The sequence below is a fragment of the Vipera ursinii genome (assembly GCF_947247035.1).
Source record: "Vipera ursinii genome assembly, chromosome: 6".
Lineage (NCBI taxonomy): Eukaryota > Metazoa > Chordata > Lepidosauria > Squamata > Viperidae > Vipera > Vipera ursinii.
Genome location: NC_139515.1, coordinates 64,324,681 through 64,432,312, shown reverse-complemented (window position 1 = coordinate 64,432,312; position 107,632 = coordinate 64,324,681). Strand labels below are relative to the sequence as shown.

Below are 107,632 nucleotides of genomic sequence, written 5' to 3'. Positions count from 1 at the left end.
ATCTATCTATTTATTTATTTATTTATTTATTTATTTATTTATTTATTTATTTATTTATTTTATTACATTTATATACCGCCCTTTCCCGAAGGACTCAGGGCGGTTTACAGGGTAATTAAAAACCAAAATACAAAAGTTAAAAACAAGTTTAAAAAAAATTAAATTTGTCCCTGTATAAGTAAAACCCCAGTTAAAATAAGATTAATCCTCAGCCTGGGCCAGAGAGCTCGAAGAGCCAGGTCTTCAGGTCCCGGCGGAATGAACGGAGGTCGGGGGCAGTCCTCAGCTCCACTGGCAGCTGGTTCCAAAGGGCAGGCGCCCCCACTGAGAAGGCCCTATCCCTGGGTGTCGTCCGCCGGCAATCTCTTACTGGTGGCACCCTGAGAAGACCCTCCCTGTGGGAGCGCACTGGACGAAGGGAACTTGATGCCGGCAGCAGGTGTTCCCTCAGATATCCCGGACCCAAGCCATGTAGGGCTTTATAGGTCATCACCAGCACCTTGAATCTCACCCGGAGGGCAACCGGAAGCCAATGCAGCTTGCAGAGTAGAGGTGTGGGTAACTATGGGTAACTAAATTTCCTTTTGGAGGGCCTGAGCATAATCCTTGTATTTTATCCCTTGCATCTAACATCAATCAATCCTTTCAGTTTTGGTTTTGAGCCTTCCTGCCATTCCCTGCCCCTGAACATCACTATATTATTTTTCTTCAGGTCATAAAAATTAATATAAACATGTCATTTAGAAGAGAGTGATTATTTAATATATGTGATCTACTTAGCATGTTGCTTTTTCTTTTTAAAATAATGTTGGAATTTAACCTGATTGCAGAACATAGTTTAGGAGCTGTTTTTGTCATGGTTTTATTTTAGATTATTTGTTTTGTGAATTGTAGAACAATTCACAAAACAAATTATCTAAAAAAAGGAATATAAACAGCTAAACTAAGATACCAACTAATTTGAAGTGCTGGCACTTTATTCTCAGATGCATCCTTTTCATTCTTAGGTATCCTTAATCATTATAACTGTCACTCTAATAAGATTATAGGGAATTGACCAATAAATTAAATTTGCATTATATTACATTTCCCATTGTGTTACCTAGGATTCCTGTTACTTTATACCTTATATCAAATGACCAAAGGTCTCCAGGTAAAGTGGATTATTTCATTTCTGCTATTTATGAGTACCATTTTGGCAGTGAGAAAATAGAATCAAACTGTGTCACCTTTTTAAAGGAATCAGATGACCATTTCCTACAGACATATTGACATGGACTACAGGTAGTCCTTAACCCTAACTCTAACCTTTCATTTAACAATGGTTCATTCACCTCCGAAGAGTGAATTATGACCCATCCTCAAAATTAACTACCATCACACCACCCCCACAGTCATGTGGTCACAATTCAGGTGTTTTGTCAATAACTCACATTCACAAAGTTGCAGCATCTTGCAGGAACACAATTGTGATTTGCGACCTTCCCAGCTGGCTTTTGATAAGCAAAGTCAACAGGAAGTTGGATTCATATAGCAACTGTTATTTGTTTAACAGTAGTGTGATTCACTTAATGACCATGTGATTCACTTACCAGCCATACTAAAATGGTCATAAAATTGGGTCCAGTCATGTGAAGTCTCACTTTACAACTGCACAGACTTACAAATGGCAAATCTAGTCCCTTACTTACAATTCTTGGCTGATGGAGTTTACATCTTATGCCCAATGGAAAACAGCAGCATTATGCACTACAAGAATATCCAAGGCTTTTTTTTTTCAATCTTTTGCTAGGGAAGCATAAGAACATTTACTTTATTGAAAACTTTCCATTATCTAGCACACAGCTTCATGTTCAGATCTTATTACTGAGTAATACATGATGCTAAAGTTTAATGAGTTTTGTTGGGTTTTGAATTAAAAGTGATATAACATATCCATTAAAACTTATGGAAAGCAGAATGGGGTTGGTTGTTCAACAAGCCATGTGAGAAAATTCCCATTTAATGTTGCATGCAAAGAAGTCATTGTTTGCCTCAGATGATACTGTTTTATATAACAAATCATTTAAGTGCATGATTACACATGTGATTCATATATAGCCCTTACCCACAGATAACAGTACTGGCCTTCTTTAGTTTATAGCTGAGATTCTGCAAGAACTTCAGGGATGTTTTTGTACTTTAATATAAAAGGACAGGGCTACTATAATCCTGCTGTATTAAGTTATATCCAAACACTTATTCCCCACTATCCGTATCTTATGTACTGTTTGTGAGAAACCCTATTCTTTCATCAAAAACTATTCACAGTAAGAAGGTTCTTATCAATCTCAAGCAGTATCTACTTGTCTGCATCCTGTTTAGTGCAAAACAAAGGCGTATAATTTGCTCCATTATGACAGTTCCTGTCACTTTCATTGTATTCAAGCACGTGGTAGAGAAGTACACACAAGAGATTGTAGTACATGGATAATCTTTATTGTTAGAGGAGCACCGGCAATCCATTACTGACTGTAGTGGAGACACATGCTAAGGCACTTATTATATAAAAAAAGTTTGCAAATTTGGTTTGGTGGCAGCAACAGGGATAGGTGGTTCCTGCAGTGAGAGGAATAACCATACAGTATAGGATATTCTTATTTTAATTTGCCATTTACTTAGAAGTTTAAATGCAGCATATACAATATGGTTAAGAATACAGATAAATCCAGCAACCAATGTATGGTGTAGAAAAGTAAAGACTATCTATATAATTGCAGTCCCCATAGAAAGGCAGTGATAAAGACCTTTATTGTATTTTCTTAATTCCTTATAAACAAGAGATACCAAGGTCTTCAACATATCATCTGTGCAGATTAAAAGTTTTTTTCTTCTTTAATATACTCTTAGTCACTGTGCAGAATAACTAAACCTATCCCCTGATTATAGAGCTAGAGGCTTGGACATTATAATAAAGAAGCACTTCCTTGCCCATACTCCATTCAAACCCACTAAGTTTTGATTCTTACCGTTAAATATATTTGGTCCCAAACACGTTCTCCAATAAGAACATACAAAAACTTGATGCTTTCTTGACTTGTCACTAACTATTGGTTCATTCCATCTTAGACATGAAGCCTGAGACACCATTGCACTTCAGAACTGTCCAGGTATTAGTTACAAGGAGGGATCAAATTAATGGTCTCTTGTAAGAGAAGCTTCCTTCTCCTTCATCCGTTCCAGAGATTTTATGATCTACATGATTTCAAAGATGTTTGGAAGGCATGCTAGGAATCCTTGCTTTTCCTATTCAACATGAGTCTTAAACTGCTAAGTGGACAGACCGAAGAATTTGAAACTATGAGGTCACAGAACATGATTGCCAAAAGCAAACAAAAGAGGAGGAATAAAGCGTGATTCCTTGCCTCTTATCACAAACTCATTATTAGAAGAAAATAGCTGATTTATAGCAACAAAAATGTATTCTCTTTCCCACCAAATTACAAACATTTACTGGCAGCTTGTGGGAAGAACAATCAATGTTATAGGCATCTGTAGTGCCCAGTCTCATATCAGATTACAGACTCTTTGGCATTCAATACAAAAGAGTGTGATGCTGGGAGAGATGACACTAATGTCTGATGGCTCCAAATAGTCCAAGAAACATTGCAACATTATGATCCATTTTCCCCAGCATACTTTAGAAGGGTTTTGTGACAAAGGGAGGGTAGGTCATTTGATAATGGGTAACCTGGAAGGAATTCTACTCAGTAGCTTTGGCATCACCAGCATCTGCCTTGCCATCCAGTTCTTCATCAGACATTTCACCTGCTCCCTTCCTGGCAATCCGGCGTGTCATCACAAAGGGCATATCTCCTCGTCTATTGGAGAAAGTAACACAAATTATAATATGAGAAAAGTGGTATTCCATTCTTAGGCAATCTACTGACATTAGCATGCTCAAGGTAAAAACATTAAGGCAAGTTCATGTGAACAGCAGTTTTACCTGAGTTTGCTTTTCAGGGAAGTAACCTCCCGGTTCATGGCATCAGCAGTCTCAGTGGCATCCTCCAGTTCTCGCAGCAGCTTCCGGCGAGCTGCATTGGCTCGTTGTACCTCTTCTTCTGTCTCTTCCAGTTGACGCTTTAGTTGCTTCAAGCGTGCATTTACCTTATCTGCCTATAGTGCAAAAAGAGGAATCATCAGGGTTCTAGTTTATTCACATGCAGGTATCAACCCTGACCCAGAATCTTGGATATAATTAAGTGCAAATTCTTTAAAAAGAAGTGCGGAGCAAAGCATATCTCTTCAAATCATTAATTCATGTCTTTTTCCATTCTAACAAAGTGGCCTCGCAATCTGAAATGCCATAAGTGGTACTTTTGAAGTATTAGCACACTTCTAATACAGAATATTCCTGAACATTATGCAAAGTTAATTTCATTTATTATTATTTTGGAATTCTTCCTTTCCCCTGATAGTTCACAGTACTATGCAAGAGGAATTTGCTCCAAAGTAAGTGCTCTGCGGGATATATTTTGGCCAAGATAGTACTTGGCCCAAAGTCACACAATGAGAACATGAGCAAAGTTTCTTGATCCTAGTTTAATACATTTAGTTGTATCTTCTTTCCCTTGATAGATTCCTTCTTATCTTGGACATTGGTCTATCATTCCAGACTTCATAAGTCAAGCAATATGAATGGGATAGCTCAGCCCTAAAACTTAGAAGTTCTATCACTAGACATCCTGATTACTCAAATCACATACAAGACTGACAAAACAATTATTAATATAGGAATATTTGCCCATAACAAAAGGGTTGTAGAAATCAACAAGGGGCAATACTGCTAACATCTTAACAACTTGCTGAACAGGTGGAAGCTTTGTAGAGTTGTAGGCAATGGTTTCTGCCATACAGCTCGGATTATCAAGCATCAGTTTTGAAACTGCACATACCTGATCTTTATATTGTTCAGCATTGCGTCTTTCATCTTCCACTTGTAGCATAACATCCTTCAGCTTCTTCTCAGTACGTCGGACCTGCTTGCTGGCAGCCTGGCGTTCCCTTTAAAGAAAGTAGGTAGGTCATGCGCCTTTGCTTAAAAACTGCACAAGTATACTAAAGGTTAAAAGACTGTTAGGTTAGAACTTGGCACTGAACGTAATTAGGACCAAAACAAATAAACAATGGGACACTACTTGGTTACTCTCTGAAGGCTCTCTATAGTCTGAGCTGTACGCTTGCTACCATCAAGCATTCTGCTGCGCTACCCTGAACAGTTATGTTTGTTCTGCATGGCAAACAAGTCAACAGTAAACAAGAACCTAATTAAAAAAAAACCAGCAAGATCACTACCATCAATACTGACAGGGCAAGCCACTGGTATATACAATGAGGGCAAACCCTACTCCTAGCACTGAAAATGTTACCTAGTCTGGTAATGAGCCATCTGCAAGAAAAGAACCGGGCTCAGACAGCACAAAACCTTTCACAATTCCACCCTGAGCTGTAAGTATTCTCTTCCACTGAAACAACTTTTTCCTAATCTATCAGGCCTGGACTGAAGGGGTTTTAGCTTTTAATATTGTTTTAATTGTTGGGCTTAAGTAATTTAATCTATTTTAATTTATACTATTTTTATATTGTATTTTATGCTGCCCTGTAAACCGCCCTGAGTCCTTCAGGAATAGGGCGGTATAAAAATTTAATTAAATAAATAAATAAATAAATAAATAAATAAAAACTGCTAAACAGGAGAAACATAACAGTTGAGTGTGCAGTGGAACAACTGAAGGAGATGGAAATTGGAGTCACTAAAGGCCAATACACAACTTTCCACATACATCTACTTCAAAGATTAATTTTGTATTCTAGATTAACTTGAAAAGACCCCAGCAGTCACTGACTGCTCTGCCTTTCACTCAGTCTTCTTCTAAGGACGTCATAGCCAGGATTTAATGAAGGTTAAAATAATCAGCACCTAAAAATTAGGTGGTATGTGCAAAAGGTTGCTGATTTTTGCCCATGTAAATTGCTCTCAGTAACTCCAATTTCTATCACTTTCCACTGTTCCTCTAGGTAAAGATAAATTATATACAGGGCCATTAAACTGCATCAGCCGGAGAGTGAGCGTGTGGTGGATTATCAATACCTACTTTGTCTCAGTGTCGAGCTGTTCCTCCAGCTGTACTATTTTTGCCTCAAGAGCAGTGATAGAAGACTTGTATTTAGATTTTACAGCACTCTCCATTTCCTGAAGCTTTGCCTTTAGTTCCTTATTCTGACGCTCTGCTTGCTGACGAGCATTTTCATTTTTCTGGGCATTACTCCTTTCTGCATTCAGGTCTGTATTTATCTGATCAATCTGGGAAAGAGAAGAAGAAGTATGTTAACTTCATGCATGTGAGTATTTCTTCCTCCTCATCTTTCAGTCTCTCCTTTCCTCATTTTTGACACTTCCTACTAAAATCTTGTCTTTTAGGTTGGAAATGATGCAGAGCAGAAGAATATAGAAAAGTAATCACTGTTCAGTGCCAATAAAGAAAATTATATACATATAATTGTATGCATTTTTTTTACTTTTATAAAGGAAACAATTACGGTTGTAACTTATGCTCATTATCGGAAGCTGCAGAACTAATCACTGCACAATGCCTAAGCAATGTCTTGCTTATTCATAGTTGGTTGAATATATCACAATTAGCTGATACTGTGCAATATATTAAGCCATTAAACAAGGTTTAAAAGCGACCATTTCAGGTTTCAGACAGCATTCTAAATTCAAACCAAGTGAAACCTCTCAAGCAAATACCTGAAGATTTGCCTTCTTCAGACGATCATTCACCAACTCTGTATTACTCTGCTCTTCCTCCAATTCTTCCTCAAGCTGAGCTATCCGAGCCTCCAAGCGACGCTTTTCTTCCAAGGCCAGCGCTCTGAGATGCAGAAGGAATATATTCATATACAACATTTTGAAGGAAAAAAATACCTAATTATTTATCATCTATAAGCAAGTCTCAGAAAGTTATCAGCTAACCACTCCGTCTCCAGAAACAGAACATTTTACATCTAATTATCAGCACTTAAGGTACAGGCATTATGGAATATCTTTTGCAGAACATCCTTGTTGCTCCGTGAAAGGGGGGGGGGAAAGCGGTATTACTCACCCTTTGCCACTACTGTTAGCAATCTCATCAGCCAGCTCGTCCCTCTCTTGTTGAGCCTGGCGCTTGGCACGTTCAGCAGCTGCAAGTTCCTGAAATCAGAGTAAGATGCGCACAAACTCCTTGTTGAAAATCAAGCTTTAAAAAATGTTGTAATCTGCTTGTAGCTAGGACAATCATATAATTTGACAAGTCAGAATAATTGACAGTCAATTATGTATAATATTTATTATATATATTTATTAAAAGACCCAAGTAGCATCATATAGATATAGTCAGAAAGGTTTTAGAATAAGATACAATGGTTTGGTAGATAAAATAAATTGGCAAGCAGAAGGGATGGTATAAGATTAATTATGAATTAAAGGATAAAATGTATTTTAGAAAATATAATGTTACCTAGGTTTCTTTAGTTTGTGTGTAATGTAGTAACCCCTACATTAATGATAGTTGCATGCTATGCTCCAATGACTGGTGATAATGGAAGAATCAGATACAGTTTTTTGTGAGGAAATGTACAGTGTTCTGAATGAATTTGATCAATGGAAAAAATATTCTGCTTGATGACATGAATGACGTCTGCTTGATGATGGTTGGAAATGAGAAGTACAAAAAATGATTTGGACTCTAGAATGAAACAAAATGTGATTGGTATTTAGCTGCTTAAAAAACTGCTTCAAGAACAAAATCTATTCGTACCTACACATGGTAAAGGAATAAATAAAAATCCAAATGAATAATTGATTTATGTCGAAAGAAAATTAGTGAAGAATACAAGAATAATGACATATTTGAATGTGAGACAGATGATTATTTGGTGGTGGCAGGAATAGAAAATGACATTGTGATATGTATCCTATATAATAAAGTATTCAATGAATGGAAAATGGCCTTAAGGAAATTGGATGTGGACACTGTTTAGAACAGACTGCAGAAAATTATGCTACAGAGTATCACTATAATATAATGATAGGACGAGAGGATGACATTATATAATGTTTACACAGCAAAAACAACAGGGCTGAAAAAAAGGAAGTGACAGTAAAGGTTAAAAGCAAATTTTGATAGAAATAAAATTGTTTTGGAAGTGAATGAAGAAGGCTTAACAAGGAGCCTCCAGTACAGTGAATGGATTTTAAAATAATGAAATTATCTGGAATGGAACTGAAGCAAATAAGTAAGCTGAATGTAATGGAAATGAGGTACTTAAGAAATATGCACGATAAAGCAATAAAATACTGTCACTGGGATTATGTCCTGAATAATGTAAATTGAAGTGACCAGTAGAAAGTACTTGAAGTATTTAGGTCATTCAGAGAGAATGAATAAGGACTGAATTACAAAAGAACCATAAGAAGGACCAGGGAACAGACTTAGAAGGGAAAGAAACCTGTGGTATGAAAGATGACATCCTCAGAAAGAATGAATTGAGATATTTAAAGAACAAAAAGCAATGTAATGAAGTAAGTTTATGTAAGTGGTGGAAGCATAGGGTTTGTAGGAACAGAAATATATGGAGAGTTATATTTAATGGTGCTGGAATAAATTATTTTTAACTGTTCCATTTTGAGTTTTTTTCCATGCCTTTAATCTCTGTAGCTTTCTTGCACTCCACCTAAAACATATAGGCATATATCTTCTAGGTTTTATTAGAGTTCCCCCCTCCCTCCAAAAAATTAGATTACCTCCTGCATTTGAATCATTTCTGCTTCCATACTCTTCAACTTCTTTTCATTCTCTTTAGCTTGTGCCAAAATTTCTTCTCTTGAGGCACGTGTGTCATCCATTTCCCGCATGTAATCCTTCATCTGGGCCTAAAAAGTTATAAATTCATGTATATATGAAACTGCTTTATAACAAATCAGATTCACTGTGTACTTTGCCCAAGACAAGTCTAGCATATTGTCAACAGGTCTCCAAGGCTTCAGTCATCTAATATTTTTCAAATCGGCAACCCAACGATTTTTAACTAGCACAGCCAAAAATTCAATGCGAGAACTTCTACACATAAAACATTCTCTCTGTGAAATACCTAAAAGGGATGTTATTCAATCTGGTTCTCAAGGACTGGTTAAACTCTGAAGGAAAGACAAAAGCCTAATAAAGACAAAGTGGGTGGAGACCTCAAGCTCCAGCAAATTGCTGACCTCTACACCTTTACTGTGTGCTCATCAGATGCCTTATCTACAATTACAGTCCCCCACTGACATGCATACTGCTGTGGCTCAGGAATGACGTTAATCTATTTCCCATTAGATGACACCTAGAACTAGAGGCCAGTGGGCCAACCAAAATGAAAGAGACCAGGATGGAACTTGGATGGATAGTTGTTGGCTAATGCAGGTAACATCCCTACCTAAAAGGATACAGGCTTTTCATAAAACCCATCTGAAGATTCATACATACATTCATACAAGACTTCTTTCCTGAATCAAAATAACAACTGCTAAGCCTTAATAATTGTTTGGATTGCTTATTTCATCAGTATTACACAAGCAACAAACCTCACCTGTAATTTCCGGAGCTGTTTAATAGCTTCATCACGATTCTTATTAGCAGAGTCTATATGGGCCTCCAAATTCTTGAGGTCCATTTCCAGCTTCTTTCTGGCAGCTACAGCAATAGAGCGCTGTTTCCTTTCATCTTCCAGTTCCACTTCCATTTCTCGCACCTGTAAGGAATCAAAGCATGCACTATTTACCCATTAATACAACCCAGGTCCCACATCTTAATGCAAGGGGACAAAAAAAATTAATGCTTACTAAATCATCAGAGAGTTGGAACAGCTAACTGGTAACTAATCTTATTGCCTGGCTAAAGTTTTCCACTAAAGAATGCTAACAACAGTTCAGGAATTTTCAAAATCTCTGAAATTTTACCTGTCTCATCAGCTGCTTTCTCTTTTCTTCATTTTGTTCATCACGGGCCTGAAGATCTCGCTCAAACTGTGCCTTCATGGCTTGCTGGTTTACTTCTAAGCGCAATTTGGCATCTTCTGTGGCCTGCAGTTCATCCTCTAACTCTTCCAACTGAGTCTTCATCTCTTCTACTTGTTGCTCCAGAGCTCTTTTTGACTTTTCCAACTCATGAACCTATAGGATAAAGGTACAAAATTAGCTTCCCTATATTGACACAGCCATTGTTTGTATTGTCCAGTATTTTAAAAAATAAGGTATAAATGATTTATTTATTTAAAACCTTTATATAGCCGTTCATCTTATACCAAACTCTGGGCAGCTCACAACCAAAAAAAATAAAACATCTATTTACAATAAAAAATGCTAAAACCGTGAGCAATAAAATCCAGCAAAACTTGGCACCATAGCTGAACTTTCACATGCAACCCACAATAGGGTCATCTTATCAATCTCACCCTATCCCAGCAGTTGGAGGGAAAAACCCAGGTCTTAAGTGTTTCTCAGAAGGTTAAAAGGGTAGGAACCTCCCGATCATGGGGAAGGATGCTGCAGAGAACAGGGGCTTCCACAGTAAAGGGACTCTTATGAGGTCCCCTTAGAATCCCCCCCCCCATCCAATCTGGTAGGAGGTAGATTTCCTTAGAAAAAGGCAGTCTCACAGATAACCTAGTCCTGTGACACACAGAGCTTTAAAGGTAGTAAGTTATATTAACAATTCTCTGCCTCAATACTCCCAATGTTCTCTGTCCTTTTTATTTATTTTTTTAAAAAAAAACCCAGAAAGTAACTTAATCAGGAGTTCCTGCATCTAGGTTCTCATCCCAGACAATTAATACATATAGAAATTAAATCACTAAATATTGACACCTATATGTATGTAGGCAGGAAGCAAGGAAGCCTATATAGAACTGTTAGAACAGCAGCCTCCAACCTTTCACGGATTGGCGGCCTTGGGGTGTGTGTGTGTGTGTGTGGTTCCATGTGAGCAGCAGGTGCGCGCAACTCCATTTGCGCAATTGGCTGACTGCTCCAGTTGCGTAGCCTGGTACCGAATGGGCCACGGCCCAGTGGTGTGGTGTGTCGTGGACTGGGGTTTGGGGACCCCTGTGTTAGAACATACTGCTTCAAAAGCAACATATTTATCCTGAAACCTAATAGCAACTATTTTATTTAGAAAAAATAAATTGCCTTTGCTACTCAAAAATTCAAGCGCCATAATTTTCCTGTAGAAAGAAGGGCTTTACTAGTTAGTATCTCTTCATTCAGAATAGTGAGATTTGAAGACTTTGATATATGTTGTTCCATTCTAAAAAAAAATACTTGCAGTTAGCATCTCTTTTTTTAATCTTACTAAAAGTGCAAAGTAATCCAATTTACCTGCTAAGACTTGTCACAAGCCTGTATTACGGTAATCACTTTCACTCAGATACTATCAACTTACACTTTTGCCAACATCATCTTTTGAACTCATCAAATCCTCCATTTCTGTCCGGAACTGCTTATTCAGTCGCTCTAGCTCTGCTTTCTGCTCTATGGCTTCCTCCAGGGCTCTAGCCAAGGAAAGGGCTTTTGTTTCCTTTTCTCGCGCTTCTGCTTCAGCACGGTCTCGTTCTTCGGCATATTTGGCAGATATTGTTTTCTCCTCTGCTAACAGCTGGAAAAGAGACAATGATGGTACCATAAGATTTCCAAATGAAATATTTGGCTATCTGCGATGGTTGCCCCTTCAGGTATCACCTGTTCTGTACCAGCCTGCTACCCGCCCTGCAGAAAAGGCAGGGACAACCCCTTTACAAACGGCAAGAGGCTGGAATTAAGCCTGCCAAATTTATTAACATAAAACAGAGCAAAACAAGACACCAACCATGAAACAGGAGCTATGAAACAGGAACTATTCAAGCGGTTGCCTTCAGCAAACCAGCCCTCCCACGCATTCCCCTTTTATACAGTTCAGGGCGTGGCTTCTCTCTGCCTCCTTCCGAGGTGCCCCATTGCCTTCCTGTTTACTCCTGATTGACTGCCTCCTGCGTCGGGCGTCCTTGAACAGGGCCAGCTGTGGGTCATCGTGGGGCCTGGCTGGGGGCTCTCATCAGCAAGCTCTCCAACCCCCTCAGCAAGCTCTCCAACCCCCTCAGCAAGCTCTTCAACACCCCCCTCCTCCTCTGAGTCATCCGACCCAACTGCCGAACCCACAGGCTGACCCTGAATCACAACATCACCAATGAAACAATATGAGCACCTAGTACAGGTTAGTTATCAATTCCAGATATGTGTTAGGATGAAAAGCTAATTGATCAGCTGTTGCCCCAAATTAGAGCATATGGCGCCCTTTTAGAACTGACCTAGAAAAAGTACATATGCAGCTCATAGTTCTTTTTCAAACAAAAACCTAACCAAGGAAATGTGATAAATGGTGGAAATGTTTGTTTGGAAGAGACAAATACTTTGTTGTTTAGTCATAAGGCTTATGACTAAACAACGAAGTATTTGTCTCTTGCAAACAAACATTACCACCATTTTATCACATTTTCTTGGCAGACGCTTTTCTGCGTAGACACTTCCACTCCTTTACTGAGCAAGTATCAGGGCAAAGGTGTCTACCCAAAATACAGTTATATGTACCTGATCAAATTTCTTCTGCTTTTTCTCCAGGTTAGAAACTATTTGCCTCTGATGATCCAAATCCACAGCAATATCATCCAGCTCTTGCTGGAGCCTGGTCTTAGTCTTTTCCAGCTTGTCATAAGCAGCAGCTTTTTCTTCATAACGTTGGCTCATAGCCTCCAAATCTTTCTGAAGCTTCTTCTTGATTTCTTCTACTGATTCCAGGCAAACTATGCTTTCATCCATCTTCTTCTTCATTTCTCCAATCTAGGTAAAGTACATTATTTAACTAATTAGAAAATAAGAGGGAATTTTAACACAATTTTGCAAAAGGAAAAAGGAAAGTAAGGTAGGCCTCTAAAAAAGTTGTAAGAAAATTGAAGAGGTGGGCAATTTTTTTTTTTTGAAATAATGAAGAAGCATGGTGGCATTTTCATGTAAGATGCAGCAGGATGGGCACAAAATGCCATACAGCTTGCAAAGCTAGAGATCCAGAGTAGCAATATATAAAACAACAAAAAAAACACTATTCAAATAACTATTCCATTTCCACCCAGGATATTAATCCAACATTTTACACAATAGAATAAAGTATCTCTGAAAGCCTGATTTGGATATAATCTGCACAGTCCAGCTATCCTCAGGGTTATACATTCTTCCTCACACTCCAACCCTAGCAGTATTAAAAAGAAATGGAAAGATTCTATTTCTATATCAGATTAACAGCATTATATTTTATTCTTTATCCTGAAAAGCTCATTCCTGCACTGTTTTACAAAATATTAACACAGTTCCTTTTCTCAAGTTCATAATTTAAGCATAGATTAGATAAACGATAAATCCAAACTTTTAAACTATAGTTAAGAAGTAGCTCACTAAAAATCATAATTCAGACAGAGCAGACTTATTGCATCCAGGCAACTTAGCAAGTGGTGATTAATGATAAGCAAATAACAGCTTTTGAACTGTTCATAGACCTCTTTTAACATGTTTGTATCTGTCCGCCTTCAACCTAATCTAATATTATGTCCATACAGATCCAGTCTATAAATTTGTTCTATAGTACCTGGAACTGAAGGGCAGAAATCTGTTTTCCCAGGTTCTTCTTTGCTTCTTCTTCTTCCTCTAGTTGGTCTTTGAAGCTATTCTTCTCATCTTCCATCTGTTTCAGCTTGGTGCTAAGGCTCAGTTTTTGACGTGTTTCCTCCTGAAGCAGTTCCTATAATAATCGATAAACTGAACGAGTCAATCAAAGTACCCAAAGATATTAGATCTACAACAAAAAGAAACTTGAGCAATAATTACATTCTGATACTACAGTGAGCCAGAATTTGCTCCTGCAGATGGAATTATATAACACTGGCTAATTGTGTGATTTAGCCTACCTGAAGACTAGGGAATTTGAATACAAATAGTTCAATGAGACTCAGTAAATTCTACAACACAAAATGAACTTGCCAACTCGATTTTTACTTTCAAAAGAGTAAAATAAACTCGTAAGAGTGCATGAAGAAAGCACTGTAGAGTTTCTTGTCATGTTAGGGTAAATTGCCAAGTCTTCCAACAAAGCATAAGACATTTCTGTTTTTTATTTTTTTTATTTTTTTTTATTTTAATCCCATTTATATCCCGCCCTTCTCCGAAGACTCAGGGCAGCTTACAATCTAAGCACAAATCAATGTGCTTAGGGGTTGTTTTTTTTTTTGGGGGGGGGGGGGAGAAATCTGATATAAGACATTTCTTGTTTAAGAATATATACTGCTTTTTTATTTTAAAAAACTCAAAATACTTTATGTGACATGCTTCATTATTATAATCAATAGCTGCCTTCAAATTTTAAAGGTCTAAATTGGATGATAAGTAAGATCAAGATCAATTTATGTCCCGACATCTATATTCAGCACCAATCAGAGGCATATGAATATACAGACGCAAACACAATTATTTTGCAAGTCAAAAATAAAAAAGCGATTAATGCAGAATTTAAAAGGTAAACCAACTACAAACCAAAGAAATGTATCTTTTAAATCTGATGTATAAGTCAGTTTCATCATCATCATCATCATCATCATCATTATTATTATTATTATTATTATTATTATTATTATTATTATTATTATTCCCATTTATATCCTGCCCTTCTCCGAAGACTCAGGGCAGCTTACAATCTAAGAACAAATCAATGTGCTTAGCAGAACTCACTTGGAATGAATTAAATGAGCAGAACTCACTTGAACTGTGTTAAGTTGCTTTATTTACGTTTCACTACTGAACTGATAACTAAGCAAGTTCATTGCACTATTTCGTTTCTTAGATGCGTCTGCTATTAGAAATCGCATGAGTGGTAAAAATCCAAATACTTGTTACATCTGAGCTATGCTTAAACTGGAACACAAAGAGAAGCTGAAGTGGCCATTCTCAGTCCAATTATTTTCTAAAGTTTTCATGGTGGTTACTATCCTAGCCCCATCCCTCATCCTAAAGGTCAGGCAAGCAAGATTATGCTATTCATATAGTGTTCTCAAAGCACTTTCATTTAACAGCTTAACTAGAAAAAGGAATCCCGTTTCTTTCTTGGAATAAGAATTAAGGATTAAGAATGCTGCATTTTGCTTCCAAAGTACAGAACAGAATTTGATATAGAAAAAGTAAAGTTTTTCAGTTCTGAAGATATCCAAAGTTCAATATGAATCATACGATCCTATTACAGAAAGAAAAGGTGATTATTGATCACACCTTAAGCTGGCTACAAAGTGCAATCTGCATTTCCCAATCAACTAAAAGATCTGTCACTGGTAAACAGAAATTATAATGGCATTTTAAAATGGTATTTTGTGGTCAATCATGAAAAAAAATAGGCAGCTTACCTGTGTATCCTGCAGTTGTGATTCCAACGTAGAGAAATCTTTTGCTAATTTAATAGATTTGCTATCAGACTGATTCAAAAGACCAGTGACGTTGTCTAACTCAACCTAAAAAATATTGAAACCATCCATTATCAAAAGGTTTGTCATTTATTACTTGATATCATTTTAATATGGCAGGCGAGATACACATAGCAAACAGCATATTTATATTAGATGCTTGTTATCCATCTAAATTGCAAACCCACTATTTATTTTATTTATTTACAAGACTCATATGGTCACCAATGTCATAAGACGATTCTAGGCAGTTCACAAGAATCCATAAAAAACATAGTTAAAAACAAAAGTACTCTTTCCCTCAAATGCCAGACCAATCATTCTCACAACTCTACTCCCATCCTAGCTTAATACTTGAGAGAAGAGGTAGGTCTTCAAAGCCCTCGTGAAGGCTAAAGGAATAGGGATCCTCAGATGTCAGGTGGGAAGCTATTCCAAAGGACTGGAGGGGTGGCTGAGTAGGTGTCCCTCCAAGGTCCAATCAGGTAACAGCATTTAAGGGAAAACCCTTAATATCCTAACAAACCTAATAGGAAAGGCAGATACTCTCAGAAAAAGGCAGACCCTCAGGTAACCTGATTCTGTGCCCTGTAGGGCTTTAAAGATGTTAACTACATAAACTCTTGCAAAGCGAGAGTATATTTATATATAGAGTATATAGTATATTTGATATAATTTGGAACTAGGGGTTAAGCAATAAGTATAGGGGTTTCAATACAGGTTTTTTTGTCCTGCATTTGCAAGGTAGCTAGATATGAAGAACTCAAAAGAGAACTTATATTGAATCCTTACCTGCAACTTGTTAACTCTCTCAGTGAGTTCTGTCCGGATTCTCTCGCCCTCTGTAAATTTTACTTGAAGCTCTTGGAGTTGAGTGTCAACCCTCTTTCTTTTGTGTTCAGAGTCTCCTTTGCTCTGCAGAAGTACTTTCACCTCATTGGAGAGTTCAGCACGTTCACTTTCCAGGGCCTGTTTTGCCTTTTCAAGATTCACTTTCACCTTTACAAGACAAGGACATTTTATAGTGAGGCATGACTGCTCTAGAAGTCTTAAATTTCACTCATTCAAAATGAAATTTTGACGCAGCAGTCAGAAGGCTGATACGGATTTGGACACTACTAGAACAGTGAACTTGTAGGTTTTCAATTCTGGGTTAACAAGATTTGTGCTACCATGAGCTGAAGCTTCCTGCCTGCTCACAAATGTCTATACAAAGAAAGCAAACTGAAAATATTCTGCAGATTTACGAGTTACAATAAGAAAATAATATTTATACAATACCCAAAATACCCATTCTCTCATAGGTAAAAGAAGACAATCTTTTAGCTTGTCTAATTACCATCCATCCTTAAATCAAGTATCACTCTCTGTTGCTTTTCAGATATTGAAATGAGTGCCCCATTTTGAAAAACATTATGCTACAGCTTCACCTTTAATCTCCACTGCATCATTTCTGAATATAATTCAGGTAATGGGCAATATATTCTAAAAACTGCAAACTGCATCAGGATATTTAACTAATGAAAAGATTTCTTTTTTTAAAAAAATTACATACTCGTTTAGTTTGCTCTAGCTGTTCGGCCAGCTCTTCCACCGCCTGAGCATGCTTCTGCCTCATCTCCTGTATCTGAGCCTCATGAGTTTTTGCTTCTTCATCCAGAGTTTTCTTTAGAATAGTCACTTCTTGCTCACGCTTTGACCTATCAGAAAATAACAAAAGACCTCTGTTAGACAGAAATTAAGAAAGTTACATTATTTGTATCCCAAAGTTAATGACGAGACGAAGACTCAGCACATAAAAGAGCTGCCCAGAGTCACTTCTTGGTATATAAATTGGATAGATGGATAGACAGACAAGGAATATCTGAAGGAATTGCATAAAATGGCAAAGTTTTCAATTAGAAAAACTGCAAATCTTAAAACCCAATTGGAGAATCTGTATTTTTTTTTAACGTAGTCGAGAAGCAGATTGTTACAATCACCTGAGTTCCTGCTGTGCTGCAGTTGAGTCTAGGGTATCCTCTAGCTCAGTCTTAAGAGCCTCAAGCTCTTCACCCAGATCCCTCTTCTGCTTCTCTGCTTTGTTTCGAAAAGCCCGCTCAGATTCCAAGTCCTCCTGCAATTCTGTAATTTGGGATTCAAGTTCACGGATCTTCTTCACAGCCATGTTCTTCTGCGCAGCCTCCTCTTCCACCCTGCACAGTTCAAAGGCACAAACAACATGCTGCATTATTTCATATTTCTATACAGAGAAATTATCTTCTTCTACACATTTACCTGGAAGAAAATCCTTTTGAAATCACTAGAATTTACTTCTGAATAAACATGTATAGAATTGTATGGTAAAGGAAACTAAAGTGCTATTCTAACATGTTATTAATATGTGAACTCGTTACATCTGTAATTGGATACTATTTGAAATGCTTAAGTTTTATTTTTCCATACCAGAGAAAGTATCAGCACTAGCTAGTTTGAGAAAGCTAACTATGCTTTAAACTGATGCCAACTGATAAGTCATAAGAGGTCATGACTATTTTCTTTGAGCTAGAGGCCTGTTATCCCCATCCACTTCCAATTAGAAATACAACTGGGCTCACCTAGCCAAAGCTGCTTGAAGCTCTTCTTCTTTTTTGGCCAGCTGCATTTTGAGTTCTGCTATTTGAGCTTGCAGTTCAGCAATTTGATCGTGCAGATCTGTGGAGTCTCCCTCTAGTTTTCTGCGAGTCTTTTCCAATTCTTGACGCTGCTTTTCTTCCCGGCGTAATCGTTCTGAAGGAAACAATAGATCTGATGTATCTCGGATTTCATAATACTATTCAAATACACAAATAGCCAAAGTGTGCCAACTTACATTTATATGTGGCAGAGATGATGGCCTATAGCACAATTCCCAGTTCAGGCTTCCACATTAAAATTAAATTCAAGAATTAGAAATATCACCCTTGGACCTTTTGGGGTTAATTCATTCCTCTCCGGTGGAAAACCATCACTAACATTCTGAATGTTGGAATGATACTCAATTTTGAAAATGCTAACCCTTAAGCCAGTATTATTAATAATTACAGACATCTATATTTCAGAATTACTAGCTATATCAGAAACCCCAAGATTCAGACACCACTGTATACACAAGGAGAGATAATCCTCCAGGAGGAAAAATTAAACTAGCCCTTCTTCTTTACTTGTCTATTTTAGACATTGTTTTTATTTAGAGCACAGTTTGCCTGAGTGTGTAAGCTTCGACCAATCAGCCACTGAATGGTTCTATCTGACTGATCAATATGTCATATACAAACCCTCTATGACTGTGACATTAACTCTTTGAGATTCAGTCTCCAATAAAGATCTAACTGTTTTTGTATGGCGAGTTAGAAATTCTGAGGGAGAGAGGCTGAATAAACCCATCCCTTAGAACAGACATGTCAAACTCGCGACGTCACATGATGCCGCACAATGTATCGGGATGGTTTTGCCATTGCAGACAATGGGGTGGGCACGGCTTCTGCGTGACACGTCCGGCCCGTGGGCCGGCAGTTTGGCACCCCTGCCTTCGAGGGTCTTCCTCCTACCTTCCAATTCTGTTATTATAGCCTCATGTTTGTTCTTGAGTTTAGCTAAACTCTTTGATTTTTCTTCTTCCTCTGTCAGGTTAGTCGTGAACTCTGCAATCCTGTCTTCCAATAATTTCTTTTCCTACAAAACAAAGTGTGCATGATAAAAACATAAATCCTTCAGGAAATCATGGTGATAAGTGATAAGTTATTTACTAAATGAAACTTTTAAATGAAATTAATTGCATCCAAGCTGTTTCCTAGCAATATACTGAAATGCCTCAATAACTGAAAATCAGAAATATGACATAGTCACCATAATTTTCTCGATCAAGTATGGATTACTTCAGGGGGTCAAGGGCATGTATTTTATTTTTAACACATTATACCACTAACATCAATGGGATCAAAAATTTCAGACTATTGGGAAGGTTATGAGAAATTACAGGCATTTAAGATCCTTCCCAAATACCAAATGGATTAGGAATATCAATTGTTCTGTACAAAGTTATCTGTATTAACAACCTCCAGAAAGAGATATTTATTTATACGGTACCAGAGGTTGGCAAAGGAAACTAGAAGTAACATAAACATCTGCTGCCGGGAACAAATACCCATCGCCCAGTACGCTCACACAGAGAAGGCCTCCTCAGGGTACCGTCAGCTAGGCAATGTCGGCTGGTGACCCCCAGGGGGAGGGCCTTCTCTGTGGGAGCGCCAGCCCTATGGAATCGGCTCCCCCCTGAGCTTTGGATGGCCCAAAATCTCCAATCCTTTCGCCGCGGCCTCAAAACACTCCTTTTCCAGCAGGCTGACCTGGACTGACAGGCATTTTAATTATTATATTTAGAATTTTTATTTTATTTTTAGTTTTTATTTTAATATATTGCACAGATGATTTTAATTTTATTTTTATCTTAATTTCTGTACTTATTATATGTTTGGTTGTTAGCCGCCCTGAGTCCTTCGGGAGATAGGGCGGGATATAAATCCCATCAATCAATCAATCAATAAATAAATAAATTCTCACATTCATGCTGAAAATGATACAGTGTGCTTTATCTCTTTTGCCATTTCACCATATGATTTACCTTGGCCAATTTGCAGTTCTGATCATCAAAGACTATCAAGTCTTCCTCCAGTTTCTTTATTTTTGCTTCAGTGGTAACTTTTTCCAGTTGTAGTTTTTGCCTAGCACTTTCTTCTTCTTCCAGTTGCTCTTCCAGCTCCTGCACAAATAAGGAAAAACACTGGCATAAAGTATCCAGGCCAGCCTTAGATTTTGCTATTCCTTTCTAAGAATTATAAGCCAATCTTTTATTCAACAGCTAGGATGTCTGAATGGAAAAATAACAAAACCAATAATGGAGGCATGGCTTACAGAGCCCACTTTTGTCCATCGTCCAAATTTTGCCCTCTTTGTTATACTTTCTTCTTTCACCTCCATGACTACATTCAACCGTTAGTTATTGTGCTATGTCAACACTCCTGTTCTGCACATTACCTGAATGTTTTGATGCATCTTCTTTTTCTCAGTTTGTAGATGCTGGCACCGTTCCTCCTCTTCCTCCACTCTAGCTTCCAAGTCATGGCATATCTCCTCCAGCTCTTGTTTTTTAGCGGTCAAGCGGGCTCTGATCTCCTCTGCCTCAGCACAGAGCTCTATCTCTGCTTGTAACTGCTCTTGCAACTGCATCTTCTCTGTCATGAGCTAAATGAGAAAGCCACAAGCCAAATAATTTATAATTTTGCTAAATAGCAGGTTTTATTCACACCATGGATGGATGATTTAGTATGTTTATTATCCATGTCATTAGCGTAGTAGTGTAAATTCAAGTATTTCCATTCCTATATTAATGGATTTTAAAAATCAGAAGCAAAAACTTTTAAAATAACCTAACAGAAAAATTAGCATCTTATTTCATGGTTTACTTCACTGGCCTACTCAATTTTCTTTAATATTTTTATGTTTTATATGTTATTCACGTGCAGTTTACATTGACCCATCTCAGCAGCTATTCTAAGCTTCCATTACTTCCTAGAAACAATTTTGTCCTCCATTTTAATATGATCCTTGAAACCAAACTTTAAACGCTCTGTAGCTGCACAATACTATCTGCATTTTAATTCCTGTATGTGCTGTTTCTTAATGCTAACTCCTTAGTCTGTCAGTCACACATTTCTCCCTGCTAGGAGAGGTACAGAATAGTTTAAGGTGAACACCAGCTGACATTCAAAAGCACTCCACAGGAGGAGTGCTTTATACAAGGGCAAACTAATAATCTGTCTGCCCTGCATGAATCAGGTATAGACTGTTCCAAGAAACACCTGGACCTCTATTATTGTATACAGAAGTCTATATTAGGGAAACACATGCATACAACTTTATAAAGTATTATATATATATGGGAGGGCAAGTGGGAAAATGGTACCACTCCATTCCAAACGATAGACCATCCTATGAAGAAATTTACTTCCCTCCTTCACATATCATTTAAATGTAAATAAAAGAAATACGTATTTTACATGATGCTGTATCTATAATGAAAAGTATTCTGTGATCGTTACCAAACTTTAGAAAACAGCAGCAGCAGCCATCCATTTGTGACTATTCAATCATTAATGTGAAACCTAGGTTTATAGAATGCTACCAAAGTCAGTTATAGTACTTTAAAAGTATGAACAAGTAACAAAGAGGTACATCAGGCTAGCCACTTATTCACCTGTGTATGGAGAGTTTCCATTTCAGTCAATCTGTTTTCGGCAGCCACCTGCTTTTCCTTCACCTTCATTAATTCTTCTTCCTTGGCCAGCATTTCTTCTTCTTGCCTACTGACTTGCAACAATGGCTTTACCTGCAGAGAGACACAATTTCAGGAGTAAGCTGTTTTACAGTTGCAAATTTATCGCTGGAGAAGTACTTGGCCTAATCTGTACAAAGCTTAAAGACAGCACAGAGTAACTAGTGAAGAATGGATGCCTATCTAGCACTGTGGCTGACCTTCCTATTACTGAAGTTTCTTCCAAGTCATACCTTTGTAAACAATCGCCACCACTGCCAGTTGCGAAGCTTTAAATAGGCAGCACAGTTCCTCTGCAGCACCTTCATTGCTGTTAATTGTTGCTGGCGCTTGGCAAAAGCTCTGAAATGGGGAAAAAAGAAGTGACCTCAGATTCTTTCGTGCTTACTAATTAATAGAGATGTCACAGCATTACACTTTCCCTTCCCCATCCTTGTGTTTAATTCTCAATCCTTTCCTCTGCTCATATATATGATCAGATTCCATTTACCTACCTTAAAAGATTTTGTTTGCAGTTTTCAAAGATGCCTAAATTCAGAATACCAGTGATTTGTTGCCATTGTTGACATTAATGAGAAAAGATTGCACATTACTGTATACATACTTTCTAGCTAAGTAGCCTCTACAGCATGCCTGGAACCCAATGATGACATCCGTGATCTTCAAGTCTCTTTCTTCTTCAAGGTGAGCAAGGACACCTGCTCGAAAAAACACTTTGCTCTGTCCAATTCGATAAAGATTTGGGTCTAGCTCTAAAGCTTTGATCTAAAATGAAAGAGAAGAATGTATGTTGTCAATATTGAAAAATGTATTCATTTATCATTTCTTCAAACTCAGTCTTTAAACAAGTAAATTGGCAAATTCCTTAAAAAAGGGGTTTTAGGACATATAATCTTCTGTTCTGAAACTGTCAACAAGTAGAACATATACCTTAAAACAGCTGTTTTTTTATTTTTAGAAAAACGAATAATTTTAGAAATGAATCATGAACAATAATGAGAGACTCTGCTCATAGTCACCCATGCCCTCTCGTTTGGACAACCCCAACACATTCTAATGGGGCTGCCTTAAGAAGTATTTGGAAGCTGCACAAGCTGTAAAATGGTGCGGGCTATTCAGCATATATAACATCATTCTCCAGAAGCTGCATTGTTACCAGTGTTTTTCTGGATGCTGGTTTTCACTTTTAAAGCCCTCATGGCTTGGGACCAGACTACATGAGGGACTGTCTTATTCCAAATGATTCTAGCCATCTAATGTGGTCTGGCAGGATGGGCATGCTTCAGGTCCCATCAGTCAAGGAATGTCAGCTGATGGAGACTAGGTGATGCCTTAGCCCCGCCTTATGGAACATTCTCTTTCTTACAGGTAAGAATGGCTTTAACCCTGTTGGCCATTCAAAATCTGGCTATTGAGTAATGGCCTGGGCTCCTTAGTGTGTGAAGAGGCCTATTTCTTGGTTATATTGACACTGACTGATTATAATATTTCCTGACTACTATTTGTATTTAATTCCTTGTTTGTATTGTGTTTTAACTCTTCTGTTTTAATGATTGTTTGCCGCCCAAAGTTACTGGTTTGAGATTGATGGCTACACAAAATGAATGAATGAATGAATGAATGAATGAATGAATGAATGAATGAATGAATGAATGAAACCATTAACTGGGATTAATTCAATATAAAACATTACTTACATTTTCCACAAGCTGGGGCCCTCCAGATTACTTTAAATGGTCATGTACGTAGGAAGTTTTATTTTCTCTGGAATGCATCAGTCGGGAGGACTGATTTAGAAGTTTTAAACATTCAAGTTTCAGAGTATGCCAGATAATGAAGGACTGAATTTAGCTTCTCCGGTGTATTTCTTACAACTTAATTTCAAACAGGAGACTTACCATGAGCACACAAGCTTGTTTTCCATCCATGAAACCTTTAGGGATGGCATTTGGAGTCAAGATCTCATATCTAGAAGGAAAAATAATATAGTTCTGTCATTGTATTCAAGGCATGAAACATAAATTAGGAATAGCAAGACTTTTTTCCAATGGAATTCTGGGAAAAGACCCAATTTTTAATTCCAAAAAAGTGAAGCAACCTTGTTTGTTGTTTTATCAAAAACATGTCATAACTGATATATTACAGCTTTTGGAGTCATAATAGCATAAAAAAGACATGTTAACAGGATGTGCCTGTAGGTATGATCCTGCTTATACCTTCCCCACCAATGGGCACTCAGTATTCACTTATCTCTAACACTATTAAATGCTGAACAGAGATTCTATATTATTATAGAATGAACAACAAACTATTATTTAATGCAGTAGCCAAGGCATAGTTTCATCTAAGAAATGAACACAGAAGCCAACAATCTTGAGTTAATAATCCACCATACAATCTGAAACTGTAACTCAGTTTTACCTTTGTCGGAACTCCTGGAAGACAACTCTGTTAGGGAAACCTTGCCGGCAGATACGGATCCCTTCCAGGACTCCATTGCAACGAAGCTGATCCAAAACCAAGTGTGCATCCAGTTTTCCAGCCTGTGAAGAAAAGACGCATATTAACAGAATCTCTTTATGTCATATGGTTACCAAGATACTGCAGCCAAGTATCTATACTGCGTATTCCATTTTATATCTGTGACTAAAATCATACTAAAACATCAAAAGCAGATTACTGTAATATGTATTAAAATGGGCCTCCTTGAGGGATGAGACAGAACATATGACTTTGAGATAGTTTCAATAAATTTACTTTCAGACCCAAATTAATGTGTTTTTCTCAGTTGTGATCTTTTTTCTATTAACTGTTTCATCACATACTGACAAAGTCAAACATCCCTCTCCCCCCACCACCTCCACACTTGCGCCCATCTGGGGGCTTCAGGCATGAGCAAATAGCTGAGTTTCTTCAGTTGTGACTTTTTAGTTAGCAAACTACCTCTCTGGGTTCCAGTATCAACTGCCTTCTGCTGGATAAAGAAAACATGTCTCTTTTGGACATATTTTTTTATAAAAAGAACATGTGTTTCAGCAACTAAAAATGTATGGAAAATATTACTTCTTGCTCTTGTTACCAAATTTTTTCTTGCTCTCTTGATTTATAATTCTGTTCCTCAGCTTCATACATTTTATGTGCATATGTATATGCCATTATCTACTGTCATACAAAACTTTGCAAGGCTATATTCAAGTAAACAGAGATCTTGTCTGATACGTATATTCACTGTTTCACACAGAAATACTTTTGACATTTAGTATTCTTTCTAGAAATTTTGGGAATGGCAACTACATTGAAAACAGAAACACAATTATAAATATGTCAAAAATAATACCAATATTTATAGTTCTCATTAAATCACTTCTAAGGTTCATATATTTATTTATTTATTTTATTATTTTATTATTGAGATTTCTATACCGCCCTTCTCCCTAAGGGACTCAGGGCGGTTCACAGGGCATATATAAATAACAGTACAAAAATTAAAAGAAAATTAAACCAATGCCCAATTAAAATACAAGAATGATAAAATAATAAAAACCAATAGAAAACCCATATGATCTAATGATACTTCTAGTGTTCAAAATGTTGGATTTTACCTTCTTTTCATGATTAGGGATGATGCAACGGACAAAGTTGGGGTTGGTGTTCCTCAGAGTAGCCATCAGTTTGGCTAGTTGTTCTTTATACAATTGTCCTACTGTTCGGAACATGCCTTTCCTGGTTTTAAAGGCTCCAGGTAATGCTGAATCTGAGATGCCAGCCACCTGATCCAATCCAACTATGCGGTCAACTGTAGGAAATACACAGGACTATTAGATTGTTGTCCCTAATTTTCATGATTGAATACATAACTTAACAAGGATTCAAAAAGAATTTGCTTCATCTCTTTATAGATATAGAACTCTGATTTTGATTTTTATTGGAATAACAGCAACAAGAGAAAGCAAACAGTCACCAACGTACAGGTTGGATCCATCTCATGCCTGACAGATCCAGCTGGCAGGTTAAACTGCAATATTAGGTCAAGGAATAATACAGCATTTGAGACAACAGGGTTTGCTTTAGTTAAAATATTTTTACCATGATTGCTTTTTAACAAGATGCCAACAATGACTAAAATAAAGTTTGCCTTTCAAGGTTAAAGGATTTTTTTTTCATCCAAACCATTTGAAGTAATGGTATCAAGTAATTCAAAATTATGACGAACAGTCAAACGTACGCTTTTCACTGGGGAATAAGTCCATATACTCAAACAGGTTGAAAAAATGTCAAAAGCAATATGTTTAAATTTCTTCTGTAGCACAAACCAACTTATATCACTACAATAATTGTTTAATATGTAGAATTTATGAAACTGTAGCCAAACATTCCAGGTGGTATGGAGAATACATTTTAGCTGATGTATGCATAAAGTATTTCAATACTACGTATGCTGCTATTGTACTAAACAACCAAACCTGTTCATTTATTTATTTAATTTTGTTGCTGGCAATGTACCAGGATGCTAAGATGATTACAAGAATGTATCATGCACTGACTGTTTTAGTAGGAAAAAAGTAGCTTTAATAGAGTTAGTCAGGATGATAGGCATCATAGCAGACTGAATCTTTTGGAATTGGACAGATTAAAAAAATGGAACTAATCAAATCACTGACAGATGATAACAGCCAAGGCAACTCTTCTGTTCTCAATCATATGAGAAAACTTATTAAAATCTATAATAGTACCTGAAGGAAGCCTTTAGGTTGCCAATAGTGAATTGAGGAAATGACAAGAAGCATGATTCATATGGCTTGATTATAAAATTAAGATATTACTTTTTTCTCTTAAAAGTAGCTATTCAATTGAATTGAGAGGAAGAAAGTTCTCAAAACTGATGTAAAATAATGATAATTGTACTATCATTCAGATCTGGCCAAAATGCTCTTTGGAAGAATTGAAGTCCAAGTAACTATTATTTAATTTTTCAAAAAAAAAGAAATTTATCAAGATGATCAGCTATATTCTTTTGACCAGTAACAGTAGTTCTTAATAGCCATTAATGGGTTTCATGGGTTCTTTATGCACAGAATGGTCAGATTGGAGCACATATGGTTGCCAGTCTTAATGGTGTCACTGACCTCATAATCAGTATTTAATTATTTCAAAACAGAAAGAGATTTAAGATATTATCCATATATTCCTTTGTTCTATCTGCAAGATCACAACTTGCTTAAAAATCAGTTTTTTCAATGTTCAAGAGGAAGCTACTAGCAAAAAGCAGAGGAACTGAATGAGACAGACAAGCAGAAACAGGAAAAATAGGAAGATTTAATGGAAGCATTTCTTGCATGGTTCTAGAAGGAATCACACACAACACAATAGCTGCATTGCTCAGTCACCTGGTTCTAGATGAAGAATAGGAAAATGTTGATAGAAATAGGCTCTCTGAACGTTCTGTATCTCTGCAACAGAGACGTCAAAGAAAAACCCAAGAAAAGAGACAGTAATAGTAAGATTTAAAGCAAGAAATATTCTGGAGAGCAAGATATCTATGAACACTGGAATAGGAAAAAAATGTCTTGTAGATTTTTGATCCCAAATTTGTATGGGGTGTTGTGAGGGTCATATTCTTCAATGTTATTCTTCTGCCCAATGGACTGGAAAAGGGTCAAATTTATTTCAGTAACAGGAGAAATACCATATTGTCAAACATTTTAAGAGAAATGAAAATGGCAGCTGTCAATTTTAAGAGAAGGTCGCTTAAACTCATGCTTCAAAACAAAGGACAACACCTAAAGAAAACAAGAAAAGCAATATGATTACATACCATCTTTCCATAAGTCAGATACAAACTTATCAGAGGACTGGTGTAGCAAAGTAGCAACGTTATCATTGAGAGGGTCCATGTTCTTCATCAGCCACTCATCAGCTTTGTAATCAACCTAGACAAGACATTTGTTGCCGGTATTAAAAACACATTGTCAAATTGTCTCAGTAATGTATAAAGAGACAAGGTTATAAATCTCTCTGTTTTGAGATTAAACACTGATCTAAATCCACTGCAGAAACAATGAAGTCTATGTGAATTCCCTAAAATCCCTTAAAAATGCTGGGAACATCAAGTTAATAATATTAATCCATTAATTAATAATAATTAATCCATAAAAGTCATGATTCACCCAGCTTTCTGCTATTCCAAATGTAGGCTCACAACATGTTTTAACCATTACCCTGAGAAAATAAGAAGGTCTCATGACTTGTTTCATGGCAGGATTTTATATTGATGTTCTACCACAAAAAATTGTGGTCCATGTGCTTCTTATTACCTTGTGGGATAAGTGCTTATGCACACTCTACCGCTATTGAAGAAATCTCCCCTCCTCAAAAAATATCAATCAGCCTAGATTACTGTAACTGAAATTTTAGAAGCATTTTAGTTTCTCTTTACACCAAGAGTACTTACTCTGCCAGCATAGTGTATAATGCAGAAGTCAGCTTTATCTTTCAGCTGTTTTGGTTTTTGGAATTTAGGATGAGAGCCTTGCTCCTGCACCACTTTCTCCACAAAGCTTTTGTCTGTAGCCTTTGGAAACCAGCATTCTTCATCCAACAGGGCCAAAATGCCAGGAGGACCAGCCTAATTTTAAAAAAAACACCGTTAATAAACATTGCTGCCAAGATTTCACATTTCAGGAGAAAAGGCACAAATATTATTTTCATGTGTAGTTAGGGTGGCTTCCTCTATAGGTCAGAGCTGTTTTTCAGCAATTCTTTCCCCAAATCTTGCCTTAATTTTTCATGTTTTCCAACCTAAGGTGTTTTACAATTAAAATAACTGAACTCTACAACCTTAACATTTATTCTCCATCCCACCCTTACACTATTTAACATACACAACAAGAGCTGGGTCTCCTTTAGTGCTCTAGTTACTCTCTGCTAATAATAACAAGATGCCTAACTCACTGGTTTTTCTATAAGATCAATGCAAGGCTGCAAGTCCAGGCCAAAGTCAATGAAGTTCCACTCAATGCCTTCCCGTTGGTATTCTTCTTGTTCCAAAATGAACATGGTGTGGTTGAAGAGCTGCTGCAACTTTTCATTGGTGTAATTAATGCACATCTGTTCAAATGAGTTCAGCTATTGCAGATAGAAAAGAAAAAGCATTTTTAAATTATTAACTGTTGCCTATTAGCACATTCAGCAAATGATTGCCAATTCCCATTCTGTTCTCTTTTGTTTTGTCTACAGAAAGACAGCATTATTTTACATGCTTACCCGTACTTTTTTTTTTTACTTCTGGAAACAATATTATCTTATCACCTACCACCATTCAATCAGGAGTAATATATATGCTTTTTCATTCCCCACAATCAAGGTTGTCATTTTTATTGACAAATTATTTCATAGCAACAAATCTATTCCCAAATGCAACATTTCTGCTATAAAATGAATTTTTAAAGCAAATAATTCATTTTTCTTTAGTATACTAAATCTCACAAACACAATCCCCCAGAAAAGCAACATCCACTTTATTTTTACATTTTAAAGCAAATACATCCAGTTTCTTTAAAAGAATTATTCCTTCTGGCTTTCCGTCCGCACCCGTAAATATTTTTTCCTTTCTCTCCAAGATTAAAGAAAACAGGTATCATAGAGGCATCACATCATAGTGCTTAAAGTTAATGAAGGTGGGCCTCTTTACCATTTCAGGAAGGATTGGAGACAACATGGGCTAGGCTGTATTGAAATATCCTCTTACAATCTGAGACCATAAAAATATAAAGATAATTCAAATGAGTTCTTCAGGTAACACTATGTAATTTATGATTCTTTTATGCTTCGGCCTAGAGCAGGGGTCGGCAACCTGAAACAGTGAAAGAGACACTCGGAACCGGTTCCCTCACAAAAGAAAAAACAGAGCCGCAAAGAAGGGCACGCATGCGCACGCATGCACAAAACAAGAGGCTTGACAGAACAGTGGAGCCTAAGGGGAGACATGCAGCCACCCTGCCCCCTCCGCTCTCATTCACTCGCCTTTGCTTGGAAAAGCTTCTCTCTTGCTCTCATTCACTCATGTTTTGTTTCCAAAAGCTTCTCTCTCGCTCTCTCATTCCCTCACTTTTGCTCTAAAAAGCCTCTTTCACACTCTCATTCACTCACACTGATCAAAAAATGTTTCTCTCTCACTCTCATTCACTCACCAACTCAAAAGGCCAGCCGCGGCACCTCCATTGACTTCCATGGGTACGCTTGACAATTAAAACCACTCCCGCTACTGCTGCTAACTTTTTCACTTACTGCTTGGTTCCAATTTAACCCGCAAAAACAAATCCCCGTGCCGGCCCCCATGGCAGCAGCGAGCCCCAAGGACCGGGGCGGCCCAGTGCGCTTGCGGAGAAATGCCCATTCCCTCTGCTGAGCCATCCCAGTTACTTCCCTGAAGCACCTCCATATCTCGCAAGGGCACACAGGGAATCCGCGTTTCTCCACGCGCGCTGATCAGCGTGCGTGGAGAAATGCCCATTCCCTCTGCTGAGCCGTCCCAGTTGCTTGTGTTGCAGAAGGCAAGCATTTGGAATGAAGACTCGAGATTCAGCATTTCTCCGCACCCGCTTATCAGCGCGCGGGGAGAAATGCCCATTCCCTCTGCTGAGCCGTCCCAGTTCCTTGTGTTGCAGAAGGCAAGCATGAATGAAGACTCGAGATTCGGTGTTTCTCCGTGCATGCTGATCTCGCCCTCCTTACAGTCTCCCTCTCTTTGCTTCAGCTTGCTTTCTGCATTTGGGATGAAGACTGGAGACTAGAGAGAGGGAGATTGTAAGGAGCGCGAGATCAGCACTTTCTGCATTTGGGACGAAGACTCGAGATTCGGCGTTTCTCAGCCCGTGCTGATCTCGCGCTCCTTACAGTCTCCCTCTCTCGAGTCTTCATCCCAAATGCAGAAAGCAAGCTGAAACAAAGGGAGACTGTAAGGAGCGCGAGATCAGCATGCACGGAGAAACACCGAATCTCGAGTCTTCATTCCAAATGCTTGCCTTCTGCAACACAAGCAACTGGGACGGCTCAGCAGAGGGAATGGGCATTTCTCCACGCGCGCTGATCAGCGCGCGTGGAGAAACGCGGATTCCCTGTGCGCCCTTGCGAGATATGGAGGTGCTTCAGGGAAGTAACTGGGATGGCTCAGCAGAGGGAATGGGTATTTCTCCGCGCGCACTGATAAGCAGGCGTGGAGAAACACAGAATCTCGAGTCTTCATTCCAAATGTTTGCCTTCTGCAACGCAAGCAACTGGGACGGCTCAGCAGAGGGAATGTGCATTTCTCCCCGCACGCTGATAAGCAGGCGCAGAGAAATGCCGAACTCGTGTCTTCATTCCAAATGATTGCCTTCTGCAATGCAAGCAACTGGGACGGCTCAGCAGAAGGAATGGGCATTTCTCCATGCGCAGGAGAGGTCTGTTAGGGAGGCGGTGGTCTGGCATTGTTTACCTCCCTCCTGTGTGTGTGTGTGTGTGTGTGTGTGTGTGTGTGTGTGTGTCGGACCTGCGGGGAACGGTTGGTAGAGGTGGCTGTCCGGCGTTTCCCCCCCTCCTGTGTGTGTGTCAGGCCCATGGGCTCGACACACAGAGAGACGCAAACACCAGACTGCTGCCGCCTCTACCAGCCGTTCCCCGCGGGTCCGACACACACACACTCAAATGAGAGGGGGAAAAATGCCAGACTGCCGCCTCCCTACCAGCCGTTCCCCATGGGTCCGACAGACACAGAGAGAGACAGAGAGAAAAGGGGGAAAAGAAGGAGGGGATCTGGCAGCACCCGAGACTCCATATGCTGCTCAGAAACACCACCACACCCGCATGCCCTATCCAACCGACCCACTACTTACCTTTCCAGCAGTCCTCCCGTCTCTTCCTCTGCTGCCGCCATGTGCAGTCCAAAGAAGAAGAGGTTTGTGGGCAGTCCCACAAACCAAAGAACTTCAACGAATCAATTCAAACTTCACAAGTTTTTTCTTTTCCATGAGAAGTTTGAATTGATTGGTTGAACTTTTTTAGTCCCTTTTTTTGTTTGACTGCACATGGCAGAGGACTGGGAGCCGCAGGAGACAGCTGAAAGAGCCGCATGCGGCTCCGGAGCTGTGGGTTGCCGACCCGTGGCCTAGAGCATCCACTCCAAGTCCTCACTTATTTAGGCATATATTAACTTAACTCAAAAATTTTGGTTCTTCAAGCAACAGAGAATTTAATAGAAAGATAATATGTTAAATTCCTACACCTCAAATATTTTGTTTTTATAGAACTCAATTTATATCCAGTTACTAATTTAAAAATGGATCAAATATGCTTCCTTCATGGAGATTTTTAGATTATCTTCCCTTTCACTTACTTCAAAGATTTCAAATCCAGCAATGTCAAGGATTCCTATGAAAGAAGCTCCCTGCCTCTTTGTCTTGTCCAATGCCTTGTTGATGCGCAACACCAGCCAACGGAACATGCGTTCATATGTAGCTTTGGCCAGAGCTTCTATAGCAAAATCAGCCTGAAAAAGGGTAAGAAGTCTATTGTACATTCCAGATAGCAAAAAGCAACAACAACAAAAACCCTCTCATCCTTCAATAATGAATTTACGGTTACACATCTGAATGTCTGAGTGATTTCAATTCCTTCCAATCCTTCTCTACACGGAACATCAAGATCCTGTTTGGTGTAGTGGTTAAGGTACTGGCCTAGAGACTAGGAAACTGAGTTCTAGGTCCTCCTTAGGATGAAAGACAACTTATATTTAACAGCATTATCTTTAGTGTTGCAGTCATAGATTAATTAAGATGGCCAGCCAGGTTCATTCTTTCTGTTTACTTTTCTACATCTAAGTGACTTCTTTCTACCTCTACTTCTGCATAACACATAAAATTTGGGCCAATCATAGATCAATTTGCCAAGTTCAAATGAAAGAACCAGTCAGTTCTTGTCCAGTTGCCTATAAGCTATTAAGAAGAATATTACAAAACAATTCAATCTGTTTCTGAACATATGGGTAATATGTCAGGATATCAGAAAAGTAGACCATGGCCATTCATCTTGAAAACTCATTGCTACCTGATTAATGTCAGCTGAGAAAGCTGACATCATATATTGTATAATACATACTTGCTCTTTAGTCTGAGCCTTTTGGACATAATCTCGGCCCACTTTGATGCGAGGGGTGAGAATGCCTCTGGTGAAGTCTGTAACACTGATTCCTAGAAGGTGAGAAACTTTCTGAGCAGCTACAAGAGAGAAAGGCAAAAGGAGATACTTAGTATTTTAACTTCTTATACTGTATTCAGAAAAGATGAATACTTGCAGCAAACTCTCCTAGTCTCTAATGACAGCCAGCACATCTGGGAGACTAGAACTGAACAGAAAGGATTCATTCATAAAAGGTTACAAGCGATCCGTATACATCCTCCTTTCCCAGAAAGAGAATTGTATCTATCAAGACCATTTCAGATTGAGCTACTTCAATGAAGAACAATAATTTCTAATCAAAAATATTATGCTCAAATAGCAGAAACCATGGTCTTAATACAATACATATTCATATCCCCCAAGACATGAGCTTCATATCTGATGGTAGAGTCCAACTGTGGCATTTAAGCCTAAACCATTGGTTTAAGTTTAGTTTTGGTCTAAATGTGCCTGCAAGCAAGATTAATTGTTCTTGGCTCCCAAATATATATCAACTCTTATAACACAAAATAAATTTCTGAAAAACATTCTACTGCTATAAGGGACCCCCCCCCATTAAAATTAAGATGACTTTTAAAGCAGGAGCATCTTCAGCATACATGGAAACCTGAGGAAAAAAGTGGAGCTATTCCAATAAATAAGTGAGAGGTGTTGTACTCGTGAAAGGTCCAAAGTATTTTTTTCCAAATAATTTTTAATGAATGTGTTGCCTGAATAGAGAACTGATTCTTGAGGATTTTTGCTGAGAACTTCTCCAATGGAGAATTATCTCTAATTTTATTTCTGTAAAATGCTTACAGAATATTATCTTCTCTTCATTAAAGACATTCAGGCAGTTTGACATGGAGAATTCAACCTTAACCTTTCAGTGTTTGGAGAAAAATACCAGCTGATCTCATTTAATGATGAGACAGCCATAACAACCATTTAATAATACACCCAGGGCAATTCCTCATTGTTTTTAAATGTGCTCAATTTTACAATATGACCTATACAAAGAAAAGAAAGCATCAGTCCCTAATCCATATCTAGGAAAATGTATTTACCTGTATTGTCTGGCATGGAAGCCTGATCTGTGTTACGTTCTTTCTTGAAAATAATATTCCCAAGCTGAAGAACACCAGAAATAACCCTTAGCAGTCCTGCGGTGGGAAACAAAACAGCAATACAGATTTTAAATCTGCAAATGTTTCATTCTCTTGATACAGTTATACCCATGTGACCTGTTCATGGTAATTCCATTCCCCTTCCCATTCTGTTTTATAGAACAGAATTGAATTCTTTATTGGCTAAGTGTGGTTGGACACACAAGGAATTTGTCTCTGGTGCATAAGCTCTCAGTCTACATACAAGTCATAGTGATAATCACGCTCATAAACAACATGAAAATACATTCATCATAAATCTGCTAAGCTTGTAAGCCGCCCTGAGTCTTCGGAGAAGGGCGGGATATAAATGGAATTAAAATAAAAAAAATCATAAAATACAGCACTTCATCATAAATCATAAGATGCAGCACTTAGTGATAGTCATAGTATACTAGCTAAGCAAACAACATAAATCATACTAGGATACTAAAAAACAATACAAATTGTAAGATAAAAGCAACAGAGTTATAGTCATAAGAAGGTACGGATAAGTAATAGGAATGATGAGATGTATCATAGTAATACAACTTGTATTTTGTGGCAACTGAGCAGCCTCAGCAGATTGTTTTTGCAATCCACCCACTTCTTAGATCCCATCCTTTACAAAATTTTGTTCTTTTACAATCACTGAGATTTTTCTAGGCCTATTTCAACTTCTATTCTGCAGAAGTTTAACAACAAATGAAAGCATTTTCCTTTCAATAAAAAACACAAATTGTGAATAAAGAAACTGAGGATTCAATAAAAGAAGCACCTGTTCTACCCCAAAGAACAGGAAGTGAATTCTCCTATGCCTTATTTATTATGCAAAATTTATATTTCCAATATAGAATTGCAGTTATATAGCTCCCCACAGGAGGTACTAGTGAGCAGTTTCTAATAATCTCTCTACAAAACATATTCTAAGATAGAAATAACAAGACCTTATTGGGACATTTTCTGCACGATTAGCCAACAGATTAGTTCCATTTTCCTTTAAACAAATACTATTTAAGATGGGTAGAACTTTTAGCCTAAATGGCTTCCATATGTTGCAAGTTTGTCTGTTTGACTAATGCAGTACCTAATGCAACCCAATAGCTGAAATATGGCAGAAATGGAAACATGTCTTTCCATGTGAACATCTCAAACTTTTACTAGTATTCAGCAAACACTAAATAGCTATTAAAGAGTGACAACAAACCTAGAGTTTTAGCTATGCTTTCAAGAAAACAATAAAAAGTTTGCAGTACCCAGTCCACCACATACAACATTCAATTTTCTGTCTTATGAAAATAATAATTATAAGGCTGCCTAAATGTGACATGACTATTTTTCCCATGACCGTTGTATCCTCCTCATGATCACATGAGCAAAATTTGGATGCTTGGCAATTGGCTCATATTTATGATGGCTGCAGTGTCATGTGATCACCTTATGTAACTTTCTGAAAAGGAAAGTCAATGGAAAAGCCAGATTCATTTAACAACCATGTTATTAACAGAATAATTGCAGTGATTCACTTAACAACTATGGCAAAAAAGACTGTAAAATGGGACAAAACTCATTTAACAACTATCTCACTTAGCCACAGAAATTTTGGGCTCAAATGTGGTCGTAAGTTGAGGACTACCTGTATATAATTGTCACAACACTTATTTTTCTGGACCTGTTTCTAGAATTCCTTACCCATCTGCTCATCTTCTGGAATACCCATTATCCTCATTGCCTCCATTGTCTCCTGAAACATATCCTTGTCTTGCTGGCCCGGAATTGTAACATGCCCATTGGAAAGGAAACGGTATTTATTGTAGGGCTCTAAAAGCAAGTCATCTAAAACAGAAAAAAAGTTATGAAATCATCATCATTGGGGTATATCTTGTTTGCATAGACATTCAGAGGCAACAGTTTAGACTTAAATTCCCCATGACAAGAATGGCATTATATATCACTACTCACAAGTAAGATTCCTTGTATTAGGTTTTCTATAGCAAAATTTAGTTGCATTAGCTGTTTCATGGTAAGTGATTTCTTCAATATTAATTAAAGTTTTAGTAAGGAGCAAGTTTTCAACTCTACCATGACTGAATAATATTACTTTTTTTCTTTTCCTATTGCTTGGCCAAACAAAAGACAATGATTGGGCCTAATAACAAGCAACTATCTAATATTTACAAAATGGTGCAAGTACTGTAAATAGAGAAACTATGGAACACAAAGTCAGCAACATGAAAGGGGAGAGGAGACATCCCATGAATCAAAACGCCTGGATCAAACAGTAAAATGGTGATAGTCAAGTACTCACTCTTCAGGTGCTCTCCTGCCCCAGTCAGCAAGTAGTAGAAAATATGGAATGTCCTTTCTTCTTTAGCCTGTCGTATTGCTCTTGATTTCTCTAACAGATCTTTTAGGAATGTTAAGGAATGGAGGAAAATGGATTCTCATTCCTAAATGTTACACATAGAAAATCTCATAACTGAAGCACTTTTCAAGTAAAATATCAATGGACATGCTGCTAAAAAAACCCAACCTCCAATGTTCAAAAACTGGATAAGCCAGCAAGAAAGCAACATACCACACTCTGGAGAAAAAAAGTGATTTAGAAGCTTCGAGGAAAGCCTATAAGCCAAAATCCCTGAGACAGATGGGCCAGCATGGTGGTTATCACAGCACTTCGGCATAAACATTAGAGGTAGAATTATCTTCATTTTCAATCACGTTATTTTAAAAAAAAATAGTCGAAAGATTTTTCAATGTTTGTATAACTTGGGCAGGTTTGTTTTTAAAAGATATGCCCAAAAGCTTTAATTTAAAAGAAATATCAAACATAGCTCTGTCATCTACTGGCATGATTCTTTGTAATCTCACCCACAATGGTCTTAAATTAAATATAATTTTCACAAATAGACAATCATGAACCGGGGGGGGGGGAGAGGGGGGAGAGATTTAGAATTCAAAAGAAAAATGTTTTCATTTACAGAAAGCACAGGGCTACAATTAGAAATTTTCCAATACTTCCATCTTAAGCGATTATGATTTTCCAGAAAGCAAAAAATTCCCACTCACTAAGATAATCTGCCTCTTACAAGTAAAATCTCAAAATGCTGTCCAGCTCCATTTTTTTTGTTAAGCCTTTATATGTTGTCTGGATCAGTCTTGCTGGTGAAAAGGATACAAGTCTCAATGTTGGCTCCAACAATGTATCCATTTACATCGAAGTTGATTCTAATGAACTTTCCCTTAAGGAAGAAAAGGCAAAAGAGTTAAGCAACTGCCACTGATACAGTGCAAGATAGTATCATAGTACACAGGATAGCCTCAGGACAGGGTTGTCAAACTGCCAGCCCATGGGCCGGATGCATCATAGCAAAACCGTGCCCACCCCACTGCCAGCAATGGCAAAAAAAAGTCGCGATACGTCGGAATACATCACGTGACGTTGCATGTTTGACACCCCTGCCTCAAGAGCTTAAAGAAACCTGATCAGAGAGTATCCCTTATTGGCAGTAAGCAAGATTCCTAGAGTTAGTTACAGAATAGCAAGGACAAAGAGCTTATCTGCTTTATAACATTTTAATCAGCTGTCATTAACAGCCTAAAATACTCCTTGTGACAATAGGAAAGAATGTACAGTAATAACTATTTTTTATTGTTACTTTCTAGGTGCTATTTAATATGACAATGTCATCCTAATGCAGGGGTAGGCAACCTCGGCTCTTTTATGACTCATGGACTTCAACTCCCAGAATTCCTGAGTCAGCTATGCTGACTCAGGAATTCTGGGAGTTGAAGTCCATGAGTCATAAAAGAGTCGAGGTTGCCTACCCCTGTCCTAATGCATATATTTCTATCTTCAACATGTTTCTAAAGTGAAGCCTATCTTGTTTTAAAAGGAAGCTTAATCCTCATGCAACTTATAGAGAGATTTCCTTTACAATATTATCCATTTGAGGCAATAAGTCTGTTCCTTAACAGCAGGCATTATTCAGCAATAATGCAATTAAGCAAAAAATACTTACAAATCTTGAAGAGTTGTCATTTTTAACAGTTTTGGCATTTCCAAAAGCCTCCAATATAGGATTGGCCTGAAGCAGCTGTCTCTCAAGCTCTCCCTAGAATAAGGAAATTAAATATAAAACTCTCAACTGATTACTCTCCAGAAGGTACTAACCAAGTATGTCATTATCTCCTGACTTCAACATATAATGATCTTCAGGAAGTATAAACTTTAAAGAGTTATCCATCTATTACCAAGATTAATACTTCAAAATCACCAATAATGTTATCAAGATTAAATAATAATTAAGACACAGCCAAGTAAGACAAATTAAATTATATTACTGAATCTAGGGGGGTGGGGTTGGTTTGTTGGTTATATACAGGTTAATTGTTAAATTTAAAGACTCATTGAGGTTTTGCCTTGTTTGTACTTTGAATATTAGCCTTCAAGATGTCTAAACATCCTTTCCATAGTGTGCCTCTAAGTCCTCCCATAGGCTAGAGTGCCTGGTGTGTAGAATACTGTTATTGTCCAACCCATTTTGTGTTTTTTTTAACCAAATAAAACATGTGTAAAAGCTGCTATCAGACAACTTGAAAGATTATACGGGTATATTAAGGAAAGACTGTATACTGAGAAAAAGAAATTAGTGCCTGGAATTAGGGGTCTTTCGTACCACTATGTAAAGTAATTTTTCTTGCATAAGAAAAAAGTATTGGTTGAAAACAAGTGAGCTATTTCTGGACCATGTGTTTTTGTGGTAATTTTTTTTTGTTGTTGTTGTTAGTTGCGAAGTCGTGTCCGACCCATCGCGACCCTATGGACTACGTTCCTCCAGGCTTTCCTGTCCTCTACCATCTTCTGGGGTCCATTTAAGCTCACGCCTACTGCTTCAGTGACTCCATCCAGCCACCTCATTCTCTGTCGTCCCCTTCTTCTATTGCCCTCAATCTTTCCCAGCATTAGGCTCTTCTCCAGTGAGTCCTTCCTTCTCATTAGGTGGCCAAAGTATTTGAGTTTTAGCTTCAGGATCTGGCCTTCTAAAGAGCAGTCAGGGTTGATCTCCTCTAGGACTGACCGGTTTGATCGCCTTGCAGTCCAAGGGACTCGTAGGAGTCTTCTCCAGCACCATAGTTCAAAGGCCTCAATTCTTTGGCGCTCATCCTTTTTTATGGTCCAACAGCCAGGCTGAGGAATTCTGGGAGTTGAAGTCCACAAGTCATAAAAGGGCTGAGTTTGAAGACCCCTGCTAAAGTTTCATGCTTCAGAATCAGGCTTTAAAATGGGTCTAGACCCCTATGTGTCTACTATGGTTTTAGGAGGCCACAGTTTATCCAAGAGCCACATATTAAGCTAACAGCCAAGTTCTGAACCAAGGACCACTTTCATAAACTTAACCACAATTCAGTATCAGGTCACTGAAAAACCTCAAAGCAGTTTTGTCAGAACAAAAATATAAAAACCAAATTGCTGTCTCTTGTCTCACTATGTCAAAAACCAGGAGAACCAAAGCTTCAGTACCACTATTCAGAATATCCAGGAAATCTACTCTCCTATGTGGTAAAACAGAATATCATAGCCAGGAAGCTCTAAATAGCAGCAATGAAATAGAAATAATTTTAACTGTTTGTTACCATCATACGGACATCTAAATTTTTGAAGATCAGATATGGTAGCTCTAAGTGATAGGAATCACTGAGACACAAAGAGCCATATTTGGGGGTGAGTGAAGTATTTTCAAAGATAAGGCCATTTGAGCAAGGAGTAGGGAATGATTTATTTTACAAAATAAACATTTTCTTTTTAAGGATAAAATTCTTTTCTTCTTCATTTTTATCTATTCCAGATAGTCCACAGAAATTAAGAATCCCCTTTTATACAATACAAATATGTTTCCTTCTGAAATTAATCAAATTATTTAAGATTTCTTTAAATAATATTGTCTTATAGTTAGCATTTTATAAGAGACATGTTAAAACACCCAGACATGAAACTCTGGTAGTACACAGTAAAAGAAAGCGAAACACAAATAATTGAATAGTTGATTGTAGATTGTTTAATTTACAAATGCTACAAGGCCAATTTAAACTTCTACTTGTTCACAACCTTCCTTTCTTTCAAACGCTGACACAACTGATAACATCAGATTGATATTGCTCTCTCTCTCTCATTAATACTTACTAGCATATTGTACTAAAATCATTCTACTCAAGCAATTCAGGTCATAGAGCCCTAAAAAAATTATTGGGAGAAGGCAGTGGCAACAACAGTGAATGCAGGATATTGTTCAGCTATGGGAATTAATAAAATTTAGGGACAGCTGCTATTCTTCAAAGAGCACAGTATCAACTGCACTGAAAAAAACAAAATCATAAAAGTCTCAGATGGACTCCAAAATGTTTATTTTGCCAGCAATGTTGAATTTCCTCTGTTTTGTCTTTCCCACCCACCCACCCAAAGGTTGTCCTTCCCCCATTCCCACTGTCTTCTTTGATTCAGCAATTGAATCCCAATTCTTGCTTCTGATTGCAATCTGTTGCTATAGTGATGAGTGATATCACAAAATGAAACATTATCACTTCCATTCTTCTTAACATCTTAAAAGCTATGTTTACAGCAAAGAGCAGATCCATTAAAGAAATTCAGCATTTGACTAAAAGAAACAAGTTTCCATTGGGTACCTTGTGTATTTAATGTAGTTATTATTTTGTAGTTCTTTTTCCACTTTAAGAAAATAATGGCCAAGAGATGTGAATTAATTAGGACAAGTCGACAGCACAAAAGAAAATAGGAAAGGAGGATCTTTTTAAGGCATTACTGCTTCCTTGAGTAATTAACAAATGAGAATCTAAAGACAAGTCTATATCACCCTATACATATTAAATATTTGGACTGTGCAACAAGACAAAAAGACGTTTGGGAGCATCCTGTAGCATCTGTTTGAAAATTCTTAAAATACCGTATATATGTCTTTTCTTGAGGCCATGCAACTTTGCTCCACAGCTGCAATGCGATTCCAGAAAAATCAAGGCAGAATATATTTGGCGGGTATCTCTATGGACCTCTAAGTACTTTTTGCTTTCAAATCCAAAGTGCTGCACAGTCATACTAAATGTGCTGTCTTGTTGAGCTTTTGGAGTTGTTCTCCATGTTTTGAGACTTGGTTATTTTTGTGCTATATTTCTCATTTTCCTTTCAGTTACTCTGCTTTGGTTCCTTTTCTTTCACGACTTATTCCCCAAGATAATAAATAACAAATGGAGGGGATGACTGTATATTATGGATACAGTAGCACTATTTCAAGAATTATCACTGGAATTGAAAGAATATGGGCCTGTTCATAGATTTTCCTATTTGCCAAGAAAGAAATCAAATTAGTTCTTTCACGAAAACCACAGAATGAGATCTATCCCAAGCTATTATGGGATTGATTTTCTCTTCTTAGTGAGCGGAGAAGAAACCATCATCTTCCCAGATTTTTCCTCATGGACTACCAAAGGACTGATATAATATTCAGACATGATCTTTGTAGTCAGTTTCAATTTTTCATAATTATTCATGTCTTGGACTTGTCCTGTTTAGTTTCTGTGTCAATATAGCTTTTTCAACTATACAAAGTTATGAATACTTTTAGCACATTTTGTAACATATCCAACTTTATTTACTATTCATATTTAATATTCAATATTTGTTTGTATTTATTGTGAATATGTTTTCCTAAATTTTTCAGAGAGATGTGAAATACATAAGATAGTTGTATTCTACTTTATATATTCAGGAAGTGCAAAATATATTGGTATTAATTTTTCTTTTAATTGCAATCTGAATTATGCAGTGAATCTAGTTTTGCACAACAAAATATTACCTTAATGCCAGTAAAATCTAGACTTGGAACACAGCTATATTTCTAGTCCAACTTCTAATCCATTAAACCATACCCTAAGGCAGGGGTGTCAAACTCAATTTCATTGAGGGCCGCATCAGCATTGCGGTTGCCCTCAGGGGGCCGGGTGGGTGTGGCCAGGGTGGGCGTGGCCTACTGGGTGGGTGTAGTTAGAGTGCCTATGGCCTACTGGAGGGGGGGTGGCCAGCTCTACATGGTTCACATCAAGAGTGCCTATGGGGGTCTGGTCAGGAGTGGGACAGATCGGAGGGTCTCTGGCAGGAGGAGGGTCTCTGGGCCAGGGCCAAGGCAGTGGGGGCCGTTCCCTCACTGTTTCCAGGATGGCTTTGCGGGCCACATGAAACCACTTCGTGGGCCGCATCCGGCCCCCGGGCCTTGTGTTTGACATGTCTGCCCTAAGGATATGCAGACAGACCTCTTTGCCTTTAGTAATTTCAGAAGAACTTACAAGCAGAAATCTTAATATTTTTTTTCACAAAGCAGTTTCAAATATTTCCTCCAGGAAACAATCCAGGATCACTCTTGGGAGTCTTCAAATTGTTAACCTCTGACCTGGAAAAAGCTTTCAAAAGCTTCACCAGCCTACTCATGATTCAAACTAGTTGAAAGACTTGAAAAAGAGTTCATATGCCATGAGGCAATTTTTGAATTAAATAATTAAATCAACACAACCTGTTGATGATAATGCTGAATTTTCTCTTCTACTACAGCAGATATCTTAGCTAACAATCTTTAATAAAAATTGTGATCTCTGAAACTCAGAAACATAGAACAGAGAATATTTAAGTATATCTGCTGGCAGTGGAGAGAAAAAGCAGTCAAGAGAAAGCGGCATTTTTTCTTCCAAGATCTACTCATTAGAATGTGTATATGCACACACACACCATGCAGAGATACTCAAAGAAGTAACCTATAGAAACGTGTCATGCCAATGTATTTAATATCAAAATCAAATTTTATAGAGTGAAAAATATCAATTGAGCTAGAAAATACTTTATGATATAATAGTTTGCAAGAATAATTCTGGGAAATAGGCTTGGAGTTGGAACATTCAGTCTTTGCGGGGGAAGTTTCTTCTCAATATTTCTCAGCATCTTGCAGCCATAGCTAGAATACCGGGTGGGACTGGAAGTCCTGAAGAAAATCAGTCCACACTGTTGGCCAAATCACCACTGATACCAGACATTCTGTACTATTTTAAAAGGACACTTATATTGCTGCTCAGAATGCCTTACTTAGTGCTCATGAGAAATTGTATAAGGCAGACCAAATGTGATTACTAAGTTTAGATAATAAGCAATAGTGTAATTATTAAAAACAAACTACAGCCTTTCATTCAGCTCACCTAAAAAAGCCAATGTGAATGTGAATTTGTGAATAAAATAGTTCTAGCAGCAAAAAGTGATACAAGTGGGAGTGAAAAGCTGCTATAAATCACACAATGGAGCAACACACACACACATTCTTGGTGCAGATCGTGCAGTCAAACGTGCAGCTCACCTACGAAGTACCAAGGGATGAATTCTGACATAATCCGCCAAGAGAAGGGGAAACAGTAAGTGAGACAGTATTTCACACTCTTATTGGCACAAATATACACATTGTCAGAGAATTTATATGATTATTCATAACAGTAAAGAGTCTAGCAATCTTTACTGCAAGACAAATAAAAAAACCCATAATTGTAACTAGTGAATTTTACATGAAGTAGTTCACTAATTGTACACTGATAGCAAAATGAAGACGAAGCTTCTATTGCCCAATCTATAGATAATTATCCTGTCTAATTCTTTCAGGCTTGGAATAATTTACATATGTTGCAAATTCAGATAAGGAACATCACACAGAATCAGTGAACACTCAAATTGGTAATAAAGGATCAAATTGTGTAAAAGTATCTCACATAAAGAAGTCAAATTATGTTTTCAATTTCCAGTAAGTGAGCAATATCTTAACTGGATAATAGAACTTACTTGATCTTTTTTGGTCTTATGTGATGAAGCAACATGAGCCAAATACTGAATGACCTTTTTAGTATTTTCGGTCTTACCAGCTCCTGATTCACCTCTGGAAGAAAGAGAGAGAGAGAGATAACATTAGCCAAAACATATTGCATACATGAAAGCTCCCCCTCAAACACAACAGGTCTAGTTTTTAAAAATAGGACTCTAGTTTTTCCCAATCTAGTATCTAATGTGACGGATAACAATTTTCAGCCAAGGCTTTTGGAGAAAGCTGCTCAAATATTTTGCTAATATGAACATCACAAACAAAATTTTGGTTCCATTTTTAAAGAAATGAATGCTTTTTACCAATGAAAAAACATGGTGGCACAGTGGTTAGAATGCAGTACTGCAGGCTAATTCTGCTGACTGCCAACAGCCAGCAGTTTGGCAGTTTGATTGTCACCAGCTCAAGGATGACTCAGCCTTCCATCCTTCCGAGGTCAGTAAAATGAGGACCCAGATTGTTGGGGGCAATATGTTGACTCTGTAAATCACTTAGAGTGGGCTGTAAAGCACTGTGAAGTGGTATATAAGTCTAAGTGCTGTTGTGTTGCTATTAAACATCCTCTGACCTTTATCTGTCTTTCTTTTCATTGAACATAAACAGATATATAACTCCATGCATATATACCTTTTGAAATATTAGTTAATACAAAGATGTTAAAAAAATTAATAAATGCTTCTGCTGGTCAACTGTGCTTTAATTGTTTTTCTCCATTTTAAACAACCAATTACTTAAATACTTACGTGCAGAGAATGGACTGGTCCTCTCGATCTGAAATGAAAAAAAGGAAAGCAGTGACTGAAATGAAATCTCTCTCTTTGCTGTTCTCTCTCCATATACACACAACTTGACAATATTCATATATGTCCCCTCAAAGTCTACAACTTAGTTTTTATGTTTTATCTTGATGGAAATTAGAGATGAAACAAGACTGAATGGATTATAAAATCATATTGTGTTGTAATATTCATGTAAAATTCATTCAAAAGTGTAATTTTTTTGCCACCTTCAGTACTGCGTTCTCTATAGAAGTCCTGGTACTGGTGGAAATGAGCACAAGCCCTGTCACCTTTTTTGGTTTTGCATCTCTCTCACAACTAAACTTCATATGGCATCATGCAATACAGGTAGTCCTTGAATTATGACTGTAATGGAAACTGCCCATTGCAGTCATAAATTGTGATATAATAATAATAATAATAATAATAATAATAATAATAATAATAATAATAATAATAATAATAATAATAATAATTTTATTTATATACCGCCCTTCTCCCGAAGGACTCAGGGCGGTGAACAGGGCAAGCATAAAAAATACAGAGATACAAAAGTTAAAAAGGATTAAATATATGCCCACTAAAAACAGTAAATACAAATATTAAAATAACAATAAAAAACCCCACCCATCCCGCATCAGGCCAGGCCGGCTTGTTCAAATAAGAATGTCTTTAGATCGCGACGGAAGGAGCCAAGGTCAGGCGCCATCCGGAGCTCAACCGGTAACCGATTCCATAGCTCCGGGCCGCCCACAGAGAAGGACCTCCCCCTGGGGGCCACCAATCGACATTCTCTGATCAATGGCACCCTGAGGAGGCCCTCTCTGTGGGAACGCACAGGGCAGAGGGAAGTTGATGCCGGCAGCAGGTGTTCCCTAAGGTATTCCGGACCCATGCCATGTAGGGCCTTAAACACCATTACCAGTACCTTGAATCTCACCCGGAAGACAACTGGCAACCAATGCAGCTCACGGAGCAGAGGTGTAACATGGGAATATCGGGAGACTCCCAACACAACTCTCACGGCTGCATTCTGTACCAGTTGGAGCCTCCGAGTGGTCCTCAAGGGCATATGTCATAAAGGAGGTCATTATGTAACCAGACCTGATTTTGCAATCTTTTTGCAGTGGTCATTAAGCAAACGCCATGGTTGCTAAGTGAACTCATTGTTCGCTATGGGACACTTTTGTAGAAAACCCGAAGCAAACACCATTTTCAACAAAAAGGTAAATTGCAGTTATGTGACACAGGATGCTACAAACAGCCATAAATGCGGCTCAGTTTCCAAGAGCCTGAAATGCTGTCATGTTACCAAGGACAGCCGTCGGAACTTTGGAACTGAGTTGTAAGTATCTTTCTGGGTTGTCCATTGTAAGGTCAAATGGTCGTTGGGTGACCAGTCTTAAATTGAGGACTTTGTGTGCCAATCACAAAACCAAGCTTCAATCCAGAGTTCTTAGATAATCTGGCTGAACTTTTTATAGCAAAATAAAAAGTAAAGACTTCAAATCAAGTTTGACTCTCAACACATCCATACAATCTTACTTCACAGCCACAAACAACTGCCTTCATTATATGTGTGCACATGTGTGTTTACCTCTAACTTTAGCACACTGTTTCCTGATCACCTTTCAGTTAAACATTAATCAGCCTTAACCTTGCTTAGCTTAGGATCAGCCAAAGTAAGCCAGGTGCTGTCATCTAGCTAGACTAAGCAGAACTTAAATTGAGCTCAGTTCCGAAGGAGCATAAGTTGTGAGGTGTCATTGCTTTCTTCAGGATGTTTTTTGACTACAGACTTTAGCCTATAGTTCTTTTTTTTCATTCAGATGTTCTCCCATCAAAATATTAACCAGGCTTCTTAAAAGCAATAAAATAATAAAGAAAAAAAATATTAACTAGGCTCATTCCTGATCAGTTTCCAAGTTCAAACATGTTTACACATTTGTTGAATCCAGCAAAATATTACATTATTTTCATTGCTAAAAGTGTTTCATAATTTGTAATTTAGCAACTCACAAATTTGCATGTGAAAATTAACCTTAAAGTATATACACAGTTTGTTTGATATTGAATATCAAACCTAAGAGTTGTCAAGGATGTTAAAAGTTGAAACATGGTCTCTATGATCTATCTCACATACATGATAAGATATAGATTCTATAGATCATATCTATAGAACTCCTTATGTAAAATTTCTCTTATTCATTCTGTACAAAATTCTTCTATATAGCTCATATTTATTCTTCTATAGATCAAATAGAAGGATTTTCTACAACTGGATATTTAAATGAAAAATCAGACCATCTACTAATAATTCATCTGTATTTAGTAGCACAGAAACCTATGTGAACCTATATTACACAAGCCGTTTCAGAAAAATTACTAAGAAACTGTTCTCTGTTATTTTTTTCAAGCTGCAGGAGCTAAAATACATTTTTTTCAACATTACAATTAAATCCTGCTTCTATAGTAGAGGTAAAATGAAAAGTAATTTTATAGTTCCACTGTACACCAATATCTTCAGCAATGTCTACTGAAAATATGTTGCAACAGCCCACATACATACAATTGTTCTATCTATAGGAGGTGATATACTACATGGACAATTTTTTTTTATTTCAGCACAAAGAAGAAACAATGGCTCACCAGCTGACTAATTAGCTATTGATTGAGGGGGAATTATGATTTTCATTTTTTCATACCACAGACTACTTAGAGACCAGTCAGAGAAATCCACATGTCTTCCAAGTATGAGCAAATTCTTCCAGCAATTCATTCCTCGCCCCATACCCTCCCCTCGTATCTTCAGGTTTATTATTTGCTTGCTCCATACACTCTAAGGAATGTACCTGCATGTATGGGCAGATCACATGGCTGAATACAGACACTACCATAAAAGGAAACATCCTTTTTGGAATTCAGGAAAAAGAATTTACTCAGCCTTTGTAGAGCATACATCATTAGGATAGCTGGGATTCTTTTGCATACTGACAATTGAAAAGTGTGGTGTGGTCTCTTATTTCCTGTTCAGTATTAAAAGATGTTTTTTCCTCCCCCACCTTCACAACAGAAGTACATTCTCACACAGCCGGCAAATAATGATCTTAGCCAGTTACTAAGCATTCCAGAATATACATTCCTTTCTAATCCAGGGGCTATTCTGTCTACAGGATGCCAGCATCAGAAACACACAAATAGTTTGGCTAACTGATAAGGGAACAACAGGGTTTGTTCCTTCTCTGCATTTGGAATAAGACCAGGACACTGCAAAACTTTTTAATTTGGATTATGAAGCATTTTTGGGGTGGGGGTGGGGATTGCTGTATTTTTGTGGAGAAGGAGGAGAAAAATGTATATCCAAATCATTACAACAAGAATATTTACAGAATTAACTGAATTGAATGTACAACAGCTTTACTAGAGAGCAATGATATCCTGTGACTGTTTTTGAAATAAAGGACACATTACTCTGGCTGTAAAATAAATTTCATATTTCAGCACACAAACTAAAACCCAATATCTTTAAGTCTACTAATTCCCTTCACAGTATTAAGTAACATGACTACTTTCTAGCTTACAGAAATTCAAGGAGTAATACAGGTTATCAAAGTACACGAGTCAAGGACTTCCGGTCTTGTGCAGTAGCGCAGAAGCCAAGCGATTTTGGCTGAATTTCTTCCTGTTAGGGGACCCTAAATGGGCCAGAAGCCGCCCCAAAGATGTGGCAAAGAAGGAAGTCCCGCAGACCATAGAGAGACGGCAGTCGACCTGATTGGTCTAGGAGAAGTCTTCCAAAAACCAACAGGAGAAAGGCTAGCCTAACTTCAGAGTCTAGCCCACAGGTCGGCAAACCGCAGGTCTGGAGCTGCATGCAGCTCTTTCAGCCTTCTCCTGCAGCTCCCAGTCATCCTCCGAGACAGAAAGAGAGAGACAGAGACAGAGAGAGGCACTTGCGTGAGTTTTGCGGCTCCCAGTGTTTTTCTCTCTCTGGGAAACAGGTCCAAGTGGCTCTTTGAGTGTTTAAGGTTGCCGACCCCTGGTCTAGCCCAAGCTACAAGCAACTGAAGTCAAAAAGCACTATTTTAAGCTGATTGTAAACAGAATGTTTAAATCTGGGTAAGATCATCGATTTTCTCTATCCTACTTATTAACTTTCCTGGGGGGGGGGGGGAAATTCCCAGGAAGCAAAAAAAAACCTCCGAACGTGAAGGAGAGGGATTTTTGCCCCACCCTTTTACTAACGGAAGGCCAAAGTGAAAATTAAGAAAATAGATGATGGGACTTATCAGAGAGAATATTTAAAAAGAAACACCTGTTTGAATATGGTTAAAGTAATAGAAAGATTTTGGATATGAATTTTACTTTAAGAGGCAGGAGTCCCTCAAATAACACAATACTCTCTCTTATCTTTTCTTTTCTTTTCTTATTTCTTGATATGAGTAATATAAAAGAGCTAGAATGGCTTATATATAAGGACATATTTTAGATATTTAAATGTGATTGATTTTAAGAAAACTACAATGGATTGGGGGAAAAAGTTTTGAATAACAGTTAAAAGACCAGATGACTAGATTTATTAAGTGGAAGATTAAATATATTCTTAATTATGGTAAAAAAAGAATGGAAAAAGTTTGGAAATAAATATGTATTAGCTTAGGGAAAACATGGACTTTCAGTAGTATACTATCTTTTTATCCCTCTTTACTCTTGTTCTTTTTTCTCTTTTTTTAGTCTTGTTTATTCCTTAAGTAAGGTAAAGGTTATGAGATAGTTTACTTGAGAAAAAAATAGACTCAAAAATCTAAATGTAATTAACTTTGAGAAAATCTTAACCAATAAGAATGTCTTGAATATTGTGGGAAAAACAAATGTAAACAAGAACTATAAACGGGATATATGATGAGGCAACCAGAATGACTAGATAGAAAAGAAATATTATATTGATGTGATTATTATTTGTGGAAATATTAGAAAAAAATATATTCAATTGTTATCTGTCAAAACAATAAGAACTGTATTAACTTAAGGTTGGTAAAAGAAAACATTGTGGGAAGAACAGGAAATCAAGTAAAGCTACTATGTGGATTATAGATCATACAAACCAATTGTTAGCAAATGTTTTTTAAATGTAAACCCAGACAACACACTGTTTCCCAAATATTAAGGTGACCATCTTAAAAAATTAATAAAATATATTATAAAAAAACAAAGTACACAAGTCATCTTACTTTAGGCCACAGAGAGACTTGTAGACACACTTGCCAAAGTCCATCTTATTAAGTGGATAATTAAGGAACAACTGTACAAATTACTTCATCATGCAAGCTTAATTACAGTTTTACTGGTGGAGTCCCAACCATTGAACGAACAGTTGAAGTACTGTAAAAGTCATGCATCATAAAAATCCAACAGTTACATTGCTATCATTTTAAATATATGTGACAATTACTCTCATATTATAAACGTTTGCAGTTAAACCGAACAGAGCTTATTTAAACATAAAGGAAGAATGGAGGTGGGGAATGAAAGCAGTATGCAGTTAGGTGCTTCACAAATCAATTAACAAACATCCTTATCACCCACTTCCTCTGCATGAGCAACTCGTGAGTTGAGTCTGTTTAGCTCCATAAAAGGAGAATATAGCATTCAGAGAATGGTGACATCATCTCTTCAGCCAAGAGGAAGTGGAACAACAAACAGGGCAAAAGTTTTGATTCTTTGCTTATGGCTGATTCATCAGCACTGATATTCTCACTACTGAACCCTTCTGTAGGCATACACAGACACGCAAATATCTACAAAATTGTCTATGTTTATCATGTGGAATCCCTGTAGGAAATGAAAGGGTGAGCCATCATAGGATCAAAATAGAGGAAGCCAACAACTTTCTGGAGTATTTCCTTTAATAATTTTGAAAAAGAGAAATGAAATAGTAAGGCAATTGTAACTTCTCTGATATTTTTTTATGGGGTGATTTTGATGGGGACGGTAAAATAAGCAGAGATCAAGGAGATGTGAAGGATGCTTCAAGGACTATTTTAACTGATTGGTCTATACTTGAGAATGTTGCTATGGTTAACAAATAGTATAATTTATAGTCGGACTTGCAAAGGTTTCACCAACTGATGCATATCATTTCAAAATTAGTATTAACCTATAAGCAGTTCCCTGTAACTCAGGCATGCACTGAGTAATAGTGTTTGTTCATGTCAGGAGACCTCATTAATAATATATGAAACTTTTTAGATCTCTTGTTATAAATTTTACAGAGTATAATCTCAGTATTTCTGGGTGTCACTAAGCTGAAGCATACTATGCTAACTATGAACAGATAATTTGGAAAAAGACCAAACTAAATCATTTTAACAGAGAAGCTCATTCAGTTTCCCATTAAAATTGTTCTAAAGTTGTACTCACATGAAATAAATTATTTTAAAAAGCCACTATCATTCCTCTTTGAATGTGTCACAGCTCTGTTATATTTCGTGGTTTCTTTAGACAAAGAACACAGCTGTTAATCATGAAGACCTATGACAACTAAAATGCATTTCATGCCTGTTGAAAGGGCATCTATAGTTTAGTCTTGAACAGCACCAAGACAAAATAGATTTAAAATTGTAAACGTTTTCTTTTTCCTTATTGTATGTCTCATTGTCTGGGGCCTGGGCACACACAATGTGCTAAGATACTTCAAGATTTTTTTAAAAAAAACAAACTTCTATTTTAAATGTAAAGCAAAAAAAAAATTGGATAGAATCTTACTTTAAGTTCCCAAGGCAGAATAATAAATATCAGACACATGCAAAAACACACACCGGATCTATGCAATTTTCCTATTCTCCTGTGTAAAATCCTAGAAAGAACTGGAGTCAAATAAATACAACCACACCTACTGGTTTGGAGGTGGGGAATAGGGCAGTCATTGTCAGTGCAAATACAGTTGGAAGACATGAGTTTAGACCATGTTTTTTTTTGTTTATTTGTTTTAAAAAAATCAGGCTACAGAACCTGTTAGTTTTTTAAAAAAGTTTGGAATTCCTGGCAATGTTGTAATGATAGTAAATTGGCTACATTTGAGTGAACTTTTTTCTTTCTGTTTGCTCCTAGGTCTTTCACAAAACCCAATCAATTTCTCACAGGATGTTAGGGTTTCACACAACACCATTTGTAAAACCTTATTTTGGATGGCCAAGATACACAGAGTAACAGCTAAAGCCTGTTTAGTGTAGTACTTTCGGAAAACAGATGCATTGTTTATTCTACATAAACTTAAAGCAAAAGAGCTGTTGTGATTTTTATTTTCTTTTAAATTTATATTGGCATAATGCACTCATACCAACTGTACAGAAATTGACCTTATTTTACAAAAAATAATTTTTAATGATGTATTTATACACAATTTAAAGGGGAAAAACTATGATTTTCAATATGCGAATAACTTGTTCTGGACATCTATCCTGAAAACTTCAAAAGAAGCACAAAGAATAATTTCTTCTTTTTATGTACTCTAAAGAAAAACATCAGTGAAGAAACACAAAAGTAATGGATTTTGAGAGTTATAAAATGAAAAATCATTTTAAAAAATCCCTGGGGAAATTATTGCTGCAACTTCTGTGGTAACACCAACAGTTCAGCAAAGTCAGAATTGAGACATAGCCACTGAAGAATGCAATCTTGCTGCACACAATTTTATGCCCCACCCCTGCCTGTTACAGTCTGGCTCTGAGGCAGGATGTTTCTTCATTGCAGAATCACCCAAATGATAGAAAGTTTCTGAAAAGGCTGTAACTTTGATTTTAACTGAGGTGACAGGGGCAGCAAGTAAACCAAATATACAAATAAACCAAGTGGTCTCAGATTCTACTTTAGTGCCTGTCAATTAAGAAGCCCTAAGCCATAATGCTGAATTAAATCAATGTATTTTAACATGCAAAACTTTATTCTCTAACAGTAAAACTCCAACGTGCTGATCATTTAACAGTCAAATTTTTTCTGCCCTATTAACTGAGGGAAATAAAAGCATCTCTTGCTGACAATGTGTCAGTCATTTGCCTCTTTTTTAAAAAATAAAAAAAGCATGCTGAAAACCATGAAAGATTTCCTGCTTGTCAGATTCTGAATGGAATCTAGAGCACAAAAAGCTAATCCTGAGTGCCCTGAGTTTTTGCAGAGTTGCTGGCATTTCAACACAGATTCCTCCCATACCAGTGGCCACTGCATGAAATTTCTCCCTGGTTTAAGTAAATTCAAAGGAAAAGAAGAATGCTACTTTCCAGAGACCAGAAGTTTGATCAAAATAAAGAACTATAGCTTATAGCAGAAGCTACAATATGCTACTTCCACACATTTATTGACATTTTATGAACCTAAATCTCTGAGCAAATTATTTAGTTAACTAAGCATAAAATGGTTCATGTCCACATATTTTTTTATTTTAAGGTACATTACCTTGCATCATACTCCTGTAGGCTGTATCTGTGATAGCATAGATATGTGGGGGCATCTCATGCCTTTTTTTGCCTTTGTACATTTCCACAATCTCTTCTGAGTAGATTGGCAAATTCTTGTAGGGATTTATGACAACACAGAATAGGCCTGAGTAGGTCTACAAAATAAATTGCATGAACATTTATTTTACAATTTATTTGCACACTTATAAGATTGCCCAATTCTACTACTACAGATGCTATACAATAAATATAATCATAAAAGAAAAATAGAAAAGAAAAGAAACACCAGAAAACAAACACACAGGACCTGCCACCCCCTGTAACATAAATCTTGCAGAAAGTTTTTCAAGTTTTTTTTTTTTTTAAATCATGGGGCCACACTTATTTTAGTGGAGACAGTGTTTCCAACAATGCACACTTCTTAGTTCCATGAGGTGGCGCTGTTTGATGGATGTGGGCTGGACCATGTTGACTCTGCCTGTTTGTACAAGCTGGACAAAAATCACAGAAGAGAGATGATTTTTAGATCAAGGCTGGGGAACGATGGCCCTTTTATGACTTGTGGACTTCAACTCCCAGAATTCCTCAGACAGCATGGCTGGCTGAGGAATTCTGGGAGTTGAAGTCTACAAGTCATAAAGGGGCCATTGTTCCCTACCTCTGCTTTGGATCAAGGGTGCTCAACCTTTTTTTGCTCATGGTTCCCATCTGAGCCTATTTACCTCCATGACACCCCCCCCCCTCAGTTGCTATGATCTGGAAAAAAAGATAATTTATCATTTGCACTGTTTATACATCTATAACTGTATCATATAAAGACAAAGTATTTATTCATCTGAGAATGAGAAGTGAAGATTATTAGACACTGATCATATACCTGGAAGTTCAGTTTAGATGCCCCCTCAAAATATGGCACAGGTTGAGAACCAATGCTTTAGATAACCAGACCTATATTATGAAGGGCTTTATAGGTCATAACCAGAAGTCATTACAAGTTAAATGCAGTTTCACATGAACTCCTGATGCCTATCCAGAATATATGGTCTCTACAATGTGCCCTACATGGCCATACATTTATTTCAAATAATCTTAGTATTTATTAGGTATTAGGTAGCAGATTTAAATTAAAGTTGTTAGACTACTACTGATAAGAATGTGAAATATTTACTTGTTCTACATAGATTCAGTAATCAGGATTGTCACTGTATTGTGCTAGAAAAAGATAGAACAGCAAGACTCAGCAAACTTTGTTGATTTAAGTGTGCATTATCTGGCTTAACTATGGCCAGATGATCTATGTTAAAGTCAGTGAAAAAAACAGCCCTCTGCAGGTAGTCCTCGACTTACAACAGTTCATTTAGTGACCAATCAATGTTACAATGGCACCGAAAAAAGTAACTTATGACCATTTTTCACACTTACTACCATTGCAGCATCCCCCATGGTCACATGATAAAAATTAAGATGCTTGGCAACTGGTTCATATTTATGACTGTTGCAGAGTCCTTTTGCGACCTTTTGACAAGCAAAATCAATGGGAAATTCAGATTCACTTAGCAACCATCTTACTAACTTAGCAACTGCAGTGATTCACTTAACAAGTGTGGCAAGAAAATTTTGGGCTCAGCTGTGGTGTTAACTCAAGGAGTACATGGATTTTCCATGCAAAGAATATATCCTTTACAAAAAAGAATACACATTCTTTCCTCTACATTTGTATAATTCAGGCCTGCACAACATGTAGACCACCAAGTAGCCTGAAATAAATTCAACACTGCCAGCCCAAAAGAGATTGCCAAATTCCTTCAACACCTCCAGGCATCACCACCGCCACCAGCTTCAGCACCTCTTTTGGTTCACAAGCTGCCAAACAACTGATCAGTAAGCCAGGTATTCTTCTGTGATCCATGCACAAAAAAATTAATTTATCAATATAACCCTTTCCCTTCTGCAGGCCTTAAATATACTGTATGCTATGTAAGAGAGTTTTTACTACAAGGACGTATCCAAATTCCACAGCTGGATAAAAATTTGATTTGTTGAATAGATCACAGACTGAAATTTGAGAATAAAATAGTATCAGTAAAGAATACGGGTAACAATTATTTTCACAAAATATAGTCAAATTCAGTTGCACAGAAAGATTAGAAGACATGCACCAATAAGATCTATTTTGATTCTGAACTCAAAGCATTACATTAATCCATACTTTCTCCTATGGGAGACTTGGCTATTCCTACACTATTAAACCCTATTGAACATATTAGTTATAAGTAACTAAGTTATTTATAAAATCAACTTACATATAAATAGAGAAATTGCCAGTAGATACCTATATTTTGATGTCTCAAAATCACTGTTTTTCTTTGATAAATAAAATAGATATTGGGTATATAGGTATCCATCTGGGATCATCTGCCTGAGCTGCCTTCAAATGTTGTACTTTTGTTCTGGGCTTTAAAAAATGGTTTAGCCCCTTTTGCCTAGGGCCCTAGGCAATTACTAGTGCATATCTCCATCAAGGTCATCTTCTTTACTCTATGTAATAACTGATCCAAATTTTCACTCACAGATTAAATAATAAACAGATTAAATAAAATAAAAATACTGATAAATATGTGAAGATCTGTTTAAATTAGAACAACAACCAGCCTTTAGCAGATACTGCCTGGACTGGGGTTTGCCTGGACTGGGGTTAATGCAATCCAAGCAGAGAAGGATCATTTTCCAAAGTAAGGCTAAGCAACTCCAAGTGACCAGCATAATTCAATTTGTTCTGCAAGTACGTATATACTTGAGTATAAGCCGACTCGAGTATAAGCCGAGACCCCCAATTTCACCCCCAAAAACTGGAAAAAGTTATTGACTCGAGTATAAGCCGATCCGCCGTTCTGCAAGCCTCTGCCGCCAGCAGAGGCTCGATCCGCCATTTTGCAAGCCTGAATACACAGGAATACCCTGTGTGGCCGCGGCTCGTTGGCAGGTCTCCGTTCCTCCTGCCGACCTTTGGGGAGGTTTGGGCGCCTCCCCAAACCTCCCCAAACCTCGGCAGGTCTCCGTTCCTCCTGCCGACCTTTGGGGAGGTTTGGGCGCCTCCCCAAACCTCGGCAGGTCTCCGTTCCTCCTGCCGACCTTTGGGGAGGTTTGGGCGCCTCCCCAAACCTCCCCAAACCTCGGCAGGTCTCCGTTCCTCCTGCCGACCTTTGGGGAGGTTTGGGCGCCTCCCCAAACCTCCCCAAACCTCTGCAGGTCTCCGTTCCTCCGCGCAGACCTGCCGACCTTTGGGGAGGTTTGGGCGCCTCCCCAAACCTCCCCAAACCTCGGCAGGTCTCCGTTCCTCCTGCCGACCTTTGGGGAGGTTTGGGCGCCTCCCCAAACCTCCCCAAACCTCGGCAGGTCTCCGTTCCTCCTGCCGACCTTTGGGGAGGTTTGGGCGCCTCCCCAAACCTCCCCAAACCTCGGCAGGTCTCCGTTCCTCCTGCCGACCTTTGGGGAGGTTTGGGCGCCTCCCCAAACCTCGGCAGGTCTCCGTTCCTCCTGCCGACCTTTGGGGAGGTTTGGGCGCCTCCCCAAACCTCCCCAAACCTCGGCAGGTCTCCGTTCCTCCTGCCGACCTTTGGGGAGGTTTGGGCGCCTCCCCAAACCTCGGCAGGTCTCCGTTCCTCCGCGCAGACCTGCCGACCTTTGGGGAGGTTTGGGCGCCTCCCCAAACCTCCCCAAACCTCCCCAAACCTCGGCAGGTCTCCGTTCCTCCGCGCAGAGCTGCCGAGGTTTGGGGAGGTTTGGGGAGGCGCCCAAACCTCCCCAAAGGTCGGCAGGAAGAACGGAGACCTGCCGAGGTTTGGGGAGGTTTGGGGAGGCGCCCAAACCTCCCCAAAGGTCGGCAGGTCTGCGCGGAGGAACGGAGACCTGCCGAGGTTTGGGGAGGTTTGGGGAGGCGCCCAAACCTCCCCAAACAGGAACGGAGACCTGCCGAGGTTTGGGGAGGTTTGGGGAGGCGCCCAAACCTCCCCAAACAGGAACGGAGACCTGCCGAGGTTTGGGGACGTTTGGGGAGGCGCCCAAACCTCCCCAAAGGTCGGCAGGTCTGCGCGGAGGAACGGAGACCTGCCGAGGTTTGGGGACGTTTGGGGAGGCGCCCAAACCTCCCCAAACAGGAACGGAGACCTGCCGAGGTTTGGGGACGTTTGGGGAGGCGCCCAAACCTCCCCAAAGGTCGGCAGGTCTGCGCGGAGGAACGGAGACCTGCCGAGGTTTGGGGACGTTTGGGGAGGCGCCCAAACCTCCCCAAACAGGAACGGAGACCTGCCGAGGTTTGGGGACGTTTGGGGAGGCACCCAAACCTCCCCAAAGGTCGGCAGGTCTGCGCGGAGGAACGGAGACCTGCCGAGGTTTGGGGAGGTTTGGGGAGGCGCCCAAACCTCCCCAAACAGGAACGGAGACCTGCCGAGGTTTGGGGAGGTTTGGGGAGGCGCCCAAACCTCCCCAAAGGTCGGCAGGTCTGCGCGGAGGAACGGAGACCTGCCGAGGTTTGGGGACGTTTGGGGAGGCGCCCAAAGCTCCCCAAACAGGAACGGAGACCTGCCGAGGTTTGGGGACATTTGGGGAGGCGCCCAAACCTCCCCAAAGGTCGGCAGGTCTGCGCGGAGGAACGGAGACCTGCCGAGGTTTGGGGACGTTTGGGGAGGCGCCCAAACCTCCCCAAACGTCGGCAGGTCTGCGCGGAGGAACGGAGACCTGCCGAGGTTTGGGGAGGCGCCCAAACCTCCCCAAACAGGAACGGAGACCTGCCGAGGTTTGGGGACGTTTGGGGAGGCGCCCAAACCTCCCCAAAGGTCGGCAGGTCTGCGCGGAGGAACGGAGACCTGCCGAGGTTTGGGGACGTTTGGGGAGGCGCCCAAACCTCCCCAAACAGGAACGGAGACCTGCCGAGGTTTGGGGAGGTTTGGGGAGGCGCCCAAACCTCCCCAAAGGTCGGCAGGAAGAACGGAGACCTGCCGAGGTTTGGGGAGGTTTGGGGAGGCGCCCAAACCTCCCCAAACAGGAACGGAGACCTGGGGAGGTTTGGGGAGGCGCCCAAACCTTCCCAAACGTCGGCAGGTCTGCGCGGAGGAACGGAGACCTGCCGAGGTTTGGGGAGGCGCCCAAACCTCCCCAAAGGTCGGCAGGAGGAACGGAGACCTGCCGAGGTTTGGGGAGGTTTGGGGAGGCGCCCAAACCTCCCCAAAGGTCGGCAGGAGGAACGGAGACCTGCCGAGGTTTGGGGAGGTTTGGGGAGGCGCCCAAACCTCCCCAAAGGTCGGCAGGAGGAACGGAGACCTGCCGAGGTTTGGGGAGGTTTGGGGAGGCGCCCAAACCTCCCCAAACGTCGGCAGGTCTGCGCGGAGGAACGGAGACCTGCCGAGGTTTGGGGAGGCGCCCAAACCTCCCCAAACGTCGGCAAGTCTCCGTTCCTCCGCGCCCTGCCTGCCTGCTTCTTTCCGCTGCGGAAAGAAGCAGGCAGGCAAGGCGCGGAGTTTGGGGAGGTGCGCGCGCACCTCCCCAAACCTCCCCAAACTTCGGCAGGTCTCGGACGGCGGTGGCTTGGGAGAGGTGCGGGCGATCCCGGAAGCACCAAAGCCTCGGCCGCGCACAAGTCCTCGGTAAGTTTTTTTTGTTGACTGGAGTATAAGCCGAAGTGGAATTTTTCAGCCCAAAAAGTGGGCTGAAAAATTCGGCTTATACTCAAGTATATACGGTAACTATACTTTTTAAAAAAATCTGCAGTATTTGAATAATCAATAAAGGAGAATATTTGTAGTTCAGAGTAGAAATGGGGGGAGGGGGTTTCCCTTGATGCTCTCTAAGCTTGGTTGTTTTCTTGCAGACATTTCATTACCCAAACTAGGTAGCATCATCCGTGCTAGTGACTGGCCCTGGACTAGCAATGATAAGGTAAAGGTAAAGGTAAAGGTTCCCCCGCACATGCGTGCTAGTCGTTTCCGACTCTAGGGGCCGGTGCTCATCTCCGTTTCAAAGCCGAAGAGCCAGCGCTTGTCCGAGGACGTCTCCGTGGTCATGTGGCCAGCATGACTAGACGCCAAAGGCGCACGGAACGCTGTTACCTTCCCACTGTAGTGGTCCCTATTTTTCTACTTGCATTTTTACATGCTTTAGAACTGTTAGGTTGGCAGAAGCTGGGACAAGTAACAGGCGCTCACTCTGTTACACGGCACTCGGGATTTGACCCGCCAAACTGCCGACCTTCTGATCGACAAGCTCAGTGTCCCAACCCACTGAGCCACCACGTCCCTAGCAATGATAATGTCACCTAATTGGGTAATGAAATGTCTGCAAGAAAGCAACCAAGCTCAGAGAGCACCAAGGATCTCTTATCTAAATAATGTACTAAACTACTCACTACATTATGTTTCAATTAAAATCACATAAAATAACACATAAAAATCTATATGTATCTAAAATGCTTAATATTTAAGGTTTTTTTTTAAAAAAAAAACAACACCTGATCACTATAGAACTATCTGGGGGAAATGGTATTTATGAACCAGGGCTTCCTCATTTAGGGTTTTAGAATAACTCTCAACAAAGAACATCCCATAATTGGTAGTACCAGCAGAAGAAAGAGTCATGTTATGTGAATCAATGTAACCTCATTCAATAGCAAGCAATTCTCTAAAGTATACATCAGTCACCAGACAAGTTTCTTTTGCTAGAAGCACAATCACTAACTTCAACACATTAATTTTCCATGCCATTGCTTCAGGCTGCCTTCTGGAGGTCATTATCATTTTCTCCAGTCTAGGGAATAATACCTAGAAAGCTCCTTTTCAACACCCCCCCAAAAAAAACTATTATTCAAAGTCATTCTTCACTAATGAGGAGGAATTAATCTGGAAATGGGAGAAATTTCCTGACGATAAGAATGATTAATAAATACAACAGCTTGTTTCCCAGAGTTGTGGGTGTTCTGTCATTGGAGGTTTTCAATAAAAGATTGGACAAACATTTATCCAGAATGATATAAGGGTCTAGGGCAGGGGTAGGCAACCTTGGCTCTTTTATGACTTGTGGACTTCAACTCCCAGAATTCCTGAGCCAGGAATTCTGGGAGTTGAAGTTCACAAGTCATAAAAGAGCCAAGGTTGCCTACCCCTGGTCTAGGGTGAGGGGTTGAACTAGAAGATCCCCAAGATTTCTTCCAGCCTTATGACTCTATGATTCTAATTTGTGAGATGATGGAAGAAGAAATATATTTTTAGCATTATATTCATGCCAGTTCTCATACAAACAATTATATATTCTTGTTTCCATAGCAGCAATCTCATGAGAACTATTACCATTAGAGTTATGAACAAATGCCAAGACACCTACTCAAAATCTGTTCTATGCAATCTATGTTGGAGGCCTGAAATTAAGTATAACTAGAATAGCTGATTTGTTCTGAAATTCTTCATGTTCGGCATTGAATAAGCTGGTTAAATCAAAGTAGATTTCAGAGAAGACATATATCCGGAAAGCTTTCTGTGCAACTGAGTTTGATTATGCAAAAAGAATCATTTTCTACCTTGATATAAACAATCACTACCATGAAGATTTTAAATACAGGAATTGCCTACAAGATAGAATTTATTTTAGGATCAAATGTAATAATTTCCAAAATATTTTCCAAAATGCTTCAGCCACAAAATGTTTTTTAAAACATCAATCACAAATAAGTGTGTTATCCCATTATAACTCTGATAAAAATTAGATAATATCTCCGGCAAAAGTATTACTTACATAGATTAGCCCTGAGTAGTATCGCTCTTTTAGATTATGTAACACTGAGGCCTCATTCAAGCAGGTCAGTTCAGCCATGTCTTCCACTTTAGAAAACTTCGGTGGGTTCATCTTTTGGATATCATCTTTGTTGACTCTCACTTTCTTCCCACTCTCAGCAAGCTCCACAATAGCTTCATCTCCAACTTCTTCCTTCAAGCTAGCAGGCTCAAATCCATTCTTCTCTGATGGTACCCATACTAGTTTCTTGGCAGCCCAATCAGCTTGAGCAAGAGGATTGTTGATGAAATTTCTATCCACATACAGGTATTTGTCAACATCTCTCTGAGCCATGGTTGATTAAGGTAAAGGACCTATTAAAATAAATTAATATAATTATGCATATGATACTACAATTCTTTCACATGTACGTTCTATAGCTGTTGAATTGCTAATAATTATGTTTGGACATCTCAGCTTACATAACAAAGACAAAATCACTTAATGTAAAGAAGTGAGATCTGTAAAAATGTTGATTTATATAATAGAGACAAGATCGTTTAATATAAGGAAACAATATTAATAAATATTTATGGTTCCAATGTAGTAATCTGTAGTAAGCATTCATGTAATCCAAACCTACTAACCAAAAGGTGAAAACAGCCATATACTGTCTTCTCATAGCTTCTAAGAGTTGTAAAGGGAAAAATAGTGTACTGCATAAAACAATATGATTTTTCAAGAAGCTTACGAAAGCCAAAAGTTGGGAAGTCTAAATTAATAGTCCTGACGTTTAATAACATGCCAATAATACAACCAACCATATTCTAACTAATGTGGTTAAACTAAGGCAAGACTTGCTGATCCTGTAATAAGAAAATATATATTTCTTTTATTATATTTTTTGGCTCTAGATACAGCTTAAACTAACAAAAAAAACCAATTATTTTAGTGACTAAGCTTGCAACTTAAATATGAAAATATTTATTATTACGGTAGCTATGCATATGACAGATTGTGTCTTCTATTGGAAATCAGATTAGAGATGCAATTTATACAAGAATAAATTAGGGATTGCAGTTGTCTATTGCAAGCTGAGGTAAGTTTGAATATACTATCAAAAAGACTTTCTAATGAATTTACTTAACAATTCTAGATGATAGGTCTGGTAATTCTCTCCTAGAGACAGTTCATGATAGGCAAAAGAGGTTAATAATCTCATCTACGAAAGGTTGAAACTTAGAATGTAAGAGGGGCAAATGGTAGAGCATATAAATTATCAAATGAAATTTAAAAATTCAAAAAAAATATTTTATCTATCTCTGAAACACAGAGAGGAAGGATCTAATAATTCCAAATGAAGGTAGTCTACTGTTATTTATTTATTAAACATCTTTCTAGGTTACTATTATCAAAACAACTCTTGGCAGCTTACACAGAAGCATAAAAACGGATGGAGAAGAAAGCAAGAAATTATCAAAGTAACTGGCTCATGTGGAGTTGCAATAATAATTGATAATGGTAACTGATTAATATCTGCTTAGAATAAAGACTATGCCAAATACATCATTTATGCATGTCAAATCATACAGAAACATAGCAAAGAAGTAATTATAAATCTATAAGTCTGAAAAAATGATATTTTTATGAAAAATTATGCACGAAAGGACCAACTCTTACTTTCCCCCTCTCCTTTCCTTTTTTATCCTCATTTAGCAAGTATAAATATATTAATAAATGTAAGACTCCTTCCGCCTATTTTCTTATAAATGGGTTAGCTATCTCAGGAACAATAGAAAAGCTGACTATAGGAAATGGGAATGGTTTAAGAAGACTGTATGATAAAGAAAGAAAAGAGGATCAACAGTGAATGGATGATAAATGAATGGACTGAATATAAGAGCGAGAGACAGTATGGAAGAAGATTGAAATGGACAGAACAGAATCACAAATAAATATTTGAAGGAAGAGTAAAGGGGTTGAGAGGAAAGTGAAGATAGGGAAAGTTTTAGTTGAATAGAGCTGAGATTCTAAAACTTTAAAGAAACAAAAGACAATGTATGAATCATTATTTGGATGTAGAGGAAGAAAGAATGAGCCGCAGGGACAGAAGGGTACAAAAAGAGAAGTACAATGAATGGTATTGATCTAAATTAGATCTACATATGTTTTTCTGCTTATCTCATGCCTGTAATTTCTTTTGTTTATAGAACATTTATTTTGAATATCTAAATGTTTTCCAACTGGGCGGCAAAAGAACAGGAAGTAGATAAAATTTCACTGTGATGACAAGTATATCAAGACAAGGTAACAGCTGCACATTAAATTTCCCCATTATCCAACTTATTAATAGAAGTAACTATATTCTATAACCGTTTCTTTTTTTAACCAGACTGAGTCTGACATTTCAGAAAATAAGTGCTTCCAGCTGAATTTGGTTACTTTCAATTTCAACATATTCTGAAAATCTTTAATGGTCAGGCTGAAATGTTTTTCTATTTTTTTTCAGCATTTCTGCTTAGAAGACTTCTATGTGTTTTTATCATTCCCCATGCCAATCAGAACATACTTGGAGAAGCTAATTAGCCCCCTTTGCCCTTTTCACTGCTTTAACTTCTTATCTGAAACAGCAAGGACTCTTTGGCCTTCAAAGAGGGCAGTTGGCAGGCCGATCTCTTTCGCCTTATGATTTTACAAAGGGCCACTGATGCTGCTCAGCACCACCAGATCTTAATATTAAATAAAAATACATTTTAAAACCAAACAATTCATTCCATGCAACAAAGGGAAAGTAAACTCAGAAATCCAACAGTCCAGTAAGAATATACATTTTGTGATTAGTACACTTAAAAGAAGATTGAAACTAAATTAAAAAAACATGTACCATTTAACAGAGCAAAAGCAACTAAGTTGTTTACAAAAACAACTGAAATAGTTATTAACTTGAAATAAAAGCTTTGCAAGTATTTCACTTATGTAATATTATACCCATAAATAGGAAAGTGTTCTTTCAATTATTTTTCCAGAAAAAAGTTTAATGGTAAATAAATCTTGAGGTTTCATCTCTATAACATGTATCAATAGTAAGGTCTGTAGTAGTTTCTAATTCTTCATTAGCAAATGCATAATTCATATAAAGAATACCCATAACCATATTTTTTTTCTTCCAAAAAACTACCAGGAAATATTTGGATGCTTATGGTCTCTTTCTTTTCTTTTTAATTCTTACTTTTTCTAAATGTAAGATGTCCAGATTATTTGGAGTTAGGTAACTTCAAAATTGTATTAAATAAAAACAGAGTCACTTTGGTCTTGTAGTGGTTAAGGCACCAGCCTGGAAATCTACAGGACATGAGTTCTAATCTCACCTTAGGCAAGAAAGCCAGCTGGGTAACTCTCAACCTAACTCACCTCACAGGGTTATTGTTGTTTGGAAAATATGAGGAGGAAGGTGTTTTGGATGTTTGTGGCCTTGAATTATTTGTAAAAATAATAAAAGTGGGATACAAATAAATAAATAAAATATTAGACTAGACTATAGGACAAATAATAGCTTCACATCATCAGCACTTACTATTTACAGAATTCTAAAATCTTTAAATGAAAAGCCACTTAATAAGGATCTTATAAAATTATGCGGTCTTGATGATCCAATTATCATAATGAATAAACACAATCAATTCTAAAGTAATCACAGAGAAAGCCAGTTTGACTCTTTCATGACTCGTGGATTTCAACTCCCAAAATTCCTAAGCCAGCCATGCTGAGGGGAAAGGGAGAGGTTTCTAAGCTGAGCCGCGCTGGCTCAGAAATTCTGGGAGTTGAAGTCCATGAGTCATAAAAGAGCCAAGGTTGCCTACCCTGGAGTGGTTAAGGCACCAGGCCAGAAACCAGGAGACTGACTTCCTAGTCCCGCTTTAGGCATGAAATCTGGCTGACTTTGGGCCAGTTAATCAATTCAGCTCATACGGCACGCTCAAACAACAAGCCAATTGGTCAATTCCTCTCGCAACCAATGGATCAACACTAGGTTGATTCAACAAAAGACCTTGTACTTGAGAAAATGCTAGGAAAAAAACATATTCAAAGTAATCACTGAAGTGTTGCTCCATAAAATACTCAAATAGTACTTAGTTGGGATAATACTTTTATTTATTTTACTACAAGTAGTCCTCAATCTATTAATGGTATGCAGGAAAGACCCTGGGTGAGGGCTAGAAATGTTGCCTAGAGAACAATCAGATAGGAGAGGGCATAGCCCACAGCAGGAATGTGGGTAGAGAAAGAGGCACAGAAGAGATCCTCACTACTCAAAGAGACTGTGGGAGATTTTTGTACTTCCCAATTTGCAAGATTCTATTAATGTAGCTTTACAACACAATATAATCAATTCAGCTGGACGTATTTCCTGTGTTGACTACCTAGGGGGGTTGACAACCTACAACCATTCATTCAGCAACTGTTCAAAGTTATGACGGTCCTGAATAAATGGTGGTTATGAGTGGCCCTTGAAGTTCCAGATGACCCAGCACTTCCTGCAGTCATGTGATTGAGATCTGGGACCTTCACAACCAGTTCACACTAATGAATGATTGCAATGCTCTACGATCACATGATCGCCATTTGCAACTTTTCCTGATGGCTTCCCCAGAAAGTTAATGGGGAAGCTGGAAAGGAAGAGTGCAAGTCATTGGGTTACATTTTCCTCATTTGTGCACCCTACTGCAGCCTTTCTGTGCTCACACTTACACCAGCCACTATCACCCTTCCTGACCTGAGCCATACCCTTGTACACCTTCCAGACCTCTTCGCTCTCTTCCCCATCCAGCAGCAGGCATTTTCTACATGCCAGCCTGGGACTAACCTTGGTAGTAGGAAATCAGCAGAAAGTTGCCTCACATAACAACTGTGGGATTTATTTAATATTAACAGGATTGCTGTTGTTAAGCAATGCAGTCACAGTTAATGACTGCATTGCTAAGCAATGAAAATTCCAGTCCAAATTGCCATTATAAGTTAAGGGCTATGTGTACTTTTTATATATATTACCTTTTGTCAATTTTAATAACAGTTTTATCCAAGCATGTATTTTTAATCAATTTTAAGAATACAAATCTCAGCCAATAAATTCTAACTAAACATCAGGCTTGAATTTTACATTCAAGATAACGGATTAGTAGTATCCTTAGTACAAGTTGCACAGTTGAAAAGCTCTTTGGCTACTTTTTAGTCAAACCATGGATACAGACTTCGCGAAAATCAGTTGAATACTGCCGTGGAATACAATGCATACAGTAAAAAGAAATCTTAGGGTACAACCATCCGTTCCAATTTTAATATTCAACTACTTGCTTCCACCAACTTTTAGAAAGAGTAAATTGTTTCCTTTTCACATTAAATATAGAGATTCAGTCATTATCCTCAAGGAAGTATTAAAACTTTCTTAGAGTCTGAGGTACTGCACCTTAAGATTTATTACTGATCACCACTTTGCTGCATACTTCTATGCTCTAAATTTCTCATTTTATTAAAAATGCTTAAAAATGTTATACAGCTGAAACACACATCAAATGCAAGATTAGATTAATTAACAGAACTGTTTAGCCAAAAGCTTTTCCCCATACACAGCTGTGTTTAGCAAAACAGACCCTTCTCTCCTTAGCTACTCCCAGGAAACATGGATATATTACATCAGCCCACCCCACCCCCACCTCACAGAATTGTTGTCATGGGTAAAATAGGATACAGGAGTATTAGGTACGTTCTCTCCCTTTGGTTACCAAAAATTTAAAGGGGATATAAGATTATTAAGACAGCTGCAGCTCCAATTTCTTAAGCTACAGGAGAATTGAAAGAGGATTGCATTTAGACATACATATTTTATTTATGCAAAATCTCTCATCTTTCTTTTCTAAACAGCCAAGCTCTACTTTAGAGGAAGCGTCTCCATTTAAGGATGAAACAGTGCAACAGCAATTTACAGTGACCTTCAGGATGCTTACAACTAAGTAAAGTATCTATCTATTAATTGACTGCAGCTGTTTATAGAAGAGAATGTAGGGTTGTTATGTCTGGGGGGATCTCCTGAGCATTCAAGAATTCCTCCTTCTTTTGAAGGTATACAGTATAGTGTTTATGCACTTTCTATTCCAAGACCCCTCTGCAAGACAATTCTATTTTGGATTAATTCATCCAATTAAAACTACTTACCTATCGAATACAACAGATATTTGATGAAAGACTGCTTGCCCCTCTCTCCACCCCATGTAGAAAAAAAATTACATGAGCTAAAGGAAGATAAATTCTTTTAAATGTGGAATAGGGAGTTAAATTTAATGAATGAAGCTCCTTAATAGCATGTATGCATGCCAAAGAATCCAATTTAAGACTGAGAGCTTCAAGATCATTTCAGATTCAGGATGATGATGATGATGATGATGATGATGATAACATACCCTTTATCATTTATTATTAGTGCAGAAGTATTTTCCACAGCCGTTTCATTTTTTCAGACATTCATATTATCACCAATGTGTGATTAATTGTAAAAAAAAACCCTCAAGTCTAACTGATTTACTTCATGTATTTTACCATTTCTGGAAAATACTTCATAATCTTCTCACTAGGTCTTTAAGCCATGAACAGGTCTTCTAGAGAAAATCCACTGTTCTGTGTTAATCCTGGCAACTGGAGAAAAAAATTGCTAGCATTTTACATCAAGTGCCATAAGCTAAACTGATGAAGTTAAATGTGATGCCTGGAACTAGATGTGGAACAATTCAAGATCTCATAAATCAATAAATAAATCTGTACGTCACATAGAGGAAACAGAAGAATTGACACAAAATTCAAAACACTCTAAAAATGAAATATTATATTATTGCTAACATGCAAGGGATTTTAAACTTCCTATACCTATGATATATAGGAAATTTGATTTGATCTGCAAATGATCTCTATTCTTATTTTTTTTTTAGACACACATATCCCATAAGTGACACTTAATGTTCAGTAATAATCCAGTCTTCATGAAGTCCTACAAAGCAAGGATATTTAAGAATTCACTTGAAACAATTATGTTGGGACAAACTATTTTTACCTACATTTTTTCACATTATATCATCTGTCCCAGGCTAATATTCTCATTTGTGGTAGCATGGTGAAATAAGGAACAAGTACTCAGAAAAAAAGAGCTTGCAATTAAATGAATGGATACAAGAAGGGTCCATCATGAAAACCAGCACCCAAGTCTTGGGGGGGGGGGGAAGGGAGGGAAATGATAGTCTGAATTAGATTGCACTATCAAAGTTCATAAAGGTGAGACTTGAACATAGAATTCCTAGTTCATCGGTTTCATTGTGTCACACCCCCACACTGTTCTATCATGGATCCATGCACTGCAGAACTTGTACTTCTCTGTTCCAGACTATTTTAAGAAAGCCCGGTTAAAAATATATATTCCCCAGAAGTCTGAATTTGGCATTTATAAGATGTGTTTCAGAGAAACCAAAAACCAGATATAACCTCAGGGCCGTAGGAATAATGAGAAAGTAAAATAGTTTCATCAGGGAATCTTAAAATCTCATTTACTTATATAGCAGAGATATCAGAAAAACAACGTAAATTATCTATTTATCTTGTTAGAAGTATCTGTATTATCCTACTGGCCTCCTGCTTGCTTAACAGTAGGAAAAAAGACAATGAAAAACCAGGGACCTGGTAGTGGTTATGACAACGGTCCACAAACTTTTTGGCACCAGGGACTGATTTCATGGAAGATAATTTTTCCATGGACGGGGGGGGGGGGGGGGAGAGAGAGAGAAGGGGGGAAGCATGCAACCTAGATCCAGCACATGCAGAGTTTTGCTCACCTGCCGCTCACCTCCAACTGTGCAGGCTCATTTTTAACAGGCCACAGATCGGTACCAGTCTGTGGCCCAGGGTTTGGGGACCCATGCAGTATGAAACTAAGAACAGGGAGACCCTGGTTCTAATCCATCCCCAGTTATGAAAGTCACTTTTTTTTTAATGGAAGTGCTAGCACAAGTCCAGGTATGCCTGCAGAGAGATTTTGCGGACTGCCAGCAGCCCGATCTGGGCTCTGGAGGCCTGGAAAAGGCCTCTGCCGCCCAGATCTATGGTTGAGGAGCAATTTCATGCCCCCCTCATGGCCGATCTGGGCTCCGGAGGCCTTTTCCAAGCCTCCAGAGCCAAGATCCATGACTGCGGAGTGATTTTGCAGCCCCTCAGTGGCCCGATCCAGACTCCAGAGGCCTTTTCCAAGCCTCCGGAGCTCAGACCTATGGCCACGGAGCAATTTTGCAGCCCCCAGCAGCCCGATCCGGGCTCCAGAGGCCTGGAAAAGTCCTCTGAAGCCCAAATCGGACCGCTGGGGTGCTCAAAATTCGCTCCACAGCCATAGATCTGGGCTCTGGAGGTCTTTTCCAAGCCTCCGGAACCTGGATCCATGGCTGTGGAGCGATTTTGCAGCCCCCCAGCAACCCGATCCAGGCTCCGGAGGCTTTTTCCAGGGCTCCGGAGCCTGGATCCATGGCCGAGGCGGCCTGTTGGACCTTTTTTTTTGCCTATCGGCGTGGAAAGCACTCGTCTTGGTTGCGCTGGGCTTCCAAACAAGTGGCTGTACCATTTGCTGAAAAAGGGGTGGGTGGGTCGTGCAAATCTGAAATACTTCATTTTAAACTGTGTTACTGGAAACCTTACATGTTGCAGTTCTAAAGTGGAGGTCCTAGGAAGCTTCCTCTCTGTTCCATCAGTTCGGTTTACTCAACTAAATATGTATATCCTTTTTTTTTACTCTTTCTATCCAACATAGCCTTCTTCTATTCTTGTAACATGCTGTATCTCCATAGCATTCGCAAAATTATCTCCGTTAACGTTCCCACTTTTGTGAATGCCCCATTATCTTAACCGTATCCCTCTTTCCCCAACTCTCCTCCCTCCCTTCTTTTCATATGTCACCAAATTTCCTTTCTGCACCTCTGTTCTTATCATCCTATTTCATTCCTCATCAGTTCCCTTTTCATACCTGTATTTGAACACAAATAGCAACTGTCAACCATTTATGCAGGCTCAAACCTTATTGTCACAAAGTGTGTGCATGCATGAGCAAACACACATATCCTTTATTTTTATCTTGGATGGAAACATTTGTTGTTCCATCGGAGATTCAGGAAGACACATAGCACCGTTTACAAGGATTGATGGGTAACTGCCCTCACTGCACATATTTTTTCAACGTATTATGAAAACTATGTATTGTCAACAACAAGAAAATGCCTGCATGTTTATGTGTGTTTTTGCATTCATCAGACAGTACTGTAGCTTCTGAAATTTTCACCTACTTCTTCCCATTCTCTAAAGACAATAACATTTTTGACAATGTGTAATACATACCATGTCATTGGAATATGAAGCAGTGCAATACATTGTACACTTTAAATGAATTCAGACAGTTTCACCTCAGGCCAAAGGAATAAACATCACACATGGCACACAAACAACCTTCCTTCCTTCCTAGACTAAGTGAAACCTAGTCAAGACACACTGATATGTGTGCACAAGCGCGCGTGCACACCCGCGCGCGCGCGCGCACACACACACACACACACACACACAGACATATAGAGACAGATAGATATGTACATGCATATATATAGAAATTCTACAGGACCAATAAGCAGTTTCAAATAACCACCTATATCACCAGAAACCGAGCACAAAAGTTTATAATTACTTGAAGAATGTAAGAGTATAAGAAATGAGCTTGTATGATGAGTCCTAGAATTCTCTACCCAGCAAATCTGGAAGGAAGAATCTAAGTTGGGAAAAGCTGTATAGCAATCGGGCTTGGTGGAGGAAGACCTGCCATTTGTATGGCTGGTTCTTCAGGCCTTCAGGGCATCAGTGAGCAACTAGATTTGTAAAAATAATAATAATGTACAGGTAGTCCTCTATTTACCACAGTTGAGCCCAAAATCTGTTGCTAAGCGAGACAGATTGTGAATTTTGCCCCATTTTACGTCCTTTCTTGCCACAGCTTTTAAGTGAATCACTGCAGTTGTGAAGTTAGAAACAGTGTTGTTAAGTGAATCTGGTTTCCCCATTGACTTTGCTTGTCAGAAGGTCACAAAAGGTAATTACATGACCCTGGGACACTGCAAGTGTGATAAATATGATGAGTGTCTGAATTTTGATCACATGACCCTGGGATGCTAGAATGGTTGTACGTGTGAAAAATGGTAAGTCGTTTTTATTTTCAGTGCCATTGTAACTTTGAAGGGTCACTATATGAACTGTTGTAAGTCGAGGACTAATTGTAGTAAGTTTCTTCTACAGTGAGCTACTCATCAGATTTATTGTCCCAAAGGCCATTAGTCATCCATGTCTCTTTTGCATCCAGTGGGAAAATAGGAAAATCATATGGTATCTCTCAAAGAAGTGGATGTGGTTTTGTGATCTGATTACCAGTTTCTGCATTGTGTCTTTTTTTATGCATGGCTCAATTTTCACGAGACATATTAATTGCCTGTCATCCATGGACACCCTGGCTATCTGAGGCAACAGTGGTACACCTTTCTAGTTCACAGATGCACACATCCCATCTCCCAACTCCAAAGTGAAATTACTTTGCACCAGATTACAAACAAAATGCATCCAATTAGTGAGAGCATTAACACCTTTCGTTAATACGTTCATGCAGATTCAAAAGAAGTAATAGTAGTAGTGAAGGCTTATTAAAAAATAGAAACTCTGCTTTATTAAGCTTGGAGCAACGTGGGGAAGGACTTCTGTAGCATAAAAACTCTGGGCTGGAAAGAAGGCAGGTGGCATATAACATTTTCCAATCTTTGCCAGCTCAAGATCAGGACTGCAGTGAGGCTCAAGGTGCCCTCTGCCAGGGGCACAAAAGCACACTTTGTCTTCAGAAAGACAGTCTTTCTTACAGTCCTTTGGGGAAATTGAAAAGGGGGCATGGAAGGGTGAACCCCATTGCTTGACTCAGGAACTCAAATAATTGAAGAGCAAACAAGGTGGAGGGGGAGATAAATGTATCCACTGACCAGGCCATTCTTTCCTTTCTTGCATTGATTTAATTTATCCCCTGCCCACCAACCTTCATTTACTCTGAAAGAGAGTAACCTATAGATGGGGGCATATGGAACAGAAGGGAGGTTTAATTCCATGCTAGCCAGCTCATCCGGCAGGTTGCTAGAGGCTGTGAATTACCTGCACGATCATCGAGATCTCAAAGTGAGTATTGTTGGGGTGCTTTGGGGTGTTCAACAGGTCCCAACTTGCATAAAGAGAGAGGATCCCAACCCCCCACCCCCAGAGTATGAACCCTGCTTTGCTGATAGACATTTATATTTAGCCTGGTTATTGAGTTAACCTATTTTTTCTGGATTTAACCAGTGTAACGGAATAATCTATATGTTGAGGAATTCGACTTTGGAAATGCTATTGAAATATACACCCTCGGACCAATTTGATGTTGAATTTGATAACAGCAGCACGGTTACTGGTGGGACAATACTGGAAGAAGGATAGTTTGCCTACTATAGAAGAAAGGGTACTTAAAGTATCAAATCTTGCAGAAATGTCTAAGATTTCTGCTTATTTGAAGGATCATTCACAAGAAAGATATATTTCAGTTTGGAGAAGATGGATAGATTATATTCGGAATAAATATGGGACTAAAAAGTTCCACTTAGCTTATGAGTAGATTTTAGAGGGATATTGTTATTAATTTTAGTATTAGTATTGATTATATTTCTGCTTAAGTTATTATTATTATGTTTTTAATAATTTGAATGTATCTATGTTAAAGGGGAGTTAAAGCACATTATGAATTTGGTTAATTTTATAATGGATAATTTTAGTTAGAATATGATTATTATATCTATAACCCTGTATTCAGCTCTGGGAAGTGGGGGGGAAGGGGGTGGTTTGGGGTGGGTGGATTTTGGGGATATGTATTGTAATTTTTTTTAAAAAAAAACTCTAATTAAAAAAAAGAAAAAAGAAATATACACCCTGGGACAGCAGAAAGCATTTCTGACTCTCCCCTCCCCCTCCCCCAGCTAGGATAAGAATACTTGATAAAAGCAAATTTTTGGCGTTATTTTACTCCAGTGGCCAATCAGATGCAGAGGGAAACTAAAACTGGATAAGAAACCGACAATAACTCTCCATTCTGTGTACAGAAGGTGTAGTTTTGTAAAAGGAGAAGAAAGATAAAATAAATAAGAGATGCTGGATAGACTAGTACTATAAATTCCAACTGTACTTGCAGTGTGACGGCAGTTAAATCAGTAGTGCCACATTGCAAAGTTACAGTTAGAGTACTCCGATTGCAGCTGCTTTCTTCCAGGTATGTGGAATGGCCTGGGACCCACAGGTTTTGCAAAGTGAAGAGGGGAAGTTGGTTACAGCTTATTAGGAAAGATAAAATAGACAACCAAAAATGCTTTATTGACCATTCTTCATCCAGATTTTATATCAGTTGCATCTGTTGATACAGGTGTTCTGAGACCCTTTTTCTGTTTTAACTTTTTTTCCTTAGGTTTTTTTTTGGAGTTTTCATCCTTCTTTCGTGAGAGGGCAGCGTTTGGGAGGGGGTGTAGCTGCCCCCTTCCCCCCACAGCCATCAGCTGAGCAAGACGCCCACCTGCCCGCGCTCTGCCCCCTGTCCGAGGCTTTCATTGTCGTGAGCATTTTTGTTGAGGATTGGGGGGGGGCTGTTTGGTTTTTATTCCCTTCCCATCTGCTGGGTGGTTGAAGCAGGTTTTGGTCTCTTCTGTCATGCTTTGAGGTTACCCACGAAGCAAGTTTGTTTTGGGGGGGGATCCCCACTCAGTTGCTAAGCTTGCTTAAATCCTCTTCTACCTCCTCTGCCTCACCGGAGCCCCCCTGTCTGCAACCACCACCACCCGCCCTGGCCCCAGCCTCACCTTGCCCCACGGCAATGGCACCCCCGCCCTGCCCCCTCCCTCACCTCGCCTCACCCCTGCAGGACGAACCTCCTGCCCACTGCCCCACCCGCCAGAGAACCCCTGGATATCCCCCAACCCTGCCTGGCCCCCACAGGCATCCCTCCCCAGGAGCAACATTGAGGTGGCCAGGCCCACCCTGGCCACATACCCACCCACACTGCCATGACTACCATAGCCACACCCACCCAGTGGGCCACACCTACCCGGCGATACATAAGTGGGTTTTGGGTTGCAGTTTGGGCACTCAGTCTCTAAAAGGTTTGCCATCACTGCCCTAAGGCAAGGCAATAGCAGGCAAAACTGAACAAGTGGGAAAACCCATTTTCTAGAAGGCACCAGAACACTGTGCACTATAATACACAATATATTAATATTTAAATGTTTTCTTCAGATATAGACATGTAATTAACCCATCTTAATTCAACCTTTGTTTTGATAAAGGAACTCTTTCTCCACATGTAAAGATACCAATAAATACTTCCCTACTATAAATGTATTAAAGCAAAATTCTACTTAATAGTACAGAATAGAGAGCCATTTAGTCTAATGGTTAAGGCACCAGGATAGAAACCAGGAGACTGAATTCTAAACCCACCTTAGGCATGAAAGCCAGTTAGTCATTCTTTGGCTAGTCATTCTCTCTCTCAGCCCAATTCACCTCATGGGATTTTTATGGGGAAAAACAGGAGGAAGAAGGAATATTATAGGTTTGCCGCCTTGAGTTGTTAATAAAAATAATAAAAGTGAGATTAAAAAAAATCTTTAGTCCTAGATAACTGAGTAGATTTCAGCCTGGAGCAATTATTAGTTAAAAAGCTCTTTCAATTGAGCAAGGGTATTTAAAGAAAAAGAGTCCTGTTTTTCTAATCTCTTTAAAATTGTGTAGGACTTAAAACCTTCCAATTACATAAAGTGTAGGGTGAAACATTTAACATGAATTAATCTGTACTGTTATTGTAAAATCAAAACCTGCAGCAAGGAAGACCAAATTACAAAACTCAGTAAAACATATAAATGTTTATTAGAAGAAAACAGCTTCAGGCAGTGCAAATATTACTGAAATACAATTTTCCCAACATGACCAACAGCATCTGGAAGACCATGTGTTTGCTATCACTGGTTCCATCATGAGAAATCTATGGGCAATTCATACCCTTGATGAAAAATCTAACTTTTCAAATCTACTTGGCATCAAAGCAGTTTTGTGGATAAGAAGATCTATTCTTTATAAAGAAAAGAACAGAAATAATTCTGGCATTTAAGTATTTTACAAATATTGCCTAAATATTAATACAATTTTTTCCACTTTCTGATCCCACTGGTTGCCTGAAAACCAAATATAAAAACCACTGAATACTAAAAAAATCTAAATTATTTCTTTTCTCAATGGTACCATGATTGGGCTTTACTTCTTTTTTAGTTAAAATGTAAGACTCTATAACTATTTATTTCAGTTTGCTATTCAAGCTTCTGCATTTCCTTTAACTATCTTGATCTTCATTTTTCCCAATACATTACAATACAGCAGGCAGAGAATATTTTTCTACTCCTATACGTTAGCTAACACAGATTAATACTTCTCTATCCATGTTACCAGTAGACACAATGGGGATTGAGAAATATTAATTAATAGGTTTATTTGCTGTCTGGGAAGATATCAGAGGAACAAAAATCTCAAAAGAATCTAATACTGACTAACTAGGAAATCATCTGTTCATTTTGCCCCAACACTGAGATGGCCTGCATACTTTCAGTAAAGATATGCAGTAATTTGACCTGAAATATTCCACCTTAGGGCCAACCTGTGACTGAGGCTGAATCATGGATTCCTGGAATAAAATTAGTATCTTCTTAGTATTAGTAGAAATTATTATTAGTATTTTAGTCCAATCAGTAGTGGACCCCTTTCAGTCAAGATTCAGGCCGGGTCATGGGACTGAGATGTCACTGATGACGGCGGTAGTGGAATGTACCCATCCTTGTTCTTCTTGATTTCTCAGCAGTCTTCGATACCATTGATGCTGTCCTTCTGGACTGCTGTTCCAACCCTTGAATGAGGACACCCACTTTGCTGGCCTTGCTTTCAAGGGGTGGCAAAAGGAGCATTTAGAGGCAGTGGTATTCCACTGCCATTCTTCAGGAGGAAACAGATTGACGTTAAATGGATCTAACATAGTTTAGGAAAATCTGTGTAGGGGTAAGTAAGAAAAGTGAGGAAGAGAAAAGAACGACTACCAAGTTACAGTATTCTGTATTCTAATAAGCTTAGCTGCATAAGCCGGCTTGATTAAAAGCAATGCTTTGTGATGCAGTGGTTAAGGTGTTGGATTAACAACAAAGAGATCCAGGTTCTAGTCTATCTTCAGCCCCTTAAACGTCACCAGGTGACTTTGGGCCAGTCACATTCTCTCAGTCAGGGTACCCCCACAGGATCATGATTGTGGGGAAAATGTGTATGCTGTCTTAAGCTCAAAAATAAATGGTGGTTATAATAAAAATCAAATAAGTAAGATTACCTACTTTTCACCAAAATCACCACTTAAAGAAAAATATGATGTAAATCAAAGAAGATTTCTACAGAACAAAGGAGCCATGAAAAAAGCACTCGGTGGGGGCAAAGTACAACAAATTAATGACAGCAAATGGCAATATAAGCAAATGTTAGGCCACATTGTACTCAAACGTGAAACTGATAAGAACTGACTGAGCTTGGAAAGCACAGAAATTGTTAAAAAGAAATGACGTCTTCAGGAGGCAGGCTATAAAAATAGTTTCAGGCTTCGTATTTAGCACACTTAAGTTCAACTATTAACAACCCAATACTTTAAGAGTCTGGAATATATTTTATTTCAAATTAAATCTAACGTAATACACTTCCTGTGACTTTTATTCCCTGTTACTATATGTGCAGTATACATGCCTTCTCAATAGAGAAGATACAGCATTCCACAAGGAAAACATTCCAGAGGGAGAACACATTCTCTTACTTCAAGACTAGAACAGCAGTTTCATAAACTACAGCCCATCCCTGCTGCTTAAAGGATTTGGTTTAGAATTCCATGTCTCCCAAGCAACAGGGGCTTCAAGGAAGGCCCAAGGCTTTGTTTATGATGGAATAAACAAAGCAAAAAATTCTTTCTTTCCTCGCAGACTTTAAGCATAAATATCTAAACTACTGCCAACAACGACTACACAGCACACTAACAATCAGAGCCAGTAATTTAATTCTGTTCTCCTGCATAGGCAGCAACTATATTCCCATTCATTTAGATCTGAAAACTGGACTGCCCATTTTCTTACTCATCCCCACAGTCTCCATAATCTGTACCAACATCAAACTTATTACCTCTAAATAAGTATCTCTGAACTTAAATCGCTCCTACAACTGCTCTTTATAAATTATAATTCGTATCTGTTACAGTACAGGTATACACAGGTGTGGCATTTCTTAACATGCTTCGTAGATTCCAGATGGAAATACATACAATGGCAGAAGCTCCATCTCTATTTAGATCTATTTTCATCCAACGGCATAAGTAAGATGGGCAGGAGATTTTTGGAGATGGAAAAAAAAAATAGGGAGTGATCCTTCTCTTCATAGGAGGTCCCCACCATCAGCTACAATATATGGTTATAGTGGATTATATATAAAAGAAAATTAATTCTAAGAAGGGAGTTAGTTCATCAGGTAGAATGTAGCAGCAGATCAGCAGGCTTTAGCATCCCTCCTGTATTTCGAGACTTCCAGAGTCCAGATTATTTGATTTCTATCTTGCTTTTTGTACAGGAATTCAAAACAATATATACAAGTAGTCCCGCATAAAACAAGCTTATGAGGATAGGCTGGACTGAGAGAGAATGTCTAGCTCAAAGTCTCAGGGGGTATCAGTATCAACAGAGAGAGAACTAAAACTTCCACCACCATCACCACCCATTCCTCATCTATCACCTTAAGCACTGCTCCACACTGGGTCCCATGTAATTATATTTACTGACCATAAAATTTGCACAGTAGAGACAAATGATACAATGACATCAAATTCTACTAAGCTTCAAGACTACATCATATGAAAAAGAACTTATATTTTCTGAAGCTCAGCAAAGAAAGTCAAGATGCTTTCCACAGCCACAGTTCCGCTGGGCAAAATGTCCTGCTTTATCTAACACTTTTTACTACTTCAAAATATCTTCAAATATGAACAAATGGTATGAAACACAGTTACATGTCAAACAAAATTTAATAATATGTTATTATTCAAACAATCTAATTTCAAATCCCATATATCAAAAACTTTTAATGACTGGAGATTATGGGCAAAGTTCAAAGTCTTGAAAATGCAACTGGGTGTTGGCTACAGAAAGCCATTTGATAGAATTACTTTTGCAAACAGAAAATCAAGAGACACTTCCAGACTCATTAGCAATTACACTTGGTTACGTCTACCATTAATCACAAAGCAACATATTTCGAGGCCACACTAGCCATGATCCATTATAGTTCAAGAGTTTAAGAAGGAAACTATCCACCATCTGCCAGCTGGGTTCGCAAATAAGACTAACCTCAAATCAAACCAGCAATTTAACAACATAAGGTGAAAGATATTTTAGAAACAGAAAGGATGGTTCAATCACAGGCTTGAGCCCCACAGTCCTTCCCCCACTTTTTTCTGCCTTTTTAATCTGCCAAATTCACTTGGAGCTCTGCGAATAGCATTGAGTTGTCTTGCTCCATGCTAAGCATGGAGAACTGCTACTGTCTTTTGTAATTTGGACTTTAACCCAGAAGACAAACAAGAAAATGTTGGCCAATCAGCTAAATACAGCTCATTTGTTTAAACTTAGGGTTTCCTACTGAATGCCACTTTGTTTGCATCAAGAAAGAATGTAATAACAAATGTAAGCACTACTTGCATCTGAACTGGAACTATGCTACAAAAAACTGCATTTTTTAAATGAAGTTTCTCTAAAACAGAACATTCCACCTGTATTGTTAATTGAATAAATCTTTTATTTGCATATAGTCGTAGCAATCAATTAATAGAAATTTTAGGCTGCTTTAATACTGAAAATCAAAATTCTGAATTAAGAGAATTTGGAATCATTTGAATCCTCTTGCCTAGCCTCACCAAGAACATACGCTTCATAGGCTAGAGACTACACACAGTTACTATTGCTTCTACTAGAGCAAATATATTGGATAAGCTTAAATTAAAAGCAAGCAAGCAATGACTATTCTGCATACTTGTGGGTAAAAGGCAACCTCTCTCTTAAGGCAAACTTGACTCCTAGTGACTATGTGGATGTGTCCATATCCTTTTCTTGGCAATTATAAGGAAATGGTTTGGTTGCCATTGTCTTCTTCCATGATGTATTTTTCCATTTTCTAGTCTAATCCAAGTACTCAGTGGGTACCAATATAAATAATCATGTTAACCCCACTCTACTTTTTCAATACAATCTAAAATCAAGCAGTGCTTTTACAAGCAAAACTGTTTTCCATCAAACAAATAGAGTTCTAAATGTGCTTTTTAAAAAAAATCTGTCACAGAAATCAATGCAAAAATATTTTGGAAGCTGTTTAATGCTTATTCAGATCAGACAAGAAAGCATAAAAGAAATAACCAATAAATATGGTATTAGTATTAGCAACACACTATTTATATGTATAATTTTAGGAATGTCCAGAGCTGTTGCTGCATCAATAACTTTTGCCATAAGGACAATCTTGTGGTTCTACTGATGTTCCTGAACCACAGCTCTCATTAACCCAGCCAATATGGCAAAAAAAAAAAACAAGTATAGGAGCAGACAGATTGCTCAGATGAGACACAAAGGTTTCTTTGACACTTTTGTAACAACACAAAATCCATATTCATCTTGTGGGGGAAGTATTTAAAACAAAAGGTAAGAATGTTACTTTTTAATTCATCAACAAAACTATGTTACAATGTAAATATAATATGCATTATTTCATGACAGCCCCCTCCAAAACAATGTTCCAATTGGGAAAGCAGGCATCCCAGTCTACAGAAAAATTGTACTACTTTTTTTAACCAAATACTAAAGCTTTACAAAGGCTATGTTTAAATAATATCTAAATATATAGTTAGCTGAGTCAGGGTATTCTGATTTAACCAATCGTCTGGTTTGCACAGCATACTCTACCATTAACTAATCAATGGCTGGGTTTGCAAAGCCCATAAGCTAGCCTAACCTTAACCTTTTGGCCTTACAGGCGATATAAACTCAGACAATACATTATTACATCATTGCTTCTTTAATGGGTTACTGCTGGTAAATTCCATCTCAGAGAAACCAGCATTCTCCAGGGAGGTCTCGTTATAAGATTGTTTTTCAGCTGCATACATTGACCATTCCTGCTCTAGATTTCCCAGGTAAGAAATAAATGCAATCATAAGTCAGTCATAATGCCATACATCAGTACCCACATAGGAACACACCATAAATGATATTGACAGAAGCAGTCAAACCAGCGTGCCAATTTTATCGGAGACTATCCAAAATGGTTAAATCTGGCACCACACTCTTCCTGATTCTGAAGAGGTGCTCCTGCCCAGGCACACACCTCACCTTCCATCTGCCATGTCTCAAATAATTTCTTTCCTTCCAGCCCTCCCCGGGCATTGGGGAAGCCCTTCCACTTTTCAGCCTTTCCAGCCTTTCTTTAACCCAAAATGTGAACACTCTAGGTGTACAGGTGAGAAACATTTTTTTCTCATATATTATATATTCTATGCCAGGCAGACAGTTAAATAAGAATAGGAAAGAAAATGCTTTCCATATATAGTAATTAAATCTAAGTTTTATTAGAAAACATATCATACGTTGATAATATCAATTGAAGACTGTTGAAAATAAAAGTTCTTCTGAGTCCTAGGCTAGTTTGTTAAGAGCACACTTTCCAAAAGAAAATAACTTGAGTGCTGTTACAGAGAGTTAAGTATGTACCCTAGATTAAAAGGGAAGAATGTGTTATCCTCAGTTCCTGCCTACTTTTTTTCCTCCTGTACACAGGTTTCCTCTGAGAACACAAAGCAAATCAAGACACATGCATTTTAAAGCAAGTAGTTCTAGCACTTCAACAAGAGGCCAAAACACTCCCATTCAGTATCACTTTCCAGACAAAGATGTTTTTGAAATCACAAAGATTACCATATCTGTAAAGTAAGCGTAGATTTACAATGGCTTAAAACAAAGCTACCCGGAGCATCAGCCCAGCATCTACCCACAGTGGAAAAAAGGGAGCAGAAACTCTCTTGTGAACCTTGGAAGCAATCTTTCTCCAATATGGCACCTCATAAAGATCTGCTGCAACGAATTTCCCATGTGCATTTTTGTTTCTTGAATTAGGGCAACACTGACTCATTTCTTTCCAGAATTTAAGATAATACCACATAAATCTGCAAGCTATACTCATTCAGTATCTTGGCAAGTTCTGAGAGTGACACAAAACACTCAAGTGTTCTCTGTAGTTTAAAAAAAAAGCCACCGGATTAAGAAAATGAAATAGTGTATCTAGCAGAGGCAAAAATCAGCATATTTTCAAAAAGTACTTCAAGCACACTTAAGATAGAACTGCAGAACACATAAGACCAACAGTTGGAATCTTTTAAATAAAAAAAATAACTCTGTAGGCTAGGGAATCATATCCAAAATTAAAAGTAATTCCTTTCTCCTACAAAAAAATGACAAAGTTTTACACATGGGGGAACAACTTGTAATTGTATAAGTATGTAACAGAACTATATTTATGCTATAATTCTATATATTAATTTACTGTCTTGTAATTGATGAAAAAAATATGAAAAACTATCAAATGCTATTCAAATATTCCACAACTATCAACACTTAGCATGAGATCTACATTGTTCAAAAAGCCTATGTTAAAAATGTGAGGAAGACAGATTTTATATGATTGGTTTTTTTCTTGGTCTCAAATTAGTAATGCATTTACTGGCAACCATAGGTTTTAGTATCAAATTAATTTCTGGGTTTATAGACCTGTTTTTAAAAAAGTAATTTAGGATTATGCAAGTAATTTCCAAATAGGCATTTTTTACATTATCACCAAACAGAATAACAATTTCATCTTTAAGTTATGAAGTGCAATGCTGTGCAGATAGCATAATATATCAGTGATCACTAGGGCTATTCCTTTAATATCAATTGTTTAAATCAAGGCAAATTCACACACGTTTTGGAGAGAGAGGACTGAGGTAAGAGTTATGGTTCTGTATTAAATTATGAAGGCTAAAGTCAAATTTCTCACTCAGATATTGAGAAAATGGATTGACACCTAGCAATTCTTTGTACATATAGTAATACTGCCTAGTCGCTTTTAACTATTGTAACTATTATCTACACTTTGCTAGAGAATTAACTATTGTCAAAGTAATCAAACATATAATATTGCTCTATTAAACATAAAAGAGGAGCCCTGTAAGATAAATATTTTTGTTGCCTTCATCACAGTAGGTGGCAGCACCTATCCAAGCCTGCTTGCCTGGTTTTGAAAAAGCAAAGCAGGATTGGACCTGGTTAGGACTTGAAGAAAGAACACAAGAAAATTGCAGGATATAGATATTACATTTTTTTTAAAAAATAAAATTTTCAGCAGATTGCAATAACAAAACATAGAATCTCTTTACTACCATCAAAACAAAGATACACTAACAATGGGACTTACAGTAGCTATGCTGGTATTAATATAAGCCCATCTGCTAAACAGTTGTTTCCAAAACTACATAAACAAAGGTTTAGTTTACATTTCCCAAACTTTAATAACAAGCATGCTCACATTAACTTCAAATATACAAAATTATATTTTACCTCATAAAATGATAATTATATTATATATTGGACTTTTAAGCCATTTAACAAATTAATGAATTGATTTTAAAATTTTCTTTCAATTGAATATATAAGCACTGTGTAGCACCAGAGTTCCAGGTAGCAACTTTATGTATTAGACAAATTTAGTCTCCACACACACAGCAACTGCATGAGTCAGACAGTAGGAGCCTGTGCAAAGGTCTGCAGCTTTCATTGGAATGCCAAAGTACCTAAACCTATTTTTCAGCTGGTGACTAAGTTAGAACATATCTTTATGCAAGCAGTAACCAGAGTCAATTGTAACACACCTAACCTTGAGGGGAGAAACAATATTTGCAGGAGTATGCTAATCTAAGAATGCTCATTCACTAGCTTTTCTCAAAAAGGGAACTTGTTTATTTTACACCCCAATTTTTCACTTATATAAAGAGAAGTATTAGCAAAAATACTCAGAAAAAATTATCAGAAAAACATGTTTTGCCATTTGCACAAGCTATTCCATAAATCCTGAACTATACTGCAACATAAACATGCTTATATATAAACAAGGCTTATTTGTGGCCAGTCCAGGTATTAAATTATACACATGGAAGTCACTATTCCATATAAAGACAACTGGGATGCTATTTTTCTCAAATGTGCCAGCAAGTTAGATTACATGTTGCTAAATAAAGTTATCCTTGCAGAAAAGAACTACATTCAACAACTTTTTAAACAGAGTGAAAGTCTTCATTTTAAACAATGCTACTTTAGTAAGTGATCTAAAGCATGTAAAAAGACAGGATACAAGCCTTAAATTACATACTGAAAGAAAATACAAGCAAGATAAAATGCAAAGTCCAACCAATCCCTTTTTATTAAATAGCATATAAACTATTCTACTGGAAGATATGAAATTACCATACCGTTGCTCTATATGGGAAAGATAACCAATGTGCAACACGGATCCTAAAGGGTTTCTGTGCAATTTGAAGGATTGCTTTCTCTCAATACTTTTAAGCATCCACACCACCACTGCAACTTTAAAAGTTGCAGCAACAATGGTGAAGCGCCAAATATACTCACAAACTCCACACTTTAAAAAAAAACTTGTTCCAGTCACACAATGCATGAGCAAGTTATGTCAGATAGGGGTAAGTTAGCATCTCAAAATAGATACCTATGTTTTATTCTAAATATACTATTTTTAGCAGCATAGAAGCAAGAAAATCGGCTCCAATGTTCTTCCCGGTTTTCTCTATTTTTTTAAATAAGTCATTTTCTCATTTCCATTATGGCTTTGGCACGGCATAGTGTATGCAGAGCCCTACCAGATGGTAAGAAAATTCGATTCAGCAGGCCTATTTCACCACCTTTGTAATCAACAAGAAAGTAAAAGCTAGGAGAGAGAGAGAGAGAGAATGAATCTGCTGATTTAATAATGGGGTGAGCTACAGGCTCCAACTTACAAGCTTCGTCTTGCCCCGTCACTCCTTCCTCCTTTCCTGCCTTGACTAACCAGAGCCAACGAGGAAGTCAAGTTGGGCGGGCGGAAGCCGAGCTCATTGCAATGTCTGCAACAAGACTGTCAGTCCGTGACTCAGATCACCGACCTGACAGCTGCCACAAAGCGGTCTCCTCTCCGCTATTCCCAAAAAGGGCCTTAAAAAAGCGACTTAAGGGAGGAGCAGAAAGCCCCACGACCAGCCAAGCGCCGGGGGCCAATTGCAAGTAGGGAGGCGAGAGGAAAGCAGATTTAACCGTCCCCAAAGACGACTTAAAATCTAGTAGTTTAAAAGAAAAAAAATAGAGGAGTAAGAGAAAGGTAAGAAAATCACCTGACCGGCTATTTCTCAGCCCACTTTCAGGGGATGCAGTCTTAAGTCTAAGAATGTAGGTAGGAGAAAAACAGGGTAAGATAAGAGCATCAAAGGGAGAAAAGGTGAGAGCAAACGGTCCGTTGGCCCCGCGCGTGGAAGACGCTTCCTAGCCCCAGGCAGAGAAGGTGAAAGGCTACACCTTCCCCCAAAGTCGACGTCCTCGATGGGTGGCACTTCCCGGGCTCCAGCGCACTTGGCATAAAATGGGAATTTCGAAGTTAAGCCACACCCGCCCGCCTCTCAATGAACCTTTAACCCGCGGGCGCCAAACTGAAAATCACGCGCCGTATTGTATGTTTCCCGTCCTTTCCCGCACCAATTCCAAGCTGGGACTTCACCTGAGTCCGGCCAAAGCCTTAAGACGACGACACGACTCCTTTTCCTTACGCCAGAAAAGACTAGAGTTGATAACTAATACCTTCTCGGAGAGCCCCAGCGCCCCACCCGCCGCGTTGTTCCAGCTTCAACGCCTCTAACTCACCGGCAGCAGCGAGGTTTCAAGCCGGGAGGGAGCGGCCACCCCTAAGGTCTGAAACATCCACTTGCGGCATCCTCCGCCAATAAGAACAAGAGTTTGCTCTGACGTAGAACCGGTTTTCGCCAATGGAGACTCAAGCGGAGGGCGGTGTTTCAAAGGAGGCGTAAGACTTTTTTTTTTAATCTTCTCAACTGACGCTCTAGCTCCCGCTCTTCAATTAGCCTTCCCTCCCCCCCCCCGCCAGAAATGGCCACAGCCAATAGACTCGCATTCGAGAAGGAGCAAAGATTGGCATCTTAGGTAACCAATGCATTTTGGAGAAAGAGGGCGGTTCTTCGTAAATCAATCTTTACTGCTTCGGTGATTGTTTGAGGCGTGGCCACCAGTATAACATAGTGGTGGGAAATGACTGCAGAGGGAACAAACGCCTGTCATCCATGTTTAGCTCAATTCACCTTCTTGGCTGCTCAAATTCAGAAGAAAGCCCCATTTGTTTTAATGTGGCAAATAAGTGTAAGAATGATTGCCGCTTTAAACAACCTAAAAGCAATTTATCTATTTAGATACATTAAATTACATCTGATATTTACGCTCCTAAATTGGATTTTAATCTTTGTTTAATTCCATGTGCTCTGGAAATCTTGGTCTTCTTCTTTTAGAAGGGCTGTGTTTAAGTAATATACCGATGTAAGAGAAGAACAAGACTTCCAGAGCACACGGAATTAAAGATTAAAATCCAATTTTTGCTAAAAAAAATTAAGATGGATCTCGCATAATGCTTTGTTCTCTTGTTTGGGTGATTTTGTCTTACGTCATTAACTCACTTTCAACCGGAACAGCACTCGCCTCTCATTGCTTGGAAAAAGTAACAGGTCACTAAACTAACTTCTTTCTGTAAGATTCTGTATACATTTCTCATTCTTGCTTAAAAACTTTCTAGAGACTTAAGTTTGCTCATTTCATTTTTGTGATTTTACTATTTTTCACATTTCTATCCTGCACATAAAAGGTAAGGTAAAGGTTCCCCTGCACATGCGTGCTAGTCGTTTCCGACTCTAGGGGCCGGTGCTCATCTCCATTTCAAAGCCGAAGAGCCAGCGCTTGTCCAAGGACGTCTCCGTGGTTATGTGGCCAGCATGACTAGACACCAAAGGCGCACGGAACGCTGTTACCTTCCCACCGCAGTGGTCCCTATTTTTCTACTTGCATTTTTACGTGCTTTCGAACTGCTAGGTTGGCAGAAGCTGGGACGAGTAACAGGCGCTCACTCTGTTACGTGGCACTCGGGATTCAACCCGCCAAACTGCTGACCTTCTGATCAACAAGCTCAGCATCCTAACCCACTGAGCCACCGCGTCCCCATACACATACTGTATACTAAAACATTCTTTTGTGTGTCAGTCTGCTGCTCTCTTCTGTTTCCTTTCAGCCACTTGGTGCCTAGTATTGATTCCCCAAACACCTGTTTCCATTTCCCTCTTCCTGAAGAGCCATATTTTTCTGGAAAGGCTTTACAACAAACCCCAACTCTATACCAAAGAATGTTTAATGAAAATAATTGGTTATTCTTCACATTATTTTTCCCTATTTCCCTTATTTTTCCCCAGAATCTGTTATTTAGCTATTAACACTAAATCAAGTCAAGGTCCATTTAGGTGAAGAACTTTATATTGTTAATCCAGCATTTAGGGATATTCATAATAGAACATGGTAGAGATTGGTTTCCTTATGGTCTCTAGAATTTGATGATAAGAAAATTGCCAATGCCTCTGAATCCTCCAGAGTCTTGTTCATGAATTCATTGATTCAGTGTATACGTTTCATACAAAAGGTTCAAGTGCCAATCCAGAATAGATTTAGAATACTTAGATCATTCTGTACTTTCAGAAAGCTGCTACTGATCTCAGTGAGAGCAGCTTTCCCCAAACTTGGTCCTTACAAACATTTTGGTTTACAAGTTCCATTATATCCTAGCAATAAAGCCAGTAGTCAGATACTATGAAAGTACAAATCTGGAGGGGATCTACACCGTAGAAAGCTGATACCAGCAGTATCCAACTAGAGGATTTAGTTATTTGATTTAATATCATACAGCACACAACATACCTAATGCTAATATTTTAACCTGTAGGCAATTATACTTTAGATCAGTGTTTCTCAATCTTGGCGAGTTCAAGATGGGTATTATTATTATTATTATTATTATTATTATTATTATTATTATTATTATTATTAATAATAATAATTTTATTTATATACCGCCCTTCTCCCGAAGGACTCAGGGCGGTGAACAGGGCAGATGTATAAAATACAAAACATACAAAAGTTAAAAGGAATTAAACATAATGCCCGAAGTAAAAAACAATAAATACAAATATTAAGAACAATAAAAAACCCAACCCACCCCCCCCATCAGGCCAAGCCAGCTTGTTCAAACAAATGCGTTTTCAGATTGCGTCGGAAGGAGCGGAGGTCGGGCGCCATCCGGAGCTCAACCGGCAACTGATTCCATAGCTCCGGGGCGCCCACAGAGAAGGACCTCCCCCTGGGGGCCACCAATCGACATTCTTTGATCGGTGGCACCCTGAGGAGGCCCTCTATGTGGGAACGCACAGGGCAGAGGGAAGTTGATGCCGGCAGCAGGTGCTCCCTAAGGTACTCCGGACCCATGCCATGTAGGGCCTTAAACACCATTACCAGTACCTTGAATCTCACTCGGAAGACAACTGGGAGCCAATGCAGCTCACGGAGTAGAGGTGTAACATGGGAGTATCGGGAAACTCCCAACACGACTCTCGCGGCTGCATTCTGTACCAGTTGGAGCCTCCGAGTGGTCCTCAAGGGCAGCCCCATGTAGGGTAGACTTCAACTCCCTGAATTCCCCAGCCAAGTATGGCCAAGTTAGGGAAACTCTGCTTTAGTTTATAAATGCTGCAAAGGGTTAGACATGAAGAACAAAGAGGTAGATGTCATTTTCAAAGTTAAGAAATTTAAGTGGAGGTTTTGGAGATATTTTTAAAAGTGTAATTGTCAAAATTAGGAAGAAACAAATGTAAAATATAAAGAGCAGGGTATAAACATGTTATGTTCATTTTAAATATTCAAATCTTGACAACCAAATCCTAATAGAACAAATAATTAAACAAATTCTACAGGGCAGCAGTCCCCAACCCTTCTGGCTCCAGGGACCAGTTTCAGGAGAAAATTTGTCTTCTACCAACCCAGGGAGGGAGGAGAGAGAAGGGGAATGGTTTTGTAGGAAGAAAAGTCTTCATCATGGTTCCATCCAAGCCGGGGATAAACAACATGAAGACTGCTTTAGGAAGAAGGTTACAGTTTATTACAGAGGAAAGCCAGACAGAAGTATGGATCCAACAGAAAAGGACTGAGCACATGTGGGTAGTGGGTTTTTATACCCCCTGGACTCTATTGTTTGGTTATTTCCTGTTCCTGTTTGAGGCTATATCCTGTGTCACATATCCTGAGCTGAGTCCAGGTGTGCCCTTCTAGGATTCTTGATGGTTGTGGGTATATCCCAGCCCCTGATTCCCTGGGGCTGGAGTATGTAGATGTTAGGCCTTTGTCTTCCTAAGCTTCTAGTTCCAACCTTGATGGCTTACATTTGCATGTCTGTAGAATTGGTTTTCTGCTTGGGGGGAAGGAGACCTGAGACTATTAAGAAAACTGGGCATGCTTTCCTAGTTCTTCAATTTCTTTTTAGGAAATATATTTTTCTGCCCTTTTAATATTTTCTTCTCTGGGGAGCTGACTTCCCTCAGTTACACACATGCAACCTAGATATCATGCATGCACAGATGAAGCTTTGCTTGCTCACTTACTGCTTTTGCGGCCCGGTTCCCAACAGACTGCGGCCCGGTACCAGTCCACAACCGGGGGTTGGGGACCCCTACTGTAGGACCATTCACAAGTGGGTAAAAAAGTCAAGGTTTTGCTTCTTGCTGCCCTTGTGTATTGTTGATACATATCCCTGTAGATGCCCCTGAAATTATGTACAGGAACTTTTCCAAGACAGTTGAACTACCTATAAATCTAGAATTTGTTATCGCCATATTTGGTAAGGCACCAGGTTTGGAGGGGGTTAGTATTCTGAAAACTGAATGAGCAAGGAATCAGAGAATAAAACAATGCCTATAAAACAATTCATTGTTTTATATGGCAGGCTTGCCTAAGACAGTATTCTCCAAATTATTTCAGCTACCATTATAATAACAGGATTAATGAAATTGGAAATTAGAACCTGACATTTTGTGGAAGGTTGAAGTATAATACAATATTATTCAGTTGACTTGTGCAGAGGAGTTTTATACAACAACAGGGGAGGAAAAGATTTGAGCAAGGCAATAAGAATTTTGAAAGTAATTTAAAGCCTATAATTGGAAAGGTTCATAAATAATGACCTGAAGGAAATAACTGGAATTCTGGAATATCACTTAGCAAACCGAAGAAAATAATATTACTAAATGCTACCACTGAAAATATTCTGCTGCTTTGAATTGGCAAATGTTGATTTACATTTATTTTACATACGAGCTGATTTATACTTTTCACAGTTCTTCTTCCATCACATGGTATGAAGAATTATGAGGCACAACCATTGTACAGCAAATTCAGTCCAAAGAGCAGCTTGTTTAACCTATTTGCTGTCATATTTGTATTATATGTAAATAGTTATTATTATAAAGTTAAACAATGTTGGTTATGAGGTAAAGCTCTTTTGACAGCCGAACACGCGGGAGTTTGACAGCTGTCAAAACTCCCCAGCAAGGCACAGGCGCAGCCGGTTGACAGCTCTTGGCTGTCAACACAATGCGGAGCCGCCCAGCCACGCGGCAAGGAACTGTCAGAAATACGAAGAGCGGATTGGTTCAGGAATCTCGGCGGGAGAAGACCTGCCGCTGATTGGACTAGCCGGCTGGCTGCCGGCTATAAAAGCCCAAGCCCCTAATACCTTGTTGTCCGATTCTAAATAAACTTGTTAACGTTAGCCAGCTTTCTCAGAGTGGTCTGTTGGCCACTTCACTGGCGACGAGGATGGGATCCGCTCCGCCGAGCTGAAGTCACGGCCAGGGGAAGAGAGTTCCCGGCCAGCTGAGCAAGTCACGGCTAAGTCACTGGAAGTTATAACTTGCACAGCGGAGCGGATCACCAGACCCTTGACAGCATGGCCAAATTCGGACGTGTCAGAGAATTTGACACACGCCATCCAGAGCGTTGGGAGTCGCATCTGGGGCAGGTTGAGGGCTTCCTCTTAGTCAGTAAAATTACTGACGACAGAGCAAAAGCCGCCACTCTCCTATACATAAGCGCCCCCCCGTCTACGATGCCACCGTGGGGCTGTTCAGCCCAACACCGATCACAGAGGTTCCGTATGCCGAGCTCACCGACCGACTCAACAAGCATTATACGCTGGCCCGCTCAGAACTATACTGGCGGGTGCAGTTCGCCCAGCAACGACAGCGGCCGGATGAAGCTGCGAACGACTTCATCGCAGGAGTCCGGCACGCCGCACGAAGCTGCAGCTTCCCGGACTTGGAAGACCGGATCCGGGACCAAATAGTCATTGGGCTGAGGGACGAACGTCTCCAAAAAAAGATCATCGCCAAGCTGGAGATGAACCTAGTCGAGGTCTCCCGGGAGGTCTTGGCCTACGAAGACAGCCACCGGAAAGACCCAGCACATTCTACGCTAGACAACCCTCAGCGACGACGACGGAACTGTAGACCTAACGGACATAGATGCCCTCCAACGCCGGATGGAGAGACGACAAAACCGACGGAGCGACACCAATGACAGACAAAAACCTAGGAGCCTCATCCCGCCACGAAGTAACAACAGAGACCTACGAGCCAACTGTGCCAGTTGCGGAGGCAACCATGCCCGAGCCAGCTGCCGCTTCCGCAACGCGAAGTGCCATAATTGCGGAAAGACCGGGCACATCAAACCAGTTTGCCGATGCCGCCCCCGCGACAACCTACACGAAGTGGAGGCCGCCCCCCCCAGGTACGATTACCAACCAAGCCGATAGGAGAGAGACCCCGGGAAGTTTAGTGGAGGTGGTAGACAGGGTCCATTTTTTAAGCCCTAAGGTAAAAATTAAAACTAGACTCCAAGGAGTCGCCTGCAACATGGAGGTCGACTCCGGGTCAGCAGTATCCCTAATCTCCCTGAAAACATACAAGGAAATCTGCCGGTGCAACAGAAAGACAATTCCCTTAGAGCCCCCCCCCCACGTACAATTGGCGGATTACCAAAAAAACCCTATACAACTAAAGGGTAAAGCCCAAGTATGGGTAGAGTATAAAAAATTTTGGGGCCCCCTAGAGGTGCTGGTAACGCAAGGGGATCGCACCAACTTAATAGGGCTAAACTGGTTAAGCCCCTTGGGCATCACAATCACAGGCGTCAACGCAGTACAGGCCTCAAGCCTCGAAGCCGTCTGCAACAAATATGCAGACGTCTTCGACGGCTCCTTGGGAAAGTATACAGGGCCACCCATCTCCTTAAATCTAAACCCAACCATACAACCCATCAGAATTAGGGCCAGGAGGGTTCCATTCGCCCTCAAAAAGAAAATTGAGGACGAGCTGGAACGGCTCGTTAAGCTGGGGGTTTTGGAACCTACAGAAGGGGGAAGCTGGGAGACCCCTATAGTGACTCCTATTAAACCCAACGGACAAATTAGGCTCTGCACTGACTATAAGGCCACCCTGAACCTAGCTCTAAGTGCCCACACTTACCCAGTCCCGGTGGTGAGAGACGTCCTCGCTTCTATCCGCTCCGGCGCCATCTTTGCAAAACTGGATCTCACGCAGGCGTACTTGCAATTGCCTGTAACCAATGAAACTGCGGACACGCAGATGATCGTCATGCACCACGGGACATTCAAAGTAAAAAGGTTGCAATTTGGCATTTCGGCAGCCCCGGGAATATTCCAAAGCATAATGGAAAAAACATTGAAAGGGATTCCCAGGTGTCTGCCCCTACTTCGACGATGTGCTCATCGCCGGAGAGACAGAAGCCAATCTAGCTGACAGGTTGTCAGCTGTCCTGGACCGGCTCAGAACAGCCAGTCTAAAGTTGAAAAAGGAGAAATGCTCCATCGGAGTTCCCTCCACAGAATTCCTGGGGTACAGGATAGACGTCCAGGGCATCCACCCCACTAACGAAAAACTCAAAGCCATCAAGACAGCCCCCAGCCCCAAGAACAAACAAGAACTCCAGGTGTTCTTGGGGCTATTAAACTTTTACCACGCGTTCCTACCCCACAAGGCTACAATTGCGGAGCCTCTCCATAGGTTATTGGATAAGGGCACTCCGTGGTCCTGGACAAGGACACACGAGAACAGTTTCCAGTCACTAAAAAACATCATTTGTAATAGCTCCACAGTCACCCTATTTAAAGAAGACGTTCCCGTCTGCATCGCTTGCGATGCTTCCCCGTACGGGATAGGAGCCGTCTTAAGCCACCTGGACAAAGATGGAACGCAAAGACCAATCGCTTTCTACTCCCGAACGCTATCCAAAGCAGAAAGAAACTACGCACAAATAGATAGGAAGGCTCTGGCTATCGTCGCCGGCGTGAAGAAGTTTCACGATTACCTATACGGCAGCAACCGACAACAACAGGGGGGAGGAAACAATCCAGGGGAGGGGTAAGGGGTGTCTTATATGTAAATAGTTATTATTATAAAGTTAAACAATGTTGGTTATGAGGTAAAGCTCTTTTGACAGCTGAACACGCGGGAGTTTGACAGCTGTCAAAACTCCCCAGCAAGGCGCAGGCGCAGCCGGTTGACAGCTCTCGGCTGTCAACACAACGCGGAGCCGCCCAGCCACGCGGCAAGGAACTGTCAGAAATACGAAGAGCGGATTGGTTCAGGAATCTCGGCAGGAGAAGACCGGCCGCTGATTGGACTAGCCGTCCGGCTGCCAGCTATAAAAGCCCAAGCCCCTAATACCTTGTTGTCCGATTCTAAATAAACTTGTTAACGTTAGCCAGCTGTCTCAGAGTGGTCTGTCAGCCACTTCAATATTTATGAAAAATTTGTTTTTACAGCTGATATAGGCAAATAGATTTTAATATTGGTTTTAGTTGGTTAAGGCTTTAGCAGGATGCAACAAATCAGTTGTGTTAATTAACACTTTACCAATATGGTTGCTGCAATACATTTGCATTGCTGAGACAAAGTAGGGGGTAAAAATTGCAATACAAAGAAGCTTAGGGACTGAATAAAGTGGAAAAGAGTTTGCAGGGCCAGCATAATCCACTTGCATCTGAGAAATGATTGGTACCTGGTAACTTGTAATACTGATAGCTGCCAATTAACACTAACGCTATGGTACAACAAATTTATCTGATGCTACCCTCACTTTCTGTGAGATTTGCTAAACTTATAGCAAAGTATTGCAAAATCTGACACAGTATGACACTTAGCTGTATCTTGTAACACCTGGATGATTGAGAATAAGAGGTATTCTTCAATGACTTTTCTAGTCTAACTTTAGTCTTTAGGAAGCTCCTGCAATCTGGTACTTGAGCTACAAGCTCACTCTAACTAGTCAATGTATTTGAGAAGCCAGCAATTGTGTAAGTGCGAGCATCTTGCATTGGGAAAGATAACATTTTGGTAGTGTGCACTTACAACTAGGTTCGTGCATTACACTATAATTTGTTTGGGTTTTGCTTAATATGTTAGGAAACCCAGCTATTATGGTTTAGTTATAAACATTGTCAAGCAAACCATGAAGAGGGAACCTTATCTTATGCTCCAAAATGTGAAAGGTCTGCTTTATTTGATGGAGGTACAACTACAGAATAGGAAAGGTTTGTAGAATTTTCATGTATTACCCTCTAACAAGATAGTTCTATTTTTCCCCAGATAAAACAATAATTTAAGTTTGGTGCATAAATTTGCAATATTGTATTTGGACAATTTCATATTTTTATTCATTTATTCATCTATGTTTTTTATAAAAAGTGCAAGTATATGAATAAAATGTTTCCTACCTTGTTCATGCTCTTTCAGACCATAAACAGTGATTCTGCTCCTCTTACTTGAGTTAGTCTTAATTTTTTAGTACTTACGGTTTTAGATTTCAAAACAAAGTCATGTTTGTGACAAAGAAATGCCCACACTTCAATGAATTTTTCTGAATAAAGAAATCTCAATCTTTTTATTTTAGTATCTCTCTTATTCTGCAATATTTGTGACAAAATAGGAAGGTGAAGTTTCAATAGAGGAGCCATTTGTAAACACAAAAGTATTTTCTTTATGCATTAAGGAACTGTAACTGAGACAGGAAGTTACAAATACAACTCCCTGATACTAAAAATGATTATTAGTTGCTCTAATTATAACTGAAAATATAGTAAATGAAGCAGGTAACCACCAGATATTTAGCTGTCTGTTTTTAGCACATTTGGGGAAATTTTGTAAATTAAATCCAGCCATGTCTAACATTTCTCTTGTTTCACAATACCCAAAGTTGCTTCAATGTTATTATTAGGTTCAAGGACTACCAAAATGTTCTGTCAGTTCTTTTCCATCTCACGGTTAAAAAGCATCAGTACCATGAAGACTGAGTTCATATTACACTAAGCCATGGTTTATTATTCATAATTTACTGAATATACTGGTTTTACTGAACATATTCCAAAATCAAACTACATTGTGACTTGGAGTGTCATGTGAACACTATCATAGCATAAATTGTGATGTTGTAAACTAGACTTCTCCAAATTAATGACCTCTAGATTGTTGGCTGAGAATTATGAAAGCTGAATCCAAGACTATAGAAAGCTATGCTGTATACACCAACTGGTAAGTCGCTTATTTTTTTAATTTAACTGGAATGCATTTTCCTTCCAGGAAACCTTAGTGTTGTCTCCATCTTAATTATGTGACAGGTGAATTAGACATTTCAGTTTGTTCAGAAACCTGTGAGGGGATTATAGCTAATTTATCAGCTCCGAGACATCACATTCCTAATTTAGCACAGTAATATTTCAAAGCATTTTTACTATGTAGTGTTCTCAGTAGATTTGGAGCATGCTGGTTGCCATGGTAACTAGGTCAGTGTGGTGGGGAAAGAGGGTGGAAATGCTTGTGGTTTCCCTCAGTTTGTACGTGTCCTTCCTTTTTCTTCAGACCTTGCCTGTTGCACCGACATTTTTTTCTGGCTGCTTTCTACATTATTAAATAGCTCCAGTGAGATTGCTCAGTGCATTTTACTCAAGACTTGCCCAATTCAGCAGCAAGAAGCCCAGTTTTAGGTAGCACCAAAGATCTAGCAATTGTAAAAGTGTTCCCTATAATGAGAACCTTTTTATATTAATAAATTATTTTATCCACCCAATACGTAATTACAGCTAAAGTAGTCTTAACTATGTTAGCCATTTGCATCATGGTTTTTGATCACCACATTCAAAGTGAAATCTGTGAATTCCTTTTCTGACGCACCTATTCTTTCTATAGTCTCCTGGCAGATTAGTTGTGTGAGCCGAAACATGGAATGTTAATGTTGTCGGGTTGGAAAATTGACTAAATGGCTTTTTTCAACTCTAGACTCTGATTCACATGATCATCTACTGCCCTTCATAATAGGACATACACATAGTCCCTGACTTACAACCATTTATTTAGTGACTGAAGTTACAAAGGCACTGGAAAAAGTGACTCATGACCATTTTTCACACTTACAACTGTTGCAGCAGCAACTGACATATATTTATCAGTTGCAGTATCCCGAGTCATGTCAACCCTAGCCCTAATCTTTTGCAACCTTTTGACAAAGTGAATGGGGAAGCCAGGTTCACTTACGAATAGTATTACTAATTTAACAGTTGCAGTGATTCACTAAACAACTATGGCAAAGAAAGGTCATGAAGTGGGACAAAAGTTCATCAGCAACGGAAATTTGGGGTTCAATTCAATTTGGGTCATAAGTCAAGGACTACCTGTATATGCCTGATTCATTTACGGTGCTGAGCATGATATAGACACTCTCATTTAGAGTGAGTGTGTTGTGTGCATTCAGCCACTTAGTCAATACAGCATGGTTAAGTGAAGCAATATCAGCCCAGTCATGGTAACTATTAGTTATATAACTGAGCTAACTCCACTGAAAAACAATCTCTCTATTCATACCACATGCTAAGCCTCAAAGCCCAGTTGCCAAGCACATCAATAAGAATCTTTAGCCAGAATGTTCGGTTTACTCTGTTACACGAACCCAAAATTAATATCACTTTACTTGAAGCTAAAATTTGCAACCAAAGCTGCTATGTTTACATTCTACTTTCTGCAAATACAAAATGGCAGTTTCTCATTATATTCCAACAATTCTGGAACCACACAACACCCAAGTTATACTGCACTGCATTTTAGCTTTATCTATTGTGCAAATCCATTCTCTTTAGCTAGTTTATGGCTTAATGTGTCATATAAATTAAATTGAGTAAACTTTAATAAGTTTAAAACCATTATTGTTATGTGTGAAATTAGACTAAGTAAATACTGGTTTAAAAACTATGATACTGTATAATGTCAAGGCACAAAGACTTGTTAGCCAACTTTTTAGTTCAATTTGATGATATTGGAAATGATGTAAAATTAAATTTCTTTCTGATGTCACATATTGATGAGCCATTTATAAATCATAATTGAGTGTTACATAAAGTGGACTCTACTTTACCAACCTTACCTTAACTAACAAAAATAACTACCATTGCCTGTAATGTCATTTCATAATCTATATTTCCTGTTTTCCTAATTAGCCTAAATTGTCTTACAATTACCACTGAAATTTCATTTAGTATTGTATTATTGTATCATGGGATAACTTATTAATGTCATTTGTGCAGTGAATATTTAGTATATAGTATAGATAGAATATAGTATAGATGGTTCCTTGCTCAACAGTAGTAATTGTGAGAGGGATATCGGAGTCCTAGTTGACAATCACTTAAATATGAGCCAGCAGTGTGCTGCAGCTGCCAAAAAAGCCAATACAGTGCTAGGCTGCATTAACACAGGGATAAAATAAAGATCACGTAACGTGTTAATACCACTTTACAATGTCTTGGTAAAGCCACACTTGGAATACTGCATCCAGTTTTGGTCACCACGATGTAAAAAAGATGTTGAGATTCTAGAAAGAGTACAGAGAAGAGCAACAAAAATGATTAGGGGACTGGAGGCTAAAACATATAAGGAACAGTTGCTGGAATTGGGTATGTCTAGTTTAATGAAGAGAAGGATGAGGGGTGACATGATAGCAGTGTTCCAATATCTCAGGGGTTTCCACAAAGAAAAGGGTTAGGGGCAGGGGCAGGCGGGGCGGGGCGGGAGTGGGGCAGAGTGGTTTTGGGGCACTAGGTGTCTAAAAGGTTCGCCATCACTGGTATAGGGTTTCCTACCTGAGCAGGGTGTTGGACTAGATGACATAATAATAATAATAATAATAATAATAATAATAATAATAATAATAATAATAATAATAATAATAATAATTAATAATAATAATAATAATTTGATATCGCTGTACCAGGAGATGCCAGAGTGAAAGAAAAAGAACTGGAAAAAATTACAAAATACCGTGACCTGTCCATCGAAACTGCGTGATTATGGATGAAACGTGTAACAGTGATACCCACTGTCATCGGGGCACTAGGAACTATGTCCAAAAACTTTGCAAAATACATCAAGAAATTGCAGCTTCTTGCAATAACTCCAGCAAAGCTACAAAAAACTGCACTACTCGGAACATCTTACATTTTAAGGAGATACCTGGTTGATACCTAGGATGCTGGCAGCAACCCGTGTCAACCATTAGTGCCAGTCAATTTGAGTGTTCATTTGACTGATTTTCATGTTTTATGAATAAAAGTTTATTATTATTATTATTATTATTATTATTATTATTATTATTATTATTATTATTCCCCCCCTGCCCTCCTGAAGACACTCAGCAGGACACACTACAGCATCTCTAGCAGAGGAGACTTCATCTTTCATGTGGCAGTCTATTCCATTTGATGACAGCTTGTATAGTCAGGAAGTTCTTCATGTTGTTTAGCCTGAATCTCATTCCTGGTAATGTTAACCTATTGGTTGTAGTCCAGACTTCTGAGGCAATATAGAATCACTACACTCCCTCTTCTGTGTGACAGCCCTTCAGATATTTGAACACTATCATATCTCCTCTTTATCATCTTTTCTGGAGGCTAAACATATTGACATTCTTTAACCATTCCTTCTTGGGTCTTTGTTTCTGGACCATTCTGACATCCCTGCTCTTAACTTGCTCTTAACATCACTATATTGCTATAATCCTCCTCATCTTTCTCATTTCTCATCCTTTCTCTTCTCATTTTTCCTATTATCTTCTCCTATTGGCATCTTATGATTTAACACTTGTTTGTATCTTATGATTAAGGATTGTAACTATGATCTATGACCTATCACTTCATTGTCTGTTATGTCATGTCCTGGGTGCACTAATAAAAATGCACCCAGGACATATCCCTATGGTACACCATTGATGCATTCTGCCCATAACCTGGAGTTCAATCCTGATGAGGCTCAAGGTTGATTCAGCCTTCCATCCTTCCGAGATCAGTAAAATGAGGACCCAGATTGTTGGGGCAATATGCTGACGTAAATCACCCAGAAAGGGCTATAAAGCACTATGGGACAGTATATAGGTCTAAGTGCTATTGTTATTGCTATTCCTTGAAGCTGAAGGAGTGCAAATGCTCCTTGGATGTGGTCATTTATCTAAAGTACAGTTGAACAGTGATGTCACCTTTACCATACAGTTAAGGAAAATATGAGAAACTTTGTTGAAGGCTTTGCTGAGGTCCAGGTATACACTGTGGCTTTCCCCCGATGTTCTAAACCAATAATTTTGCCAAAGTCTCTGTCATAATTTGTTTGTGCCAAACCCATGCTGACTTTTATTAATTATGAAAGCATGACAATTCAGGTGCTCACAAATAATGCTCTTTAATAATGTGTTTGAGAACCTGCCAGAGTGTAGATTTCAATTTCACAGGTCTATAGTTTCTTCAGATCTTCCCTTTTGCAGTTTTGAGGATGGAGGCATTTGTTCTCCCTACTTTTCCAGATCTCTGAATGTTTCTGAGGTATTTTTAAATACAGGTAGTCCTTGGCTTATAACAACAACTGAGCCCAAAATTTCTGTTGCTAAGCAAGACAGTTGTGAAGTGAGTTTTGCCTCACTTTACTACAGTTGTTAGTCTTTACTCTTGCCAGTTGTTAACTGAATCTCTGCAGTTGTTACTCTAGTGACATGATTGTTAGTGAATTTTGCATCCCCAATGACATTGCTTGTCAGAAGGTTGCAAAAGGTGATCATATGACCCTGGGGCACTTCAATCATCATTAAATATGATTCAGTTGCCAAGTGTCTGATTTTGATCACATGACCACGGGAATGTTGCAAATGGTCATAAGTGTGAAAAACAGTGATAGGTCACTCTTTTCAGTGCCGCTGTAACTTTGAACGGTCAATAAATAACTTATTGTAAGTCAAGGATTACCTGCACTACTGAGAGTGGTTCTTTGGGTGTTTCCACCAGTTCCTCTAGAAACCCAAATTTGTTTAAATTAGCTAGGTTCTCTTACCCTTTCTTTGTCTTTCCTAAAAAGTAATTCCAACTTTTCATTTGTGCAAGAATAGCCAGCTAGAGGCAATGTAAGAGTTAAGAAGTTGCTTAAGTCTTGAAAGTCTAGAAAAGTCAACAAGCAATAGGCAGGTTGATTATTTACTATTAGCTAATATTACAAGTATTCTATCAGTTCTACAATCAACAGAAAAAAGAAAGGATGTGATATAAAGTATGTTTGCTCAGAAACATTTTTTTCTATTCAGCCAATGCAATGATGTGATTAAAGTATTAGGCAGCAAAATGGCATCTGCCTTACTATTTCTCCTAGTTTATTAAAATCAGCTGTTCTAAAACTCCTGCTTTCACAATTTTAACACGTTTGATTAAAAATCATGAATTCTAACAATAGTTTCTCACTTGTATCCCAAATTCTCACCATTTTAATTAAAACAGTTTCTCCTCCAAATTCCTAGGAATTGTAGTTATTGAATGCCAAGAATTGTATTAACAGTTCGTGTTCTCTACATCAATTTCCCAGCACAGCCAAATCGCAATGAGCTCACTTACTGTTCCCAGTAATGCATTATATGCTTCTATTCAAGATCACAAACTTTAGTCAATATGATCCTATCAAATGTACTGAATTTTCACTCTCAGTTTAAGTACATCTGCATATCTCTACACCAGGGGTCTTCAAACTTGTCCCTTTTATGACTTGTGGACTTCAACTCCCAGAATTCCTCAGCCAGGCACGCTGGCTGAGGAATTCTGGGAGTTGAAGTCCACAAGTCATAAAAGGGACAAGTTTGAAGACCCCTGCTCTACACTTTTTATTCTATTTTTTACATTTAGGAGATTGTTATCCGGCTACTCAATAGATTTTAGAGGGAATTAAAAGCACACACAGAACTAAGGTGCTTCATGAAAGTACAAAAGAAATACAAATAATATAAGAAATTATATTATTGTATTATTGAACTGCAACTTACAAAAAATAAATGTTAAAGATACTTTCAACTTAAGGGATACCTGTTATTTGTACCAAATAAAATTATTAAAATGCTTCCATAGTTGATGTTATTATTCAGTGTATAAGGCTACCCAATCAAAGATGATTTCTGTAGTGATTGGCCAGAGGAAGCAAATGATCAGGGCATCTGCTGGGGAAGGAGATCAAAAAAGGCAAGATGGTGGGCACAACAGTATGATCAAAGACCTGCTCTTTTTTTCCATGTTTTTCAATGCTATTAAAAAGAGATTGTGCAGTTGTGGCTTCCATCTTTTTTAAGATTCATCCAACATCCCATAATTGACAAAAATGAATGGTATTTATATGTTGGCTTCCTAAATAAAATTCTTTCAAATATTATATATGATTAAAAAAACTGAACCTGCAGTCTCCAAAATTTGATTACTTTTTTGTCTTAACTGGTTAGAAAAATCCTTACTCAGCTTCTGCCTTCTACAAGATTGAAATAGCTAGTCCTGTGCTATCTTGGAGTGCTTGATGAATCTATGCAGTATCAGAAGTGTAATGGGAATACTTTTTTTAAGATAAAAAGGATTACTCACCTAGTTAAATATTCATGTGGCCTCCCAATGCAATAGGCTCCCTGGGTCGGGTTGCTAAGTTCCCTGGTCTTAAGCAAAGGGAACAGTGTGCCAAAAACTGTTTTTGTCAGAAGGGGAGACGCTGTCAGGTTGTGTGAGGCAAAAGACAAATTGCTCTCAGGGACAGGTGGCTGTTTCAGTGATGTCAATAATAAGAGAACCACTACTGGCATGTGGGGTGTTACCAGTCTAGGGGTGCTTTTATGATCCTAGCATTTAAACTGCCTGGCTTCAATCTGTCATTCTAAATAACATCCAAAAAGTGCTTGTAACATCTCTTTACCTCATGTTGCTGTACCAATTCTCACTGTTGTTTTATTCTTGTATACAGCACAGGAGGAAGCCAAACAGTGCTCAGAGGCTGGATGTAATGGCATCCTGCCAGGTACTAAGCAATATGTGTTGTGGTTTTGCAGCTTGAAGCAAACAGCAACTACAAAAGGAGAAGTTTGGTAGTATTTCTGATAGGCTGTTTTCTGTTTGGTGGACTTTGCCTCATGTAGGGCAAAAGCTCTTTCCAGACCTCACATAGGAAAGCAAATTATAGGGAAATGGCATTAATGTTATTTAGTGTAATTAGGAAAGGCCACTTTGGCATACTGAATGCAAACAGGCCTCCCCTCAGGGCTTATACTGGAGAATCTTTAACAAAAGTGTTCTTTTGGGGTGCTAATTAGGCATGGAAGTTAAATTGGTGGTAAACAGAATAAATAAACCCTAAAGGATTCCAATTAAGTAGTGTGGCCAGAAACCCTTTCTTCTGTTAAGTTTGAGAATCTCTCACTCCCTTGATTATTTGACATTTTTCCGGTTGTCATGGAAATCTTCACGATCAGAACAAATAACAGCTTTCTCTTTGGGAGAAAAATTAAAACTACTTCAAGAGACCTTCTGTTAAAGAAAAACATTCTCTGAAAACCATATAACATTTTTACATGTTACATTTTAACAATGATCTTTGCCCTGTGATAGGAATGATTCAAGTGGCAGTTTTAGATCAGGAAACTGCATGTAAAACCTTTCATTTGGAGATAATAAATTTTTATATAGTCAACAAAGATTAAGGGAATTTATTACAAAGTGGCTTAATTCACATGACACACTCATAGTTAACTTAATCATAGGTTTCAGTATTTCAATTTTCTGGATGCACCTGTAACATAGAACTATAAACTACTGTAATACAAGTACTGGGCTTGAATGAAATGGCTGGGCTAAAATATGGTTGGTTAATTATTGGCTCCGAGTACTGTGCGAACTCCATCATTATGTATGAATTAACTCATAAATTATGTATGTATTATATTGTGCTTTTTGAATGGCCACTATCTGTTCAAAATTTTCATTATCTGCACTTTTGCATTTAAATTCTCCTAATTTCCTTATGCCTCTAAAGCAGTGGTTCGTAACCTTTTTGTGCCTTGGATCCCATTTGAGAGTCTAGTGAAATCTGCAAACCTCTTCTTAGAAAATATATTTAAATTAAATTAAAATACATACATATGTATTGTATTACCAGTTATGCTCAGATACAATTATTAAAATATTAAAATATTTTAAAATAATAAATAATATTGTAATATATGTGAAAATATAGTCGCAATTTTCCACCTATCCAAGTTCATTAACCCCTAAAATCTATAAACAGAGGATAAATTTCGGGGAGTTAAGAACTCCTGCTGTAATGTAATAAATGGTAAATTAGTGCTATAAAGTACTATGAAATGATATATAAGTCAAAGTGCTATTGCTATTGCTTTTGATATTCACAAAGGTTGATGATATAAAATGTGTTGGGTTTGACATTGTCTCTTGTTTTTTTTCTACAACAGATTGGCTGTTCACTAAAAATCTGGTATGAGCTTACCTGTCATACTTCACTGGGTTGTTGCTAAAGTGCACGTATGGGCATCTGCGGGGTTGTCATGTACAAAAGGGATAGAGATTTGATTTGTTGCCACTTCCACCTACTTGCAGATTTAGATTTTGGCCCCCATGTGGATGCCAATAGACTTTCATATCAAAAGCTCTCTGAAAAAATGAAAACTGGTAATATAATAAATACAGTAATATATGTACTAGGGGAAAAATAAAAATATGAACAAGATGTAAGGTGTATAAATATTATTTTGGATAAAGCATCTGAGTATTAAGGAGAAGAATCCTACTTTTGAATGTTTATCCCCATTGGAAAATGCTTAGCATGCTGCCTGTAGGAAATGGTGTGCAATATAAAGGAAGAACTAATTCAAAGCATTATTGCTTCCTTTCCCTTCCTGCTATGAATTTAATATGTAGGATAAGGGCCAGCATATACCATTTATTTTTCTACTTCTCTGCATGTTCAGCATACTTTCAGATACAGAAAGTTATAAAAAAGCAGAGGAAAGTGGCATCTGTGCTAGCAAAGAAAGTCCAGTCAATCTTGATAATGCAACAATTACTTCATTGCTTGAAAGTAAGTGCCAGGAACTTAATTCTTTCAGAGGAATGTAGAAAATGTAATCCAAAATTACGGGGAGTCATCATTTCTTTTTTTACAACTTCCCTGTTCCATGCTTTAAAACTGGCCTATGCTCAGTCACAATACAGTTGCACTCTAATAACTCATGACGTGATCTCAGAACCACTGAACTATATCTTTCAAAGATCCTGGAGCACTGGGGAACTACCAGAGGACTGGAAGAGAGCTGATGTAGTTCCCACCTTCAAAAAAGGGAAAAAAATAGATCCAGGAAACTACAGACCTATCAGCCTGACCTCAATACCTGGGAAGATTCTGGAAAAGATAATCAAACAACAAATCAGCGAACACCTTGATGCAAACAAAGTCATCACTAAAAGTCAACATGGGTTTGTCAAAAATAGATCATGCCAGACAAATCTTATTACATTCTTTGACCAAGTGACAAAATTAGTGGACCAGAGGAACGCTGTAAATATAATTTACTTGGACTTCAGTAAGGCATTTGATAAAGTAGATCACAACCTACTACTTGATAAGATAGAAAAATGTGGGTTAGATAGCATTACCACCAGATGGATTCGTAGCTGGCTGACAGGCCGTACTCAGCGTGTGGTCCTCAATGGAACCGCATCTACATGGAAGGAAGTGTATAGTGGGGTGCCCCAGGGCTCTGTTCTGGGCCCAGTGCTCTTCAATATCTTCATTGATTTGGATGAGGAGATAGGTGGGGAACTCATCAAATTTGCAGACGACACCAAGCTGGCAGGAATAGCCAATACTCCAGAAGATAGGCTTAAGATACAGAAGGATCTGGACAGACTCGAACACTGGGCACTATCTAACAAAATGAAATTCAATGGTGAAAAAGTAAGGTTCTACATTTAGGCAGGAAAAATCAAATGCAAAGGTATAGTTTAGGTGGTGCCTTGCTCAATAGTAGTAACTGTGAGAGGGATCTCAGAGTCTTAGTAGACAATCACTTCAATATGAGACAGCAGTGTGCTGCAGCTGCCAAAAAAGCCAACACAGTGCTAGGCTGCATTAACAGAGGGATAGAATCAAGATCAAGTGAAGTACTAATACCACTTTACAATGCTTTGGTAAGGCCACACCTGGAATACTGCATCCAGTTTTGGTCACCACGATGTAAAAAAGTTGTCGAGACTCTAGAAAGAGTACAGAGAAGAGCAACAAAGATGATTAGGGGGCTGGAGGCTAAAACATATAGGGAACGGTTGCTGGAATTGGGTATGTGTAGTTTAATGAAGAGAAGGGTGAGGGGTGACATGATAGCAGTGTTCCAGTATCTCAGGGGCTATCACAAAGAAGAGGGAGTCAAGCTGTTCTCCAAAGCGCCTGAGAGCAGGACAAGAAGCAACGGATGGAAACTAGTCAAGGAGAGAAGCAACCTAGAACTAAGGAGAAACTTCCTGACAGTTAGAACAATTAACCAGTGGAACAACCTGGCTCCAGAGGTGGTGAATGCTCCAACACTGGAGGTTTTTAAGAAGAGACTGGACAGCCATTTGCCTGAAATGGTATAGGGTTTCCTGCCTGAGCAGGGGGTTGGACTAGATGACCTCCAAGGTCCCTTCCAACTTCTTCTTCTTCTTCTTCTTCTTCTTCTTCTTCTTCTTCTTCTTCTTCTTCTTCTTCTTCTTCTTCTTCTTCTTCTTCTTCTTCTTATTATTATTATTATTATTATTATTATTATTATTATTATTATTATTATTATTCAGCAAACTTCTTTGCAATGTTATTAGATTTTTCAAAAGCTTTCCTTAGGTATTTCTGTATCAGTATAGGTTGGTACCAGGGCTTAGAGGCATCTTTCATTGATTTCTTGCTTTTGGGATCTGTTGCATTAAAATTTCAATTATTACAGCCTATGCACTTGTGGAAATCACCTAGGAAGGTCTTGGGAAAGCAATTTTGGCTTCTTGTATTTTAAAGGATGTTATGCATTGGAAATGCTGCTATTTCCCTTATGGTACAAACTTTCAAGGTCACTTTTCTAGAACCCCAGAATACCACTTTTCTGCTTCTGAAAGTGATTTTAAGTCCAGTCCTCCCCGATTTAAAACTTGCATAAATCTCAGTGAACCTGCTGAGCTTCATGTTCAACAGCGCTACTCAAACTTGATAACTTTTAAGGTGCATTTCCTTCCCAGAGATTGTGTGTGCAATCTATAGAACAATGTCGGTTGGGAATTCTGGGAAATAAAATCACGAACTTTTAAGAAACCCCGCTTCCACGCTTCTATCGATGCATCATCCACGTTGGGAATGTCCGTTCTTAGGCTTTCGTAACTTCCTGGGAGAAGAGTAAAACGATTGGATTCTCACAGCGCGTGTTAAAATTTGTCTAGACTTGCCCTTTGGAAGAGCTGGGCCGGGAAAGAGGGTGGAATTGCTAGCTGCAGGGAAGCAGGAAGGAAGGGGTCAGGCTTACTTGGAAAGGTGCCCTAAACCAATTCAGCAAGAAAGAGGCAGGTGATGACAACATCACTATTTATGGTGCTTCGTGACAATCGCGCGGCCTTATATGGGCAGGCAGAGGACCTCGGGAAGAGCTCTCGCGGCTGGAGGCGGAGCAGCAAGAAGTTGGCAGGGGGAGACGCTCTCGTAAGATCCGTCGCCGGAGCCCGCTGCTCTTCGGAAAATCCCTCGCGAACCGGGCCTGCGTGTGCCTCAAAGGCAATGAGCTCTAGTTCACAAAACACGGACCCCTGGGTTTGGCGGGCGGGGGGAGGGGCTGCGTGTGACCCTCTCCCAGAGAAGAAAGAGCTCTGCAAGGAGAACGCCCGTTAGCCAGATAAGCGGTTCTCAGAGATTACAAAAGAAAATGCTTGCTTTCTTGCCGTAATGGTTCTCTGAAGAAAGGCAGAGTTGGCTGCGTTTACACTCTGGGACAGGGGTAGGCAACCTCGGCTCTTTTATGACTCATGGACTTCAACTCCCAGAATTCCTGAGTCAGCATAGCTGACTCAGGAATTCTGGGAGTTGAAGTCCATGAGTCATAAAAGAGCCGAGGTTGCCTACCCCTGCTCTGGGAGAAGCAGGGGAGCGACACGTCTTTCGTTCTGGTTATATTTACATGCTCTTTAACATGCTACTCATCGCCTGTTTTCTTTCCGCTCTGAAAATCCTTGACTTGTCCAGTGGTAAAAGACTTTTCGCATATTCAGAAACATATTTTTTTTAAAAAATTGATGTTTTTTATTTATTCCAAATCAAGTGTGAATAGAGCTGATTTCCAGAGAAGTGGCTTAAGAGTCCAGCCATAATTTAATTTCCCCCCCCCTCCCAATCTTTTTCACAGTCCGTTTAAGATGCACTTGTAAGATGGGGTCCTCCGAAAGGTAGGATTTGAGCCAAGCAGAATCAGCAAACAGAATTTAGGCTTTTCTCCTAAGAATACATTCTTACCAGTGTCATGAATACGCTATGGTATCTTGTCTTCTCAGCTGTCAGTTCACTAACTAGCTGTACTGAGAATGCCACAGCTTT

At 38.8% G+C, this 107,632-nt stretch overlaps 1 protein-coding gene across 5 annotated transcripts; it reads right to left on the bottom strand.

Moving 5' to 3' along the window:
* Positions 1 to 2,456: 2,456 nt before the first annotated feature.
* MYH9 (myosin heavy chain 9) lies at positions 2,457 to 85,460 on the bottom strand. 5 transcript variants are annotated; one of them, XM_083365510.1, is made up of 41 exons: positions 85,395 to 85,460; positions 61,210 to 61,562; positions 53,429 to 53,585; positions 44,942 to 44,969; positions 44,162 to 44,255; positions 38,304 to 38,396; positions 37,460 to 37,523; positions 36,590 to 36,688; positions 35,974 to 36,117; positions 34,204 to 34,299; positions 33,077 to 33,195; positions 32,316 to 32,468; positions 28,895 to 29,068; positions 28,395 to 28,568; positions 27,759 to 27,873; positions 25,546 to 25,739; positions 24,365 to 24,486; positions 23,842 to 23,911; positions 22,548 to 22,708; positions 22,177 to 22,285; positions 21,866 to 21,997; positions 20,647 to 20,853; positions 20,234 to 20,371; positions 19,161 to 19,284; positions 18,189 to 18,360; positions 17,574 to 17,786; positions 17,147 to 17,291; positions 16,384 to 16,590; positions 15,535 to 15,639; positions 13,734 to 13,886; positions 12,686 to 12,934; positions 11,505 to 11,717; positions 10,025 to 10,237; positions 9,655 to 9,816; positions 8,831 to 8,959; positions 7,149 to 7,237; positions 6,794 to 6,917; positions 6,138 to 6,346; positions 4,938 to 5,046; positions 3,986 to 4,158; positions 2,457 to 3,860 (listed from the first exon to the last, which is right to left on the bottom strand). In XM_083365510.1, the coding sequence occupies exons 2-41, from the start codon at positions 61,540 to 61,542 to the stop codon at positions 3,743 to 3,745; spliced, it is 5,883 nt and encodes a 1,960-aa protein (XP_083221636.1). In that variant the 5' UTR covers positions 61,543 to 61,562; positions 85,395 to 85,460; the 3' UTR covers positions 2,457 to 3,742. The 5 variants fall into 5 exon arrangements, with proteins under 5 accessions (XP_083221636.1, XP_083221637.1, XP_083221635.1 ...); XM_083365511.1 differs by having other exon boundaries at positions 85,332 to 85,400; XM_083365509.1 differs by lacking the exon at positions 85,395 to 85,460 and adding an exon at positions 85,252 to 85,384.
* Positions 85,461 to 107,632: the final 22,172 nt, after the last annotated feature.

Coding starts and splice junctions, on each gene's coding strand:
- MYH9 (XM_083365510.1), bottom strand. CDS start 61,542: ATGGCTCAGAGAGATGTTGACAAATACCTGTATGTGGATAGAAATTTC. Junction 32,469..33,076: donor AGGCTCAGACTAAAGAGCAA/GTATGTATTATA, acceptor ACCCTTTTTCAG/GCTGATTTTGCTATAGAAGC. Junction 15,640..16,383: donor AGAGAGTTAACAAGTTGCAG/GTAAGGATTCAA, acceptor AATATTTTTTAG/GTTGAGTTAGACAACGTCAC.